The 144179-nt window shown below is 42.5% G+C and overlaps 4 protein-coding genes, 1 long non-coding RNA gene and 1 pseudogene across 8 annotated transcripts; 4 read left to right on the top strand and 2 right to left on the bottom strand.

The window, feature by feature from the left end:
• Positions 1-24736: 24736 nt before the first annotated feature.
• Positions 24737-64430, top strand: LOC102917762 (solute carrier family 22 member 19-like). Of its 2 annotated transcripts, XM_006980758.4 has the most exons (10): positions 24737-25334; positions 32267-32370; positions 32717-32871; positions 32973-33141; positions 33893-34016; positions 37813-37928; positions 38953-39167; positions 46383-46491; positions 62861-63064; positions 64235-64430. In XM_006980758.4, the coding sequence occupies exons 1-10, from the start codon at positions 24933-24935 to the stop codon at positions 64293-64295; spliced, it is 1659 nt and encodes a 552-aa protein (XP_006980820.2). In that variant the 5' UTR covers positions 24737-24932; the 3' UTR covers positions 64296-64430. The 2 variants fall into 2 exon arrangements, with proteins under 2 accessions (XP_006980820.2, XP_076414841.1); XM_076558726.1 differs by lacking the exon at positions 32267-32370 and having other exon boundaries at positions 32717-32831.
• LOC143270070 (uncharacterized) lies at positions 25899-31315 on the top strand. Its single transcript, XR_013046964.1, has 2 exons — positions 25899-28684; positions 30815-31315. It is a non-coding gene; the product is annotated as an uncharacterized LOC143270070 (long non-coding RNA).
• LOC143270069 (chromobox protein homolog 3-like) lies at positions 28719-30778 on the bottom strand. 2 transcript variants are annotated; one of them, XM_076558735.1, is made up of 2 exons: positions 30251-30778; positions 29887-30177 (listed from the first exon to the last, which is right to left on the bottom strand). In XM_076558735.1, exons 1-2 carry the CDS (start codon positions 30414-30416, stop codon positions 30038-30040), a joined length of 306 nt encoding a protein of 101 aa, XP_076414850.1. In that variant the 5' UTR covers positions 30417-30778; the 3' UTR covers positions 29887-30037. The 2 variants fall into 2 exon arrangements, with proteins under 2 accessions (XP_076414845.1, XP_076414850.1); XM_076558730.1 differs by having other exon boundaries at positions 28719-30540.
• A 9993-nt stretch (positions 64431-74423) lies between the features above and the next one.
• On the top strand, positions 74424-81620 carry LOC143271166 (selenoprotein K pseudogene; annotated as a pseudogene).
• A 19203-nt stretch (positions 81621-100823) lies between these two features.
• On the bottom strand, positions 100824-127781 carry Plaat5 (phospholipase A and acyltransferase 5). 2 transcript variants are annotated; one of them, XM_006980757.4, is made up of 7 exons: positions 127053-127781; positions 126498-126591; positions 124955-125063; positions 107754-107862; positions 104701-104963; positions 103458-103658; positions 100824-101921 (listed from the first exon to the last, which is right to left on the bottom strand). In XM_006980757.4, exons 1-6 carry the CDS (start codon positions 127213-127215, stop codon positions 103566-103568), a joined length of 831 nt encoding a protein of 276 aa, XP_006980819.2. In that variant the 5' UTR covers positions 127216-127781; the 3' UTR covers positions 100824-101921; positions 103458-103565. The 2 variants fall into 2 exon arrangements, with proteins under 2 accessions (XP_006980819.2, XP_076414802.1); XM_076558687.1 differs by lacking the exons at positions 100824-101921; positions 104701-104963 and having other exon boundaries at positions 103460-103658; positions 127053-127358.
• Positions 127782-134240: 6459 nt separating this feature from the next.
• Positions 134241-143889, top strand: Lgals12 (galectin 12). The gene is made up of 7 exons (XM_076558692.1): positions 134241-134811; positions 137564-137683; positions 138234-138272; positions 139046-139072; positions 139580-139668; positions 141211-141361; positions 141956-143889. The coding sequence occupies exons 1-7, from the start codon at positions 134743-134745 to the stop codon at positions 142100-142102; spliced, it is 642 nt and encodes a 213-aa protein (XP_076414807.1). The 5' UTR covers positions 134241-134742; the 3' UTR covers positions 142103-143889.
• Positions 143890-144179: the final 290 nt, after the last annotated feature.

The following is a 144179-nucleotide window of genomic DNA, read 5'->3' as shown; positions in this document are numbered from 1 at the left end:
CGCTTCTATCACTTATAAACTGTATGGCTGTGGCAGGCTTCTTGTTAACTGTTCTTTTATCTTAAATTAACCCATTTTTATAAATCTATACCTTGCCACGTGGCTGGTGGCTTACCAGTGTCTTCACATGCTGCTTGTCCTGGCGGTGGCTGCAGTGTCTCTCCCTCCTTCTTCCTGTTTCCCCAATTCTCCTCTCTCTTTGTCCCGCCTATACTTCCTGCCTGGTCACTGGCCATTAGTGTTTTATTTATATAGAGTGATATCCACAGCACTTCCCCTTTTCTTCTTTTTTTAAAAAGGAAGGTTTTAACTTTAACATGGTAAAATTACGTATAACAAAACAATTATCGAGCAAGAATTGCAGTTACAATATTAAAGATGTCCTAATATTTGTGAATTTAAGGTTTTATATCTAACTTATCTTTTATCATAACTGAGGAAATTACAACTATCTAGTTTTCAACCACATCAAAGACCTGAGAAGGAACATAATGGTAGCTGAGAAATGGTAGATGGATGCAAGAAATTTTTGGGAATCTTGCAAAAGTAGACCAAGACAGCTGGCAGCCTGGACAGTCACCTAATATTTCTCAGCATTGTTGGTGCATTCAAATTGGCTACAGGCCTAGAGTATGTGACAGACCATTTTCAGAAGCAGGAATTCTGAGAGACCATCTTACCCTGTCTTGGCAGAGTACAGTGGTCGCTTTCCTTGTGTCCCGCTTGTCCACAAAGGACAGCATTGCATTTGTACTGTCAGCCGTCAAGGCAAGGGCAGTTCTTTGCCCAGTAGGCCATTTTGTGCCAAAAAGACAAACTTCCAAATGGAAATGTCTTAGAAGCCCAACATTCTCTCGGGATCAATTGGTGCAGCCAGGAGCAATTGTGTCTCACGTCAACAGAATTTTAAGTTATTTAAATGCCATATTCTCTAGGTCTATGAAGTGTTTGAAGATTACCTATCTATCTGAAATATATCTATGTATACCTAGAAGACTTAACTAACATGGCTACAAATATGATTATCATAGATGACTAATTATTAATCTATTTTAATTATCCATTACAATTTTAAATGAGTTACATAAACAATACCTCAAACAAGAATATAAATATATATATATACAGTATAACAAAATTAGCTTCAAGTTTGTATCAATAAACTAAAATTTATACCAATGTAAAACATTTTAAACATAAACTAAAATCTATACCAATGTAAAACATTTTAAACAAGTTGTTCTTTAAAAGTAGGTTCATTAATCTACCCTTTTATCTTATCATCTCTATATCCTCCTATATATCTATATCATATGCCCTTTTCTTTTTTAGAAAGAGATCACATTTATAATCAACCTGTTTTAAATAAAAATATTGGTTTTTTTTCTGTCCCACACCAGAGGGCTCTTCTGATTTGGGACACAAGAATCTCTTAAACATTTTTTTTTTAAGCAATATGTCTGGGTTTAGAGGGGGAATGAGCCAATTCCACCTCTAAAGCCAGCTTGGTATACTTGGGAATTTGGGCGTAGCATCTCTTACTACTTCCTGCTGGAGGGGAGCGCTGTATCTTATGGGGATGCAAAGAAAATTTTAGGCCTATGGGGTAGTCCTTGAGGCTGTATTGTGGGAGCCAGTTGCCTTGAAACGTTCTGGATGTTGGATCATCTGGGCCATGGTGTCATCGGAGACCTTTCAGGGGCTCTTGGCTGGTGAAACCTGATGTATCTTAATCTGGAACAAATCCACAGCTTCTGGCTTTCTGTGGAAACAAAAGCAGAATCTCTTTTCCAAAGCAACATATCCTTAAATCCAAATTTTGAAGTGAAGGTACCTTTAAAATATACATTTTGGCATAACTCAACAGCTTTTGTAATCAAATGTTTTTCTTCAGTTACGAATATCAAAGAGAACATAATCCAGATTCTCTGTGTGGTAGCCATCTTTACGTGGCTTATGTTTTATATTACCTCGAGCCTATTGCTTTAAGCTGCACCATTCAAAGACTGAAACAGCGCTGTGGCTGCTGGCTCTGCCCACTTCAGCTTCCCAACATGGCAGTGGTACATTTTCCGCCAGCTTGAGGAGCCATCAATTCTCAGAAATAGTAGGTCTAAGCTTTTATCAAAGCAGCATGTAGTCCAGAAACCTCTTTTTTTTTAAATGCTAGTAAAGACTAAATCTACCACACAGCATAATGTGTCCCTGGCAGACGCCTCATTCCCGACATACTGCCGGTCAAACGCACACGCCAGGAACCCGCCAGTGTTCAAACCTGAGTTTTGCGCTGTCTAGCTGCCCGTGTGAGACAAAAAGCAGGAACCTTGTTTTGGCTCTGTTTAGAATTGGTTATTAAATATTCCCAGGTTTAACGTGGAAACTCAAGCCGTTGGGCGCCATTTGTTGCTGGAGAGCTTCTCTCCAGGTTCCCCAAGCCCTGCAGTCCCACAATCCACTTATAAAATAATCACTCAGATGCTTCTATCACTTATAAACTGTATGGCCGTGGCAGGCTTCTTGTTAACTGTTCTTTTATCTTAAATTAACCCATTTTTATAAATCTATACCTTGCCACGTGGCTGGTGGCTTACCAGTGTCTTCACATGCTGCTTGTCCTGGCGGTGGCTGCAGTGTCTCTCCCTCCTTCTTCCTGTTTCCCCAATTCTCCTCTCTCTTTGTCCCGCCTATACTTCCTGCCTGGTCACTGGCCATTAGTGTTTTATTTATATAGAGTGATATCCACAGCAACCAAATTCCCTTCCCCTCCTTCAAAATATTGGCACCAGCCCCAGGACAAAAGCAGAAGATTCTTGCAGGAAATTAAAGGTGTCTTTCTTGGGTGGGGAGGGGTCCAGACATTACTGTCAGTACAGAGTGACCCAATAGCAAAGTGGGGGAAAAACTGTCTGGATTGGGAAAAAAAAAACCACTAAGAATCTCTGATCTTAACAGAGATGGACATGGATTAAGAAGTGTATCATTCACCTGTACCTGGACTTCTGCCTTAGCCCATATGAGAACACTGAGAATGCTAGAATGGGCATAAAATTGGAGAGTTGATTCAGACCTAAATCTTATCCACTTCTTCACTGCTGAAAACACTATGGAGCAGGAGTGAAAGATATTTGAAATTAAACTGCACAATAATAAAAATAAAATAAGAACCCCCGCCCAGCTTTGTCCCAGTTGCCTGCCAGCTGGCAGGGCTCCTGCAGAAGGCCCCTGTCTCACCAAGACACCCCACTGGACCCTGCAATCTACATGCCCTGTCCCCGTATCCATCCTCCTGAGAGTCCAGCCATTTCCTGAGGCATGGAAACCAAACCACCTGCTCTCATTGGACCAAGAAGTGAGTGACTCTGCTCATACCCAGAGTCCTGCCCCTAGGACCCATCCCTGGGACACAGCTGGTCCCCAGGAACTCCAACCCAACTCTGTCCCCGTTTCCACCCAGCAGGCAGGGCTCCTGGGGGAAGGCCCCCCCTCACCAAGACCCCCTACCAGGCCCTGCAATCTGCACACCCTGTCCCTATACCTATCTGCCTGAGACACTAGCCACTTCCTGAGGCACAGAAACCAAACTGCCAGCTCTCACTGGACAAAGAGCTCTCATTGCACCAAGAGTAACCTCCTGAGACAGGGAATCTGCCAGCCCTCATTAGACCAAGAGTGGCTTTCTGAGACAGAATCTGCCACCTCTCATTGGACCAAGAGAGGCTTCCTGAAACACAGAATCTGTCAGCTCTGACTGGACCAAGAGCCCTGATGACACCAAAAGTGGCTCTGTGAGTCACAGAATCAACTAGCTTGGGTTGACCAAGGGCAGCTCCCTGAAACACAGAATCTTCCTGTTCCAATTAGACCAAGAACTAAGAATGGAACCAGAAGGGCCCCCTGAGACACAGACACAACAAGCTCAGAGTGGACCAATAGCAACTCTCTCATACACAGGCACCTTTTATACCTATTAGAGGAGGAGTGGGTAGACATCAAGGCAAAAATACATACAACATAAAGAGCAATATGGCATCATCAGAACCTAGCCTTCCTCCAACAGCAAGACCTGAACATCACAATGTAGACGAAGCAGAAGAAAGCGACCTTAAGAATAACATTATGAAGATGCTAAAGGCCTTTCAAGAAAAAATGAAATTGAGGAAAGACAAACAAAAAATTGGAAGAAATCAATAAAGAAATTGAGAAAATGACAAACAAAAATTAGAAGAAATCAATAAAGAAATAGAGGGAAAGACAAATAAAAAATTGGAAAAAAATCAATAAATCCCTTCAAGAAAACCATGAAAAAGCAATTAAACGTGTGAAGGAAACAGTTCAAGACCTGAAAATGGAAGTAGAAACAATGAAGAAAACATAAACAGAGGGAATGCTGGAAATAGAAAATCTGAGTAAACAAACAGGAAACACACATGCAAGCATAACCAACAGAATACAAGAGATAGAAGAGAGAATCTCTGGTGTAGAGGATACAATAGGGGAATTAGATTCATCAGTCAAAGAAAATACCAAAGCCAAAAAAGTCATAACACAAAACATCCAGGAAATCAGGGACACCATGAAAAGACCAATCATAAGAATAATAGGGATAGAAGAAGAAGAATACCAACTCAAAGGCACAGAAAATATATTCAACAAAATCATGGAAGAAAACTTCCCCAACTTAAAGAAGGAAATACCTATGAAGATACAAGAAGCCTATAGAACACCAAACAATCTAGACCCCCCCAAAAAAAGTCCCCTCAAAGTAGCTAGAGTTTTCCTGCCTTGCCCACAGTCAGGACAAATCTTTGTCACCTGCCAGTCCCACAGCCACTCAGACCCAACCAAGTAAACACAGAGACTTATATTGGTTACAAACTGTATGGCCGTGTCAGGCTTCTTGCTAACTGTTCTTATAGCTTAAATTAATCCATTTCCATAAATCTATACCTTGCCACTATTTATTTATTTATTTATTGACCAATCAGAGCAACACATTTGCCATACAGAACATCCCACAGAACCTCACCACATAATAATTAAACAACTAAACATACAGAATAAAGAAAGAATATTAAGAGCAGCAAAGGAAAAAGGCCAGGTGACTTATAAAGGCAAACCCATTAGAATAATCTCCGAATTCTCAAAGGAGACTTTGAAAGCCAGAAGAACCTGGACAGATGTAATACAGACACTAAGAGACCATGGATGCCAGCCTAGACTAATATACCTAGCAAAACTTTCAGTCACCATAGATGGAGTGAACAATACATTCCAAGACAAAACCAGATTTAAATAATACCTATCCACAAATCCAGCCCTACAGAAAGCACTTTAAGGAAACTTCCAACCTAAGGAAGTCAGATGCACCCATGAAAACACAGGCAATAGATAACGCCACAGCATATAATCCCAAAAATGAGAAGTACACACACACTACCACAAAAAATAACAGGAACTGACAATCACTGGTCATTAATATCCCTTAATATCAATGGACTTAATTCACCTATAAAAAAAACACAGGCTAACAGAATGGATATGAAAGCAGGACCCATTTTTTCTGTTGCAAACAAGAAACACACCTCAGTTTTAAAGATAGACACTACCTCAGAATTAAAGACTGGGAAAAGACTTTCCAATCAAATGGTCTTAAGAAGCAAGCTGGAGTAGCTATCTTAATATCCAACAAAATGGACTTCAAACTAAAATCAATCAAAAGAGATCAAGAAGGACATTACATAATCATAACAGGAATGATCCACCAAGATGAAGTTTCAATTCTGAACATTTATGCCCCAAACACAAGTGCACCCATATATGTAGAAGAAACATTACTAAAGCTTAAATCATACATAAAACCCCACACATTAATAGTGGGAGACTTCAACACCCCACTCTCACCACTGGACAGATCGGCCAAATCGAAACTTAACAGAGAAATAAGGGGCTTCACTGAAGTTATGTGTCAAATGGACTTAATAGATATCTACAGAACATTCTACCCTATCAAAAGAATATACCTTCTTCTCAGCACCCCATGGAACGTTCTCTAAAATTGATGTGCTCAGTCACAAAGCAAATCTCAACAGATACAAAAGAATTGGAATAACCTCCTGTATTCTATCAGACCACCATGACTTAAAGTGAAATTTCAACAACAAAAATTGCAGAAAGCCTACAATCTCATGGAAACTGAATAATGCTCAACTGAATCACCAATGGGTCAAGGAAGAAATAAAGAAAGAAATTAAAGACTTCCTTGAGATCAATGAAAATGAATATACTACATACCCAAACTTATGGGACACTATGAAAATAGTGCTAAGAGGGAAATTCATAGCACAAAATGCCCACATGAAGAAGATGGAGAAATCTCACACTAGCAACTTAAGAGCACACCTGAAAGCTCTAGAACAAAAAGAAGCAAACTCACCTAGGGGGAATAGATACTAGGAAATAATCAAATTGAGAGCTGAAATCAATAAAATAGAAACAAAGAGAACAATACAAAGAATCAATGAAACAAAGAGTTGGTTCTTTGAGAAAATCAACAATATAGACAAGTCCTTATCCAGACTAACCAAAAGGCAGAAAGAGAATCCAAATTAGCAAAATCAGAAATGAAAAGAGAGACATAACAACAGACAATGAGGAAATCCAGAGAATCATCAGGTCATACTTCAAAAACCTGTACCCCACAAATTTGGAAAATCTAAAAGAAATAGACGGAGGCAATGGCACACACCTTTAATCCCAGCACTCTGGGAGGCAAAGCCAGGTGGATTTCTGTGAGATCGAGGCCAGCATGGTCTACAGAGCAAGATCCAGGACAGGAAACAAAACTACACAGAGAAACCCTGTCTCAAAAAACAAAACGAACAAACAAACAAAAAGAGCTAAAAGAAATGGCCAATTTTCTGGATTGGTACCACATATCTAACTTAAATCAAGACCAGATAAACTATTTAAATAGAGCAATAAAACCTAAGGAAATAGAAACAGTCATTAAAAGTCTCCCAACCAAAAAAAGCCCAGGACCAGATGATTTCAACGCAGAATTCTACCAGATCTTCAAAGAATAGTTAATACCAATACTTTTTAAACTGTTCCACAAAATAGAAACAGAAGGAATATTACCAAACTCCTTTATGAGGCTACAGTTACTCTGATTCCCAAGCCAAACAAAGATACAACAAAGAAAGAGAACTACAGACCAATCTCCCTCATGAATATTGATGAAAAAATACTAAATAAAATATTGGCAAACAGACTCCAAGAATACATCAAAACAATTATCCACCATGATCAAGTAGGCTTCATTCCAGGGATGCAAGGGTGGTTCAACACATGAAAGTCTGTCAATTTAATACATCACATACACAAACTGAAAGAAAAAAAAACACGTGATCATCTCATTAGATGCTGAAAAGGCCTTTGACAAAATCCCTTCATGAGAAAGGTCTTGGAGACATCAGGAATACAGGGAACATACCTAAGCATAATAAAGGCAATTTACAGCAAGCCAACAGCCAACATCAAAATAAATGGAGAGAAACTCAAAGTGATTCCACTAAAATCAGGAACAAGACAAGACTGTCCACTCTCCCCATACTTATTCAACATAGTACTTGAAGTTCTAGCTAGAGCAATGAGACAATAAAAGGAGATCAAAGGGATACAAATTGGAAAGGAAGAAGTCAAGCTTTCACTATTTGCAGATGACATGATAGTACACATAAGTGACCACAGCAATTTGACCAAGGGACTTGTACAGCTGAAAAACACCTTCAGTAATGTGGCAGGATACAAGATTAACTCAAAGAAATCTGAAGCCCTCCTATATACAAATGACAAATGGGCTGAGAAAGAAATCAGAGAAACATCACCCTTTACAATAGCCACAAATAACATAAAGTAACTTGGGGTAAATTTAACTAAGCAAGCGAAGGACCTGTATGACAAGAACTTTAAGTCTCTGAAGAAAGAAATCGAAAAAGATATTAGAAAGTGGAAAGATCTCCCATACTCATGAATAGGTAGGATTAACATTAAAAATGGCAATCTTACCAAAAGCAATCTGCAGATTCAATGAAATTCCCATCCCTTCTAGGGGACAGGGGTTGTTAGTTAAAGTGTGCCTATGTGAATGGCACATAGAAAAGATAGGAAAATCATTCTCTAATTCTTAAAGATGTGATTATCAGAGAACTTAGGGGAACTTTTTCACTGAATAAAAATTACACCACAATTTAACTTTCTTCTCTTAATGGTACTGAGACACATTTGTGTTTCTAAATATTGGTTCTATATACACCTCCTGTCAAATCTCTGCACACAAGATCCACCTTAAACCTTCTTTACCATGTTGTGGGAGCACAGTCCAAGAATGGATTCATGTGAGATTCTAAGTGCTTATGAGAAAATTCCAAGAAACCAAGACAAGATTCTTATGATCTCATTTTCTTCCAATATACAGAATTGTCCTTGGAATGTGTTGTTGTGTCCTTCCTAGGAGTAGTGAATAGGAGCTAGTTATCTCAGATTATTCAATGCAACTGGCTATTGTCACTTGCTTCTGTGCCTCTAAGAAAAAAAATGTGGTGTTGCCCAGTGCAGCTTGTCTGCCATGTGTGGCTCAATGATGCCTGTGGCTTGCCCTTGTGACCAGACTCTTTACTCATTTGAACGGTCTAACCCTCAGAGTATAAATTGGTACTCTGAATAAAGTTGGCTATTGCATGAGATTTTAGTCTGCCTCATTTATCAACTCCATTCCCCCAGGTCTCATCACCTCCAGAGTGGTAAACATCTGGAATCACAAATCAGGGATCTGGAGTGGACTAGGAGATAAGAGTGGAGACCCTCACAGAAGGAGGTGAGTGAGAATAGTGGGGAAGAAACCAGGGAAGCTTTGCCTTGTGTCGACCTTGTGTACAATTTCTTAAAGTAAGGAGGAACACATGGATTAAAATCACAACTATCAGATTGCTTGCAAGTTGTTTATGATTATAACCCCTGGTTTCCAGATAAAGAAACTATGGAACTTATAATGAAAAGTATTGGAGAGAGTCTGAACAAGTGTTGGAAAGGTATATAAACAAGAGGAAATGACCCTGTGTCATTTTAGGTCACCTTGGCATTGATTCAGACTGTTACTAAAATGCTTAAAGAAGACAAGGAGATTATTAATAATGAGAACGAGATGGTTAATTTCTTGACTGAATATAAACTTCATGATCAAACCTTAAAACTGGTAAAGGAGGCAAAAAGGTGATTTTTCCCAGTTAGGCAAAATCAAAAGTATAAATAGTACATTACTGATAATTATGCTGGTGACAACTCCCTCAATTCCTTTATTAGAGCCTCCTTCATATAAGTAACCTCCAATGCCTGAAAATGACCCTGAAGTATGGGCTGAGGAATATGATAATCAGTCTAATCTCAAATTCTGAACATTTTGATGAGTACTTAGGAGAGCCTATGAAAACCCTAGCTTTTCAACCTAGGCAAGCTAGATTAGGGTAGGTAAAAGAAATTCATTTCCCAGTTCCTCTCAAGCTTCATGAGACATACTTGGTTTTCCAATATAATTTCAGAAGAATCCAAATGCTTAATACCCAATTATGCACTTACCAGAACAGTTATGATAGCACTCAGCAATATGGAAGTAATGTTGCGAATATGCACAATGGCATGAACCAACAGGCATATGCATATCCTGCTCCCGCAGCTGCTGTGCCAATGATTGGCTATCCAATGCCAACAGGGTATTCTCAGTAAGACTTTAGAAGTATATGTAAATGGCTGTTTTTCATAATTGCTCTTTATATTGTGTGTTATCAGACAAGATAGTTATTTAAGAAACATGGGAAATTAGACTCCCAGCACTCCACCCGGGGCCTAGCCGTGGATGTCTGCATCCAGATTCCTCAGTACTTGGATGGGGTTTCTGGCACAACTATTAGGGGTGTTTGGCCATCCCATCACCAGAGTAGGTCAGTCCCGGCTGTCTCTCGGCCATTGCCAGCAGTCTTTTGTGGGGGTATCTTTGTGGATTTCTGTGGGCCTCTTTAGCACTTTGTTTCTTCCTTTTCTCATGTGGTCTTCATTTACCATGGTCTCCTATTCCTTGTTCTCCCTCTCTGTTCTTGATCCAGCTGGGATCTCCTGCTCTCTTTCCCTCGACCCTCGCCGTTCATTGCTCCCACTCATGTCCAGGCTGTTCATGTAGATCTCATCCATTTCTCCGTCACTGGGTGATCCCCGTGTCTTTCTTGGGGTCCTGTTTTCCAGGTAGCCTCACTGGTGATGTGAGTAGCAGTCCAGTCATCCTTGTTCCACATCTAGTATCCTCCTATGAGTGAGTACATACCATATTTGTCTTTCTGAGTCTGGGTTAGGTCACTCAGGATGATTTTTTCTAGATCCATCCATTTGCCTGCAAACCTCATGATGTCATTGTTTTTCTCTGCTGAGTAGTATTCCATTGTGTATATGTGCCACAATTTATTTATCCATTCTTCAGTTGAAGGGCATCTAGGTTGTTTCCAGGTTTTGGCTATTACAAACAATGCTGATATAAACATAGCTGAGCAAGTGCTCTTGTGGTATGATTGAGCATTTCTTGGGTATATGCCCAATAGTGGTATAGCTGGATCTTGGGGGAGATTGATTCCCAATTTTCTAAGAAAGCGCCATATTGATTTCCAAAGTGGTTGTACAAGCTTGCATTCCCACCAGCAGTGGAGGAGAGTTCCCCGAGTTCCACATCCTCTCCAGCATAAAGTGTCCTCAGTGTTTTTGATCTTAGCCATTCTGACAGGCATAAGGTAGTATCTCAGAGGTGTTTTGATTTGCATTTCCCTGATGATTAGGGATGTTGAGCAATTCCTTAAATGTCTTTCAGCCATTTGAGTTTCCTCTGTTGAGAATTCTCTGTTTAGTTCTATAGCCCATTTCTTAATTGGACTGTTGGTCGTTTTGATGTCTAATTTCTTGAGTTCCTTATAAATTCTGGATGTCAGTCCTCTGTCAGATGTGGGGTTGGTGAAGATCTTTTCCCATTCTGTAGGCTGTCGATTTGCCTTGTTGACCGTATCCTTTGCTCTACAAAAGCTTCTCAGTTTCAAGAGGTCCCATTGATTGATCGTTTCTCTCAGTGCCTGTGCTACTGGTGTTATATTTAGGGAGTGATCTCCTATGCCAATGTGTTCAAGACTACTTCCTACTTTCTCTTCTAGCAGGTTCAGAGTAGCTGGATTTATGTTGAGGTCCTTGATCCACTTGGACTTAAGTTTTGTGCACGGTGACAGATATGGATCTATTTGCCTTCTACACGTTGATATCCAGTTATGCCAGCACCATTTGTTGAAGATGCTTTCTTTTTTTCATTGTACACTTTTGGCTTCTTTGTTAAAAATTATATGTTCATAGGTGTGTGGGTTAATGTCAGGGTCTTCAATTGGATTCCATTGGTCCACATGTCGGTTTTTATGCCAATACCAAGCTGTTTTTATTACTGTAGCTCTATAGTAGAGCTTGAGGAGCGCTGGAAGTCTAATTAGTGAGAAAGAGGAGGGTTTATATGAGTGAGAATTGTTGAAACCAAGGTTGTATAAAGCACAGGGACAAATAGCCAAACGAATGGAAACACATGAACTATGAACCAAAGGCTGAGGGGCCCCCAACTGGATCAGGCCCTCTGAATAGGTGAGACAGTTGATTGGCTTGATTTGTTTGGGAGGCATCTAGGCAGTGGTACCAGGTCCTGGGCTCGCTGCATGAGATAGCTGTTTGAAACCTGGGACTTACACAGGGATGCTTGGCTCAATCTGGGAGGAGGGGACTGGACCTGCCTGGACTGAGTCTATCAGGTCGATCTCAGTCCTCAGGGGTGGCCTTGATCTGGAGGTGGTGTGAATGGGGGGTGGGCTTGGGGGAAGGAGAGGGGGGCAGGAAGGGGAAGAACAAGGGAATCAGTGGCTGTTATGTAGAACTGAATAGTATTGTAAAATAAAATAAATTTTAAAAAAAAGAAAAGAAACATGGGAAATGCAGAAATGACTGCAGTGCAGCAGTGATTATGGTGCACTTTTTTTGCTATTTAAATTGGATATTTCTCTACATTCTTGAAACCATTTTTAGGTTTTTTTATACTAGAAAATGTTGGCAGTGTTTTCACAAAAGTAACTGTACAGTGATTTCAAATACAATAAATGAAGGCAATGCATGGCCTTCCAAAAAAAGATATTTGAAGACTGAAAAAAAAAAGATGTAAGATCTAGCTAGCAAGAAGCCTGAGCAATTAGGCTATACAGTTTTAATTAAAATAAGCTTCTGTGTGTTTATTTGGGTCTGAGTGGCTGCAGGCCCAGGCAGGACTGTAGAAAACTGCAGCTACGTAACACCAGTAGCACAGACACTGAGAGCAACAATTAATAAATGGGACCTCTTGAAACTGAGAAGCTTTTGTAGGGCAAAGGACACAGTCAATAAGACAAAACGACAGCCTACAGAATGGGAAAAGATCTTCACCAACCCCACATCTGACAAAGGGCTGATCTCCAAAATATATACAGAACTCAAAAAGCTAGACATCAAAATACTGGACAATTCAATTAAAAAATGGACTACAGAGCTTAACAGAATTCTCAACAGAAGAATCTCAAATGGCTGAAAGACATATAAGGAATTGCTCAACAGCCTTAGTCATCATAGAAATGCAAATAAAAATGATTATGAGATACCATCTTCGACCTGTCAGAATGGCTATGATCAAAAACACTGAAGACAGCTTATGTTGGAGCGGATGTGGAGCAAGGGGAACACTCCTCCACTGTTGGTGGGAATGCAAACTTCTACAGCCACTTTGGAAATCAGCATGGCGGTTTCTCAGAAAATTGGGAATCAATCTTCCTCAAGTCCCAGCTATACCACTCTTGGGCATACACCCAAGGAATGCTCAATCATACCAAAAGGACACATTCTCAACTATGTTTATAGCAGCATTATTTGTAATAGCCAGAACCTGGAAACAACCTAGATGTCCCTCAATTGAAGAATGGATAAAGAAAATGTGGCACATATACACAGTGGAGTACTACTCAACAGTAAAAAACAATGACAGCATGAAATTTGCAGACAAATGAGTGGAACTAGAAAATGTCATCCTGTGTAAGGTAAGCTAGACTCAGAAGGACAAACATGGTATGTACTCAATCATAAGTTGATACTAGATGTAAGGCAAAGGATAATCAGACTACAACCCATAGCTCCAAAGAAGCTAGCTAACAAGGAGGACCCTAAGAGGGACATATAGATAGCCCAGCAAAGGAGAAATAGATGAGATCTATATGAGCAAACTGTGAGTGGGGCTGGGTAATGGATGGCAAAGAATGGAGGATGAGAACTTATTGAAATGGAAGGGTCAAGCTGGAACAGGGACAGCGTGGGGGAGCAAGGAAAGAAATGTCATGATAAATGAAGACATCATGGGAATAGGAAGAGGCAGGGTACTGGGGAGGCTCTCAGGAATCCACAAGGATGACCCCACCTTGGACTACTGGCAGTGGTCAAGAGGGTGTCTGGGCTGGTCTACTCTGGTGCCAGGACTAGTGAATACCCTAACTCATAGAGCCTTCATCCAGTGACTGATGGAAGCAGATGCAAAAAACCATGGCCAGGAGCCAGGTTGAGCTCCAGGAATCCAATCAATGAGACAGAGGAGGGATTCTACAGGCACAGGACATTGAGATCATGATGGGTAAACATGCAGAGATGATCAGCCACACTAATGGAAATCCATGAACCATGGACTAATAGCTGTTGAGCCCCATAGGACTAGACTAGGCACTCTGGATACAGGAGACAGTTGTTTAGCTTGAACTGTTTGGGGGGCCACCAGGCAAGAGGATCGGGATCTGTCCCTGGTTCATGAATGGGCTTTTTGGAGCCTAGTGCCTAGGATGTAACACCTTGCACAGCCTTGGTGCATGAGGGAGGGCCTTGGACCTATTTCAGCTGAGTATGCCAGGCTCTGCTGACTCCCCATGGGAGAGCTTGACTTGGAAAATGTGGGGATGGCAGGTGGGTTGGGGGGCAAGGTTTGGGAAGAGGGAAGAGGGGGGGATCTGTGGTTGGTATGTAAAGTGAATAGAAAATGTCTTAATAATAATATAAGAAGAAGCATTTGTGTATCCTATGGATCCTTCACAGCCTTTAAACTTACTTATTGTCCCCACTAAATTGTCACCCACAGGAATTGTATATAGCACAAGAGGATAAATCTCAGGAATGGTTTTATTTACACCATAAGGGCCATGAAATACTGTTTTACCTATTCCTCTTGCTCTATTAGTATATCAGGGGAGGACTCAATGTCAACAATTACATGGAATTGATCCTTGCTGCATTATATTACCCTTAAGAAACAATCAGTTTTTAACAGTGATGCAAAGCTCAGTGGATTTTCAAATTCCATTTGAAGATTTCTTTTTTTTTTTATTTTTTTTTTTAACTTGTGGTTGTGAAGTAATCTTTTCTTTTTTTGTGTGTGTAATATATATTTTTTATTTTACAATACCATTCAGTTCTACATATCAGCCATGGGTTCCCCTATTCTCCCCCCTCCCACGCCCTCCCCTTACCCCCAGCCCACCCTCCATTCCCACCTCCTCCAGGACAAGTCCTCCCCCGAGGACTGTGATCAACTTGGTAGACTCAGTCCAGCGAGGTCCAGTCCCTTCCTCCCAGACTAAGCCAAGTGTCCCTGCATAAGTTCCTGGTTTCAAACAGCCAACTCATGGAATGAGCACAGGACTTGGTCCCACTGCCTAGATGCCTCCCAAACTGATCAAGCCAATCAACTGTCTCACCTATTCAGAGGGCCTGATCCAGCTGGGAGCCCCTCAGTCTTTGGTTCATAGTTCATGTGTTTCCATTCATTTGGCTATTTTTTTTCAATAATTGAGTAAAACTGAAATTTATTATATGCCACAGTCGTCCTAGGGACCTCCATGCTATATATATAGCCTCTATGGTTCTATGGGTTGTGGTCTGATTGTTCATTTTATATCTAGAATCCACCAATGAGTGAGTACATACCATAACTGTCTTTCTGGGTTTGGGTTACCTCACTCAGGATGATTTTTTCTAGTTCCATCCATTTGCCTGCAAATTTCATGCTTTCATTGTTTTTCTCTGCTGAGTAGTACTCCATTGTGTATATGTACCACATTTTTTTCATCCATTCTTCCGTTGATGGGCATCTAGGTTGTTTCCAGGTTCTGGCTATTACAAATAGTGCTGCTATGAACATAGCTGAGCATGTATCTTTATGGTATGTATCAGCATTCTTTGGGTATATGCCCAAGAGTGGGATGGCTGGGTCTTGAGGTAGTTCGATTCTTGGCTCCCTCTGGGTCACAGCTTCTGTGTGCTGACCCTGAGCAATACTTAGCAGTGTCTACACTATTATTACTAATTTTTATATAAACTTAAAATGTATTTTAAGTAATTCCCAAGTCTGGTGTTATCAATTATTCTTTTCTACCCCACCCCTATCAATTATGCTTATTTTACCAATTATTTCCCCATGAATTCTGAAAGAAGCCATACTTGTAAGCTAGTCCACCTTCCTGGTACTGCTTAGTTCTAGAGTGTCCACCAAAGCCTCATCAGTTGAAAATGTTAGTATTATTTCAAAAGAACTAATAGTGTGCAGGAGGCTCCTTCATGGAGGGAGTGGATTAATAGGGCATGATTTGAAGGGTGTTTTGTTTGTGGAAATACCTCACTTCTTTTCTCCTTTCCACTTCTCCTCTTCTCTCTCCCCATCTCTGCCTTTCTGTCTCTCTCTGTATTCTCAGTCTCCCTGTTTCTGTCTGTCTGTCTCTCTCCCCATCCCTGTCTTCTCAGCTGCCATGAAATGGGCAGCTTCCCTTCAGCACATCCTTCTCCCATCATGTGCTGCCTCACAAGGCACTGAAGCAGTGGACTAAAGTGGCCATGGGAATGAAGCCTGTGATACAGGAACCACCATAAATCTTCCTTCCTTATGTTAATTTCCCTCAGATATCTCACTACAGCAATGGGAAGATGGCTGACCATTGTATGACGGACTTTTCTTAGGGAAACAAAACATACACAGTGTACTCTCCTCAGAAAGGGAACCCATGACAGAACAAAGTAGTTGCATCAAAGCCCAACTTGGTGAACCAGTAAATTTTCTTGAGGTTACTAAGAGGAATTTGGATGAGGGGTTAGTTATAGGGGCAGTGATGACTCAAAAGAGCAGCTACATCACTGAAAAGCCCCCCCAACACCTTATGAAAATTATTACCTGGGGCTCTCTGCACAGCTTCTGGGTCCTTCCTGTGGTCCTACAGTAGCCAGGAGCCATGTTGATGACCCAGGCCTGAACTACTATCGAGGTTCATACAGATGTCCTCTGCTTGTCTGCTGCCCGAGGCTATGATGATGTTGGCTGTGCTTCCACTAGGGGACATGTTGATGTGAGTTGCCTGTGCAGTACCCTGAGATCACCTTGACATCTGTGGTCATGCTGCCATGAGGGCCATGTCCTGGTCATGATCCTGCTGTAGCCAGGGGCTACCCTGAGCCCTGTGGATGTCTGTGGTATGTGCTGCCACCTAAACCTATGTTGATATCCATGTCCTGTGTTACCACTGTGGGTCATACATATGTCTGTGCAATTCCTTCCACCTGAAGCCATGTTGATGCCCTAGGCTGTACTGCTGCTGGGGCTATTTTGATCTGACTGACCTGACCTGCCACCTGAGGCCATGTTGATGACCTTGTATCTGCTAACAGAGATAATGATGGTGTCCATGGCATGTGTAGCAGCATATGGCCATGTTGATGTCTGTGGTCTGTACTTCCAGACCAGAGAACATGTTGAGGTCCATTGCACCTACTGATGCTGGAGACCATGTGAACGTCCATGTTCTGCCCTATCTCCAGAAACTATGTGTAAGTCCATGATCTATCTCCTGCTGACTTTAAAAGGCAAGAAAGCTACTTTTGCCAGGATGTTGATGACTACAAACTCACAGTGAGAAAGAGGGACATATTAGGCTTCTGTGACAACTCCTATACCCATACCACCCCACCATCTAAAAAGAGGAAATAGCCTAGACAGGAAGTCACCAAATAGAACTCTTAAAATTGTGATAAGGATGCTAAAGTGCAGCTTTCCACAATTGATGGCTTCTGGTGGGGGTACAGGTGGGAAAGGACTCATTTTCTTTAAGGGCTGACAATCAGGAGTTTGAACATGCTGCAGTGAGTATATGGGTAATGCAAATGGGTCTTGTTTTTTGTTTGTTTGTTTGTTTGCTTGCTTGCTTTTTTCTTTTTACTCTTTTTTTTGGTGGGGGGTGGCTATCACAAGGGTGATGGGGTGGACCTGGGAGGACTGGGAAGTGTGTGTACTCAGGGGATTCATGGTGTGAAATTCCCAAATAATCATTGCAGAATATTTGTTTACACTGTGTGAAGATGTGTCACTGTGATTGGATTAATAAGGAGCTGAATTTCCAATAGCTAGGCAGAGGAGAATAGGTGGGACTTCCAGGCAGACAGAGGATCTCAGGATGAATCTAGCTGCACAAGAGATTTCAGTAAGACACTGAAGAACTCAGACATATGGTACAGAGGAGAAGTAATTGAGTCATGTGGCAACAGAGATTAATAGGAACAGCTTAATTTGAGTTATAAGAGATAGTTGGGTATGAACCTAAGCTAAGGCCAACCTTTCATAATTAATAATAAGTCTCTGTGTTATTGTTTGTGAGCTGGCAACCCAAAGAAAAGTCTGAGTATAATCAATAAAAATATTAGAAAAAAAGATAGCAAACCTCCAGCTAAATGACAAAAGGAGATACTGAACATGTGTTCAGAAGTCAATTTGCCTACCTGTGGCCAGTCAAGGCCCTAGGCACCAAGGGAGAAGCTATTCTCTTTAACACAGAGAGTCCTTTCTTGTAATGCTAGCTGCTTTGACCTGTGTCTACAGGGAGTGCCCCTGAGCACAGATACTGGTCTTATGCTCTTCATCCCCCCTTGCTTCAACTTGTACGTTGGATAGATCCAGCTCATGTTACCTTTATTAATGACTCTGTGCTTATGAGTAGACCTTAGGACATCTGAAGAAAGGATTGTATTTAATTTTCACTTGGGATTTGAATCACTTCCTCTTTGCATAGGACATCATAATAATTGTGTTCCTATTAAAGGACAAATAGGGCTTATGCCCTATAAGATGTCAGAACTACTAATCATATGGGTCTCATTTCAAGCTATTCTCTAGATTTTTCTGATCAATATGATAATGTAACCAATAGTACTGAACATAGTTTATATCCTTGTTCCTGATGACAGAGTATTATGCACAATGCTTTCATTGTTCTAATATTATTCACTATGCTTATAATTTGTTTTCTTTTTTTTTTCCAGACAGGGTTTCTCTGTGTAGCTTTGCGCCTTTCCTGGAACTCGCTTTGAAGACCAGGCTGGCCTCAAACTCACAGAGATCTGCCTGCCTCTGTAATTTGTTTTCTTATATAATACTCATACATCAAATGATAACTAATTAATCTGCAAAATCTCAAATCATAATCATTCTTGATATCCTGCATTTAAAAAATTAATAAGAGGGAGATTTCAGAACACAGTCCAAGAATGGATTTATGTGAGGAGATTTCTGAGTGCTTGCAAGACAACTCCAAGAAACTAAGACAAGAATCTTATGACCTAAGTTTCTTCAAAAACACAGAATTGTTATTGGATTATGCTTTCATATTCCTCCCAGGAGTAGTGGATAAAAGTGAGTTTACTTTGGATTGTTCATTACAACTGGCTATTGCTATTTGTTTATATGCCTCGGTGGAAAAACATGTTTCTTCCACGTGCAGCTTGTCTACCATGTATGGCTTCTCTGTCACATGCAGCTTGCCCAAATTGATTGTACATTTTGCTCATTTGACCTCTCTTGACCCTCAGAATGTAAGATGTCTAATGCTCTGAATAAAGTTGGCTATTGCATAAGACTTCATTCCACCTCATTTCAGCTCCATTCTCCCAGGTCCTACCACCTCTACAGTGGTAAAGAAGAGGTAACTGAACCAAAGAACCTGTGGTGTGGATACATAAAACACATTAGTCCTATGAGCTAAATGTATGGAATACTACAAAATGCAACAGTGCAGGCACACAAACAATATAAAGAAAGGATAATGAAGAGTCTGAAATCTGTCACCCCAATATGATGAAGTAGGTCAACTCTAGAACCTCCAGACAGGGCCACTCTCCAAACACGAAAAAAACTAACCCCATAAAATATGATATACTCAGAAATAGATAGCCAGGAATCAGAAGTTGGAGGGCTCAGAGACCTAGGATAGAACCAAATATGACTGACAAAAAGTAAGGCACAAAATGATTCCTAGTAACATTCTGTTGTACTCATAGATCAATGCCCTAGCCCAATTGTCATCAGAGAGGCTTCCTATAGCAACTGATGGAAGATGAAGAGACTCACAGACAAACATTAGGCAGAGCTTGTAGAACCTGCAGAAGAGGTGAAAGAAAGATTTTTAGAGTCAGATGGGTCAAGGACACAAGGAGAACACAGCCCACAAAGTCAACTAAGCAGGGCTCATAGGGGCTCATAGCAACTGGAATGGCAACCACAGAGCCTGCATGGGTCTGCACCAGGCATTTATGCTGTGACTGTTTAGCTTGGGGTTTTTGTTGGACTCCTAACAAAGAGAGTCAGGGGGTTTCTACTCTTTTGCCTTTTCATCAGACCTTTTCCCTCCTACTGGGTTACCTCATCAAACCTTGATATGAGGGTTAATGCCTAGTCCTATTGCATCTTTTTATACTGTGTTTCATTGATATCAATATTTCATTGATATCACTGGGAGGTCTACTCTTTTCTGAAGGGAAACAAAGGAACTGTGCATCTAGGGAAAAGGGGAGGTGGGAGTGAATTGGGAGAAGGGGAGAGAGGGGAGGCTGTAGTCAGGATGTATTATATGTGAGAAGAATAAATTTTAAACCATAAGTTCCTTTTAAAGAAAGCAGAATTCCCATGTAATTATTACAGAAAGGAGACAATAACAAATAACGCAGTGACTAGCCACAAGACAAAATACTAGCCTCAACCCTTTAACAATGTTGGACACTGAGCTATACTAAAATACAGTAACACAACACTCAAGGGAAAAATTTGATGTAAATATATTGTGAGAATAAAGAATGCAGAATCATAGTACAAAGCTTAACTCACATTAGATCATAAGTTCCACAGACTTTAAAAGCACTATTCGGCCAGTTCCTGTGTTTATAACAGGATTCAACATTAATCTACATTTAAAGTCTGGGCCAATAAAGTCAGAACTCTTAAACTAATGGGGGAAAGCCAAAGAAATAATGATGGACTAATGACCACATCTGGTCAAGATAGCATAGCAAAGCTAAGACTACATTTCTGATCAATATGACAGGATGTCCCACACTTAACTGGCCTACAATACACCAAGACAGGAGTTTATATTATGTCTTTATTCAGTTCATTAAAATCTTTCATGAAAAAAGGAAGGAATGGACTATTAAGTACACAGTGAACTCGGGTTTACGAACTCTCCCAATAGTTTTTTGTTTTTGTTTCTGTTTTTATGGTTTTTTATTTTATTTTATAGTTTTTTATTTAAAAATTTTTCTTTCCTTTCACATACTAACCCCTGTTCCCCCTCCTTCCTCTTCACCTGCTCCCCCCCACCAACCCCCATCCCCTCCTCATAGAGGATGAGGCCTCTGTAACTAGAGTTTTCCTGGTCCTGCCTGGCCCACGATCAGGACAAATCTCTCTCACCTGCCAGTCCCGAAGATGCTCAGACCCAACCAAGTAAACACACAGAGACTTACATTGCTTAAAAACTGTATGGCCATGGCAGGCTTCTTGCTGGCTGTTCTCATATCTTAAATTAACCCATTTCTATTACTCTATACCTTGCCATGTGGCTCGTGGCTTACCAGAATCTTACATCATGCTTCTCCTCCTGGTGGCTGGCAGCGTCTCTCTGCCTCAGCCTTCCTGTTCCCAGAATTTTCTTCTCTACTTGTCCCGCCTATACTTCCTGCCTGACTACTGGCCAATCAGTATTTTATTTATACAGAGTGATATCCAGAGCAGGCCTCCCTTGGGTAGTCAACACAGGTGGCATACCAAATTGGAGCCAGATGAAGACTCTCCCCCACCCCCACTCCCATCCCACATTAAGGCTGAGTAAGGCATTGCACCATAGAGAATGGGCCCTAAAAAGCCAGCTCGTGTACCCAGGATAAGTCCTGGTCCCATTGTCAGGGGACCCACAAACACATCAAGCCAAGCAACTTTCAACCACATTCAGAGGGCCTAGTTCAATCCCAAGCAGGCTCCCCAGCACTCAGTCCAGAGTACATGAGCTCCCATTAGCTTGGGTCAGCTATTTCTGTGGGTTTTCCCATTAGTAGCATTATTTGTAATAGCCAGAAACAGGAAACAACATGGATGTCCTGCAACCAAAGAATGGATAAAGATAATGTGGTACATTTACACAATGGAGTATTACACAGCAGTGAAAAACAATGTCATCATGAAATCTGTAGGCAAATGAATGTAACTAGAAAAAACCATCCTGAGTGAGGTAACCCAGACCCAGAAAGAGAAACACGGTATGTATTCATTCATAAGTGAATACTAGATGCAAAGAAAAGGATAATCAGACTACAATCTACAACCCCAGAGCAGCTAGGTAAAGAAGAGGACACTAAGAGGGACACACATGGATCGCTACAGGAAGGGGAAAGAGTTAAGATCTCCTGAGTAAACTGGGAGCGGGGAAGAGAGGAAAAGAGATAGGAGGAAATGGGAGGTGGGAAAATGGAGGATAGTCAAGGGGAGAGCAATGAAAGAGATATCTTCAGAGAGTGTTTCTTTTAGGGGATGGAGAGAAATCTGCAGCTAGGGAAAAACCCAGGAATTCACAAGATTATCCCCAACCAAGACTCATAGCAATGGTGGAGAGGGTGTTTGAACAAGCCTTCCCCTGCACTCAGACTAGTGTCTACCCTAATTATCATCATAGAACCTACATCCAGTGACTGATGAATGCAGATGCAGAGACCCACAGCCAAGTATTTGGCCAAAATCCTGGAGTTCAATTGAAGAGAAGGAGGAAGGGTTATAAGAGCAAGGGGGGTCAGGACTATGGTGAGAAAAAACCACAGAAATAGCTGTTTATGTGTTTTTAGACAGGTCACCAGTGTGTAGCCCTGGCTAACCCTGAACTTGTTATGTAAACCAGGCTGTCCTTGAACTCATAGAGATGTACCTGCCTCTACCTGCCAAGTACTGGGATTGAAGGACACCACTGTGACCAGAATCTCCCAGGGATTATTTTTAATTTAAATAAACTGTTTAGAATTGATACAGGAGTATTGTATGTACAAAATTTCTAACCCCCCTTCTCACAAACAATTCCTCCCATGGCCCCAACTTCCTCTCAAATGCATGATCTCTCCTTTATTTATTGTTGTTGCATACACACACATGTGTATATATGTGAAACCTATTGAGTCGATTAAGTGTTACGCATCGTCCATTCATTTAGGGCTGAACACTTGGGATTACAGAACCTACTGGGGCTCATAAACCTGAGCACTACTAACTGATTGAGCAGCAAAGAAAGGAAATAAGTCACGTGCTCCTGATACTAAATATTTATTTTCAATAAGTGGAACCAACACAAGACAAACTGGATGGGTGTGTGGTGGGGGCAGGGTTTGCTTTCTATAATGTGTTTATTTATTTTACATCCCGACTGCAGCCTCCCCTCCCTCCTCTCCTCCCACTCCCTCCCCCTCTGCTCAATCCATCTCTCTTCCATGTTCACTCAGAAAGGGGCAGGTCTCCCATGGGCATTAGCAAAGCAAGGCATATCAAGCTGAGGAACAGGGTTTGTCTCATTTTCTTTTGTTTTGCTTTGTGTTTTGTTAATGTTCTTCTTGTTGTTTTGGTTCTATTGCATTTTTTTGTTTTGATTTTCAAATGGTTTTTTAAAGATTTTTATTTTATGTGTACAGTTTGTCTGAATTATGACTGTGTACTACTTGTACATCTGGTTCCCATGAAGGAAATAAAACAGCATCAGGCTCCCCTGGAACAGCATTAGACAGATATAAGCCACCATGTAGGTGCAGGGAATCAAATCAGGGCATTGGAAGAACAGCCAGTGATCTTAACAACTTTAGCATCTCTCCAGTCCCCATTCAGGAATTTTTTCACTTTTGATTTTTGTATGGTTGATTTGTTTTGTTTATGAGAAAGAAAAATCATAAAGTTGGGTGGGTTGGGAAGTGAGCGAGATCTTGGAGGTTTTAAGCAGATGAAGAAATAGAATAATCAAAATATATTATATGAAAAAATTAAAAAGAAAACAGGCTCATAGAAGATATCAGAATGAAAAATGGATAAAGAATGCCAAAGAAGTAACATCAAGAGAAAAGAATGTTAGGTCAATGTATATAGTATGTGTTAAAGCTCATGTATATTTCAATGTGAAAACACAACACTCTTCTGAAAGCAGACAAAGAAACACACTGGACCCAAATACGAATGACGAGAGTTCAGGACTATAGAGTTTGCTTATGCCAAATCCCATGTTCCTATCTGGTAACAGTTTCCTGCAGTTTATACTCACAGAAAGAAGAAAATCATGAATCAGGACATTTTACATCAGATAAGCTGGTCAGAGAAATGTGGGAAAATCTCAACTATGGGCCTCGGGTGCTATCAGATGGCAGTATCTGCCTTTTGGTTGTTAGAAAATGAGGGTCAGTTTGTAGATTCCAAACACTTTAAATGGTCACAAAGTAATTTGCTCACAAATAGTGAGGGCAGTCAATGGTTATCAGGAGGGTGAGAGACGGCCCAGAGTGATTCAGCTCTGCACCTGTAACAGTCCCTCCTCTCCACATCATTAAAGTTCAGATCAGCTGAACAGCCATTGCAGTAACAGCTTCTTTCCAGGAAATTTCATTCACATGTGTATGTATGTATGCCTGTAGGTAGGTAAGTGTGTACATTATACACATAGAGATTAATTTATAATAGCAGAATATACCTCCTTGTGTGCCTCTCTATTACTCACTGAACTGTAAGATCACCAACACTTATCTTTCACTTGCTGCATTTCTGGTATTAGAACACAAGTGATCCTCACATTTACTATCTGAATCATCAAACTTCTATGTGAACTTTGTACTGGAGCACTTTAAGGCCCTGTCTTTGTCCAGCCTCTCACAACTATGGATATGTAAACATGGGAATGAATTGTTCTAAATCATGTCAGATAGCAAAGGTGGAGAATTGCACCATAATTCTTTTGCATTTACTTCCAGATTCTATTCATTAACTCTGTTAAACAGATTCAAGATGAAGCAAATTACTCCCAAGGAACAGAAAATGAAAAATGCTCCACTGTAGTTCCTGGAAATTTGTATAATCCACCAATGGCTGGATGCCATGGAACAGATTAACTCTGGTTTACCTTCAAGGAGTTACAGGTCATTTTCCAGAGTTGACCATGGGGGGGGTGGTCAAGGTTTCTAATAAAGTAAATGTTTAACAGACTAGATTGCAGAAAAAATATTAGCAGGATTTTTCGGTTACTTGGTAGAAAACAGGTCCCTCCCAACACAACAAATCACAGTTCTGTGACTGGTGTGACGTGAAGATGGGCATATTAAGAAGAGCTCAAGAACAACCCTATTTAGTGTGTTTCTGTGAAACAGAACTTTATTTCAATTTTATACTCCCCTGGGTGTAAGCATTTCTGCTTCCCATTGGAGACAGTCATTCAGCGTCAATGGCCTTTCAAGATCTCTTGAATCAAGCTGGAGGTATGGGGAGATACCAGATCCTTCAGATGGCTTTCCTTCTGATTTGCAATGTCATGGTGACTCCTCATGCTATTTTGGAGAACTTTACTGCAGCCATCCCCGGTCATCGCTGCTGGGTCCACATCATTGACAATGACACTGTCTCTGACAGTGACAGTGGAACCCTGAGCCAAGATGACCTCCTGAGGATCTCCATCCCACTGGACTCCAACCTGAGGCCAGACAAGTGCCATCGCTTTGTCCAACCACAGTGGCATCTGCTTCATCTGAATGGAACCTTCTCCAATGTGACAGAGCCAGACACAGAGCCCTGTGTGGATGGCTGGGTATACGACCAAAGCACCTTCCTCTCCACCACTGTGACTGAGGTAAGTGCCTTCTATAATATCAACCTCTGCAATTCGGCAATATCACAAATAGTGTGTGTTATTGGAACTTACTTACTGCCTGGTTAAATGCAAGAGTCTTATTCAATAATTTTAATGACTCAAACATAAATAAAGATGTATGTTTCTGATCCTTTTGTTCTAGTAATGGGCTCATATCAAGAAGTAATACTTAGAAGGAATTTTGACAACAGAACCATTTAGTAAAATAACAACAGTAGCTTCTTCCTCAGCACCAATCTCCTTCTAAGTCATGGGATTCTAAGCAACTTTACATTTTCAGGCATGACTTTCTTCCTCTGTAGAAGGTCAAATCCAATCAGAAATGGTTGTTTTCATATAAGTTATGTCACTTTTGTACCAGTGACCACACTGCCTTGTAGGGTGGTATTACAGTGTGTAGGGTAAAGTGCTAGGTAAGGCTGTTGATATCCTTTTTCTACCTACAGTCTGCATAGCAACATCTGCAACTATTAAAGGTAGCCAACAGGGAGAAAGTGTCCAGTTTGGTTTGACAGTGTTCTCTATGTTATGCAAAAAAAAAAAAAAAAAAATGTGTGTGATGTCTTCAGGAATAGGGTCTTAACATTTAGTTACTGTATGTAACCATATGTAATAGTAACAGCCTGTGTAGTTTTGGAGACCTGTGGGACCTCTCTGACCAGTAACTCATATAACATTATTCTGTATGCCTGGCACTGGGATTACTGCTTAACATCGCAGGTCTTTTTGGAGCATCATTGTCCAACCAAATATTGTACTTCCTTTCAAATTCCTTATTTTAAATTTTATTTTGAAATTAGCTTACTCAACAGTGAATTTCCATAATAGACATCCTTCGGAGAGATGCTGGAGAGGGTGTTGGAGGAAAGAATGGGAAGGATGGAACTTATATGATTATATTTTAGTTTAAAATTTTTACAAGCAGTTAAAAAGAATTGGAAAGAATAGAAAACATCCTTAGACATGATTCACAGAAACATTGAATAATTGCACAAGAACAGCACAAGATCATACCAATCAAAATTCCAGCATAGATTAGAGTAGAACTCAGAAGACCCCACTCCTAGCTGAAGATCTATTAGGAGTTGATGGTTGCTAGGAGAGGGACTATTACTCTACTTTAGGGGCATGGCCAGTACTAGGTTACCTATGTGCCAGTGTACATATGGGTAACATTAAGCAAATAGTAGACTATAGAAAAAAGAAAAAGGACATGAGGTTTGGAAAAGGATATATTCAGATATCTTGGAGGTAGTTGTAGGGGATATAAAGGTTGGATATTATCATAGTGTTTTGTATACATGCATGAAATTTCAAAGAATAAAATAAATAATAATCACAAAATATATGTAAAAAACATAATTCTTGTGTGTCTAATTAGTTTAAGTGCCCAAGTGTTGTGACAAGCAAGCACTATTCAGATTTGATTTTAAATGTAAAACATCTAGAAAGTTATACAAAGCCACAGTGATGGCTAAATATGTAGGTCCATGACAGAATGCATCTGCAGCACTTGTGAGGACCAAGATTCAGTACTGAACACTGCAAAAAAAAAATCCCAGTAGTTCACATTTCCTTATAGACCAGAATGTGGGTGATTGCCAGTACACTGCACCCATGCAGTTGCCCTGAGCTCCATCCTCTGTATTGACAAAAGTTTACAAGTAAGTAAGTAAAACAAAATGCAGCTGGAGAGTTTATCTCCAGCTCCCACCAAACCAGGCAGTCCTGCAACCCACTTATAAAATCAACACACAGACTCTTATATTATTTAAACTGTTTGGCCTAATGGCTCAGGCTTCTAGCTAGCTGTTCTTATATCTTAAATTAACCCATTTCTATTAATCTATAAGTTGCCATGTGGCTCGTGGCTTACCGGTATCTTAACATCTTCTCATGGAGGCGGCTGGCAGCGTCTCTCTGACTCAGTCTTCCACTTCCCAGAATTCTCCTCTCTCCTTGTCCCGCCTATACTTCCTGCCTGGCTACTGGCCAATCAGTGTTTTATTTATACAGAGCAATATCCGCAGCACTTCCCCTTTTCTTTTTTTTTCAAAAAGGAAGGTTTTAACTTTCACATAGTAAAATTACATATAACAAAACAATTTTCAAGCAAGAATTACAGTTATAATATCTAGTCTATTTATAATAACTAGTCTATTGGCAAAATTAAAGAAGATATCCTATCTATCTTATATTTGTGAGTCTAATGTTTCATATCTAACTTATCTTTTATCATAACTAAGGAAAAATTATAACTATCTCTAGTCTTCAACTACATCAAAGACCTCAGGATATAATACTACCTGAGAAATGGGAGAAGAATGCAAGCAACTTTCGGGAGTCTTGTAGGGTAGACAGTGACAGCTGACAGCCTGGATAGTCATCCAAAGTTCTCTTGTAAAATTGGGGCATCTGTCTTCAGCCTACAGGGCTAGAGTCTCTCAATCATTTTTCTCAGTGTCCTGTAGAATGTCTGGCAGTTTCCTCTCTGAAGCAGGAACCTGAAGGAACATTTTGGCAAGCAAAGTTCAGTGGTTACCTTCTTATGGGTCCTGCATGTCCAGTTGACCAAGCAGTTCAGGAAAGAACATTTTCTTACCCAAATGGCTATTTTTGCCAAGAAGAAGATAAACTCCATATAGAGTGTCTTCAATACCCATCCTCCTCTCTGAAGTAAATCGGTGCTGCCAGGAGCAGACATGTCTCACTGTCCAAAAAGTCTAAATATTTAAAATATTTTAAATGCCATATTCTGTAGGTCTTTGAAGTATTTGAAGATTACCTATCTATCTGAAATATATCTATGTATACCTAGAAGACTTAACTAACATGGTTACAAGTATGATTATCATAGATGACTAATCATTAATCTATTTCTTAATTATCTATTATAATTTTAAATGAGATGTATGAACATAATACCTTAAACAAAAGTAGAAATATGCACACAGTATAACAAAATTAACTTTAAATTTGTATCAAGAAACTAAAAGTCACAGCTTGGTACATTTGGGAATTTGAGCATAGCTTCTCTTACTACTTCCTGCTGGAGGGGGGCACTATATCTTATGGGAACACAAAGAAAATTTTAGGATTATGGAGCAGTCAGTGAGGGTGTATTGTCTGAGCCAGTTGCCTTGAAACAATTCTGGATGTTGGATCATCTGGGACATGGTGTCATCGGAGACCTTTCAGGGGGTCTTGGCTGGTCAAACCTGATATATCTTAATCTGGAACAAATACATAGCCTCTGGCTTTCTGTGGAAATAAAAGCAGAGCCTTCTTTCCAAAGCAACATATCCTTAGATCCAAATTTTGAAGTCAAGGTATCTTTATTTTTTTTTTTTATTTTTTTTAAAGGAATATAAAACTATTTATTGACCACTGTTCACCATTATTTACAATAAAGTAAATATACAGTTGGATGACATTCTGATACTACAAAGTTACTTTTCTGGCTCATTGAACCAGAACCCAAATACTGAAAAGATTGATCCTACCAGTAAGGAATGAGTCAGGGTACAGAAAAAGCATGCAAGTCATTAACTTATATTACCAAATTTTGTTCATTTATGTCAGCGGGTCTGAAATTGCCAACATCATCTCTAACCATGACCCCATTTCCACAGCAAACAGATATTCCACAAATCATAACCTTTTAGTAGATTTCAACTTTCTATAAAGGTATGGTTCACTAGAGGAACCTTTACACGCCCATTTAAGTCTTTGTTTGGTTTTTAGAAACAGGGATTCTCTGTGTAGCCCTGGCTGATCTAGTCTAAATCAGAGGTCCATCTGCCTTCATGCTGGGATTAAAGGCATGCACCACCACACCCAGCTTAAGTCTTGTTATTAAATCATACTACTACTTGTCTAATTCCATTTTCTGAAGGGGAAGTGTGTAAGGACAAACTTTTGTAAATAAACTACTGTATTTATGTGGTAATACATAAATTCTGATGTGGTTGCTTTAAAACTATCCAATAAATTACAGAATCATCTACTTAATCTGAAAGGTTATGGTTTTAGGAAAATGTTCACAATGATGGAATCTTATCAACACGTTTTCATCTACAGTTTTTGAGCATTAAAAAACAAGACAAAATGAAGAACAGTTACGCAAGTGTTTTATGCATATACACGCATACAAACAAAAAACCCAGAATGGTCCTTCTGTGTCCCAGTTAAAAATAAGTTCTGATTGAGTAATGACTGTAAAATCTCCTCAGCATTTAAGAAAAGCTGTTCTTCAAAGCCGAGGAAATACAACGTGGTATCAAATATTCTACTGTTAAAGAAGCAACTACAGAAAGCTTTCATTTGCTCAAAGGAATCAGTGCCTTTTGATGCAGAACAAAAACCGAAAATATCCCAACTACTGTCAATACTTCAAAACCAGCATATCAAACTCGATTTTCATTAGAACGCTATTTTTTCCACACTAGTAATTCAAAACCAAAGATCCAGATTTTATATATATATAAATATATATAAAAATGCAAACAATTATTGCGCCTCATCTTCTGGACAAGAATGCCAAGTCAGCCTCTCCTCATAAAAGGCGATGACAATCTGAGGACACTTCATATTTGCCTCCTTTGCCAGCACCAAGTCTGCCTCATCTGAGGCCTTCCATTTCATGAGAAACATTAACTCGCCACTGCTGTCTGTGGCACCGATTATTCGTTCAGGATCCAGACCTCTGGCAAAACCCCTTGGTTTGTCAGCAGCATCTCTTTTCTTCTTCGATTTGCTATCATCAGATTCACTGTCAGATAAAGATTTCCTTTTTGTACCATCTTTTTCTTTACCAGCTTTTTGAGAATTAAGAAATGCTTCAATTAATTCTGGACAATCTAAATTTTCTTCTGGTTCCCAAGTATTATCAGCATCTGTGAACCCTTTCCACTTGAGGAAATACTCCACCTTCCCATTCACTACACGCCGGTCCAGTACTTTTTCTACCACAAATTCTTCAGGCTCTGCCTCTTCAACTTTTTTACTCTTTCCATTCTGTTTCTTTCCCATTTTTTGCAATGTAGTTTTATTGGAGGCCATTTTTTTTTTAAAATCGAAGACTTGAAGAACGTCCGCGGCGTGGCGCCTCGGGGGTCTCCTGGGGGGTAGGGGAGGCAGGCCGCACCGCCGGGGCCTCTCCGCGTCGGGCGCGCCGCGCGCCAAAGCCGGGCTCCGCCCACCTCCTCGCCCTGGGCCCGCGGGCTGGGGGGTGGGGGGAGCTAAGCAGCGGGGGTTCCGCAAGCACCACCTCTCCCGGGGCGCGGGCTGCCCAGGGCCTCGGGCGGTGGAGCGCACGGGTCCTCCTGGGAGGGACCCTTAGCGGCGGCAGGTACAAAGATTAGCGTGGCCCGGGAGAACCCGGATGAGGATTGGCGGAGGGGGGGGGGGGAGCCGCAGGGTGGAGAAGGCCGCACGCCCGACCCGCGCCTGAAGTCAAGGTATCTTTAAAGTAAACACATTGGTTTAACTCCACTGCCTTTACAATCAAATATCTCTCTTTAGTTAAAAAAAATCCCAAAGACAACACAATCCAGAGTCTCTGTGTAATATTCATCTTTACATGGATTATTTTTTATACTACCTTTATTGTCTTTTTAAAAGCTTTATTTTTAAAAACTATTTCTTTATTTAACTGAATATATCACTTTTTCTTGTCTCTTTTAAGCTTATGTACATTTTTACACACATTGTAAAGCATTTAAAGTCTTGTTTCATCTGAATCTGCCTTATTGTGTAACTATTGCTTTAAACTGCAGCCTTTGTAAGACCAAAACAACCACTATGGCTGGTAGCTCCACCCACCTCAGCTTCCCAACATGGCGGTGGTACAGTTTACCAACAGCTCTGGGTCTGGAACCTTGTGTACCATCAACTATTAGAAGCAGTTCTATCAAAGCAGCACATAGCCCAGAAACCTTTTTTTTTTTTTTTTTTTTTTTTTTTTAACTAGCAAAGACTAAATCCACCATGCAGCAATGTAATGTGCTGCTTGGGGATGCCTCATTCCCGACATACTGCCGATCAAACACACACACCAGGAACCCGCCATAATAACTCAAACCCGCATGTTGCGGTTAGCTGCCCATATGAGACATGAAGCAGGAACCTGGTTTTGGCTCCATTTAGGATTGCTTATTAAATATTCTCAGGTTTAAGGTAGAAACTCAAGCTGTTGAGTGCCATTTGGAGCTGGAGAGTTTCTCTCCAGCTCCCACCAAGCCCAGGCAGTCCTGCAACCCACTTATAAAATCAACACACAGACTCTTATATTATTTAAATTGTTTGGCCTAATGGCTCAGGCTTCTAGCTAGCTGTTCTTATATCTTAAATTAACCCATTTCTATTAATCTATAGGTTGCCACATGTCTCCTGGCTTACCGGTATCTTAACATCTTCTCATGGAGGCGGCTGGCAGCGTCTCTCTGACTCAGCCTTCCACTTCCCAAAATTCTCCTCTCTTCTTGTCCCACCTATACTTCCTGCCTGGCTACTGGCCAATCAGTGTTTTATTTATACACAGCGATATCCACAGCAACAAAAACAATGATCAGACTCTAACTGTGTGGTACTCTGAGAGAAGTCATAGAAGAGGCTGTGCACTGATGAATAGGACCTGGATTGAAAAAATATAGGCTCATGAATCATTGCATTCTAGGGCCACATTTGAGAACTTCTTAGCATAGGTTACAAGTTACTACTATAACCTATATAATTACAGAAAACCTACTGGGGACAGATTTATTAAAGCTATAACTGGATGGTAGAAATCAGGTAATAATGAAAAGGGAAGCTGGAGAGGAAGATGGATTCAGTGGAATTGGAAGCTCATGTTGAATAATTTTGAGCAAATTACACTGAGAGGTTGTCATGCTGATTTCCTTCTCTTTTAGTGGGACCTGGTGTGTGGATCTCAGGTACTGGGTTCAGTGGCTAAATTCATACTCATGATTGGAATTTTGGTAGGAGGTTTCCTAGGTGGCCACTTATCAGACAGGTGAGTGTCTGTGCTTTTCAGTTCTCTCTACATGTGAGTATTTTCATCATCTACAACTCATTCATTCTAGAAAACAGTCATTGCAGATTATGTTCCTCTGGGTGTACCTTTGACACTAGAGATCACGAAACACAAACAGACATTTCAGTTGGTGTTTAAAAGTCTATGTATTGTGTTGACACAGAGCTAACAGTCTATTAAACATAGAAGAGGTCATAACAGATTAAGAGACAAAGAAAAACATGGCTTAGGAAAAATTAACCACAAGGATTACATAAAGTGCTTCCTGTCTCTTCTTTTTAACAGCTACATTAGTCCGCTGAAGGAGTCTTTGTCTTTTCCTCAGGTTTGGGAGGAAGTTAATCCTCACATGTGCTTTACTTCCAATGGCCATCACTGGGACCTGTGCAGCTTTGGCTCCCACCTTCTTCATCTACTGCTTACTTCACTTCCTGAAAGGGGTTTGTGTCTCACTCATATACATGAATTGTGTTTTACTCAGTAAGTCAGAGCTTTTGATGGGCATTGTTCAAGCTTTTGTTTGATGTTGATGTCCTTCCCACCTTTAACAGAAATCAAGATTCATTTTTCTTTCCTTTCAGTGATAGAATGGACAAGCCCTAAATTCAAAGCCTTGGTGACAATCTTGATGTCATGTGCTACCAGTTTTGGAAGCATAGTAATGGCAGGCCTGGCATTTGCATTTCGAAACTGGCACCACCTCCAGCTGGTAATGTCTGTGCCAATATTTTTCTTCCTTATACCCACAAGGTATGAGCTTTCTTTCCTCCTCTATGCTTTGCACTCCTGAGATGACCATGTCCATTAAATCTGGACATAAGAAATGCACTGGTCATTGTCTCTTTGAGCTCATATATGTGTCAGTCCTGTTGTGTCTGGAAGACAATGTTTCATTGTATCATTGCTCCTCTGGATGATATAATTAGGGGAAAAATTATTCTTGGGTTCTTAATTTAGGGAACAGACATATATGGTGAATAAATATTCCCTATAGTCTAACAAGAAATTTGGAAATTATCTGGAGAAACATCCTTCACATTCTAGTTCTATGATCTCCATTAAAACCTGTGTCCAAGTAACAGGGACAGAACAATGTGACTGCAAGTCTTCATTCTAGGAGTTTAGATGCACTGCATGGCTGAATCATTTCCTGTTTTCCTAGGCAATGTACCTCATGATATAAGATTATACATTTTGTTATAACTGAATGACTGATAGTTATTAAATTTTTTGTTTTGTTTTTTGTTTTTCGAGACAAGGTTTCTCTGTGTAGCTTGAGCCTTTCATTGGAACTCACTTGGTAGCTCAGGCTGGCCTCAAACTCACAGAGTACCACCTGCCTCTGTCTCCCGAGTGCTGGGATTAAAGGTGTGTGCCACTGCTGCTGCTGCCACCACCACCACCCAGCAGTAGGTATTCAATTTTAACACAACTATTCAAGGATAAATTTAATATGGAAATTGACTTCCTGAGAATTTATGAACAATATCTTCTTGAGTAGGTGGATGTCAGAGTCAGCTAGGTGGCTGATTGTGAACAACAAACCCCAGAAGGGCTTACAAGAACTTAGAAGAGTTGCATGCAAGAATGGAGTGAAGAATTCTGGAGATGCCCTAACCATGGAGGTGAGCATAATGCAAGTTTGTTATGACAGAAAGGAAACACAAGCTTGATGTGTATGAGTTAGTGCCCAGGAAACAATGTGCCATCATTAAATCATTGAATATAGTTCTTTCATTCATAGAGGACTTTGTAAAACAAAATCCTTCATTGATGATTTCTTTCATTTAAACTTTTTATTAGAATATATGTTATACATAGTGCATTAAGTCTGAAATTTTATACATGCATATAATGTATTGATTTATTTATACCCCCTCATTATTACCAAACCTCATGATTCTCATAAACTTCTTAACTAGTCCTATTTCTACCTTATAGTATCCTAGTCTCTCTTTTTGTGTCTTCTTTTTTGTGATCTATTTTGTTTAATTTAGGTCACTTACAGAAACATGTTGAGGATTTACCTACAAGAACATGGGCAACTTAAATGTGGGTACACAATGGAGACATGTCTATCTATCCCTCAGCAAACATTAGCTGCCAATATATCCTCAGGAGGGAGTATGGCTTAATGAGCCCCTGTGCACTAACAATGACTAACTACATACAGGTTGTGAAACTGAGATGGGGCTCATGAGCTCTTCTCTCAATAATGTTAGCATTCAGACATGCCTATTGGAGACCTGGCCAGCATCCTGACAACATCATCTTATGTAAAGTCCTCTTTAAGAGAAAACCTCTCCCGCTTTATATATATATATATATATATATATATATATATATATATATATATATATATATATATATATATCCCTTGCTCAAAAAGGCACACACACCTCTCTATTGCTGTCTCTGTCTCTGTCTCTCTCCTCTCTCTCTTCCTCCCTCCCTCTCACTCCCTTTCTTTTTCTCTCTTTCAATATCTCTCTTTTCCTCTCTTTCCATCTCTTCCCTTTTCCCTTTCCCCCTGTAAAACATTCCATGTGGGCACTATGTCTGCATGGTGCAAATGACTTTCCACCATGCCCCTTTGGCCACTGCTGGCCATGTCTGCATGGTATGTCTCCCTCACCTGCCATGGGGCACCTTGGCTCAAAACCACCAAGGCCTCTCTTCTGCCATTTTAACAAAAATATACCATCTACCCCCACAGATTGTATATTGACTGGCATAACTTTAACAAGTCTTATGCAGGTAACCACAGTTGATGAAAGTTCATAGTCCAATGCATGTCTGTAAGATAGAACCACACATTTTCAACCACTTCTTCTAGACCTTTCCTCCCCCTTTTCCATGATGTTTCTGTAACCTGGAAAAGAGAGATGGAGACATTTCCTTTGGAGATAAATACTGAATAGTCACCTACTTTGACAATTGTGAGTCTTCAATGACTGCTACACACTAAATGCAAAATCTTTATTAAGGCTGACAGGAGCACTAACCTATGGACATAAACAAATATATTTAAAGACTACTTAATTTTTTTAGTGCTTAGAAGATTCCATTATGAGCCCCAAATGCCAGACATGGACCTTCAATATTAAATGTTTTCATTTCTGAGGTTCAGTCCTGCACAGGTACAGTCATTTGTTCTTATATCCCCACACTTCTCTTTTGAAATAGGAACATTTATTCTGTTCCCATGAATACTAGAAGTAAATCAACTAGTTTATTATATAAAAGTTTGGATTATGAAGGGAAAAGCATTGTTGACATATTTTATTGATTTTCAAAATAAAGAAGTATTTCACAGGGCACTGAGAAAAAAAGAAACTCCCTTGAGTCTCAGATAAACCTTGGACTTTGGACTTTTAAATGATTTGTATTTCTCCATAGATTAATTCCTATCAGAACATGGAGATAAGAGTTGGAAAGTTATGGGTCAAAGGTAATGTGTTCTGATGTGAAGTTGACAAAAAGTAGAGCTGTGATGGTGAATTGTGATTGTCAGCTCAACAAGATATAGGAGAAAACCTCCAGGCACATCTGTGAGGGATGACTTAGTTTAGTTCACCTCTAGCCATGCCTGTGTGGGATTATCCTGATCATGTTAACTGAGGAGAGAACATCCACCCTAAAGGACAGAAGACCAGCCCTGAACTTGTGTCTCAGAGTATATAAACAGAAACCTAGCTCAGCATAGGCATTCATGACCCCCTCTTCTTCACCATGTCATGTCCAAATGCTGTGCAGTCTTAAATTTCCTCTGTAAATAAATTAGTGCACTGCTTTGACTTCAGCCTCACTCACATTTTCAGAATACAGTCAGAAATCTGCTAGAATTTGTTGTTTTTGTTGTTCTTCAAAGGGGATAGTTGAATGTTCTCCTCCCAAATTCTCAATGATGTGCCCTTTCCCATTTGAAACCTCATGGAGAAGGGCTTCACTGTTAAGATTTGTATCAGCATTTCAGTATAGTGAACTTCCAAAGAAACATTCTCTCTACCCTGCCTCTGAAAACTCTCCCAAATCCACCACCAAACCACAACACATGGTCTACACCATGGTCAGATTTTTAAGAATAACAACTGCACATATGGCACCATATTATTTTGTTGGCTACATTTGCTTTGCTGTGACCAAGATCGATGTGACCATGACTCATGACAGAAACAAAAAAATGGAATAAAAAGAATTTGGGTTCATGGATTCACAACATTCAGTTAATCATAGTGAACAGGCATGACAATACTGAGACAGAACTTTGTGGCAAACGCTCATCACATCAAAGCCCCCCCATGAGGTAAGCTTTAACTCCTAAGAGCTCCTCAGCCTCTGAACATACAACCAGACAGAGACCCAGCATCTCAATATTCGTTCAATGTATTCTTTCAAATATCAGGATTCCAAAATGGCCATAAAGACCTTGAGAGGAATTCATTTTTCTGAGTCTATTTTTCCATCAATGGGAGAATGACTAAACATGGGGTGCTCATTAAAGAAGAATGAGACAAAAAGAAATAAATCAAAGAAAACAGGCAGACATGCACGCATGCATGCACACACACACACACACACACACACAGGAACACACACACACACACACACACACAAATGCACAAATCAGAGAACCATGCTAAGTTGCTATATCATTCAAATTCATTATGATGTGACTGAAGATTTGGACCAGAATATAAATAACTCTTCACTTGTTGTCAACATTCTGTAGCCACCTACTGTTTCAACAGTCCTCTCTAGAAATAACAAACATTTCCTTTAACTCCTTGGCTCTCACTTCTTAACATTTTATTATGCTTGCCATAAGTCTCTTGATGTCTGTGTTTTCACTAGACAGCAGTAGTTGCAGTAGAATATTTTAAAGTGTGTTACTTCTGTTTATATTGCATTTGTTTCACTCTGTGAAGCTGTGTAACCATGCCTGTGTAAAACACCTGGTGGTTTAATAAAAAAAAAATGGCCAATAGCAAGGCAGGAGAAAGGCTAGGCAGGGCTGGCAAGCAGCGAGTATACATAGAAGAAGAAAACTGGGAGGACAGATGGAAGATCGAGCAGCCAGAGGAGGACTCCAGGGGCCAGACACCCAACTACAGAGCAAGCAACAGAGTAACATTTATGGAATTTAGAGAAAAAGAAAAGCCCAGAGGTAAAATGTACTCAGGTTATTTTAAGTTAAAGAAAGCTGGCTAGAAACTAAGCCAAGCTAAGGCCAGGCATTGATAATTAAGAATAAGCCTCCGTGTGGAATTTATTTGGGAGCTGGGTGGCAGGCCTCCCAAGGAAAGAGTAAAAACAACAATACATAGTAGATTCTGACCTGGTATTCTGTGAGTGCCCAGTATGCTCCAAAATGCTCATCATTTTGTGAAAACTAAACAGTTCTTGATGTTCTTGCTGAAGGTTGTGAGAACCACCATGAGGGAAGAGCTGGAGGCAACACAAACAAAAACTTCTCTGAGTGACTTATTCCACACCCCCAACTTGCGAAAGCGTGTGTTTCTCCTGTGCCTTTTGAGGTAGGCTTCATACAGTGACTCTTAAAACAACAGAGAGATGAATTTTCCCAACTCAGAGTTGAAGAAAAAATGAGGGATTTCTGTATCTGGTGGTATTCTAGAAGTTTAGCATATAGAAACACAGAACTAATTATAGAGTGAGGGGTATGTTTTTACAGCACCCTGGTAGGGTTGTCAATGCAGACTCATGATGAATCTCCAATCATGTTCCAGACTTCTCTGCATTTGCCATTTGTCAATCTCCATTTCAATGGAAATAAATTTTCTAATTTGTAAATTACACAAGTATATACTTTTCAATAATATATACAAATGTACAGTGATAATATCCTCACTTGGGAAAAGCCCATTGAAGGACCAAGTCCACTTGCAAATGAAAAATTAGTTTTCTCCAATGGAGTCTCACTAGGGAAAGAAACCACTCACCTTAGTTTATTATGATTCCTTAGATGCCTGTGTGCTTTATAAAAAGAGACAGAAATGGTGTGGACCTTCATGGAAGGGAAAGTGAGGAAGAACTGGGAGGAGTTTGGGGGGGAATTTAATCATAATATGTTATATTAAAATATATCTGTTTTTAATGAAAAGAAGGCATGAAGCTGGGAGTGGTCAGGATGTAAAAGTGGACTAGGAAGAAATTGTGAGGAAGAATTAGGGAAGAATATCATCAACATACATTGTATGTATTTGTCAAAAAATTAAGAAAATATTATTTAAATTTAAAAAATGTTATAACCTTCACTAAGATCAAGTTAAAGAAAAAACTCTAAAAAGCTGATTGGCTCTATCATGCATTCCACAAATACTCTGCCTCTCCTTAAAATTCCAACAGTAATAACATGTCAGGAAAGAATGATTTTATGATGATTATTACATTTTCACTCAAGCAAATACAAATAGGTCAAAATACAGATAGGCCATCATACTTTAACAGCTAAAACCATCTTCTTGGGATAATCATATTCTTGGCTTTGGACGTCAACTCAAAGTAGTATGATGGGACTCTCCTCTTTGTTTCTTACAGATTTTCAGCAGCAATATCTATACTTGGCTTCAGCATCCATCTCCAACACCTGAAAAGTAATGTCTTCCTAATGCAATGTCTCTATAGTTCAGTATCCATCCCAGCCTGTATTGTTGCAGTGTTTTTACTGAACCACACTGGCCGTAGAATAAGTCAACTATTCTTCTGTTTCCTGTTTGGAATCACCATCCTGGCTACAGTGTTTGTTCCTGAAGGTGAATAACGCCTTGATGGTGAGAGGGGGGAAAAATATCCAGTACTTTTCATCAGTGTTTTTCAGGTCCTACTTATCAGAAAAAAAAATACATCCAGAGATTTTTCTGTAAGCAGACATTTAGGAAACTTTCGGCCATTCAGACACTGGGAGAAAAGCCAAAATCAGTAAGTTTGGTTTAAATATGTGAAAGTCTAGTACATTCAAGAAGTATCTGGAACATTGGAGCCATTTATTCCCAAGTTTCTACAGGCCAGTAATAGATCATTTACTCATTGTTCAATTACATTTTTAGTTAAAATGTAATTACATCATTTTCTGTTTCATTGTCCTCTCTCCAATCCCTCTGAAGTATCTACCCTTCCCTCATTTGTTCTCAATGACATTTTCATAGCAGTCATGTATGTAGGTGGGGTTATCTCTTGGTCCTGCCTGGCCCACAGTCAGGACAAATCTCTCTAACCTGCCGGGCAGTGGTGGCACACTCCTTTAATCCCAGCACTCGGGAGGCAGAGCCAGGCGGATCTCTGTGAGTTCGAGGCCAGCCTGGTCTACAGAGTGAGTTCCAGGAAAGGCGCAAAGCTACACAGAGAAACCCTGTCTCAAAAAACAAAACAAAAAAATCTCTCTAACCTACCAATCCCACAGCTGCTCAGACCCAAATAAACACACATATTCTTATATTATTTATAAATTACATGGCTGTGTGGCTCAGGCTTCTTGTTTTCTAGTTCTTATATCTTAAATTAACCCATTTCTATACATCTATACCTTGCCACGTGGCTCATGGCTTACTGGTACTTTACATTCTGCTCCTCATGGCAGCAGCTGGCAGCATCTCCTGACTCAGCCTTCTACCTCCCAGAATTCTCCTCTCTGCTTGTCCCACCTACACTATACTTCCTGCCTAGCTACTGGCCAATCAGCATTTTATTTATCAATCAATAAGAGTAACACATTCACAGCAACCCCAGCACTTCCCCTTTTCTTTTTTTCAAAAGGGAATGTTTTAACTTTAACATAGTAAAATTACATATAACAAAACAATTAACAAGCAAGAATTACAGTTACAATATCTAGTCTATTTATAATATCTAGTCTATTTGTATCCTATCTATCCTATATTTGTGAGTCTAAGGTTTTATATCTAACTTATCTTTTATCATAACTAAGGAAATTATAACTATCTAGTCTTCAACTACATCAAAGACCTCAGAAGGATATATTACCTGAGAAATGGGAGAAGGATGTAAGCAACTTTTGGGAGTCTTGCAGGGTAGACAGAGACAGCTGACAGCCTGGATAGTCACCTAATGTTCCTTTGTAAAGTTGGGGCATCTGTCTTCAGCCTACAGGGATAGAGTCTCTCAGTCACTTCTCTCTGTGTCCTGTAGAATGCCTGGCAGTTTCCTCTGCAAGGCAGGAACCTGAAGGACCATTTTGCCAAGCAAAGTTCAGTGGTCACCTTCCTATGGATCCTGCGTGTCCAATAAATGTAACGTTTTTTGAAGCAGTCCAGGCAAGAACAGTTTCTTACCCAAATGGCTATTTTTGCCAAGAAGAAGATAAACTCCATATAGAGTGTCTTCAATGCCCATCCTTATAGATATTATAAATAGACTAGATATTGTAACTGTAATTCTTGCTTGATAATTGTTTTGTTATATGTAATTTTACTATGTTAAAGTTAAAACCTTCCCTTTGAAAAAAGTAAAGGGGAAGTGCTAGGGATGCTGTGAATGTGTTGCTCTGATTGGTTAATAAATAAAATGCTGATTGGCCGGTAGCCAGGCAGGAAGTATAGGCAAGACAAAGAGAGAGGAGAATTCTGGGAGGTAGAAGGCTGAAGAGGGAGACACTGCCAGCCACCACCATATAGTAGCTCAAGCATGCAGGCTGTGGCTAACTTGAAAGAGACAACTAGGAAGCTATTTCATCTCTGTTTTTTGTTTGTTTGGTTAGTTGGTTTTGGTTTTTTGAGACAGGGTTTCTCTGTGTAGCTTTGTGCCTTTCCTGGGACTCACTTGGTAGCCCAGGCTGGCCTCGAACTCACAGAGATCCGCCTGGCTCTGCCTCCCAAGTGCTGGGATTAAAGGCATGCGCCACCACCGCCCTGCTCAGCTCTGTTTTAGAATCTTTTTTTTTTTTAAGCTTTCTCAGGTTTTAGGTGGAAAGTCTTGCCCCACATTGGGCACCATTTGTACCTGAAGTTTTCCTGGTCCTGCCTGGCCCACAGTCAGGACAAATCTCTCTCACCTGCCAGTCCCATAGCCAAGTAAACACACAGAGACTTATATTACTTATAAACTGTATGGCTATGGCAGGCTTCTTGCTATCTAGGTCTTACATCTTAAATTAACCCATTTCTATTCATCTATAAGTTGTCACATGGCTTGTGGCTTACTGGTACTTTACATCTTGCTTCTCATGGCAGCAGCTAGCAACGTCTCCTCTTGCTCTCCTCTTCTAAATGAGCCTGAGCTAATGGCTCGCCAATTCACCCCCCATTCCCACCTCTTCCAAGGCAAGGTCTCCCCTGGGGAGTCAGCCCAGCCTTGTAGATTCTTGAGGCAGGTCTAGTCCCCTCCTCCCTACACCAAGGCTGAGCAAAGTGTCTCAGCATAGGCACTAGGTTCCAAAAAGCCCACTCATGCACCAAGGACAGGTCCCGGTCCCACTGCCTGGGGACCTCCCAAACAGTTCAAGCTAATCTACTGTCTCACTTATCCAGAAGGCCTGGTCCAGTTCCATGGGAGCTCCTCAACTATTGGTTCACAGTTCATGTGTTTCTACTAGCTTGGCTATTTGTCCCTGTGCTTTTTCCCATCATGGTCTCAATATCTCTTGTTCATATAATCCCTCCTCTCTCTCACTGATTGGACTCCTGGAGCTCCACCTGGGGCTTGCCCATGGATCTCTGCATCTGCTTCCATCAGTCATTGAATGAGAGTTCTATCATGACAGAGTGTTCAGCCATCTGATCACCAGAGTAGGTCAGCTCAGGCACTCTCTCGACCATTGCCAGTAGTCTACAGTGGAGGTATCTTTGTGGATTTCTGGGGATCTCTCTTGAATGTCAACAGCAACTCCCATTTTCTGCCTTTTCTCAAAGCACCTTCCAATGTTTGAAGTGTTCATGAAACTTCTCTTACTTAGTAGAAAATGGCTCTATGAAAGGGCTGATGAGTGTCATATAGAAGCCCTTATTCTTGAATATTGAAATACCATTTCAAATCAAGCTTGATGCCCAGCTTGCCCATGTCTGTCCTTCCATGACACCCTTCTATCATATTGACATAGAAAATGAATAAACATCTCATGTGAATATTTGGAGCCACTCAAAATGCAAATGTCATGAGATATACAACTTCTTCTAATTTTTATTATGTTTTTATAACATTTCCGTTGGTTTCTGACATTCATGCAGGTGTAGATAGAATTACTATGGTCGGGTTCATCCTCCATTATTCTTATCCATGGCACATTCCTGCTGAATATTCAAATGAGTACACAGTCCTCTGTAATTTCCCCCATGATAGCCCTACATTCTGCAGGAAGGACAGTGAGATGCTGGGTAGAAAACAGGGAAGTCGATGAGTATCTCCTTGATTCATCAAGCTCTCTACTTCTGAAATGTGTCAGAGATACCAGGTGTAGGAATACAGTGAACCACAGTGTTGACTCTCCATCAACCAGTACTTGCAGATAGGTCACCTTCCTTAAATTATTAGCCACTGAGTGCAGCCAGAAATTTCTCAGGTCCTGCCTAGAGGGATAAGTCTTTCCCACTTGCATCTCCCAAGCAAACACACAGAGGCTTATATTAACTATAACTGCTCGGCCATTAGCTCAGGCTCATTGCTGACTAGATCTTACACTTAAATTCATTCATAATTCTTATTTATGTTTAGCCAGATGGCTTGGTACCTTTTCTCAGTTCTGCCTTGTCTGCCATCTTGCTTCCTCTGTGTCTAGCTGGCAACTCCTGACTCAACCTTCCTCCTCCCAGAATTCTCCTTGTCTGCTTATCCCACCTATACTTCCTGCCAGGCTACAGGTCAATCAGTATTTTATTTATCAGCCAATCAGAGAAACACACATTCACAGCATACAAAATGACATTCCACAGCACTTCCCCTTTTCTTTCTAATCAAAAAGGAAGGTCTTAACTTTAACATAGTAAAATTACATGTGGCAAAACAGTTATTGAGCAAGAATTACAGTTACAATATCTAGTCTATTTATATTTGGCAAAATTAAATAAAATATTCTATCTATCCTATATTTGTGAGTCTAAGGTTTCATATGCAAGCTTTTAAGTTTTATCATAACCAAGGAAAATTATAACTATCTAGTCTTCAAATACATCAAAGACCTCAGAAGAATATATTACCTAAGTAAACAGGAAATGTATTGTTAGCAACTTCCAAAATTCTGGAAATGACAGAGACAGCTGCCTGCCTGGACAGTCATCCAAATTTCTTCTGTAACATTGGGGCATCCATCTTCAGCCAATAGGCCTAGAGTTTTTTAATCACTTCTCTCTATGTCCTGTAGAATATTTGGCAGTTTCTTCTGTAAAGCAGGAGACTGAAGGACCATCTCGCCTTACAAAGTTCAGTGGACACCTTCCTATGGGTCCTGCATGTCCAATTTATACAACATTTTGTCAAGCAGTCTAGGAAAGAACAGTTTCTTACACAAATGGCTAACTTTGCCATGAATAAGATAAACTCCATATGGAGTGTCTTCGACACCCATTCTCCTCCTTGAAGTAATTAGGAGCAGACATGTCTCATTGTCCAGAAAAGTCTAAGTTCTTACAACATTTTAAATGCTATATTCTGTAGGTCTTTGAAGTGTTTGAAGATTATATACCTGATTGAAATATATCTATGTATATCTAGAAAAATTAACTAACATGACTATAAATTTGATTATCATAGATGACTAATTATTAACCTGTATTTCTTAATTATACATTACAATTTTAAATGAGCTTCACAAACATACCTTAAACTAAAGAGTTGAAATATACACACAATAGAACAAAATTAACTTTAAATTTATAAGAAACTAAAATCTATAGCAATGTAAAATATTTACCCTATATTTCTGTATCATCCCCCTTTCTTCTTTTAGAAAGAGATTGTATTTATAATAACCCCCTTTAAATAAAAATGAATATTTATAAACAGTATTTTGGGAATTTGGGCATAGCTCCTCATACTGTTTGCTGCTGGGTAAAGGCACTGGCAATCTAATGGGGATTCTGAGAAAACTAAGAGTTATGGTAAAGACCTGACTGGAGTAGTAGTGATGCTGTGTTCTCTAAGCCAGTTGCCTTGAAGCTGTTTTCAGATGTTGGATCATCTGGGCCTCTCAGGGGGTCTTCCTTGATCAAACCATATGAGGCTGGAAGTAATCCACAGGTTCTCATCTTCTGTGGAAACAAAAGCAGAACCTCTTTTCTAAAGCAACATATCCTGAAACATAAATTTTGAAATCAAGATACCTTTAAAATATACATATTGATTTAACTCAGCAGTTTTTACAAACAAATGTCTCTCTGCAGTTAAAAATCCCAAAGACAATATAATCCAGACTCTCTATGTGATTTCCCACTTTTACGTGGATTATTTTTTATATTACTTTTACTGTCTCTTTAAAGACTTTATTTTTAAAATAATTTATTTCTTTATATAACTGCCTATCCTCCTTTTTCTTTTTCTTCCAAACCTACATACATTTTTGCATACATTGTAAATAGTTTAGAGTTTTATTTCATCTGCATCTGTCTTATTGTGAATCTATAATCTTTCTCTGACCAGGAGAGACTTTAAATTGTTAAACTGCTTGGCTAGGACCAACACAACAGCCTTGGCTGCCAACTCTGCCTACCTCAGCTTCCCAACATGGCAGAAGTATGCCTACTGCCAAAACCAGGAAACAGTGTGCCTATGCTTCCATCCAACAGCATGTAGCCCAAAAACCTTTTCTTTCTTTCCTTTTTTTTCTGTTTGTACTAGCAAAGGCTAAATCCACCACACACCACACTGTGTGACTTGGAGATGCCTCTATGTACTGCAGCAGGAACCTACAGCTGTGCTGCTTAGCTCACAGAGGCTGGCAGCCAGCTCCTTCTCACAGCAGCTGTCAGGAGGCGAGTTTGTGCTGCTGCTGGCACGGGAGTGTGAGACTAGGAAGCCAGGTGTGTCTCCACTTCTGTGCATTTACAGTTTTTAAACTTTCTTAGGTCTATATGCCTCAATGCCTGATGGTGAGCACCAAATGTAGCCGGGAATTTCTCAGGTCCTGCCTGGCTGGCGGTTGGGACAAGTCTTTCCTGCTCACGTCCCCCCCAAGTAAACACACAGAGGCTTATATTAATTATAACTGCTCAGCCATTAGCTCAGGCTCATTTAGAAGAGGAGAGCAGAGGAGATGCTGCTATCGGCTGCCGGGAGAAGCAAGATGTGAAGATACTGGTAAGCCACAAGCCACATGGCAAAGTATAGATTTATAGAAATGGGTTAATTTGAGATATAAGAGCTAGTTAGCAAGAAATCTGCCATGGCCATAGTTTAAAAATAATATAAGCCTGTGTGTGTTTATTTGGGTCTGAGTGGCTGCAGGACCACAGGGCCACAGGAGCCAGATGGGACCAGAAAAACTTCAGATACAAGTGGTACCCCACATTGGGCTCCATTTGTAGCTGGCAATTTATTGGGTCCCTCCTAGCTAGTGGTCAGGGCAAGTCTTTCCCACTCACATCCCCAAAGTAAACACGTAGAGGCTTATATTAATTACAACTGCTCAGCCATTAGCTTAAGCTCATTGCTGACCAGCTCTTACACTTAAATTCACCCACAATTCTTATTTATATTTAGCCATGAGGCTTGGTACCTTTTCTCAGTTCTGCCTTGTCATCTTGCTTCCTCTGTGTCTGGCTGGCAACTCCTGAATCAGCCTTCCTCTTCCCAGAATTCTCTTTGTCTGCTTATCCTGCCTATATGTCCTGCCTGGCTACTGATCAATCAGGATCTTATTTATCAACCAATCTGAGCAACACACATACAACATACAGAACGACATTTCACAGCAACTGAGGACTTTTACTCTCTGCAGTTTCTCCACTCTGTATTCGCCACTTACAAATGGAAAGTGAATTCCTTCACCTCAGAATGACCATTGTCCCTGATTTTCCTCTCCACAGAAATGCGGACCCTGCGTGTGGTTTTGATAACACTGGCAGGAGCAAACTCTGTTGTGATTTCTAGCAGTAATATCATACACTCAAATGAGCTACTCCCCACCGTGATCAGGTAAATGATTTGGTGTAAACACCTGGGTAGTTATCAACAGCAATCAATAGTAGTGATTACAGGAGTGACCAAAGTTTATCTGAAGTTTTCTTTTTGCAAGATAGATTAAGTCCAGCTGTGAACTGGTTGTATTAACTAATAAAGATCTCATGTAAATATTTGGAGCCACCCAAAACATAAGTGCTGTGAGAAATAAGACTTCTGTATCTTTCACTTACAATTATGTTTTTTCACATTTATTTTGTTTTAGCAGTTTCATGTAGATATTGATTGTGGTTGTGTTCTCTATCACTCTTACCTATGTACCATTCCTGCTGAATTCCTTCTTCTCAGCTGGTACCACATCTACCATTACATCTTTGCATTCATTTGTATGCAGGTGTGTGTGCATGTATGCACACATGCACACATGCACTCAAGCACCCCTGCATACGCTCATGTACATGCCATAAAGTGGGTGTAAGTAATGTGTTTGGTCATCACTTTTTTTTAATTTTTACTATTAAGAAATTTTCTATTTGCCGGGTGGTAGTAACACACACCTTTAATCTCAGCACTTGGGAGGCAGAGGCAGGTGGATCTTTGTGAGTTTGAAGCCAGCCTGGTCTACAGAGCGAGATCCAGGAAAGGCACAAAGCTACACAAAGAAACCCTGTCTTAAAAAACCAAGAGAGAGAGAGAGAGAGAAATTTTCTATTCATTTTACATATCAACCACAGATCCCCCTCTCCTTGCTCCTCCTGCCCCCAACCCACCCCCAATTCCCACATCCTCCAAGGCAAGGCCTCCCATGGGCAGTCAGCATAGCCTGGTACATTCAGTAGAGGCAAATCTAAGCCACTCCCCCCTGTACCAAGGCTGTGCAAGGTGTCCCACCATAGGTACTGGGCTCCAAAAAGCCTGATCATGCACCAGGGATGGATCCCAATACCACTGCCTGGGGGTCCCCTAAACAGTTCAAGCTGAACAACTGATTTGCTGTTTAGTCCAGTCCTTGGGGGCTCCACAGCTATTGGTCCACAGTTCATGGGTTTCCACTAGTTTGGCTGTCTATCTCTACATTTTCCCATCATGATTTCAATGTCACTTGCTCATATGATCCCTCCTCTCTCTTTCATCAATTGGAGTCCTGGAGCTTGGCCTGGGGCCTGGCCATGGATCTCTACATCTGCTTCCATCAGTCACTGGATGAAGTCTCTATGATGACAGTTAGGGTATTCACTAATCTGATTACTAGAGTAGGCGAGTTCAGACACCCTCTTGACTATTGCTAGTAGTCTAAGGTAGGGTCATCCTTTTGGATTCCTGGGAACTTCCCTAGTACTTTGTTTCTCCCTGTTCCTATGATGTTTCCATTTATCATGGTATCTCTTTCATTGCTCTCCCACTTTGTCCATGTTCCAGCTTGAACCTCCCATTCCCTTATGTTCTCATCCCCATTCCTTGCCCTCCATTACCCCCCTCACCCCCAGTTTGCTCATGTAGATCTCATCTATTTCTCCTTCACTGGGCTATTTGTCCCCATTAGGGTCCTCCTTGTTAGCTAGCTTCTCTGGAGCTATGGGTTGTAATCTGGTTATCCTTTGCTTTACAACTGGTAGTCACTTATGAGTGAGTACATACCATGTTTCTCCTACTGAGTCTGGGTTACCTCACTCAGGATGGTATTTTCTAGTTTCATCCATTTGCACGCAAATTTCATGATATCATTTTTTCTTACTGCTGTGTAGTACTCCATTGTGTATATGTGCCACATTTTCTTTATCCACTCTTCAATTGAGGGACATCTAGGTTGTTTCCAGGTTCTGGCTATTACAAATAATGCTGCTGTGAGCATAGTTTAGCATGTGTCTGTGTGGTAAGATTGAGCATTCCTTGGGTATATGCCCAAGAGTGGTATAGCTAGGTCTTGAGGTAGATTGATTCCCAGTTTTCTGAGAAACTGCCATACAGGTTTCCAAAGTGGCTGCACAAGTTTGCACTTCCACCAAACATGGAGGAGTGTTCCCCTTGCTCCACATCCTCTCTGACATAAGCTGTCTTCAGTGATTTTGATCATAGCCATTCTGACAGGTGGAAGATGGTATCTCAGAGTCATTTTGATTTGCATTTCCCTCATGACTAAGGATTTTGAACAATTCCTTAAATGTCTTTGAGCCACTTGAGATTCAGCTCTGTAGCCCATTTTTTAATTGGATTGTTCAGTATTTTGATGTCTAGTTTCTTGAGTTCTTTATCTACTTTGAAGATCAACCCTGTCAGATGTGGGTTTGGTGAAGATCTTTTCCCATTCTGTAGGCTATCATTTTGTCTTATTGACCATGTCCTTTGTACTACAAAAGCTTCTAATTTTCAGGAGGTCCCATTTATTAATTGTTGCTCTCAGTGTCTGTGCTACTGGTGTTATATTTAGGAAGTGGTCTCCTGTGCCAATGCGTTCAAGACTACTTCCTACTTTCTCTTCTATCAAGTTCAGTGTAACTGGATTTATGTTGAGGTCTTTGATCCACTTAGACTTGAGTTTTGTACATGGCAACAGATATAGATCTATTTGCAATCTTCTACATGTTATGCATATACCCAGTTATGACAGAACCATTTGCTAAAGATGCTTTCGTTTTTCCATGGTACAGTTTTGGCTTCTTTGTCAAAAATCAGGTGTTCATAGGTGTACAGACTAATGTCAGGGTCTTCAATTCAATTTCATTGGTCCACAAGTCACTTTTTATGCCAGTACTAAGCTGTTTTTATTACTATGGTTCTATAGTACAGCTTGAGGTCAGGGATCGTGATGCCTCCAGAGCTTAGTCTATTGTACAGGATTCTTTTAGCTATCCTGGGTTTTTTTGTTTTTCCGTACAAAGTTGAGTATTTTTCTTTCTAAGTCTATGAAGAATTGTGTTGAGATTTTAATGGGGATTGCACTGAATCTGTAGATTGCATTTGATAAGATTGCCATTTTTACTATGTTAATCCTACCTATCCATGAGCATGGGAGATCTTTCCATTTCTGATATCTTCTTCAATTTTTTCTTCAGAAACTTAAATTTCTCATCATACTATGGAAGACAGTTGTTTGGCTTGAACTGTTTGGGGAGCACCCAGGCAGAGGGATTGGGACCCATCCCTGGTGCATGGGCAGACTTTTGGGAATCCGGGCCTGTGGTTGGCACCTTGAGCAGCCTTGGTACAATGGGAAGGGTTTTGGACCTGCCTAGGCTCAGTGTGCCGGGCTCTGCTGACTGCCCATGGGAGACTTTGATTTGGGGGATGTGGGGATATTGGGTGGCTCGGGAAAGAGGGCTGGTAGATGGGATGAAGGAGAAGGTGAGATCTGCGGGTGGTATGTAGAGTAAGCAGAAAATTTCTTAATAAAGAAAAATGGAAAAATAATGTCTTATCATACAGGTCTTTGACGTGCTTAGTTAGAGTTACCCCCAAGGTATTTTATATTATTTGTGGCTATTGTAAAGGGTGATGTTTCTCTGATTTCTTTCTCAGCCCCTTTTTCATTTGTATATAGGTGGGCTACTGATTATTTTGAGTTGATCTTGTATCCTGCCACATTACTGAAGGAGTTTATCAGCTATAGAAGTTCCCTGGTAGAATTTTTGGGATCACTTATGTATATTATCATATCGTCTGCAAATAATGAAATTGTGATACTGTGGAATATCTTTCTGTATGCTGTGAATATGTGTTGCTCTGATTGGTTGATAAATAAAATGCTGATTGGCCAGTAGCCAGAGAGGAAGTATAGATGGGGCAAGGAGAATTCTGGGAAGAGGAAGAGCTGAGTCAGGTGTTGCCAGCCAGACACAGAGGAAGCAAGATAAAAAGCTAGAACTGAGAAGAGGTACAAAGCCACATGGCTAAACATAGATAAGAATTACATGTGAATTAAGATCTAGTCAGTAATAAGCCTGAGATAATGGTCGAGCAGTTATAATATATTAGCTTTTGAGTAATTATTTTACAAGCAGGCCACAGGACTGCAGGAGCCTGCTGGGACCAGAGAAACATTCGAACTATAGTTTGAATTCTTTCTTTCCAATTTCTTTCCCCTTGATCTTCTTTTGTTATCTTATTGCTCTAGCTAGAACTTCAAGTACTATATTGAATAAGTATGGGGAGAGTGGACAGCCTTGTCTTATTCCTGATTTTAGTGCAATCACTTTGAGTTTCTCTCCATTTAATTTGATGTTGGCTGTTGGCTTGCTGTAAATTGCCTTTATTATGTTTAGGTATGTTCCTTGTATTCCTGATCTCTCTAGAACCTTTATCATGAAGGGGTGTTGGATTTTCTCACAGGCTTTTCCAAGCATCTAATGAGATTATCATGTGTTTTTTTTTCTTTCAGTTTGTTTATATGGTATATTACATTGACAGATTTTCATGTGTTGAACCATTCTTGCATCTCTGACATGAAGCCTACTTGGTCATGGTGGATAATTTTTTGGATGTTTTCTTGGATTTGGTTAGCCAGTATTTTATTGGGTATTTTTACATCAATGTTTATGCTGGAGATTGGTCTATAATTCTCTTTCTTTGTTGCATCTTTGTGAAATTTGGGTACCAGGGTAACTAGTCTCATAAAAAGAGTTTGGTAATGTTCCTTCTGTTTCTATTGTGTGGAACAATTTGAAGAGTATTGGTATTAGCTCTTCTTTGAAACTCTGGTAGATTTCTGTGTTGAAACCATCTGGTCCTGGCCTTTTTTTGGTTAGGATACTTTTAATAACTGTTTCTATCTCCTTAGGGGTTATTGGTCTATTTAAATAGTTTATCTGGTCTTGACTTAACTTTGGTATATAGTACCAATCCAGAAAATTGTCCATTTCTTTCACATTTTCTACATTTGTGGAGTAGAGGTTTTTGAAGTATGACCTGATGATTCTCTGGATTTCCTCATTGTCTGTTGTTATGTCTCTCTTTTTATTTCTGATTTTGGTAATTTGGATTTCTCTCTCTCTCTCTCTCTCTCTCTCTCTCTCTCTCTCTCTCTCTCTCTCTCTCTCTCTCTCTCTGTGTGTGTGTGTGTCTGTCTGTCTGTCTCTCTCTCTCTGTCTCTCTCTGTCTCTCTCTGTCTCTCTCTCTCTCTCTCTCTCTCTCTCTCTCTCTCTCTCTCTCACTGCCTTTTGGTTAATTTGGATAATGGCTTGTCTATCTTGCTGATTTTCCCAAGGAATCAACTCTTTTTCTCATTGTTTCCTTGTATTGTTCTCTTTGTTTCTATTTTATTGATTTCAGCTCTCAATTTGATTATTTTCTAGTGTCTATTCTCCCTGGGTGAGTTTGCTTATTTTTGTTCTAGAGCTTTCAGGTGTGCTCTTAAGTTGGTAGTGTGAGATTTCTCCATCTTCTTTATGTGCGCATTTTGTACTATGAATTTTCCTCTTAGCACTGCTTTCATAGTGTCCCATAAGTTTGGGTATGTTGTACATTCATTCTCATTGAATTCTAGGAAATCTTTTATTTCTTCCTGGACCCTTTGGTGATTCATTGGACATTATTCAGTTTCCATGAACTTGTAGGCTTTCTGTAATTTTTGTTGTTGTTGAAATCTCACTTTAAGCCATGGTGGTTTGATAGAACACAGGAAGTTATTCCAATTTTTTTGTATCTGTTGAGATTTGCTTTGTGACTGAGCACATCAATTTTAGAGAAGTTTCCATGGAATGCTGAGTAGAAGGTATATTCCTTTGTGTTAGGGTGGAATGTTCTGTAGATATCTATTAAGTCCATTTGGGTCATAATGTCTGTTACTTCCTTTATTTCTCTGTTAAGTTTCTGTCTAGAAGACCTCTCAGTTGGTGATAGTGGGATGTTAAAGTCTCCCAATACTAGTGTATGGGGTTTGATGTGCTATTTGAGCTTTAGTAATCTCTTTTTTACAAATGTGAATGCCCTTGTATTTGGGGCATAAATGTTCAGAATTGAGACTTCATCTTCTTGGATTTTCCCTGTGACAAATATTTAATGTCCTTCCCAGTCTCTTTTGATTGATTTTAGTTTGAAATCTATTTTATTAGATATTAGGGTAGCTACACCAACTTGCTTCTTAAGTCCATTTGATTGGAAAGTCTTTTCCCAGCCCTTTACTCTGAGGTAGTGTCTGTCTTTGAAGTTGATGTGTGTTTCTTATAAGCAGCAGAAGGATGTATCCTGTTTTTGTATCCATTGTGTTAGCCTGTGTCTTTTTATAGTCAAATTGAGACAATGGATATTAATGACCAGTGGTTGTTAATTTCTGTTATTTTTCCGGGGGAGTGTTGTGTGTTTCCCTTCTTTAGTATTTGTTGGTGTGGCATTATCTAATGCCTATTTTTTCATGGGTGTATCTAACTTCCTTAGGTTGGATTTTTTTCCTTCTAGTGCTTTCTGTAGGGCTGGATTTGTGGATAGGTTTTGTTTAAATCTGGTTTTATCATGGAATATTTGGTTTACTCTATCTATTGAAATTGGGAGTTTTGCTGGGTATAATAATCTGGGTTGGCATCTGTAGTTTCTTAGTGTCTCCATAACATTTGTCCAGGACCTCCTGGCTTTCATAGTCTCCATTGAGAAGTCAGGTGTTATTCTGATTGGTCTGCCTTTATATGTTACTTGGCCTTTTTCCTTTGCAGCTCTTAATATTTTTTCTTTATTCTGTATGTTTAGTGGTTTGATTATTATGTGGCGAGGGAACCTTTTTTTGATCTAGTCTATTTGATGTTCTGTAAGATGCTTGTATCTTTATAGACATTTCCTTCTTTAAGTTGGAAAGTTTTCTTCTCTGATTTTGTTTTATATATTTTCTGGGCCTTTGAGTTGGTATTCTTCTGCTTCTATCCCTATTATTCTTAGGTTTGGTCTTTTCATGATGTCCCAAATATCCTGGACATTTTGTATTATGATTTTGTTGGCTCTAGTGTTTTCTTTAACTGACAAATCTATTTCCTCTATCATAACTTCAATGCCAGAGATTCTCTCTTCTATCTCTTGCATTCTGTTGGATATGCATCTATAGTTCTTGTTTGTTTACTCAGATTTTCCATTTTCAGCATTCCCTCAGTTTATGTCTTCTTTATTATCTCTATTTCAGTTTTTAAAACTTGAACTGTTTCCTTCATCTGTTTACTTGCTTTTTCTTGGCTTTCTTTAAGGGATTTATTGATTTCTTCCATTTTTGTTTGTTTTTTTCCTCTATTTCTTTAAGGGAATTTTTCATTTCCTCTTTAAAGACATCTATCATCTTCTTAAAGTCATTTTTAAGGTCAATTTCTTCTGCTTCTTCTGTGTTGGGATGTTCAGGTCTTGCTGATGTAGAGCCATTAGGTTCTGATGGTGCCATATTGGTCTTTATGTTGTTGACTGTATTTTTGCACTGGCATCTACCCATCTCTTCCTCCACTCAGTGAAAGCAGTGTCTGTGTCTGAGGGAGCCTCTCTTGGTCTGATCGATACTCTTGGTCCAATGGGAGCACTTGGTCTAATTGGAGCACTTTGTCCAATCATTGCTGATGGATTCTGTGTCTCAGGGAGCAGCTCTAAGCCCAATTGGTGCTGACAGGCTCTGTCTCAGTGAGCAGCTGCAGATTCAGTGGGTAGGTAGGTTAGGGAGAGGTGAGCTTGTGGGTTACAGGGTCTGTTGGGTGATGGTGGTAGTCCAACCTGTCTGCAGGAGACCTGTCTGCTGGCCAGAATTTGGAACTGCAATGGGTGGTGGTGTGGGGGTGCAGGGTTGTGCCCCTGGGCCAAAAGCCTCGAGGCTGGAGTATTCAGCTATGAGGACAAAGATTCACCTCTTAGTCCAATTGGCACTGGCAGGCTATCTCAGGGAGCAGTTTCAGTCTCAGAGGGTCTGCTCATCACATTTTCAAAAATATTTTTTCATCCCTTTGTTCCCTGTTTTGCAAGCCCTTCTTCCTGCCAGTGGAACCCCCTTGTCCTCATCATTTCATTTCAATGTGTGCTACCAATCTCCCCCCTCTTTTATCATTTTAACATTATAAATTTTATTACAGAAAATCATTGCAAACAAAATGAACATCACACACAAAAATTAGTCAGATTCAAAATATATGCATTTCAATGAGCTTCTATCCAGTTAGAATAACAATTCTGGAGCTATGGAGCTTCACATTCAATTTTACACTTTCACTATTAAATAAAATTTTCTATACTCATCCACCACCAAAAATGAAAAAACTCTATGACACAGTTGGAACTGACAAAACAGTGTGATACCTTTATATCCTCTTTTATATCTCCTGTCCATTACAAGAATTCCTTCCTTCCTCATTCCCTAATATTACATCTGTCTTATTCTCTTTTCTACTTGTTATACTGTACAACCATATATACTTGTATGTGTGTGTGTGTGTGTGTGTGTGTGTGTGTGTGTGTGATTATTGACAACAATATGCAAATGAGGGATAGCATTTTTCTTTCAGAGCTAGGTGATGTCATACATTCTAAGTCCATCCATTTTCCTACAAATTTTGTAATTTTGTTTTTCTGGAGAGCAGAGTAGTATTCCATTTTTATATGTATTTATACAGTACATTTTCATTACCCATTCAACTGTTCCAGAACAACTACTTTCATTCCAGTTCTTTCCTATCATAAATATGTCAGCAATATACATGAGGGTGCAGATATTTCTGTAACAGAATGTGGAGGTGCAAGGGTTTATGTTCAAAAGTGCAATTGCTAGGTCTTTTGGTAGTTATAGTCTGAACTTTTTGAGAAATCTCCAAACTGATTTTCACAATGGTTGTATTAATTTGCACCATACCGACAGTGAATTTATGATCCTTTCTCAGCACATTTTCTCAGGTATTTGTTGTCAGATGTCTTGGTGATAGTTATTCTGATCAAGGTGAGGTGATATCTCAAAGCAGTTTAAATTTGTCTTTCCTATACTGCTAGGGATAATGAACATCTTTTAAAATACTATTGGCCATTTGTGTTTCTTTCCTTTTAAAAGCTATCTATTCAGTATATTTGCTCATTTGTTAATCAACAGGTTTATTTATTTAGTGTTTAATTTCTGCAATTTGTATTTTCTGGATATTCCATCATTTTCTGAAGTGTAGCTGATAAAGCTTTTCTTCAAAGCTGCAGGCTGTCTCTTTACTCTGCTAATCATTCCTTTTGCTGTGCAGAAATTTTATTTTCACTTAGTCTCATCTGTTGGTAACAGGATTCAATTCTGTTCCATTGGTGTTCTATTGGTGTTTGGAAAGTTGGCTTGCCTAAGTATCTTAAATGTTCTCCCTTATGTTTGTTCTAGACATTTCAAATTTTAGGTTTAAAGTCAGAGGTGTTTATTCAATTTTGAAATGATTTTTGCACAAAGTGAAAGAATCAAGTTTTATTCTTCTGCTGGTAGTTGGCCAGCACCATTGGTTGAATGGGTTATCTTTTTTCCAGTGTTTATTTCTTCCTCCCTTGTAAAAAAATCACTTTGTTTTAGCAAAATTTTGACATTTTATTTCCATGTCCTCTATTCTTTTCCGCTGGTCTTCTGTGCCTGCTTTTATGTGATTCCCAGGCAATATTTTTCACTATAGCTCTATAGTGTAATTTAAGACTGAGTATTAGAATACGCCCAGCATTGTTCTTACTCTTAGGATGCCTTTCACTATTCACAGCCTCTGTGGATCCATATGAATTCGTGTATAGTTTTTTTCTAAACATGTGAAATATAACACAAATTTTGAGAGGTATTATATTTATTCTGTAAATTAATTTTAGTAGTATGGCCATTTCCACAATATCAATTCTGTTAATTCAGTATTGTGGGATGTCTTCCAATCATCTAGCTTCTTCTTTTATTTCCTTCATACATTTAACTTTCATTGTGGAGATCTTTCACCTCTTTGGTTAGATATATTCCTAAATCCTGTTTGGGGGAATTATTTTGAATAGGATATTTTTCCTAGTTTCTTTCACTGAGAGTAGACTGATGGTATAAATGAAGGCTACTGAGTTTTTATAATGATTTCTGTTCTGCAACATACTGTAAGCATTTAGTAGGTTAAAGAGTTTTCTGGTATAGTTAATAAGATCTTTTGTCAGGGTCTGTCAGAGTCCAACTCTGACCTGTCAAAGGGTTCTTGAGGTGAGAAGAGGGGAATGAGGGAGTATTACATAGAAAGACAGAGACACAGGATAGCTTCGGGCCAGCCATCTTGAGATTTATTCCAAAAGGCTTCTTATACAATGTCAAGGAGCAAGGTAAAAGACCTCCCCCTTTCAAGATCAAAGCACAACGTACAGCCAAGTGTAGACCCTTCAGAACACCTGGTAAACCACACCTGTGGCCAAATCATTTCATTATGCATCCCTTCTGGGTAAAGCAAGCTCAGATTCTCTGACACTGAGTAAGGTCTTACCAGGAAGCTTCTGTGGGCCTCGACAATCTTTTAAGTAAAGAATCATGTCATATGCGAATAGGGACAATTTGACTTCCTCCTTTACTGATGTTATCTGTTTTGTGTGTTTCTCGTGTCCTAATTGCTATAGCTAAAATTTCAAGCACTATATAAAATAAGAGAGAACAGTGTGTGCATTCTTGTCTCATTCTTGATTTTAGAAATTATTGCTCTCAGATTTTCTCCATGGAATTATTTAATGTAACCCTTATTATTTTGAGATATATTCCATGTAATCCCAAAGTTTTCAGAACTTTTATGATTTAAGCATAGTGAACTTGTCAAGTGTCTTTCTAGCATCATCCTCATTATACTCTCACCCATTGTCCTCTCCTCTTGACACCTCTCCATCTGGGATCCTTATTCCTTCAGGTTCCAGTCAATCAATAATGCAGAAATCCAGACTATCACCTAACAAATCCACTTGGTCACAATATGCATTCTTCTTCATGTATTCCTGAATTCAGTTTGTAAGTATTTTGTTCATATGTTTGCAAGATTTTTTTCATATGTTAATCAAAGAAATTGGTCTCCGAGAGACAGCTGGGACTGACCTACTCTGGTGATGGGATGGCCAAACACCCTAATAGTTGTGCCAGAAACCTTATCCAAGGACTGAGGGATCTGGATGCAGAGATCCACAGCTAGGCCCCGGGTGGAGCGCCAGAAGTCTAATTAGTGAGAAAGAGGAGGGTTTATATGAGCAAGAATTGTTGAAACCAAGGTTGGATAAAGCACAGGGACAAATAGCCAAACAAATGGAAACACATGAACTATGAACCAAGATCAGGCCCTCTGAATAGGTGAGACAGTTGACTGACTTGATCTGTTTGGGAGGCAACTAGACAGTGGGACCGAGTCCTGTGTTCATTGCATGAGTTAGCTGTTTGAAACCTGGGGCTTGTGGAGGGACGCTCAGTCTGGGAGGAGGGGACTGGACCTGCCTGGACTGAGTCTAACAGGTCGATCTCAGTCCTCAGGGGAGGCCTTGCTCTGGAGGAGGTGGGAATGGGGGGTGGACTGGGGGGAAGGGGAGGGGGCAGGAAGGAGGAGAACAAGGGAATCTGTGGCTGTTATGTAGAACTGAATAGTGTTGTAAAATAAAATAAAAAGAAAGAAATTGGTCTCTAGTTTTCTTATCTCTTCTTTCTTTTGTGGTGTTTTTGTGTGATTGTGGTATCATGATATTACTGTATTTATTGAATGGATTTGGTAATATTCCTTTATTTTCCATTTTATGGAACAAATTAAGAATGATGGGTCTAGTGTCTTCCTTGAAAGTTTAATGGAATTCAGCAGTGAATCCATCTGGTCCTAGGCTTTTCTTAGAGGAAAGACTTTTTTTTTTTTTTCTTTCTTTTTTTTTTTTGATTTTTTTTTTATTATTATTATTTTACAACACCATTCAGTTCAACATAATAGCCACAGATTCCCCTGTTCTCCCCCTCTCGCCCACCCCTCCCCCTAGCCCACCCCCCATTCCCACCTCCTCCAGATCAAGGTCTCCCCCGAGGACCGGGGTTGACCTGGTAGACTCAGTCCAGGCAGGTCCATTCCCCCCTCCCAGACCGAGCCAAGTGTCCCTGCATAAGTCCCAGGATTCAAACAGCCAACTCATAGAGGAAAGACTTTTAATAACAGCTCCAATATCATTGCCTGTGATCGATCTGTTTAAGTTTTCATATCTCAGGGGCTTAATTTTGATAGGTGATATTCATTTAGAAGTTCCTTCATCTCTTATGGATTGTCCACTTTTTCATAGTATAAGTTTTTGCAATCAGTTCTAATGATGTTCTGTATTTCACTGGAGTCAGTTGCAATGACACCCTTCTGAGCTCTGATCTTACTAATTTTCATCTTCTCCCTCTTTGTTTTCATCAGATTAGCTAAGTGTTTATCAATATTATTAACTTTTTGAAAGAACAAAGTCTTTGTTTGGCTTGTAAATTGTTCTTTTAATCTCAATTGCATTAATTTATTTCTTACTCTTTATTATGTCTTGCCATCTAGTGTGTTTAGAATTGGCTGCTTGTTGTTTTGAAGAGCCATGAGGTACATCATTGGGTTATTTAATTGATATGTCTAAGATTTTCATATGAAAGTTTGTTGCTATAAACTTTTCTCTTAGGACTTCTTGGCAGCTTCCCAGATGTTCTGATAGGATGTGTTATCATTTTCACTTGTCTCTAGGAAGTTTTTAATTTCATCTCTGATTTCTTGGATAACCAACTGTTCAGTCAAAAACATGTTGTTTAGTGTCCAAGTTTTTTTGTGGTTTCTGTAGTTTTTCTTATAGTTGATTTCTGATTTTTTTGAATTATTGTCTGATAGAAGACAAGGAATTGACTCAGTTTTTTACTTCTTAGATTTGACTTGTGTCCTATGATGTGACCAGTTTTGGAGAAGGTTCCATTTACTGCCGAAAAAAGGCATATTTCCTACATGTTGGATGGAATATTCTGTGTATATATATGTGTGTGTGTTAAGTTCATAGTATACATTAGCTCTAAAGTCTATATTTACACTTTGGAAGACCAAACTAAATTTGAGAATAGAGTATTAAAATCACTCACTATTATTGCATTGCATCAGAACCACTATGATATTTTACGTCTTTTTAATGTTCATTTTACGAAATTAGAAGCCCCAATATTTGATGCATAAAAGTTTACAATTATATATTATTTTGATTAATTGTTCCTCTTATCAATACATAGTGTCCATTTTTATCTCCTCTACGTAGCTTTGATTTGAAGTTTGGTTTCCATGATATAGCTACACCTGCTTGTTTACATTTGTTTGGCAGTTTGTTTTCCATCATTTGACAGTGAGTTTTTTAGTATTTGCTGGATGAGAGTGTTTCTTGGCCACAACACGTAATTGGTTCTTGTTTTTTTAATTCTCTCAATTAATCTGTGTCATTTTAGTGGTGAGTTCAAGCTAATTACACTTAAGTTTATTATGGAAATGGTTGATATTCCCTAACAATTTGTTAGGTGATAGTCTGGATTTCTGCATTATTGATTGACTGGAACTTGAAGGAATAAGGGTCCCAGATGGAGAGGTGTCAAGAGGAGAGGACAATGGGTGAGAGTATAATGAGGACAGAAAGCTGGAGTCAGGAGGTCTGCATTAGCTGATGACTCATGACAGCAAGTTGAATGAAAAGGTACAGCCTCCAAAATACTGTTTGCAGGGGGAAAAGGGACAGAGTCATCAGAAAGCTGACATATGATGGGATAAAGTGAACAAGAACCTAATCAAGCAATGTTGTGAAAAGAGATCACAAGATATGTCAGAGACCAATGACAAAGAAGCCTTGAGAATAATAAGACCCAGCTCCAGACAGGACCCTGCCAAGTCTGCCCCTAGACAAGGACACAGAATTAGCATTCCCTTTGTTCTTTCATCAAGGCAGTTAAGAAACGCTTGGATAGGCCTGGCTCCCAACAGTGGATATTTGTTTTCTTCCTCCAATATTGATTTTGAGGGTTTGATGAGTTGCTATGTTGGACATGATTGTTTCTTTCCCAAATGTACTTTATTCATCTGTGCTTTTTATTAAGTGTATGCATGCATGCATTCATTTGAAGAAAGCTGCCTCTCATCTTCCTCCCTGCAAATCATTAACTAAGAACTTTCTGCATTGCTCACTTGGTTGTCAGGAATCACTTTAATTTGTATTTGTCTTGAAATGTCCTCATTTCTCCATTGGCTTTGAAAGATAAATTTACTAGCTATGGTATTTTGTGCTCACATTTGTATATATTCAAAGCCTGGAATATTTCATCTGATGACTTGTATGGTTGCTGGCTAAAGTCTGGGATAATTCTGCACTGGGGCCTTTGTGTGTGAGTGGAGACCTTTCTCTTGCTGCTTTCTGGATTCCTTTGTTACATGTATTTCGACGTCCTGACTGTAATATATCATGGAGCATTTCTTCTCTTAGTTTGTCTGTTCGGAGTTCTATACACATCTTGAATTTGGATGTCTGCCTTCTGTGATATAGATGTGACCATCTTGTTAAATAAGAAACACAGCCAATGCAGAGATGAAAGTCCAAGAGGTCAGAGTAATAGCTAAGCACTAAAAACTTTACCTTCACTGACACTCCTGTCCTTCCCTCTGCCAAGAGACCTCCTTCCTGTGTCTCTGTCTTCTTATAGACTTTCTGTTTTGCTTTCTCATTGGTTGTAAACACAACCACATGACCTCCTCATCACTGCCCATCTATACAGACCTCCAGATCTTCTATGGTTGGTATTGAGATTAAAGGAGTGTGTCTTTATGCTGGTGGTATCCTTGAACACACAGAGATCTGCCTGTCATGCGATCAGGATTAAGGGCATGTGCTACCACCGTCAGACTTCTGCTATGTCTTGCTATTAGCTCTGATCCCCAGGCAACTTTATTTATTAATATACAAATAAAATCACATTTCAGTACAAATAAAATATCACCATATTTCCCCTTTTCTATTTTAATAAAAAAAGGAAAGTTGTAACTAATATAAGAAAAACTATATACAAAAGTACAATAACTATAAGCAATAAATACCTAAGGGGTTGGGGATTTAGCTCAGTGGTAGAGCGCTTGCCTAGCAAGCACAAGGCCCTGGTTTTGGTCCTCAGCTCTAGAAAAAAAAAAAAAGAGCAGCCCATGCAAAATCAGTTGATTAATTGGTGAGGTGAGATAGCTGTGGCTTGTTCTGCTTCTCTGATCTTCCAGCATTCACCCCAATAACTGACCTCAGGTTTGTTTTTATTAATAAGACCCTCTAAGATTCATGCTACACTATACATTGGGGAGTTTTCTGCTATAATTTACATAATGGACTGTCTATTCCATTACATTTTTCTTTTTCTTCTTCTATACCAGAAATTCTTGGGTTTGGGCCTCTTGGACATGTCTCAGAGCCTATTGGGATATGCTGTCTTTTGTGTCTCTTAAAGGAATGTCTACATGGCATTCAACTATGAGGACTGATGAATCATGATGATATTGAAGTTGTCATGGTTGTGTGCCTGAGGACCAAGGGTGGGCTGGATACTAAGCACCAAAGTGACCAGCTGGAATCAAATCTTGGCCTTTTAGATTCTATGAACCTGCTCGAGGCAAGATACCAAACTTAAGAAATGAAATCTGTCTACTATCAGAGGGATGTGGTTGGCACCACAGGCCAAAGTAAAATATAGGACTACAGAAATATAGACTCTTGGTCCTGGAGTGACCTTTAACACTGGAAACTTCAGAACTCTGCACCAATAATGACCTCAGAGATGACTAAAACCAAAGCTCCAGTTTCACAAGGGATGCTGGGAACACTGGAGACAACTCTACACTGAACTCTGAGAGCACTGGGCTGGAGATCAGGTTGCAGATTCCTCTGTGACCCTGCAAAAATGGGAAGCCTGAGTGCCCTGTGCTCTCTGGTCCTGTTGTAGCTGGAGGCCTGATCACCTGGTGATCTATTATCTCTCAGAAACTTAAGGTTGTTTACCCAGAGTTCAGTCTTCCTGAGAAACTGGAAACCTGGACACCTGCTCCTCTCTGGTCCTACAGAAACACCTAATCTCTTCTCCTTTAGTGATTTTTTTCTATCCCCTTCCTGTTGACATTCCTAGTTTCACACCCTATACCCATAACACACACACACACACACACACACACACACACACACACACACAATCACACAAAGTTCCATAAAAGCTAAAATGTAAGACCTGCATGTAAGAGAACACATATGGTATTTATCTTTCTGAGCACTTTATAAATGACTTTATTCTTTGACCTTGACAAAATTACTATCAAATAAAACAAATTTCCAAAGCAAGTAACAAAAATCTTAAGTAAAATTATTCTGCACATTGAATCATGGTTAATGTAATCACAAGTACATTGAGTTCCAGTTTGCTAGATTTTTTCTGAATTATGTTTTATTGTCCAAGGGCAAGAGCATTAGGAGTCACTGGTACTGCTGGTAGTATGGGGGCAGCCGTGGCTCCTGTTTTAATGACCCTCACGATGTACTCTGCCTCTTTACCCTGGATCATCTATGGAGTCATCTCCATCCTTGCTGGCTTTGTTCCTCTTCTCCTTCCTGAGACCAAGAATAAGCCTCTGCCTGACTCCATCCAAGATGTGGAAAATGAGTGAGTAACACCTCTACCTCCCACTTGAGGGGACTTGTATGTCAATGGTCTATGATGTGGAAAGCAAAATAGCATTCAGACCATCTCTCTTCCAAGGAATCAGACATTGAGACTTTTTCCCATGTGGTCATTGAGTTTGGCATAGGAGTCTATCCTGTATTGCTTCATAAGGTAGTTGCAAATGGGGTTGGATTTCTCTAGACACAAAGACCAGCTCTACTAGGGTGTACTAGGAGATTTATTAATAAATAGGCAAATTGATATCTCCTGCCCACTATGCCTTTATGTAAAACACGTAAAGCATATGTGTTAATGTGTTGAATGTGTAATGTGTGTGTGTGTGTGTATATATACACAGGGGACAGAGAAGGGCATTAGATGCTCAACTCCTACTTTTCCCATTCTGAGGATTCCATCAATGAACCAGGAGCTGGGATGGAGACCAAAGAGTACCACAATACTGCAATTAGAAGCATTTGTGTCCTTGCCCAGCTTTTTACATAAGTTCCTAGAATTTGAACTCAGGACCTGCTTCTTTTGAAGAAAATACTCAATGCACTGAGCTTACCCATTAAACCATGAAACAGATGTTCTTGCCTAAATTTCACAAGTATGCACAAATACAAATGGCATTTCATCCTTAAGAATCAGAATCATCTGTCAGCCCAGTGAGTGCTGGCAAGCTGTTTGAAACTGACAGTTTTTGGAGGCTTAGGGGTCTGCCATGATCACTCAGTAACTTAGAGGAAATAGAACCCGACAGAGGTGACAGTGAATTTTTGCTGTGAGATTCAGATCATCTTGGTTTCATTAAGTATGAAAAGTTCACAACAGAAAGAATGACAAGGTCAATAATGAGATTAAACAAAAAGAATGAGCAGGGTTTTTAAATGATGGTGTATTTCCTGTGCGATTTTTCCTTCAAACCTCCTTGGAGAATGCTATGACCACCAAGGTAGTAAGTAACAAACCTGACTCTTAGAGGTTACTAGGGAGGAGTTGGTTTTTATTTCCCCAGATACTTAAATCCTTTGGTAGAAATCTTAGACTTTACAAAAGATGATGGGTGAAGGATGAGATTGTTCTTATGAATTTGGGATATAACTTTATTCTGTGTGTCCTTTCAGGTTTGTTTACACATTGATGGTATTTGTTGTGTGTGTGTTCTAGGTGGAAAGGTTCAAGGCATACAAATGAGGAAGGTGCCATCATCAAAGTGACACCGTTTTAAGGAACTCTGAGAACTGGCCTCTGGTCAAATAGCAGGATAATGAAAAAAGTCACTCAGAATGTGCTGTCCCAGGAGCATTCCTAGCTATTAGCAATTTTTTTAATAAACACTGATGCAAATATGGATTGTATTTTATACCATTTTACTAAATTATTATACACGAAACACCTATAATTATTCACAATAAGAAATGTGGAGATGACACACAAGTGCCTGCCCTCGTCCCACAGATTGGGGCAGCAGATGCCACTACAATGAACAAATGTGTGATGGAGACGTGGGAAAGACAGAGTATGTGGTAGAGATGGGAGAGAAAGAGAAGTACAGCAGTTCATGTGCTGTGGATAGAGGTGGAGGTTCAAAGACTGTGAGGAACAGACAGATATGAGGAGCCTTTGCTGCCTTTTAAAGCCATGTTGATGTGCTGGGGCCCTGCTGTTACTGGTACCACACTGATTGAGTGGCCTGTGCTGCCACCTGTGGTCATGGTGATGTCCTGGTCCAGGCTGCTGCTGAGGGCCACATCTGGGTCCAAGGACTTACTGTAGCCTGAATCTGTGTTGATGTCCATGGCCTGAGTTACCACCAAAGGACATACATGGTCTGTCCTGCCACCTGAAGCCATAGTTACATCCAGAACCAGCAGCTACCGAGGGCCATGTTTGGGTCTGCAGCCCTACAGTTGCTGGGGTCTATGTTGAAAACTGAGGCCTGGGTTGCAACCAAGGGTCATTTGGATGACTGTGGTCTGTGCTGCCATGAGGATATCTGGGCCTGGGGTGCAAATGAGGGCCATGGGTCCATGGTCTCACTTTAGCCAGAGTCCGAGTTGATGTCCATAGCATGTATTACCACCGAAGGCTGAGTGGATATGCAGGAGTCCATGGTCTCTGCTGCCACCTGAAGCCATGCTTATCTGACGCCACCCTTCACTGGATACAAGACCCCTCACCAGCTGCAGTACTCAGGAGAGCTGGCCTCACCCCTTGCCTGGGCCATGTGGGATAGCTGGCCCTAATGGCATGAGCTTGGGAGAGCTATCCCCAACCCCTGTAGGCCCTGTTGTGACTTAGACTTGGAAGAGATGCCACCGATGGCTGGTGGGAGAACAGTCTTTAGAGTGGGAAAACTGCCCCACCCCTTCCCAGATGCAGCACTCAGGAGATCAGGCCCCACTCCTCACTGGGCAGCACTGTAGAACTGGACTTGGTGGTATAGGTACCAGTGAGCCAGCTCTGAGTGTGTGAACTCCAGAGAGCTGGTCTCATCCCTCACCTGGGCAGTGTGGAAAAGCTGACCTGGAAGGCATGAGGGCCAGTGAGCTGGCCACTTCATTTGCTAGCTGTAGCATGCTATAGAGCAAGCCCCTGAAGCATGAATATATTTTGTCTTATCAATAAAAACCAGGAGTCAAGTATCAGGGTAATAACCTGAAAGATCAGAGAAACAAAGGAGCAGCCACCAGAGACTTCTTACCTCCTCAGATCCTTTGACCAAATGGGGCCAAGATCCTGTCTTCACCCACCTTATATTCCTGTCTCGACCTCCCAATGTGCTGGGATTAAAGGACTGAACCTCCCATGTGCTGGGATTAAAGGCATATATGACCACCACCCGGCTCTATGGTTAACTAGTGGCTAGCTCAAGCCTCTGATCTCCAGGCAAGCTTTATTTGTCATAACACAAACAAAATACCATACAACAAGCCCCACACCTTACCTGGGCAGCACAGTACAGCTGGCCATGGTGGCATGGGCACGGGAGAGCCAGCCTGATGGTGTGAGAGTGGGAGATGTTGCCCTTCCTCTTGCTGGCTGTGGCACTCAGGTGAGCTGGTCCTGCCCCTCACTGGGCAATGCTGGAGAGGTGGCTCTCATTATGTAGGTGAGAGAAAGATAGCCCTGATAGCATGGGAGAGCTGGTCCCACCACATTATAGCTACCACAGGCAGGAGAGCTGGCCAGACTCCTCACCTGGGCAAAGTAGGAGAACTGGCCCTGGTGCTTGTGTGCAGGAGTGCAGATGGACTGACCAACTCAGCTACCATGCAGGTCCTGATCCAGGACATTAAGCTGGCACACTCTAACATTTCCCCCATCTAAGAACTGCTGGAGCATGTGAAGGAACCATCCCAGGATCTCCATGACACAGGGCAACAACAGGATATCTGAGAGGAATCCTCATAAGAATACAATATTGATAGTGTAGTAGAAGCCAGAGGCCTCAAACCAGTCCAATGAGTCATTGCAATGACCATTTGCAAGTAAAACAACTTGGGCAACAGGGTATATTATGTGACACACTGAGACACACGGCAGCTTCCAGAGTGTTTTTTATTTGTCTGTCTGTCTGTCTGTCTGTTTTTTGGGAGATGCAAGAGTGGAAGGCAGATACGGAGGGATGGGGAGTTGAGTGAAATTGGGGTGCATGATGTGAAATTCACAAAGAATCAATAAAAAATTGAAAAGAAAGAATTGTGAAGAAAGTAACAATATATAAACAAAATTCTGACATTTTTATAGTCAGAGACAATGGCCAAGTTTCTGGATAGTATAGGGTGGCCATCTTCCCTTAGCTCTGATTCAGTACCTCAGACAGATCGTCATGGCCGGCCATTCACTGGTGTCTAGTCCAGGCCATTATCTGCAGTACCTAAGGCCTGTGTGAAGTGGTGCACAACAGCAGAAGGACTTCTGGAGGAAGCTACTTATTTCCAGTGGGCAGTAAGGTGTGTGGGGAAGGAGCATGAGGAGGGACAGGGAGTAATGAAGAAGAAGAGAAGAGGAAGAGGAAAATGACAAGAATATAAAAGTGGAATGAAGCCAAGAACCGAACACTCCTTTCAAAGGTGAGCCCCAGTAAGCTTCTGTCTCCAAATACACCTCTGTGGTGGTTTGAAAGAAAATGGCCCCAAAAGGAGTGGCACTGTTAGGAGGTGTGGCTTTGTTGGAGAGAGGAAATATTGTTGGAAGAAGTGTGTCACTGTGGAGGCACACTTTGAGGTCTCCAATATGCTGTAGCTACTCCCAATGTCACAGACCACTTCCTGATGCCTGAAACATGTAGGGCTCTCAGCTCCTTCTCCAGCACCAAGTCCCACCATGACGATAATGTACTAAAGCTCTGAATTGTAAGTGAGCCACCCAGTTAAATGTTTTCCTTTGTAAGAATTGTCATGGTCATGGTGTCTATTCATAGCAATAGAAACCCTAAGACAGAGTTTGATATGAGGGACTGGGGTATTGCTCTGATAGGCCTGACCATTCTTTGGTTTGGAGGAATTTGGACTTTGGTACTTTGGGTTAGGAAAGCAGTGAAATGCTTTAAGCACTGCTCAATGGCCCACACTACTAGGAGTATGGAAGACAGTAGTACTGAGAATGATTTAAACTGTCAGGGGTCTGGCTCAAGATGTTTCAGAGGAGAGGAATTTTAGTATTTTCCCTAGAAATCATTCTTGTGATAGTTTGATGAAGAATGTGGCTGCTTTTTGCCTTTAGTCTGAAGAATCTGCCTGAGGCTAAAGTGAAGATTTTTTTTTTATTAATTCTGTTGGCAGAAGAAATCTCAAAACAGTCTAGCCTAGACTTTGTTGTGGGATTATTAGTGGTAACTCTAACAAAGATATATAATGAAAAGTAGCAAACTGAGCAAATAAAATATAAAATTTATATGTTAAGAAAAGAGGCTCCGGGACTGGAATAGAGATAATCCTGTGCTCAAGGAGATAAATGGATTAAGAGGTAAAATAAAGGAAGTGGTAACCTCAGGGCTAGATCTCACCCAGCAGATTTCCAACTTGTGAAAAGGAATTAAAGAAAAGCTTAGAGCCAGGTAAGGTAGTGCATGTCTTTAATGCCAGCACAGGGAAGGGGGAGGCCAGTAGTCTCTCCCTTCCCTGTTGAGTTAGAGGCCAGCCTGGTCTAGAGATCCAGTTTCAGGACTGCCACCCTTAGGCAGTGAAGGACAGAAAGCTACTAAAGATGTAATTGAACAAGAGGGGCATGTTCCAGCCATAGTAAGAAGCAGAACTTGGCAGCTTTCACCACATGGTTTAGGCTTTAGAGTTAAGGATAAAAGAAACAGGTTATAGAATTTGCCCCTCAGATTAAGGAAAACTGGTGAGGCCAGGCATGTGTCAAGGGTGACTCTGAATGGAGGACTAGAGAGGCCATTGCATGAAGCTGTGGAGTTGAAGCCTGGCTTGCCTTGGAGAACTCAGGATGGTAGAGATGCAGAGTTGTAGGATACTTGCTAAGGAGAGCTGCTAATGGGAAGTGGGGCCAGCCCAAGAGAAAGAAGTATGTTGCAGTCCACAAAGATGGAAGGAGTTGGAGAACTGAAGAACATTTTGAAATCAGACATGGAGATACAGAACATAGAGGTTGCCCAACTGGTTTTCTGTCTTGCTTTGTTCCAGTATTTTTTTCACTATACTGTCTTCCTTCCATTTTGGAATGGTAATGTATATCCTTTTTCCATTTTAAGTTAAAAGTATGTGAACATTTTTCTATTTTGATTTTACATGGGATTACAGTTAAGAAATTATAGCAATCTCAGAAGAGATTTTGAACTTTATACTTCTGAATAAGTTTGAGACTGTTATAGACTATGGGAACTGTGGTAGTTTAAATGGAGTTGGCCACCATAATCTTGTAGGCTGTGGCACTATTAGGAGATATGACTTTGTTGGAGTGGGAATGGCCCTAGGGAGGAAGTGTGCCACTGTGGGGTGGGATTTGAGGTTTCCTATGTTCAAGATGCTGCCAGTGTCTTAGTCAACTTCCAGTTGCCTGCAAGATGTAGGACTCTCAGCTACTCCTCCAAGACCACAACTGCCTACTTGCCGCCATGCTCTGCCATGATGCTAATGGACTGATCCTCTGAAACTGAAATTGAGACACCACAATTAAATGTTTTCTTTGTAAGAGTTGCCATGGTTATGGTGTCTCTTCATAGCAATAGAAACTATAACTAAAACAAACCTCAACTTACAAAGTTATCAGTACCTTTACAAAAGTACTAACACCAAGGACCAATTCTTCTACAGAAGAAATTATGAGATCCTTATCTAAACTGTAACAAACCAATAGATTAGGTTTAAAAACATGGATCTTCCACAGTTTACAGAAGGACAAATTGGTGTATTAAGAATAATGAACAACATTTTTTAAACACCTTGAAGAAAATTCAAATTTACCTAAAATTGATAATGCTGTTAGTCTGTTTTATTTTGTATTGAAAAATAATGTAAAAGAGTTATGCTGTGAAAGGACAACAATTCTCCCACTAGACACCAGAAACTAACAAATAAAAAGCCCAGAGCCAGAAATGGGTTCTTTTGGAATTTTGAGACAGTGAGGTTCCATAGACCCCCAAACATTACAGGCTGATGCCATGCTCTTGCCAGTAAGATCCTATTTCTGAAGAGACCACATGCTTGAGTCATAGAACATGTCAAAGTGAAGCAAATTGATTGGCCTGGAAGTTTCATCCCTACTGGCTAGCATTCAAAGGACTGGAATGTGCCTTGCAAGCTATCAGAAGAGAAAGGTAATCATCAATTTTACCCAGTTGTAAACCCTGCAAGCTAAAAGAATGGCTGGCCTAGACATGCTAACTGGTGCGATCATGGCAGAAACATCGGAGGAGTAACTACGTACTTTGTGATTTGATTGAAGGTCACAGAGATGCAGAATCTGGTACCTGGAAGACAACAACTCAGTCAGTCAGTGGCACCCAGATGTGTGATCTGGTGTAGTTGATGCACAAAAGTTGCCCAAGGGCCACAAGGAGAATAATTCTTGAGTCTGGCAAGATCCACCACCCACTCAGATCCTGTGTTCCAACTTGGGAATGGGCCTGGTCCTCTGCCTCCTGGGGGTAGATGGGTTGGGGATCTAGCTGTGGAAAAGCAAGGATCAAGACAGAAATGGGATCCACAGGCATCTTTGCTGCTTGTTGGACATCCTGATCTGCCCTCCGATTTCTTTGCCTTTGTGTTGGCTGTTTAATGTCTGGTCCAATAGATGACTGCTGCCTCCTTGGGAAGCCAGGCCACTTCAAGGAGAGATAGAACCTCCTCTGTTTTTAACACTTTTTCCTTCAACAATTAATGAGCTCTCTCCTTATAAATCATGGCATGGACATGAAGGGTAGCAAAGACATAGATGCTGTCTGTGTGTTTACTCACTTGTCCTTTCCCCAGTGTAGAGCTTGAGTGAGAACAATCAGTGCAGCCTTTTGGGCTGAGTGCCCTGTGGCAAGGCTGGTGCCCATTTGGTGATCCATTGGTAGTTACTGCTGCCCCTGCTCTCCTGAATCTATTGATGACCAGACTGATTCCATGGGTAAAATGATCAGCCTCTCCCTCACACAAGGAAGTTCCCCAGAGATCTAGGCAAATGGCCTGAGAAATTTCCAGCAAGTCCTTACAGTCATGGAAAGGAACATCAGAGTTGTCAACAGGCATCAATGTCATAGGGTTGAGATTCTCTACAGCAGTAAAATTTGGATCAGGCTGCTCAAATAAAAGACTCTTATACTGAGTGATGTGTACACTCCAGTCATTGTCCCCTCATAAGAGAGTTTCCACAGTATGGGGCCCCATTAGAGTGAGATTCTAGTCTAAGGTGAACATTTCTGCTTCCCTTACTAGTACAGTGGTTGAAGCTATGACATGCAAACAGGATGATCAACTGGAGGCCACTGGATCCAGACACTTAGACAGATATGTTATGGGCCTCTGTCAAGTCCCAGGGTCTGAGTTAAAACACCCTTTGCAGTCACCGAGTTCTGTGAACAAAAATGTAGAATGATTTAATGACATCTGGTGGGGCCAACGTTGGGGCCGAGGATAGAGACTACTTTAGCTCTTGAAAAGCTTGTTCCTCGGTTTCAATCCATTTCAAAGGCAGGTCTCATGTAGAGGCAGAAAAAGTAGCTATTTCAACAAACCCATGAATACAAAGTCTGTAATATCCTGAAGCCTCACTGATCCAGAAATTCACATACCTGCTTCTTGTATTGAAGAGTGGGGATCCAAAAAATGGTTTCCTTCTGAGCAGCACTGAGAGTTCTCCTGCCAGTTCTCCCACCTTGAGCAAGCTTGTATCCCAGATAGGAGACTCTGTCTAACAGAAATGAGCCTTTCCATGGAGACACCATATCCCAATATCTGCAGCAACTGGAGTAAGTCCTTAGTATCTTTCGAGCAGGTGGCTGTGTCGATTGCTGCCAGTAAAAGTTCATACTTTTACCGGGGCAGAGTTGAGTCAGGATGGGACACTCTGAATCCTCTTAAATCTTTTTGTGGTGCTTCCCCAAAGAGCATGGGGAAATTTAGGAACCCTTGGGGTAGTGTGTCCAAGGTAGATGATTAGCATCATTGGACATTGGATCAGTCCATTCAATGACAAATATAGGCTGGCTTACTGGAAGCAAGGGAGTAAGAAAGAAAGGGTACTTAAAGTCTAGGACCATACAGATCTGGTGGGAGGAGACTGAGAAAAGTGTACAGGTTTGGAATAGTTGGGCAAATTATATCACCCCACTTATTTATCTCCCAGTGATCTGGGACTAGAAGGTAATCTGAGGTCTCTAGTTTACGGACAGGCAAAAAAAGATGTATTCCAAGCCAACTGGCTTGGGGTAAAGATGTTAGCTTCCAAGCAGACTCTCAATATGGGAAGCAATTCCAAGTCTAGCCTTTTGGTTCATGGGATATTGTTAGACCCTTACCTGTTTAGCTGTAGCCAAGAGACTTACCTCAGCTACGGGGTAGTGTGTTGCCAAGCCCAGAGGATTTTCCTTAGCCAATACACTAAGAAATTGTTGCAAGTCCTGAATCAGGGCCCCTGGGTCTGAATTTGTTTCTGCTATGGAATCTGGAAGAACTAAGACATATTGTACAGACCTCCAGAGAGGCAGTTAACCTAAGCTGGTAAGCAAATGCAAAGAAAATTTAGCTTTCTGAGGAGTAAAGATGATGGTGGTGCCTAATTTTTGTAGAAGACCTCTGCCCAGAAGGGGGAAAGGCAATTTGAGACCTCCACAAAGGAGTAAGTCTCCTATTTCTGTTCCAGGTATGTTTAATGGTACTCATGACTCCCTCTACTGGCTACTTTTTATTTGTAACTAGCCCCATTAGAGACTTGTGTGAATGTCCAAGGGTAATTGAGTGATAAAAATCAAATTTAATACCTTAGCTTTTTCTGGAGCCAGTGGGTTGAAAGAGCTATACATTCAGGAAGCTTCTTGGAATGGCTTAAGAGATTGCCCAGGAGAGTCCTCTGGACCCTAGAGATTCTCTGTGGTCTTAAATTAGTGGGTTTTGAGCTGCACCCTGATTTCCAGTCCTGTGGTACTAGTGAAAAGTATCCAGGGCCTGAAAACAAGCATATGTACTAGGGTCCCGATAAGGATACTTGGTTAGCAAAACTGTCTCAAAGTTGAGTGGCTTTTCAGCCTCTGTCTTAGTTCAGGTTTTTATTGCTATGAAGAGATGCCATGACCATGGCAAATGTATAAAGAAAACATTTATTCAGGATACTTGCTTAGGGTTTCAGAGGTTCAGTTCATTATCATCGTGATGCGGAGCATAGTCATGTACAGGCAGACAGTGCTGGAGCTGAGAGTGTTACAGCCTGCAGGCAACAGGAGGTCAACTGACTGTCACACTGAGGGAAGCTTGAGAAAAAGACCTCAAAGCCCACCCCCACAGTGACACACTTCCTCCAACAAGGCCACACTTCCTAATAGTGCCAATCCCTTTGGGGGCCATTTTCTTTCAAACCATACATTCCACTCCCTGGACCCCAAAGGCTTATAGCATTTATATCATAATGCAAAAATGCATTCAGTCCAACTTCAAAAGTCCCCATAGTCTATAACAGTCTCAAACTCATTTCAAAGTCCAAATGAGACTCGTGGCAATCTCTTAACTGTAATCACCTGTAAAAATCAAAATCAAAAAGCAGATTACATGCTTCCAACATATAATGGCACAGGATATACATTACTGTTCAAAAACACAGGGAAGGGAGCACAATGGAAATGCTAGACCAAAGCAAGACCGAAAATCAGCTAGGCAAACACCAAACTCTACATCTCTATGTCTGATGTCAAAATACTCTCCACATCTCCAATTCCATTCAGCTTTGTTGACTGCAACACACTTCTTTCTCTTGGGCTGCTTTCACTTCCTGTTGGCAGTTCTGCTGGGAAGGCATCCCAGGACTCTGGCAGCTCTAACTTCTTGGGTTCTCCAAGGTAATCCAGGCTTCAACTTCACAGCTTCACACAATGGCCTCTCTACTAGGCCTCCATTCAGGGACACACTTGACACAGGCCTGGACTTAATGGCTTTATTCCATAACTCTTTTCTTTTTATCCTTAACTCTAAAGCCAGAACCATGTAGTTGAAGCTGCCAAGTTCTGCTGCTTACTGGGGCTGGACCATGGCCCCTGCATTCAATTACATCTTCACCAGCTTCCTTTCTTTCACTGTTGAAGCTTGGTTGTCCTGAAACTTGTTTTGTACACCAGGCTGGCCTCAAACTCAGAGATCTGCCAGCCTCTGCCTTTCGCAAATCTGGTATTAAAGATGTGCCCCACCACACACAGCTCTAAGTTTTTCTTCAGTTCCTTTTCACCAGTTGGAAATTTAGCTGGGTGGGATCATGCCCTGAGGTCACCACTCCCTTTATCCCGTGTCTTAATCAATTTACCTTCTTGAACACAGGATTTAGCTGCATTCCACTTTCTGGTGCCCTTTTTCTCAAGTATTTTTTCTTGCTCCTTTTCGTTATCTATCTTCATTAGAGTCACCACTAATATCCACAAGACAGAGTCTATACTAGGCTGTTTTGAGATTTCTTCTGCCAATGGAATTCATCAAAAACTCACTTTAGCTTCAGGCAGACTCTTCAGACAAGGGCAAAATGCAGCCACATTCTTCACCAAACTGTTACAAGAATGAACTCTAGGCAACATACTAAAATCCTTCTATGAAACCTCTTGAGTCAGCTCCTGACATTTCAAATCATTATCAGCACCATCCTCTTCCATGCTCCTACTAGTATGGCCCATTAAGCAGTGCTTAAAGCATTCCACTGCTTTCCTAACCCAATGTACCGAAGTCCATATTACTCCAAACAAAAGAATGGCCAGGCCTATTACAGCAGTACCCCAGTTCCTGGTACCAACCTCTGTCTTGGTTAGGGTTTTTACTGCTGTAAAGAGACACCACGACCACAGCAACTCTTATAAAGAAAATATTTAATTGGGATGGCTTGCTTACAGTTTCAGGGGTTCAAACCATTATCATCATGATGGGAAGCATGACAGTATGCAGGAAGACGTGGTGCTAGAGCTGAGAGTGCTACATCTTACAGGCAACAGGAGGTCGACTGACTGTCACACTGAGTAAAGCTTGAGAAAGAGACCTCTAAGCCCACCTCCACAGTGACACACTTCCTCCAACAAAGGCCACACCTTCTAAGAGTGCCACTCCCTTTTGGGACCATTTTCTTTCAAACAACAACAGCATCTGTATCAGTGGCTAGAGAAATAAAGGCCTTCATTGCCTCTGCCCTGTAGCTAGAGTTTTCCTGCCTGGCCCACAGTCAGGACAAATCTTTGTCACCCGCCAGTCCCACAGCCACTCAGACCCAACCAAGTAAACACAGAGACTTATATTGCTTACAAATTGTATGGCCATGGCAGGCTTCTTGCTAGCTGTTCTTATAGCTTAAATTAATCCATTTCCATAAATCTATACCTTGCCATGTGGCTCGTGGCTTACCGGTATCTTTTCATGCTGCTTGTCATGGTGGCAGCTGGCAGTGACTCCTTCTGCCTTCCTGTTCTTTTATTTCTCCTCTCTGTTAGTCCCACCTATACTTCCTGCCTAGCCACTGGCCAATCAGTATTTTATTTATTGACCAATCAGAGCAACACATTTGCCATATAGAACATCCCACAGCACTGCCCCAATATGTTTCTTTTCTCTTTAAGTAAACAGAGGCAGAAGGAGTTACTGGCAGTCATCCCAGGTCAGGCCATGGATGCAGAGGACAGATGCCAGGAGGACAGTTATGGCTTTGAATTTGTCAGAAAATAGGGGGAATGATTTTCAGTCATATAGCTCTGAAGTAGAAAATGTGATACAGACTTGAAAATGGTAGAATCCTTCCCCTAAGTCTATGCCTGCCCCTCTTCCAGGAGACAGCAGAAAGACAGGGTCCAGGTCTGACTGAGTCCAGAACATTGTAGGCATTCAAACAAGACCAAAAGCAGCCAAGGAAGTGTGGATGGGGTAAGGAAATGAGATGTCTCCAACAGATGGGATTGTCATGGTTACGTAGGAGAGGGGGAGGAAATAAGTGGTATAGATCCAGGACAGGAAGTGGGGGAGTAGGGATAGAGGTAAAGGACAGAAGTAGATAGAGTAGGGTGGGAAAGGATGGAGGAGTCTGGGGTTGGAGAGAGAGGAGGAAAAGGAGGTTGGCATGAGATTGAGAGATGTGAATGTGGTTTTAGGGAAGGGTAAGAGAACTTGTCAGATGGTCCTAGGCATCTGAAGGTGGCAGAAAAGGTGGCAAGAGATGAGTGACAGGGAGTTCTTTAGAAACCCAAACAGTAGAATAATCCCTAATAGTACAAATCTTAAGCCTAGGTGATAAGATTTGAACAAGTTTCAACAATTGATCAATATAAAGGAACTGATCAGAGTGCACTGGGTTCCCTGAGACCTTTACCCAGACTGACTTTGAAATAGCTGGGTCTAAAGATCTGGTAAATGGCCATCATGTTTAAGGAGAGCCAGTCAATCTCACAAAAAGTGTACAGTTTTTCCTTTGAGAGCAAACCCCCATAGTCTTGTCTAAACCCTTGGGAGAAAAAATTTAATAACATAATTCTTTATTGATTCTTTGGGAATTTCACATCATGCACCCCAATCCTGCTCACCTCACAGTCCCTCCATATCTGCCATTCACCTTGCAGCATCCCCGCATAAAGGAAACCCCAAAAAAGTTAATTAAAAATAAACAAAAAACACCTCACTCCTCCATCTTCCCACCTCTCCAACACCTCTTCATTCATCCTGGTGGCATTGGGAGCTAGGGTGTGTCACACAGTGTGGTGGTTTGAAAGAAAAATGGCCCCCAAAGGGAGTGGCACTATTAGGAGTGTGGTCTTGTTGGGAGGAACTGTGTCACTGTGGAGGCAGGCTTTGAAGTCTCATATATGCTCAAGATACCTCCCAGTGTCTCAGTCCACTTCCTGTTGCCTACATATCAGGATGGAGCAGCTACTCCAGCATCATGCCTGCCTGCATGCCACCATGTCACACCATGATGATAATGGACGAAACCTCTGAAAATGTAAACTCTCCCCAAATTAAATGTATTCCTTTATAAGAATTGCTTTGGTCGTGGTGTCTCACAGCAATAGAAACCCTAACTGAGACACACAGTACACCCTTTTGTCCAATCAGCCCTATCCACAAATGTTCATTGCAATGAGTCATTGGTCTAGTTCAAGGCCTCTGGCCTCTGGCACACCATCATCACTGGACCCTCACCGAAACTCATCTTGGATATCCTTCTGTTGCCCCAAGTCATGGAAATCCTGTGACTATGGTTCTGCAGGACCAGTCCCTTCACATGCTCCAGCAGATCATAGATGGGGTAGATGCTAGGGTGCCCCAATCCAAGGCCCAGGAGTGGGCCTGGGTGGTAGCTGAGCTTTTCAGTCTGGGATGCTAGGACCACCCCTCAGGTAAGGAGCAGTGTAGTGGTATTTGCTCTGCCCATGACCTTGGGCTATACGGCCCAAAGAGGCAGTGCTTCCTGCCTTTGTATGTGACCTCTTATAAGGAGTTGGAGAAGGGTCACGTGCTCTTCTCCCTGCTCCTGCCTGCAAGGTAGATTCACCCCCCTCCCCCTTCAGATCAGAGGACAACTTCATCTGTCTACTCCATTCTTTAATCATGAGTGTATTCCCTCAATTTATATCTTAATATATTCTATTACCTGTTTAATAGACTCACATGGATTGGTCATAGTAAGTGGCACCCACATGACAAAAAGACCCCACACTCTCTGCAGCTCCTGCCCCAAGCCTCTGCAGCAGCAGTGACAGGTTGGCTCAGAGGCTTGTGTGCTTGCTGCAGGTCAGCCTCACTAGCACCCCTGAGCCACTCAGTCTCAAACATGTGGATCTGAGCCCCACCCAATCTACTGGGGCTACCTGTGTGACCAAACACTAACAAACACGGGTAGCCACTGGTGTTTCTCTGCCCTGCAGAGCGTGTACAGCCAAAACTCCCCAGGAATGACCTGGCTCCTGCTCAGGTGACCAGCTGCATATAGCAGCCCTGCAGGGAGCCTGTAGACCAGGCAGCTCAAGTGGCGTGTGAGTCAGTCACTTTCTGGCCAGGCAATTCACAAGGCAGTGGTTCTTGTAACCACTACCAGAAGCACGTGCATTCTTGGGCAGATAGAGCACCAGAGAAAGGTGCCCGCACTAGGGACCTTTCTAGTTCCATGCTTGTAGTGGCCAGATCAGGTCAGACCCCCCCAAACACACCTGGTTAGAGACTACCAGCAGTCTATTCCTTTACTTTTAAAACTGCTCTGTGTAACTGCTGCCAACTCCATCTTTTGAAACTCCCGCTGCCACCACCAATTTGTGTGCCACCGCTGCCGTTTTGTGCACAGCCGCAGCGGAGCACATGCACACAGCCGGTCCCCCAGAGTGTCTACAGGTGTCCCAGGCAGCGCTTCTAATTGTTCAGTGTATTGCCTCATCTGTTGTGATCCTGGTAGCTCTGCCCAGTACTCACGGGTAGGGGTTACCTGGGTTAGTGTTTCATTCACAGTGCACATTCAGAGAGCTGCGTCAGCTCACACTAGACCTGTTTTGGTGCTACACTTGGGACATCCACTGGCCAAGCAACAATACTGCATCCAAAAATCATTGAACAAACCAGCCATTCACTCAACCTGGTCAATGACATCTGGACACAAAAGATTAAAAGGATAATCTTCTGAGGATTTATCTGAGGTAAATTATCTGATAATTTTACACTTTAAACTGATTAATAAAATAGAAAAGTAATAACATTTTCTTTACAAATTTTGAATACTTCTCAAAAAATGGCAAAAATATTACATCCAGGAATTTAAATTTTTTTTGCTTGTATGATTAATGAATTTCTACAGGACATATACGACCTTACTGGAATGTATATAATATTCACTGTTATCAGACTGTGATTGCTCCAAACCACACAGGAGGCACAAAAAAAGTCTTCAGGGAACCATGCCCACAACTAACAGCAACTTTGAAATCTTCAAAAGGTGACGGGATCCCACAATGATGATTCCACGTGGACTATGGTAAAGCCATTAACACCACGGAAAGATTGACTTTGGACTACAAACTGCTCAGGACAGTTGAGATGGCTAGCTGAGATGATCCAGATTCACAGATAACTCAAGCAAGGACTTGAGACAAGCCCTACATTTTCCCATTATGCAGAGACTAGACAACAAATGATACAGCTACCTCTCCCAGAACTTGACCATTATCCCAAAAATTTTCTTTTCAGGATTCCCTAAAGATGTCTTTGCCCCCAGAAAGCAGGAAGTAATTTTAAGAAAACAATGCCTACATTCCCAAGAGGTGGGGTGATGGTTTGTGGTTGTTTAATGAGTTATGGATATTGTCATTGTTTATGCTAGTTGGTTACAAGTTGTTAATTGTTGGTGGCCAGGAAAAAAGCTGAACAAGGAGATTAGATTCAGAGTTTTTGTTTGAAAAAAAAGAAAAAAGAGAATATAGATATGAGGTAGATCATTAAATCTACTAGAAAAAAAAGATGAAGAAATAATAGAATAAATGGGTAGATCATTGAGTCTACTCTAAAAAGAAAAGGGGGAGATATAAAAATGACAAATGGTAGATTATTGTATGATAAGATTAAAAAGGTCAATTATTGAATCTACTTTTAAAAAGGAACTACTTGCTTTAAATAGGATAAGTAATGAAAATTTTTTTGTCTGAGATTATCAAATGTTACTGGACTTGACATTGTTAATATATATAATGGAGTTTTTTGTCTGAATCTGCCAAATGTTAATGGACTAGACATTGTTAATGTAATTCTTGACTGTATATCTTGTATATACTTATTGGATATAGTTTTTCTTGCATTAATTATAAGCTTTTTAATTTTAGACAAAAAGGGGGAATGTGGTGATATTATGCTCCCCAATATATCATGTACCCTAATAAATTTATCTGGGGTCATAGAACAGAACAGCCACTAGACAGACATAGAGGCCAGAAAATGGTGGCACTCACATCTTTAATCCTAGACTTCTGGAGGCAGAGATCCATCTGGATCTCTGTGAGTTCAAAGCCACACTGGAAATAGCCAGGCATGGTGACTCACACCTTTAATCCCAGGAAGTAGTGGCAGAAAGCAAAAATGTATATAAGGCATGAAAACCAGGAACTAGGTTGGTTAAGCTTTTAGGCTTTTGAGCAGCAGTTCAGCTGAGATTCATTCTGGATGAGGACTCAGAGGCTTCCAGTCTGAGGAAACAGGATCAGCTGAGGAATTGGCAAGGTGAGGTAGCTGTGGCTTGTTCTGCTTCTCTGATCTTTCAGCATTCACCCCAATACCTGGCTCCAGGTTTGTTTCTATTAATAAGACCTTTTAAGATTCATGCTACATATTGATAATAAATATGAATACGTAATGGATAAAACAATAACTTTCCAAGGAACTGTTAACACTATTGAGATAATTTATAAGGAGGAAAGATTATTAATAATTGATAAAATAAAGTCTATGGATCATATGTTTCAGAAGAATATAAAAAGTTGTGTGAGTCCATGAAATCTCTAGACCTTTACAACAGAGGAGGTTCAAATGCTGCAACAGACTGTAGTTGATCAATTGCAAGCTCTGGAAGAATCAGTAAGTAAGTATGACAAAGAAACTAATAACCAGAAGGGCAAGACTATACAAATCATAACTTCACCAGATGGTTATACAATGTCTTATCCTGACACCATCCATGAGAAGCCAGCAGATGATACACATCCTGAGCCAATGTAGAATATATTTTACAACCTATTCATATGAGAGAGTTAAAAACCATTAAGGAAGCAGTGGTCACTCAACATATGTAAAACAGATGTTAAATATGTGGTCTTCCACAAATAAAATTATATCAGATGACCAAAATCAGTTAATCTCAGCTGTTCTAGAATATAGCCAGCAGTTACAATGGAAAAGCTGGTTGAGAGAGAAAGCTAGAAGCCTGGAACAGCAGGGTAAGGTCAGAGGTTTTGAGATCTCCCAAGATCAAATTATAGGTATGGATGTTTTGCTGATAGAAATGTACAAACTACTTTTGATGAGCATATAATATCCCTATGTCATACAGCAGCTTTAAATGCTTGGGGGGAAATTCTAGAACCAGGGAAAGCAACTGAGCTATATACAAAAATTTTTAAAGGACCACAAGAGCCTTTTACTGATTTTATACAGAGGCTAACCACAGCTGTAAACAAAGCAGTGTCAGACCCACAATTAAGACAAGTATTAACTCGCCAGTCGTCTGGAAGCGGGCGGCCAGAGGGAAGATAGTTTACATCTCAAATGGACAAGTATTGGACAGCCAGAATCAGTCCCCATGGAGATTGTCTTTTATAACAGATTTCTTCTGGGGAATAGCAGAATTTGTGGGTTTTTTTTTTTCAAAACTCTGCTTCAGCAAGATGTGAAAAAAAGAAGAGGCTATGGGAGCTCATCTGATTCCAGATATGATGATGGAAGAGGGCCACCAGGAAACAGGAAACCCTCCACGAAGAAGAATGGGTCGAATCAGTCATCTTCAAGGCCCCAGCCCTCCTCCAATGGCTGGCGGATGAGGAAGGTAAACATCTGCTCTGCGGAGCAGACAACTAGACATGCACATGTGTAGAAGGAAACCATCAAGAAGAGGTGAAGAGCAGCTTACACAGGACAAGATGGTGTATGTCTAAACAAGGACTGCTCTGTGTCCTCACAGATAAATGAGGTCATGCTGGGAATTCCCTCTGTAGGATCTGGCCTGACTGACATGCAGTTAGATAAATGGACATGTTTGTCCCCTTATCTTTTTTTGTATAGTTTACCAAAGTATTAATATAGTTTTAATAAGTGAATATTTCTAGGTTGTAAAACTTGATTCTTCATCTTTATATGATTAAACCCCAAGTCTCTGATCTGGAAGAAATAAAGGATATGTATTTAGTTCTGGTTTTTTGTTTGTTTGGTTTTGGATTTTGGATTTTCAGAACAGTGTTTCTTTGTGTGTTGCTGGTCATCCTGGAACTTGCTCTATAGACCAGGCTGGCCTTGAACTCAGAGATCTGCCTGCCTCTGCCTACCAAGTGTTGGGATTAAAGGTGTGTGCCACCACCACCTGGCTCCAATGTATTTATCCCTGTTAATGTTGCCTTTTTTTCAACTTCTGAAATACTGCTCATTGTTATCTTGCTCTCATTTATAAATAAACCACAATATAATTTTTTAAAAAAAGACAAGTATTAACTCAATCTTTGGCTTTTGATAATGCTGATACAGAATGGAAAAGAATACTTATACCTTTAAAGGTCAAGTCAGCACCTTTGGAGGAATGGATTTAATATACAAATGGTGTTAAGTCTCTTAACTATGGTAATAAGGCTTGGATAGGAGAGGCAATTTCCAGAGGAGGAAGGAGGCCTCACGCTATCAAATGTTTTAACTATGGTACACCATGTCATATGAGAAGAAACTGTACACAGGGTGTTCCTAGAAGTAATACTCCTTCTAGAAATAACCCAAATGGGAGACCCTGACCTTCTGGATTATGCAGAAGATGTGGCAAAGGCTGATATTGGACCAATGAATTTATATCAACAATAGATATACAAGGCAACCCTTTACCAGTGAGAAACACCTTGGGGGGCCTCTCACAGGCCCCCAAATTGAACATGGTCCAAACATCTCCAGCCATTGTGGAGGAAATTCCTCCAGGACAATTAAATAACCCAATATCTCATGTAAAAAATTATACTGCAGTGGATGATAGAACAGCTCTGATAGATGGATCAAAATGCCAAAAAACACCATAAAATGAATATGTTGGCAGACTTCCATAAATGAACAAAGACTAAAGCTTAGAGTACAAATTAATGGTGTTGTTCTGGAGGGCCTGGTATACACAGGTGCAGACATGACTATAATTACATCAAAATCATGGCATCTGAATTGGACTCTTCAAAGGGTAAATATCCAATTTCTAGGGATTGGAACCCTATCTCAGGTGAAAACAAAGTTAGAGATGGGTTGAATGCATAGGGCCAGAAGGACAGAGAGGAAGGCTGAAGCCATATGTGGCAAATGTAGCAGTGACTCTTTGGGGCCAAGATCTGTTAAAGCAGTGGAATACCCAGATTAAATTTTCTACAGTCTCAGAAACAGAATACAGACCAATTCATGTTTCTAGAAATAAAATTATAAGTTACTATAAAAAGCAGCCACCAACCATTCAGGCTGTACATAAACAGAACACAACTGTGGTCAAACTCTCAGAAATGCCAACAGCCCTACCTTTAAAATGGCTAACTGATACACCTGTCTGGGTTGGCCTTTGACAAAAGAAAAACTACAAGTGTTAGAACAGCTGGTTCAAGAGCAGTTAAATGTTCAACACATTGAAGAGTCTACTAGCCCTTGGAATTCCCCTGTACTTATTATTAGAAAGAAGTCTGGTAGAGAATGCTTACTGATCTGAGAGCCACAAATAAGTAATTCAGCCTATGGGCTCCCTACAGAATGGGATGCTCTTGCCCTCTCTGTTACCCAAATAATGGCCTATTATAGTTATTGACTTAAGATTGTTTCTTTACCATACCTCTACAAGAAAAGGATAGAGAAAAATTTGACTTCACAGTACCTATTTATAACATTTCCCAGCCAGTCAAGAGATATCAATGGAAGGTACTCCCACAAGGAATGTTAAATAGCCCTACCCTGTGCCAATATTTTGTGTAAAAACCATTGGAGATAATTTGTGCAAAATTTCCACAATCTATAATCTACCGTTATATGGTTGATATCTTATTAGCTGATCCAAAGTTAGATACCTTAGAAAACATGTTTGAAGAAGTAAAGAAAGTTTTGCCTTGCTGGAGATTACAAATTGCTTCTGAAAAAATACAAAGAGGAAATTCTATTAATTATTTAGGATATAAAATAGGTCTTCAAAAAAATTAGAAACCAAAGGTACAAAATTAGGAGAGATTGTTTGCAGACTCTTACTGACTTTCAAAGATTGCTAGGAGACATTTCCAATCTACAGCCCACTATTGGAGTAAAAAAAAATGATGAACTGAGTAATTTGTTCAAAACCTTAAATGGTGACAAGGACATAAGCAGTCCAAGAGAATTATCAGCTGAAGCTGAGAAATAATTGACTTTGGTGGAAAAAAAAATTACAGGATGCACATGTGGATCATTTGGATCCAGAGCCTGATTGCATTCTGGTTATTTTACCCTCTATGCATTCTCCTACAGGAATTTTAGTGCAGAGGGAAGATATTATCTTAGAATGTGTCTTTTCATGACATAAACAAAGTGAAAAATTAAAACTTATGTGGAAAAGGTCTCTGAGTTGATTCTAAAAGGAAAATTGAGACTTTGTCAATTAGCAGAAATAGACCCAGCAGAAATTATAGTACCTTTTACTAATGATGAAATTGACAAATTATGGGCAGGAAGTAACCCTTGGCAAAGAGCTTGCAGTAATTTTTTAGGAGAGATTAATAACAAATATCCCAAAAGCAAGAGAATTAAATTTATAGAGAACAAACTGGATTCTTCCTCATATTGTACAGGGAACACCAATTTCTGGAGCCCCTACTTCTATACTGATGCAAACAAATCAGGAAAGGTAGATTATACATCAGGAAATTTAAGTAAAGTGACTCAAAGTCCTTATTATTCTGTTCAAAAGTCAAAATTATATGCTATTCTGATGGTATTAATGGATTTTAAAGAACCTCTTAACATAATTACTGACTCTCAGTATGCAGAAAGAGTTGTTTTATACATTGAAACTGCTTAATTTATTCCTGATGAGTCAAAATTAACTTTGTTATTTATTCAGTTACAAGAAATAATCAGGAATAGGAATCATCCCTTATATATAACACACACCAATCCCATACAGGTCTGACAGGCCCTCTAGCACAAGATAATGAAGAAATTGATCAACTGTTGGTAGAAAATGTGCTAGAAGCCTCAGAGTTTCATTTAAAAAAAAAATCATGTCAGTAGCAAGGGTTTGAAAGGGATTTATCCATCACAAGCCATGGAAATTATAAGGGAATGTCCTACTTGTTCTTTATAAAAACCAAACTCCACTACCTGCAGGAAGTAACACAAAGGGTGCTCAAAGGAATGAAATCTGGCAAATGGATGTGTTTCATTTTGTAGAATTTGAAAAATTAAAATATGTACACCACACCATTGATACCTATTTAGGATTTCAATTGGGAACTGCTTTGAGTTCTGAAAAGGCTGATTCTATAATCACACATTTGCTAGAAGTTATGGCCATCATGGGAATACCTGTACAAATTAAGACTGACAATGCTCCAGAATATGTCTCTAAGCCGGGTGGTGGTGGCGCACACCTTTAATCCCAGCACTTGGGAGGCAGAGCCAGGCGGATCTCTGTGAGTTCGAGGCCAGCCTGGTCTCCAAAGCGAGTTCCAGGAAAGGCGCAAAGCTATGCAGAGAAACCCTGTCTCGAAAAACAAAAAAACAAAAAACAAAAAACAGAATATGTCTCTAGTAAAATGAAAGTTTTTTGCTTATTACATTATAAAGCATATTACAGGTATATCACATAATCCTGTAGGACAAGCAGTTATAGAAAGATCAAATTGAACTCTAAAAGATATGCTAAATAAAAAGAAAGGGATAATAAAGACCCCCAGAAATAGATCGCATAATGCTTTATTAACTTTGAATTTTCTAAATGCTAATGAGAAAGCAACAACAGCTGTGGAGAGACATTGGATAATAGAAAAAATTATGGAATTAAATCAGCCTATATACTTTAAAGATGTGTTGACCTCAGAACAGAAACTAGAATATGTGTTACATTGGGGGAAAGGTTTTGGTTTTGTTTCCACAGGAGAAGAAAAGCTATGGATACCAACAAAATTGATAAACGTTCAATTTAAACAAGAGAGACCTCTTAGAAGAGATGATAGTTCATCAAACACCATGGCCATTCAATTTAAACTAACTTATACCACTAATAAATGCTTTTCATTTGATCAGTTATAACTTGCTAAAAGGGAACCTCCCCAAAGTTAGGGTTGGGCAGGGTTTTGCTTTTGTCTTTTCGGGAGAATGAAGGCAACCATCTAAGGAATCTGAAGACCACTGGACAAATGAGATGTGAAGAAAAACAACAATTCATCCAGAATTTTTTTAAAGTCCCAAGAAAAAGAGTGAATTAGCCTATTGATATATCACATCTCCAACAGAATAAATTTCATAACTCTTCCTAAATGTTTGTTTCTGCTGTTTTCTACAGATGCATAAAGCAAATAATCTTTTTGTAGTCCCAGTTCAATTGAAAATTAAAGCTGGCCTTGGAGTTGGAGTGTGGCTCTCTCCTTCTCTAAACCCAAACATCCTTGTTAAAGTAAAATCTAAAATCTCTGTCTCATGTCAGAACAGCCACCTGATATGGGACAGAAAAATCAAAATTAAGGGACTATTCTATTGCTACACATCTCATAATCCTTTGATTTTACTTTGACTCTTTAAACCTTTTCTTAAGGTATTAATATTATCTCAAAATTTATAAGATCAATATATGTATATATAAACTTTTTGTCATGATATTAATGATCATATAGAGCACTAACTTATTCTATTAAAAAAAATAAAAGCTTCATCTAGCTTCCTGGACATGATTTGGGGTTTGAGTCTCTACCCATTTTCTGCAGTGAGTCATGACTATGCCTAACAGCAACCTTTGAAGTCTCCAAAAGGATGATTGGGTCCCACAATGACGATTCCACATGGACTATGATAACACCACTAAGCTGACAAACAACACTTAAAGATTGGCTTCAGACTACAAACTGCTCAGAGGACAATTTTGAGGTGGCTAGCTGAAACGATACAGCCTCATAGATTACTCTTGCCAGGACTTGAGACAAGCCCTGCACTTTCCCATTATGAAGAGACTGGACAACAAATGATACCGCTGTCTCTCCCAGGACATGACATTAACCCAAATTTTTCTTTTCAGGATCCCCTAAAGATACTGTTGCCTCCAGACAGCAACAAGTAATTTTTAAGAACACAATGCCCACATTCCCAAGAGGTGGAGTAGGTAGTTTTTGGTCATTCAATGGGTTATGGATATTTGTCATTGTTTAGAATAGTTGGTTACAGGTTGTTATTGGTAATGGTTAAAATAAAAAAGCTGAGTAAATGAGATTAGATTCAGGGTTCTTGCTTTGAAAAAAAAAGAAAAAAAAGGTGATATAGAAATGATAGGATAAAGGGTAGATTATTAAATCTACTCTGAAAAGGAAAAAGGAGGATATAGATATGATAGGATAAAAGGGTAGATTGTTGAATCTATTTTTAAAAGGCAACTATTTGTTTTAAATCTTTTACATTGATATGGATCTTTGTATAATGATACAAATTTGAGATTATTTTTGTTAGAACATATTGTACACACACTTCTAATCTTGTTCAAGGTATTGTACCTATACATTTCATTTATCAATGTAATGCAAACTGCTAGTCCTTGAAAGTTATTATTACAAACTATTTAGGATAATAAAGAAATGCAGGTTAGTAGTTAGTCACCTATTACAATTAAACTTGTAGTCCTGTTAGGTATGTTTTCAAGGTCAAACATATATTTTAAGTAGACAGATGGTCTTCAAACAGTTCAGAGATCCACAGAATATGGCATTTAAGATGTTTTAATAACAGGTTCTTTTTGCCTTTAAAACTTCTTTTTTATTTTTTCATTATTTTACATACCAACCACAGTTTACCCTCCCTCTTCTCCTCCAGCTTTCTACACCCACCTCTCTTCTACCCACCCCCATCCACTCCTCCTCCTTCTCCATTCAGATGGGATAAGGTCTCCCTTGGGAATCCACAAAGCATGGCATATAAAGTTGCAGTAGGACCAAGCTTCTCCCCACTGTATCAAGACTGAACAAGGCATCCCACCACAAGGAATGGGTTCCAGAGAGCCAGCTCATGCATCAGGGACAGGTCCTAGTCCCACTGCTAGGGGTCCCACAAAAGACCAAGCTACACAACTGTCACCCAGATGCAGAGGGCCTAGGTTGGTCCCATGTAGACTCCCTAGCTGTCTGGCCAGAGTCACTGAGCTTCCACAAGCACGGGTCAGCTGTCTCTGTGTGTTTTCCCATCATGATCTTGATGCCCCCTTGCTCATACATTCTCTCCACCCTCTCTTCAACTGTACTCCCAGAGCTTGTCCCAGTACTTAGCTGTGAATCTTTGCATCTGCTTCCATCAATTACTAGATGAACGTTTTATGATGACAATTAGGGTAGTCACCCATCTAATTACAGGGGAAAGCCAATTCAGGCAACCACTCCACTATTGCTAGGAGTCTTAGCTGGGGTCATCCTTGTAATTTCCTGGGAGTTTCACTGGCACCGGGTGTAGCTTGAGTTTTCCTGCCTTGCCAACAGTCAGGACAAATCTTTGTCACCCACCAGTCCCACAGCCTCCCAGGCCCAACCAAGTAAACACAGAGACTTATATTGCTTCAAACTGTATGGCCGTGGCAGGCTTCTTACTAACTGTTCTTATATCTTAAATTAGTCCATTTCTACAAATCTATACCTTGCCACGTGGCTCGTGACTTACCGGTACTTTACATCTTCCTTGTCCTGGCGGCTGCTACAGGCAGTGACTCCTGCCTTCCTGTTCTTTTATTTCTCCTCTCTGTTAGTCCTGCCTATACTTCCTGCCTAGCCACGGCCAATCAGTGTTTTATTTATTGACCAATCAGAGCAAATTGACATACAGACCATCCCCCAGCACAGCCAAGTGCAGATCATCTCAGACACCTGCACTCAGGCCCGTGGTCCTAATCATCCTCTATGCGGACCTGTTGGGTAAAGCCACAAGGAACCCGAGAACAGGCTCCCACAGGACATACAGAACATCCCACAGCAACCGGGTTGCTCCCTAACCCCTTAATGGCCCCCTCTATCAAGGTATTTCTTTTATTACTCTCTGCCTCTGTCTCACCCCCAACTCGACCATCCTGATCACTCATATTCCCATCCCCCATCCCCTCCCCTCTACTTCCCCCACCCCCAGTTTACCCAGGACATCTCATCTATTTCCTCTTCCCAGGGAGATCCATGCATCACTCTTAGGATCCTCTTTGTTACCTAGCTTCTCTGGGGCTGAGGATTGTAGTCCAGTTATCCTTTGCTTTACATCTAGTGTTCACTTATGAATTAGTACATACCATGTTTGTCTTTCTGGGTCTCAGTCAGAAAGACATATAATTTTTTTTCTAGTTCCATCCATTTGCCTGCAAATTTGATGATGTCATTTTTTTCCACTGAGTAATAATCCATTGTGTAAATGTACCACATTTTCTTTATCCATTCTTCCATTAAGGAGCATTCTAGCTCTAGCTAGAACCTCAAGTACTGTTTTGAAGAGACATGGAGAGAGTGGACAGCCTTGTCTTGTTTCTGACTTTAGTAGAATCACTTTGAGTTTCTCTCCATTTAATTTGATGTTAACTGTTGGCTTGCTGTATATTGCCTTTATTGTGTTTCAGTATGTTCCTTGTATCCCTGATCTCTACAGAACATTTATTATGAAAGGGTGTTAGATTTGCCTAAAGGCTTTTTCAGTATCTAACGAGATGATCATGTGGTTTTTTTTTTCCTTTCAGTTTTTTTATAAGGTGTATTACATTGACAGATTTTCATATATTGAACCATCCCTGCATCACTAGGATGAAGCCTACAAGATCATGGTGGATGATTTTTTTATGTGTTCTTTAATTAAGTTTGCCAATATTTTATTGAGTATTTTTGAATCAATGTTCATGAGGGAGATTGGTTTGTAACTCTTTCTTTGTTGCATCTTTGTGTGGTTTGGGTATCAGGGTAACTGTAGCTTCATAAAAAGAATTTGGCAATATTCCTTGTTTCTAATGTGCAGAACAATTTCAGGAGTATTGGTATTAGCTCTTCTTTGAAATTCTGGTAGAATTCTGCAATGAAACCATCTGGCCCTGAGTTTTGGGGGTTGGGGGGGGGGAGTCTTTTAATGACTGTTTCTATTTCCTTAGGGTTTATAGGTCTGTTTAAATTGTTTATCTGGTCTTGATTTAATTTTGGTATGTAGTACCTATCAAGAAAGTTGTCTATTTCTTTTAGATTTTCCAATTTTGTGGAGTACAGGTTTTTGAAATATGACCTAATGATTCTCTGTATTTCCTCAGTGTCTGTTGTTATGTCCCCATTTCTGATTTTGTTAATTTGGATATTCTCTCTCTGCCTTTTAGTTAGTTTGGATAAAGGTTTGTCTATCTTGTTGATTTTCTCAAAGAAACAACTCTTTATTTTATTGATTCTTTGTATTGTTCTCTTTGTTTCTATTTTATTGATTTCAGCCCTCTGTTTGATTATTTCCTGCCATCTACTCCTCCTGGATGGGTTTGCTTCTTTTTATTTAGAGCTTTCAGGTGTGCTGTTAAGTCTTTCTCGAAATTCTTTATATAGGCACTTAGTGCTGTGAACTTTCCTCTTAGTACTACTTTCATAGTATCCCATAAGTTTGGGTATGTTGTGAATTCATTTTCATTGAATTCCAGGAAATCTTTAATTTCTTTATTTCTTCCTTGACCCAGAGGTGATTCATTTGTTTTTCAGTTTCCATGAGTTTGTAGGCTTTCTGTAGTTTGTGTTATTGTTGAACTCTAACTTTAGCTCATGGTGGTCTGATGAGATATAAGGGGTTATCCCAATTTTCTTGTATCTATTGATATTTGCTTTATGACTGAGTATGTGGTACAATTTTAGAGAAGGTTCTATATAAGTAGGTATATTCTTTTGTGTTTGGGTGAAATGTTCTGTAGATGTCTATTAAGTCCATTTGTGTCATAACATGTTGGTTCCCTTGTGTCTCTGTTAAGTTTCTGTCTACCAGACCTGTCCATTAGTGAGAGTGGTGTGTTGAAGTCTCCCACTTTTAATGTTTAGGGTTTAATGTGTGATTTAAGCTTTAGTAATGTTTCTTTTACAAATGTGGGTACCTTTGTATTTGGGACATAGATGTTCAGAACTGAGACTTCATCTTGATGGATTTTTCCTTTGATGAATATGAAATGTCCTTCTCTATCTCTTTTGAATCAATTATTATCTGTCTAGCTTCTGAATTTGATATCATTCTATTTACTGCTGAAGTCACTCTTTGTAAGAAACCAGTGAAGGTTTCTTTTGGGACTTGTATAACTTTTGTAAATGACTCAATTTTCTTTCCTACTTCTTCAATTCTGTCCCAAGTGATCAAGGCTGCCATGCACATAAAGCCAGGGTGTGGTCATCATATAAAGACTGTCTTCGTATATCAGCATAATCACCTTCTCCAAGAAGTTAATCTCCATCTCTTTTGATTAATTTTAGTTTGAAGTCTATTTTGTTAGATATAAGGATAGTTACACTGGCTAGTTTCTTAGGTCCATTTGATTAAAAAATCTTTTCCAAACCCTTTACTCTGAGGTAATGTCCTTCTTTAGGTTGGGAAAGTTTTCTTCTATGATTTTGTTGAATATATTTTCTGTGCCTTTGAGCTGGAATTCTTCTATTCCTATTATTCTTAGGTTTGGTCTCTTCATGGTGTTGCAAATTTCCTGGATGTTTTGTGTTAAGAATTTGTTTTGGGGGGGTTGTTGTTGTTGTTGTCATCATTGTTGTCATCGTTGGATTTAATATTTTCTTTGACTGATGAATCTACTTCCTCTATTGTATCTTCAATACCTGAGGTTCTCTCTTCCATTCTGTTGGTTATGCTTGCATCTGTAAGTCCTGTTTGTTTACCCAGATTTTCCATTTCCAGAATTCCCTTGGTTTGTATTTTCTTTATTGCCTCTATTTCAATTTTCAAGTCTTGCTGTGGGATGTTCTGTATGTCCTGTGGGAGCCCATTCTTGGGTTCCTCATGGCTTTACCCAGCAGGTTTCCCATAGAAGATGATTAGGACCATGGGCCTGAGTGCAGGTGTCTGAGATGATCTGCACTTGGCTGTGCTGGGGGATGGTCTGTATGGCAAATGTGTTGCTCTAATTGGTCAATAAATAAAACCTGATTGGCCGTGGCTAGGCAGGAAGTATAGGTGGGACTAACAGAGAGGAGAAATAAAAGAACAGGAAGGCAGAAGGAGTCACTGCCAGCCACCACCCTGACAAGTAGCATGTGAAGATGCCGGTAAGCCACAAGCCGTGTGACAAGGTATAGATTTGTGGAAATGGATTAATTTAAGCGATAAGAACAGTTAGCAAGAAGCCTGCCATGGCCATACAGTTTGTAAGAAAAATAAGTCTCTGTGTTTACTTGGTTGGGTCTGAGCGTCTGTGGGACTGGTGGGTGACAAAGATTTGTCCTGACTGTGGGCAAGGCAGGAAAACTCTAGCTACAAAGTCTTGAACCATTTCTTTCACCTGTTTGATTGTTTTCTCTTGGCTTTCTTGGCTTTCTTTAAGGGAATTTACTGATTTCTTCTAATTTTTTATCTTTTCATTTCCTCTTTAAGGGCCTCTATCATCTTCATAAAATTATTCTTAAGGTTTTTTTCTTCTGCTTCATCTGCATTGGGATGTTCAGGTCTTGCTGTTGTGGAATCACTAGCTTCTTTTGGTGCCATATTGCTTTTTATGTTGTTGAATATATTCTTACACTGCCATTTGCTCATCTGGGTTTGGGATCATTATAGGAACAGGTGTTGATTCTTGTGATGTCTCTGTTGGATGGGTCTTTTGTTCCTTTATTGTCTGTTTCCTTTATTGTCTTTTGGCCTCAGTGGACAAGGGTTCTGGTGATTGGCTTCTTGTCGAGTTGAGTAGGGTTGTCTCAGTTGAGGTTTGTGGGATTTTGGGTGATTTATCCAGCATATCATCCAATTCTCCTGGCTGGTGTGGACTTCACTTGTACCTATGAGGTCTGTTCTTCCAACTAGTGTGGGTTGTGCCTGTGCCTATGGAGTCTGTTCTTCCAGCTGGTGTAGGTTTTGCCTGTGCCTGTTCTTCCAACTGGTGTGGGTGGTGCTTATGCCTATATGGTCTGCTGATGTTGCTGTAAAGGGCTGTTCACAGGGAGGCTGCTCAGGGGCTGCTGACTTTGTGATGGATGGTTAGCCAGGGGAGGAAGATGGGTTGTGGGTTTGGGTGGTAGAGTGGGTCTTGTAGGTTATAGGGTACAATGGGTTGTGGTGGTGATGGAGCAGCCTGCCTGCAGGACTCTTACCTGCTGGCCTGCTGCTGGGGCTGAGATGATGATTTTTCAATACTAACTGACACATGTCTTTGCCATCCCCAAATTCATTCTCTCTCTCTCTCTCTCTCTCTCTCTCTCTCTCTCTCTCTCTCTCTCTCTCTCTCCTTAATTTCTTTACATCTGCACTGCTGTCATTCATTCTGCTTTGCCCCAAATGGACCTGATTTGTGCCTGTGACGTGGGCTTAATTATGCCAATTTCCTCTCTCACTTCTGAAAGTGCTCCCCTTTAGATTGTAATGATGATCCTGCCAAAGTCTTTCTTTTCAGACAAGGCACCTAGAAGTGAATGGTTACACCTCCTCACCAGGAGTCAACAGGCCATGAGAAGGAAGTTATCCAAGTAAAACAAGGCAATGTTTGACTCTGGATTCAAAAAAAGTTCAGGTATTAATTTACTAAAATATCTCTTTTATCTAGTCATCCATGCTAAGGAAGAAAGGTTAGGGTAATAAAGAACTTCAATCGTTGAAGTACCTGGTCATCCAGAACAGACCCACTCATCCCACTAAAGACATGGAGATGTGCATTAAACAGTGAACTTTAAACTCTGTGTGTGTGTGTGTGTGTGTGTGTGTGAGAGAGAGAGAGAGAGAGAGAGAGAGAGAGAGAGAGAGAGAGAGAGAGAGAATTGCATGCACTTACTTGTACAAGCAGACAAGAAGAGAGCACTGAGTCCCCTTGGAGTTACAGGCATTGTTAGTGAGCCACTCAACAGAGTTGCAGGAACCATATTGAAAAAAGCAGCAAGCACTCTGAACCACTAAGCTATCTCTAGGCCTTTGAAGCCACGTTTTAAAACTCACTAGGACTCAGGCTTCATTTTATCATCACATCCATTTGCAGTCTTATTCAAGGGATAAACCAAAACCTAAGTAGAATTAAATCATTGTGCTTTGTAAAATACTTTATATTATTGCTTTGCTGCCATCATGTCTGAGATTCAATAAAAGAAATTATCCACTGTCTGCTGATTTGAGTTTGTTTCATCTCATGGTTATTACTGAAAATAATGGTGTCACGTACAGAATTAAAATGACCGATACACTTAGTTTTTACTTCTGCAAACTGATTAACTAGGGAACTAGACACTATTCCCAACAGAAATTCTGCCAGTTTGAAGCAACTTGGATTAAATAGTCTCTGCGCGTGGTCAGAAGCCTGAACAACCTTCTACAGCCAGGAGAACCACTAAATGTGACAACTGATGACACAGGACTTTCAAAGTCTCAAGAAGGATATCCTAGTAGGACATTGTAACAAATGCATCTTTGGACACCAGTTCGGGGTGGCAGACCAGTCACAGACATGAGAAGATAAGCTAGCCATTCTGTGGTAGACATGGACATGGATGAAGAGAAGTGGCAGGTCAAACTTGGCTTTCCTCCACATCACTGAGACACCAACATTGGGGAGAAGAAAATACTCTGAAATAGGTACATTTGCTTTAAATCTGAAATGACGGGATTTGCCTGTCTTACATCAGGCACAACTGGGACTCTGAATAAAAGTGAAATTCTGGTTTTTTTCTAAGTTATCTTTTCTACATCTTAGTTACTTGCTTTTAAAGACAATTCTATCCATTATATCTACAAATAACATTTAAAAAGTGAAATTTTATCCTTCCTAAGTCTTTTTAATAAATGAATTCCCCAAAACTAACAGTGTTTAGAGAATGGTAGACCTAGTGGACAGTGTTGTGTGTTGCCTACCCTTAATCCTCTTACCTACAGTACTGAAAGGTTAATTCTTCCAATTGCTAAGGTCAGATGATTAATAGTTCTCAAGTGAATCTTCTCTGGGAGAGTGACCTTATCTTCCTTGGCATTCTACATCAACAAACCAAGCATAGAAGATATGAGAGACTGGTCCCCTTACTGCTTCATGGCAACACCCAGCTCCAGAGCTCCCAACAGGATGTCTCGGGTCTTTCCTATGACTGTCTCACCATTCAGTTTCTCCTTCTGCCAATCCTGCTTCCTCCCTCAACCACTAGTAAACTTCCTGCCCACAAACATTAGTTTTAATGTCCGTTTCCCAAGGAGCCTGGCCTGCAATGGTAGGTACTCCATAATGCTAAAATGGAACAGGACTATAGAACCCATAAACCCCAGAACACATATTTCTTATGGAATAACCAGAGAGGGGACATCTGTTTATGAGAACTGCCCAATGTATCTCATTAACTGTGAAGCTTCCCAAGTGAAGAGTCTGGATAGCATAACAGCTTGGTTCATCACAGCCTATTCTTACCCTGGCAGAAGAGAAGGCAGAGGTCTCAGACAGAGATGCTATGGCCATGCTCTCTCCACACACCTGGATTTCCCCCTTCTCCAAAATAACCACTGACATGGCATTTTATTTTAAAGCTGACGCCATGATGCCCTAGTCTCAGACATACTGTCTCCCAGGATTTGACAGTCACTTAAGCCAGTAAATTCCTCATATTGATTAAGCTATTTTGTTGAGTTTTCTGAGCAACTCAGAGAGTCCTAACACAAGTCCACTTCTGACTTCTTCCCATATTTAAAGACTGACAGGTCAACAATGTCATGTATTATTTTAACCACACATTTCTCATTTTTAATACATGAGTATACACATGTGTGTGTGTTCCATGTGTGAAAGAGCTGTGCACACACGTGTGCATGTGTGTATGAGGGCCAGAGACAACCTCAGGTGTTATCCTCAGGGGCCACCCACTTCCCTTGAAGCAAGGTCTGTCATTGACTGGGAACTTACTAGCTAGTCTAGACTAGCTGGCAAGTGAGCTTCTGGGATCCCCCTATTTCCACTGCCTTGGCACTGGGATTACAAGCACAGACCACCACACATAATTTTTTCTACTTAGGTTCCTGGGGTTAAACTCAGGTCCTCAGGCTTACAAGGCAAGTACTTTGCTGATTGAGCAACCCAACCCCACCCCATCTTTCAATATACTTCTTAATAGCATGCATTTGCTGGGCTCCCCCTATGTGGAATCTGGATATACAGCCTTCGTATGCAAGCCTTGATGAGCCTTCCCACTCCACACTTCCTAAACCCAGCCCTGAAAATACTAGTCCTGATTATGTGCCTCAGATGACTGTTCCATCAATTACCGATAAGCAGTTGCTGACTTATTCTTTTCTTATTCCTGTGAAGTGCCAGGACTCTGGGTGAGAGGGAATGTTTCTCAGCTGCCTTGGACACTCACTCATAGATAAAAATACAAAGTAGAACCTGAGTGTTGATAGTTGAGAGAGGCATAGAGACACTTCTTGTGTTCTCCTGAACTGAAATTATACCAAATCTTGCTTGTGCTACAATAAGACCAAACTGGGTTCCCTGAAATACCAAAGCTGTCCTCCTGGTATGCTGGCTCTGCCATAGTTGAGAGGTTGGTGTTCTTTCTGCTGCATCATTCCTGGAAGGCTGACCATCCCTCTCACGGCTCCCTGGCTCCTCCCTGCACCAAGATCTCATTTCCACAAAAATGATGTACCTTGTTGCTTTGGCTCATGAGATGTTATGGAATGTGGATCATTACAACTCAGTGTCTGTGTTAATCAACTGTGATGAAATACCTCATAGAATCAACTTACAAGAAGGAAATTTGTGGATCCATGATTTCAGAGGATTCAGCTCTTTGTTGCCTAACTCCCTTGTTTTAGGGACTATGTTGAGGCAGATCATCATAATGGGGACACCTAGCAGGGCACCTGTTCACCTCATGGTAGCCAAAAGCAATGGGACCAAAAGGGATCTGGTCCTAACCTCCCCTTTATGTCTTGACTTCTTTAATGAGGTACCATCACCTCCAGCCAGAGGCTGGCAACTGAGTCTTTAACACATGGACCTTTAGAGGGGGCACTTCCCCAAACCACAGCAGCATCTACACTGTACAGAGATCATGGAGACTATCCCAAATGGGCCATAAACTGGTTTTGAAAGTGTATCTGACTCATTAATATTTCCTACTACTCACCTAATAGCCAATCTCTGGTCTTATGATCATGTGAAGTTGAGTCTGCCCCTGCAAGTGAGTGCCACAGCCATTTGCTGGTCCCCAAACTGCCCCCCCTACTGATGTATCTTTGATCTTTATTTTGCCTACTTATCTCTTGGTTCATTATAAATCAGATCTTTGCTTTAATTCCCTTATTTCATCAAGTGAAGACATAAACAAAGTCAGTATTTACCCAGAGAAAGCGCTGGACAAAGCTGGCAAAGTAAGCCTATGTGTCTAAGGAGGCCACTGTGTCTATGGTTGAAAGAGTAGACATTAACACATAACCATGGGGTGAGGGGAGCTCCTCATAGAGAAGTTTCCAGAGCACATGCTACAGTGTCTAGAACAGCAGGAATACTTGGCTGATGTTACTGTTATTGTTTTATTCCCATCAACTGTTGGAAGACACTGTCATTGAGGGCTTCCGGTCTAGCAGATACCTCTAGCTATCTTCATGAACCAGTGATTAGTTCCTCTTCTACACTGAGCAGCTCAATGACACTAAATGTGCCTGCCACTAAAGAAAAGCATAGAAGCTACTGCTCTGTACATCAGTCAAAGCCAAGGTCTCTCATCTTTGTGACAGAGTTTCTCTGTCCTTTTGCTGATGGGTTTAGGAAAACACAGAGTAGCCAGTGTTCATCAGGGCAAAAAGACAAGAAAGTTTTGACCACGGGTGACTTTGTTTCAAAGGCTCCTCTTATGAAACAGAACTGAAAATACCAAAACTTAATCATCTGTAATGCACCTCCCACATCACTATAAATTCAGAGATGCTTTAACTGTGAAGTTGGACTTTAAGCAATCATTCCAAAAGTAAATGTAAAAATTAATCTTTTGCCAGGCATGGGAACACACATCTGTAACCCCAGCACTCTAAGGGTTGAGAGAGGAATGTCACATGTTGGAGGCCAGCCTGGCTAAGGAGCAAGATCCTGTTTCAAAAACATGAATTGGGGGCTGGAGAGTTGACTTGATTGGTAAAGTGCCTGCTGGATAGGATGAGGCCCTGGGGTTGAATCTCCCAGCACTCATGTAAAAAAAGCCAGATAGGGTCACACATGGCTGTAACTTTGGCATATGGGGACAGAGACAGGCAGACCCCAGGAGCTTGTTGACCAGCAAGTCCAGCCAATCAGTCAAGCACCGGGTTCAGTTGATGACATTGTCTTAAAGACAATATAGTAGTATGACGGAGGAAGATACTCTATGTTGACTTCTGGCCTTCACATATGTGTGCATATATATGGGGGTGTGTCCACACTCTCCCTCTCTCTCTTCCTTTCTCTCTCTCTCTCTCTCTCTCTCTCTCTCACACACACACACACACACACACACACACACACACACACACACGCACACCACATGCACATATACAAAAAAGTTAAAATAAATTCATCTTTTCATTTCTCCTAGAAAACTGAGTAATTTGAGAAAGTAAAATATTTTTGAAACACAATACAAAAACCTACCATAAAAACAAACAAAAACATCTAAGCAGTGTGGTGGTATTGTGTTCCCCAAAATATTGTGCACCCTAATAAACTTATCTGGGGTCAGAGACAGAATAGCCACTAGATACAAAGGCTAGAAAATGGTGGCACTCACACCTTTAATCCTAGCATTCCAGAAGTAGAAATCCCTCTGGATCTCTGTGAGTTCAAGGCCACATTGGAAACAGACAGGCATGGTGACTCATCACACCTTTAATCCCAGAAAGCGAGCCTTTAATCCCAGGGAGTGGTGGTAGAAAGCAGAAAGGTATATAAGGCGTGAGGACCAGAAACTAGAAGCATTTGGCTGGTTAAGCTTCAGGCTTTGGAGGAGCACAATTCAGCTGAGACCCATTCTGGATGAGGACTCATAGGCCTCCAGTCTGAGGAAACAAGACCAGCTGAGGATCCGGCAAGGTGAGGTAGCTGTGGCTTGTTCTGGTTCTCTGATCTTCCAGTTCACCCCCAACACCTGGCTCAGGTTTGTTTTATTAATAAGACTCTCTAAGATTCCTGCTACAAAGCAGTTTATTTACATTAAAAATCCTGCCCAGCTGGAAGCCTTGAATGAGACACTCAGAACAGAACTTTCAGTGGCTCCAGCTCCCCTAGAGTCCAAATGACTGCAGCTTGTTCTGCTAACATAATAAAGTGTTTTCATGAGAACAGTATGAGGGCTGAGATGGTCTCTGACCACTAATATGTCATGAGTTCAGTCTCTACTCTCCTAACTCTTGTCCATGCGTGACAAAGCATCCCGGGACATCCTACAGGTTCCAGAATCACCCTTGCCTTCACACACACACACACACACACACACACACACACACACACACACACACAGACTGCCAGCTATGTGTAATTTGGCCTCAGCTGTGTGTGGTCTGGGAGTCTCAGGAGGCACTAGAAAACAGAATGTAGAAGGTGAACTAAAGGAAAGACTCAATCCACACAGCTGTGGGGACGTAGTCATCCATGCTGGGGTGAGACTCTGGTGGTACAGCTGCTCTGTGATGACCCATGGTCCTGTAAGTGGCCCCTCACCCATGGTCCTGTAAGTGGCCCCTCACCCATGCTGGGTAAGCGAGCCCTATAAGGAAGTCCCAGTTGGACTGTGGGGGAACTGTTACCCTGCTCTGTCACTGTAGCCCTCTCTGGATACTTGTACATCTCCCCAGGAACAGTTTACTTAACAGCGTTGCTGGTGACTCTTGAGTCTTATTTCCATGGCTACAACGTTCTTTGTGTCTACCAACTATGGATCTTGACTCCTCCCTTTATTCCCCAAGCATAGCTGATTAAAAAAAAAAAAAAAAAAAAAAAAAAAAAAAAAAAGCTTTAAGATAGCAAAGAGTGGCCGGGCGGTGGTGGCACACGCCTTTAATCCCAGCACTCAGGAGGCAGAGCCAGGCGGATCTCTGTGAGTTCGAGGCCAGCCTGGTCTACAGAGCGAGTTCTAGGAAAGGCGCAAAGCTACGCAGAGAAACCCTGTCTCAAAAAAAAAAAAAACAAAAAACAAAAAAAAAAAAGATAGCAAAGAGTGATTATGAGAGAAATAAACTCTGAGCTGAAAACAGGAGACAGCTTGTCTCTCTTCCTAGTCCACAAAAGGGTCCTCTCTGGCCCCTTCTTCTGCAGTCTCTGACATGTACCCCTAGCTAGACCCATGGTGATAGGGTCTGAGACTAAGGAGAGGGCTCAGTAGGTAAGAGTGCTTGCCATGCCAGCATGAGAACCTGAGTTCAAATCCCCAGCATCCATGTAAAAAGTTGGCCGTGGCCTCGTGCACCTGTAATCCCATCACTGGATGTCAGGAGTGGAGACAGGAGACTTGCTGAGGCTAGCTGGCTGCCAACCTAGCTCCAGCTTCAGCCAAAAAACTCTCAAGACAAAGTGATAAAGTAGGACACTCAAAGTCCTCCTCTAGCCTCAGTATACACAGGCATGCATGGCATACCTGACTGACACGTTCTCTACTTCTATTCTCCCACTTCAACTAGCAAAACCACATCTCCCCATGGCTGTGACACCTCAGCAACATCGCTCCCTGAAGTCAGCCTGTCATAGGGTAAAACATCCAGATAGCAGCATTTGCTGACTCACGTGTCACTGATCCTGCGCCTCCCTAACCACGAGTGCACATCCCATGTCTGTGACTTGTCATCGAATGCCAAGGGACCAGCCCCACCACTGACCCACCTCACCCTCCAATGTTGAATCTCAGAAACATTCGCATCCAGGTCACTTTCCCTTGGGCTCTCCCCCTGCCCTTGCCCTCCTACCATCAACAGGGGACACATGCCCACTCAGAGTGGTGACATGACAGGTCTCCTCAAAGAAGAGATTTCAATTCCTAGTCTACAATGCAGAAACTGCAACAACATTTGTTTCTTTAAAAAAAAGCTTTAATAAAGTCTCACCTCCTCATCTTGAATGTGTGAGATGTGAATTCCAGAGCTCATGGCCTTACAGACAGCTTGAAAACAGAAAGGACCGCGGTCCAGAAAGTGGTCTATGGCCCCATGTGTCTTCATCTCCCTAACTGACGCAGAATGTCAATGGTCTGGCATCTGGGTACCCTGAACCACTGCTTATAGGTTTTTTTAATGGATGAGGGAACATAATTGATAATATACTTTGCCTATGGGGTTCACACCAGAGAGCCAGAGCAGTGAGCAAGAGGTGGAGGAGTTCACTATCAGAGTCGCTAAACACTTTATGGTGGGGGAGCTGTTTGTTAATCAAATCCCTGTTTGCTTCTTAGACATCAACGCAGTCCAAGCGTTCTGAATCATTAAGGAGTCCACTAAAACATAACAGTGTTAGTTTAAGGCTAGAGGCTGTACTTGTAGAGGCCTGGGGCTTAGGTTCTGCCTCGAAGGAAGTCTCAACACAGACAATGCCACGAGTTAAAAGACTGAAAGAAGACATGTTGGGGCCCAGATGATCTTCCAGGTGTCAGGGAGGCAAAGAAAGGGAATCATGGGTACTGGCTTCTTGCTAGTCACGATGCGCAGAAACCAGGGCTTGCCAGACCGCAAGCGTCCAGGACGGCCGTGCACAGTGCACAGGCTGATGGGAAAGGGCAGAGGAAACTCCAACCAAGAAGTGTGCCCAGGCTCCTGTATCCAAAAAGCTGAATGAGGGACCAAGTTTTGGATGCTGAAAAAGGGATGGTGGACAAACACTGAAGTTCTTCATTGTGTCTGTTTCCCTCCAACAGGAGAAAGGCCCCTGAGCAAGCAGCCTAAAAGATCTCAGAAACATTTTGAGAGTTCCATCTTGCTAATGCATGCTGTCCATGTCCTCCATATTTTCCAGGCATTTCCAGAGCCATGGGGAAAACCATCTCTAGCTTTTTTGGGTGACTTTGGCTCTCCACAGAGTAAAATCCACAGGAACAATTTCAGATCTTCCAATCAAAATCACTCCTTCATTCACACAGTGGAGATCAGTGGACTTAGATGTTTCCAAAATTCATCTGAAATCAGTCAGAATGAAAATGTCAATTTTTCTAGCAATTATACGTTTTTTAATAGTTCATTGGTTGTGCTATAAATCCAAGATTTTTAAACAAAGTTGACACATGATGGTCAGGGTCGATTGTCAACCTGACAAAATCTAGAATTACCTAGGAGATGGATCTCAGAGCCATGGCTGGAAGGGATGCTCTTAATTGAGTTCACTGAGGTGGGAAGACCCACCCTGAATGAGGACAGCACCATTTTAACGGGCTAGCCCTGGACTGGAAAAAGGGAAGGGAACTGCGCAGTAGCCATGCACCCATTCACCGCTCTTCTATTCTGACCGCAGACACAACGTGCCCAGCTCCCTCAAGTGCCTTCCACGTGGCTTCCTCACCCTGGTGGACCATGACCTGGAACTGTGAACTAAGTAAGTTCACAGTTGCTTTCATTGAGTTGCTTTTATCTGAGTAGTTTATCAAAGCAACAAGAGCAGACTAGACTCTAAGACAGAAATCAGTACCAAGACGTGGGTCACTGCTATAAGAATCTTCACCATGTGGTCCTTCCATGTGGAAGTGGTTTGGAGCTAGAACGTGGGAGTTTGGAATCTGGGGTTAGAAAAGCCCTCGGAAGCTGGAAGCAGAGCTTAATGAGCAATTCTGGTGGGATCATAGAAGAGGAGAATGCTAAAAAAAAAAAAAAAAAAATGCCCGGCTCCTGGGGTTTCAGAGGGAAACAAGGACTTTATCAGGTACTGAGCTGGGGACCATTTGTGTGATATTTGGGGCAAGAATCTGGCTTCATTCTGCCCATGTCCTGAGAACCAAAGTGAAGCTGAATTGAAAGATTATATACTGGCTTGTTTGACAGAGGGCATGTTAGGACAGGGGAGTGTCCGGGATGGTGCTGAGAAGGCAGCTGAGGTTGTTAAAGAGATAATGTATAATAAAAAAATTAATTTTTTTTAATTTTTAAGCATGTGAATGTATGTGTGTCTGTGTGTGGGTGTGTGCTGGTACCTAGAGAGGCCAGAGGACAACGATGGAGTTAAAAGTTGTTGTGAGCCAACACCACGGGTGCTGGGAAGCACACTGAGGTCCTCCACAAGAGCAGCAAGTGCGCTTAACCACTGAGCCACCCCTCCAGTCAGATGAAGGTACTGTTGGCCCTAAATAGTGAGCAACAGCTTTCCTTGGTGTCCTTTCCACCCTCCCTCCCCCAAACGACACACCGGGCCTGAAAGGGCAGGACAGAGATAAACAGAAGAAGAGACATCTGAGAACCCTACAAAGAGCCCCTGAGGATGTTCTAAATGAGTTTCCAGAATGTTTCTGATGATTTCCCAGGGCCACAAGATAAATTTGTCCATAAGAAACAAAGGAATAAGTTTAAACAAACACATGAAACAGCCCCAACAGTGCCTGGCACATAGAAGAGTCACAGCAGGTTATCACTTCCTCCCATGCTGAAGGTGTGAGGGTCTACATCAGCTACAGTGGACAGATGTCAGAGGAGGTAACTAGACACATGCCAATCTTCCAGAAACTCACAGTCTTCTTAAACAGGGCCACTGAGTGAGGAAGGCAAAGGGGAAGGAAGGTGCATCTTTGCCCTGCAGCTGTTGGTGGCTCTTCCTGCACTCAGAATCCGCAGCATCTTCAAGCAGTTATAGATTTGGGTCTTATGCTGTCCACTACTGCTGAGATGACGGCGCCTGCAGCCTTTGCTCCCTCTACCAGGGCATGCTCCACCTGCAAAGCACAGTGGTTCATGGGACAGTGTGTACCAATCTCAGGCTGGCACCCTCCCCTGCTCCTACCCCTGTCATCCCCTTCAGGACCCAGCCATCCTGCAGTCTCTTCCTACAGGAGGGGACCACTTGTACTATCCTACATCTCCAAAAGTTCCCAGAGACCCAGCCAAGGGGGCATCTGCAGATAGGTACCCAAGGCAGGGCAGGCTCCCTTTCCCCCAGGCCATGGAACCTCTGGCCTTTTTCTTTCCCAGGAGCCATTCAGCATAGGCTCTGCCTCCAGAGTAGTGCATGATGCAAAGGATCTCTACACAGGAGAGGCTGAAGCCACTGAGGCCCTCATTCAACAAAAAGGGACTCTGGAAGACAGGAAGGGAAACTCACCTGGGCACAACTGCACATGAATCAGTATGCACAGTTAGCTCAATCTCATGACTCCTGGGCCCACACATCTTCAGAGGACCTCCTATCGTGCCCTCCATTTGGGGGTCTTTACTGACATGCAAATGCTCACAGGATGGGAGATCCTTCATAGTGGAGCCCACCACGCTCCTAGCACAAAGCCTCACAAGAACAGAGCACAGGCAAACAGAGGATACAGAGTAGAGAGAAGGATGCCGGAAAACCAAATGGACAGAGGGATGGGGGCATGCTCTGAGAGGTAAATAACAAGAGGGAGATTTCACGCCACTCTGTGCAGAGAAGATAAAAATCACAGGAGAGGCAGAAACAGAAAATGGTGTCCCACCTTTAATCCTTCAGGGAGTTTCATTTTATCTCACATTATCTACAAGGAGTTGCACGTTCCCTCTACCCATCAAGTCTTTTTAATAAGGGTCAACTATTAAACTGTTGCAAATATTTAGGCTTCAGGGCTCTTTCACACGTGTCCTGTGTTGTATGTTAGCACTGGCCTGTCTGAGCGGGGCAGGTGATATGACAAGAGCTGGAAGATGACATATCCATGCCCAGCATCAAAGATGACCCGACAAAGCGCAGCAAAGCACAGTGAGGAGCCACCGAGGGCGCTCAGAACACACCTGCTGGCTCCTGGGCACACCGTATCTGAGGTCGTTGACAAAGTGCTCACAGTTCCCCTCAATCAGGCTATACTGCACTATCTTGTTGATCATGTTCTTCGTGCGCTGGATGATCTTGTCCACGGGGAGGGGCAGGTATGTCCCGTCCAGCTTGTTGTTGATCTTCCAGGAGCAGCCATGCAGCACGTCCTCCAGCCGGCTGTACTTCACCACGGCGCGGTTGCTGAAGATAGAAGTGATGCTGCCCACCTCAAACTCCTCACCTGGGGAGCAAGGGCAAAAGTTGAAGACCCCCGGGAGCGAGGGGGCAGGATTCGCTGGATCTAAGACCTTTCATAAGCCACTTCCCGTGAAGTTCTCAATCAAACCATCAATTCAGAGCATATCGGAGAAGGAATTGGATTAAATATACCATAGAGGACCAACTTTCCTGAGAGATGCTTTTCTTGAAGATGAAGGGGGGGATGCACACGTGGGTAGGAGGGTGAGCACAGGTATGTTGGTGTGCATGCATGTGTGGAGGCCAGAAGCGAGGCAAATTATCTTCCTTAATCACTCTCCATCTTATTTTTTGAGACCAGATCTCTCTCGGTGAATCAAGAGCTCACCTGGTAGCTAGACAGGCTGGCCAGTGGGCTCTGGGACTCACTTGTCTCTGCCATACACAGATTTCTACATGAGTGCTGGGGATCTGAACTCAGAATCGCATGCTTGTGCAGGAAGCACGTTACCAACTGAGGCAGCTCCCACCCAAGAAATCTTTTGTCCTGAGTTACATGGTCTGTTCACCTCTAGAAGAATCTCTTGTTAGCAACTCTGGAAATACCCGATCATACGGCCCTGGACTAGACTGCATTGGCCTGACCCTGTCTTGGAAGCTGAGCCTTGTTTCCTAAGCAGATGCCAGTAATCTCCATCCACTGTGTGTCACCCCCGGGTAAGGCTCTGTCATGTGCATGACAACAGTGGTTCCAAAACATGCTTCCTTCTGCAAGGGAATAGTGAAGTCACATATTTGGATCTCTGGTGTCTGCTCTACCACCATACCATGCCTCCCTCGGCAAGGGAACAGTGAAATCATCTATTTGGACCTCTGGTGCCTACTCTACTCAGAGCTGGTATTCATTACCACCAAGGTGGGGCTCTGCAGCTTCAGGAAAAAAGAAACATTTGAAAGCTGCTACATTCTCTCACACTCAGTGTTTAGAAGACATGGAAACTCTAAGAGGGTCAGGAACCTGTCTGAGACCACATGAGTAGACGTTAAATATCATGTACAAGAGATGATTTTCAATATTCTCATCAAAAAGAAATGTAGGGCGTGGAGGGAGGATGGCTCAATGGATAGAGCATTTGCCCCACAAGCATAAAGATAAAAGTTCATATCCTCAGAACTCATGGAAAAGCCAGGCAAGAATGGAAGCCATCTGCAACCCTAATCCTTGGGAGGGAGAAATAGAGAGAGATCCCCAGGGCCAGCCATAATTGGTAAGCCATAAGGTTCAGAGAGAGAGTGATCAAGAAAGACACCCGATATCAAGGTGTCTTTTGACATGATGACATTTCAGGCCTCCACATGTGAATGCAAGAAAACATGCATGTACACAGAGAGCATTATATGCACTTACACATGCAAAGAAAAAGAAACAGTATTAGAGGAGGTGGCTATGCTAACCACCTGTGTGTGAGCACTGCAAAGCAGTTCTAATCACACTGTATCTCACAAGCATCTACTATTATTGTATCAATTAAGGACAGGACATTTTAAAAGATTGTTTCTCCACAGGAGCTGTCTGGATGGTTGTACACAGTACATATGTCTCTTTCTAATTTGTCCAAGAGAAAAAAAAAGTCTCTTATTCTAACTTATTCTATTCCTATGTGTTCCAAGAAAATCTACTGATTTCACAAAAGTTAATTTAACCCCACTAACAGCCCTACTCTGCCCCTGCAGTGGCCACAGAGGGAGGTGCATTATGGAACCACTGTCATCATGAACAGGCACAGAGATGACAGAATTCACTCTTAGAGAAGGCAGGGAGGGGATCACTGATAACCATCTCTTTAGCTACACACATAGGGTGTTTCTGGACACAGGCTTTTTTATATCACGTTTTGGTGTTTTTACTTATCCTTTGAAGATTTCATACAATGTATTTTGATCATATTCTTTCTCCTCCCTCAGCTCCTCCCAGATCCTCCCCTCATCTCTTTGATTGGGCTCCTAGAAAGAAAATGGAGACAGGAAGCGGACGGGGCTGAGAAGAGAAGAAAGAGGGAAGGGACTCTGCTCTGTAGGAAGGTCCTGCCGAGGTGGGAGATGGAGCCCAAGGAAAAGCCTGCAGGAATCAAAGCTGTGAATCAAAGATATTGGCAGTGCCTTTTTGTGACTTCATTCTGAGCCAGCAAGAGCTACACAGAACACAAAACTTTGAAAAACATCAAATTGCCCCTCTCCCATTCCCTCACCACGCCCCCAGGACCAGACTCCTGAGATGGCCACTATGAGCAAAGGTTCTAGACCACATTCAATTTTAAGTTGTGTTCACATTCCTCTGTAATCTCCCTCTACTTTCACTATCTGGTCTCTCATCAAATCTCCACTTCACTTTAACAAGCCCCAAGTTCAGTCAAAACCATGAACTGAGGACCAGGTGAATATTTAGGGTAAGGCAGCCTAGAGGACACTGGATATCAGGAAGACAAAGCCTTGGGCAGGAAGGCGACAAAAGATGATATGGACGTGGGAAACAGCAGTTAGGGGCAATAGGAAACAAGTGACGTGTGAGCATCTACCCTCCAAGGTGTCTTTAGAAACATGACAAAGGATACTAAATGATTGACATTAGAATCATAGGTTGGAGGGGATTTTAGGGACACTCTACACTCCTGTCATTCTTAATGCTGGACACTTGGTACTTACTAATAAACAAATAAATGCTCAGGAATGTTTGGTGCTAAAGGGCAGTGGCTGAGGACCACAGTGATTGACTATCCTTCTATTTACTCTGCTAACTTCCATAGCAGTATCTCAATAGTGTATCCATTCTTACTCGGGGGAGCCAGATGGACCACACAATCATCTTCCACATAGATGGCCCAGTGCTCATAGCCAATTCGAAAAATCTCAATCAGGTCTCCAGGTCTGGGTCTTGGTTTGTCCTATGATGGGAAGAGAGAGAGAGAGAAAGAGACAGATAAACTGAACATGTCCAAGGAACTCCGGAGCCACAGCTCAGCCTGTATGTAGGTCACCTCACTGTGGCCCATCACTTGACAGAAATCCAACCTGAACCCTCTTCATCAGAAGACCACAAGATGTCCCCTTCCCTGACACAATATCGGGGTTGTTTGTGTTGGTGATCAGTGACTCTCAGCTCTGAATGCACCAACACATTTCCTGTGGCACGTGCCTTAACTCCTGGTAGCTCTGAATGCACCAACACATTCCCTGTGGCATGTGCCTTAACTCCTGGTAGCTCTTCTCCTTGGGAGTGAGCATATTAAGCTTTTAAATTAGTGGGTGCTATAGGAGCACTGTATGAGGAAGGAGCCTGGTGCAGTTTCAAGCATAGACAAGCAGGATGTGAAAGGACCAAGCAGACACCATAACAGGCTGTCAGTCTTCTCTCGGAGATCAGGCCTCAATTTCAGTTTCCTGAGACTTGAGCAAGCAGTTTCAGGGAGGGCCATGAACAAAAGACATAGTCCTTGTAGTAGCTCCCTTTCTGCACATACTCTGACTGCTCAAGGTTCAGTCAGTTGTTTACTGTCTGGGACCCCTTACCAACTTAGAGCTATGTGCATGGGTCAATGTGAATGTGCGAGGCCAGCCAGCCTCCATGGCAGCTCAAGGTCAAAGCCTTGGGACTTTCTATGCCTGCCCAAAAATGATAACTCTAACCCCCAACCAGTAAATTCAAAGGTTACACACCCTCACCCAACCATATGACACAAAGGCTTGTACCACCCTGCTTGCAGTTTTTCCCTTTAAAAACCCCTCATTCTGGGAGCTAAGGGCTGTCCTCCTCCACCTGCTGTGTTGGAGTGTTGGACAGGGACCAAGCCCGGGCTTGCTTGTTATCAATAAACCCATGTGTTTTGCCTTGGATATGGGCTCTTTGGTGGTCTTGCTCGGGGGTCTTGTGACGCAGGCACAACAGATGCTGGTCACTACTGAGGTAAAGCTCTGCCTTGGCCCAGAATCCTCAGCACTATCCACTTTGCAGTCCTGGCCTGGGGAAGACCTCTCTGGGGCATGCCTGACATCATGACCAGCGTCTAAAGGTTTGCCACCTTTCCTGACAGCCTGACTCCCTTTGCAAGTCCCCTGGGTGGTTCACCTGCAGCCACACCAGTGGCACACCAGCTGAAACACCAGGGAACCTGTTATCAGATAACTTCAACCACATCTGTCCAACAAAGTCTGAACCTCTTCCAAGTGTGTCCTTCCCTGAGTACTTCCCTCAACCCTGGGAGGCCCCACATCCCTCACACTTTGCAGACAAGACTTTTATCACAGTTTTATAATACTAAAAACTCCTCCAGTTCAACCTACTGTATGGTTCCTGCCTCCTGACTGGACCCAGAATGTTGATTCACTGTCTCTCAAAGAGGCCAAAGAGGAGAAAGAATGTTCACCCGACAAGATCTGTGTGTGTGTGTGACTGTGTGTATTTGTGTGTGAGTGTGTATATGTGTGACTGTGTCTAGATGTCTGTCTGTCTGTGTGTGAGTAGGTGTGAGGGTGAATATGTGTGAGCTGTGAGTGTGTAAGTATAGGGGGTGAGGTGGTATATGAGAGAGAGTGTGTGTGTATGTATGTGTGTGTGTGTGTGTGTGTGTGTGTGTGTGTGTGTGTGAATTGTGAGTGTATGTAGGAGCATGTGAAAGCATAGGCATGGGGGCCTGATTCACGAATTCTAATTAGTCTTATTAGTAAAAGCCTGGAGTCAGAGATAGAGGTAAATGACAAAAGATCAGAGAAGCAGAGCAGCCAGCCACTAGTTCTTACCTCTACGAAGTCCTCAACCTGAAAGGCGGCTGAGCTCCTGTCTCCTCACGCCTCATATGCCTTTCTCTGCCCAGCCAAATCACTTCCTGCCTCGGCCTTCCCAGTGCTGGGATTAAAGGTGTGTGTGCTTCCCAAATACTGGAAGCAAAGGCATGAGATCCCAAGTGCTGGGATTAGAGGTGTGTGCCACCACTGCCTGGCCTCTGTGTTTAATCTAGTGGCTGCCTTTGCCCTCTGATCTTCAGGCAAATTTTACTTGTTAAGAGTACACACAAAATACCACCACAGGGGCCAAGTGGAGTTGTGAATGTATGAGTGTGCATAAATGTATTTGTGTGAGTTTGTGTGTAAGAGAGTGTACGTAAATGTGTATGAGAAAGGAAGTATGTGTGTATAAGAGAGAGAAATATGTGTGATATTTTATTTGTGCTGACATGTGGTAATATTTTATTTGTGCTTTAATAATTACAGTTTGCCTGGAGATCAGAGGAAATAGGAAGTTTTAAGTAAATAAAGCCATTTTAAGCAAATAAAGAAGTCATGCAGTGGTAGCACACACCCTTAATTCTATCACTTAGCAGGCAGGATCTCTGTGTGTTCAAGGCCACACTAGGGAACAGAGCCAACCTAGAGCCAAGCATGGTGACACACACCTTTAATTCCAGTACCAGCCATAGAGTTCTGGAGGCCTGTACAGACAGGAAGTAACAGAGCTGGCCAGGAAGAGGAAGTGATGTAGCTAGACAGAGAGCAAATCAGATGGCAGAACAGCAAGGCATATAAGCCTGGGTAGACAGGAAGTCGCTCTCTTTTTGGAAGCTGCAGAGTTGGTAAGGTGAGGTTAGCTCATGGTTTGTCCTTTTCTTCTGATCTTTCCCTCAGGCTTTAACCCAAATTTCTGGCTTCATGTATTTTATTTATTAAGACCGTTTAAAAATTCGTCTACATGTATGTGTTTCAGGAAGAGAATGAAAAGATCCATGAAGAGTAAGAACAACATTACAAATATGAGGAGCAGGCAGGAGGCGGTGGCTCATGCCTTTAATCCTAGCATTCAGAAGGCAGAAACAGGCAAGTCTCTGAGTTTGGGGCCAGCCTGGTCTACAGAGCTAGTTCCAGGACAGCCAAGGCTACACAGAGAAACCCTATCTGAGTAAGTGGCTCCGGTGTCCAGGATTAAAATATGAGGAGCATCCAGGTGATTAAAAATTATTTATTGGTAGTCGGTGAGGTGGCTCATCAGGTAAAGGTATTTAACTCATCCCCAAGCCATATGACCTGAGCTCGAGCTCCAGGACCCAGATGGTGAAGGAAAGAACAAACTCCCCACAAGTTTGTCCTCTGATCTTCACATATGCACTGCAGCATACAGACACACATGCATGCACATGCACACATACACACACATATACGCATGGACATACACTAAATAAACTTAATTTAAAAATAATACAAGCTGGGTGTGGTGATACACGTCTTGAATCCCAGCATTCAGGAAGCAAAGGCAAGTGGATCCCTATGAGTTCAGGGCCATCCTGGTCTATATAGTGCAGTGGTTCTCAACCTGTGGGTGGTGACCCATTGGGGATTGAATGACCCTTTCACAGGGGTTGCCTAAGACCATCTGCATATCGGATATTTACATTTTAATTCATAACCATGTCAAAATTAAAGTTATGAAATAACAAAAATAATTTCATGGTTGGGGTCACCACAACATGAGGAACTGTATTAATGGGTTGAAGCACTAGGAAACTTAAAAACTACTGACAGAGTGAGTTCCAGAATAGCCAGGGCTACATAGAGAGACTCTGTCTCAAAATGCCAGAAAATAATTAATAATAGAAATAATAAAAATATGTAATGGTCACTTGACTCAATCTACTTAAGATTTCGTCTCCCCAACCTGTGTTTCTATTAAGCCTGGCTTCTGGGATCAGCATCATCCAATGGCCCCACCCATGACTGAGGATCAGCCACACCTTAAGTTGGTAAAGCTTTGTCTTTTATGGATGGGTTTCTGCGTGACTTGGAGAATTCACTCAAAGTTCCAGAAGTGCTTAAGTCTGTATCAACTTCTGCTCTCTGTACTCACAAGCCCTAGTGCTCACTCAGTAGTAACAGACTCACCAGGGTCCCTGGGTCCCTCCCAAATGTATGTGCCAGCCTTACACACACCTTCCAGTGAAGCTGAGGTGTGTGCCCTTCTCAAGGTCCTCTTCAGCTACCTCTCACAGTACATTTCTGGCTGGCCAGTTGGGCTACTGCTTATCCCAGTCAGTATTGTAACCTTGGGCCATGCTTCCCTGCCACTGAAATAGCAATTGCCTTCAGCAACATCACTGGGGATGGAATCATCCACATTGTGCTCCAAATAAATTCACTCCCTCTGCCATGGTCAACAGGCCCTCTAGTGAGCCCCAGCCAGCCAGGGCACTCTGAAACACAACAGACTTCTACCGTCCTTTCAGAGGGTCTGAGATCCAGAATCCATCTTGAATTTCAGTATTTCTCAATGTGAGAGGTGGAGAGATGGCTTAGCAGATAAGAGCACTTACTGCTCTTTCAAAGGTCCCAGGTTCAGTTCCTAGCATCTACATGGTGGCCCACAACTGTCTATAACTCCAGTACCCTCTTCTGGCATCCCTGGGCATTAGGCACTTTTCGAGGGCACCAGGCACACACATGATGCATAGACATACATGTAGACAAGCAAGCATATACATTAAAAATAAATCTTTAAAAAAAATACTTCCTTCACAGGGCTAGAGAGATGGCTCAGTGGTTAAGAACATTTGTTCTTACAGAGGACCCAAGTTCAATTCCCAGCACCCACACAGATACTCACAACCATCCATAACTCTAGTTTCAGGGGATCCGGTGCCCTCTCCTGACCTCCTCGAGTAGCAGGTAGACAAGCAGGCAAAACAACCATACACTAAAATAAAATCAATGAAATGTTTTTAAAATTAAAAAGAAATACCCCGCAGTGTGTTGCACGCTTTCGGTCAGATTTTCAGACCCCATGCTCTCTGGGCAGTTCCTCCCAGTTTTATGTTGGCTTTTCGGGAAGAGGATGTGCTCAGGCCTGCGCATCTGTCCCACAAACCTTGCTCACTGGAGGAATTTTTTTTTTTTTTTTGCTAGACACAAGGCACACAGTCTACATACACCACAACCCTTCACTGAAGAACCTGGAGCTGAGGGATACAAAGAGTTTCCAAGGTACCTAACAAGTCCCAGACAGAGCTAGTCAGTTCCTAACAGGGCCTGAAGGGGAAATGCCATGACAAGTGACTGGCCACTAGAGGGCGGCCCAAACCAGGCTTCATATCCAGAAAGTAGACTCCTATTGTAAAATTAAAATGGATTTCAATGTCTCCCTCAAATCCCTCCCCTCTGAGCTCAGGGACCCTCGTGAAAGAGGAGGAGGGAAGCATGTAAGAGCCAGAGGGTATGGAGGACACCAGAAAAACAAGATTCTCTAAATCAACTGAGTGAAGATCCTATGAACTCACAGAGACTGAAGCAGCATGCACAGGGCGGACACAGGCCTGCACTTGGTCTTCTGGGCGTGTGTGTTTGTGTGTATTTTGATTAATTAAATTTGTTTTCATCTATTTTACATACTGACCATAGTTTCTCCTCCCTCCTCTCCTGTTTTTCCACCCCCACCCTGTTACCCCGCCCATCCACTTCTCCCTTTCCACTGAGAAAGGGGCAGGCCTCCCATGGGTGTCAACGAAGCATGCCACATCAAGTTGAGGCAGGACCAAGCTCTTCCCCTGCATCAAGGCTGGGCAAGGCAACCCAGCATGGGGAACAGGTTCTTCCTCTATGTAAATATTATAGCTTTCAGTTTAGTATTTTCATGGGACTCCTGGGTGTGTGAAAGAGTGGATCTCTGCTTCATTGCCTTCTCTAGATTTTTTTTTCCTTCTGTTGGTCTGCCTTGTCCAACTTTTGATGTGATGGGTTGGGGGGGGGGGTGTTTTATCTTACTATATTTTATTTTGTTAGGTTTTGATATTATCTCTTAGAAGCCTGTTCTTTTCTAATGAGAAACCAAAAGGGAGTTGATCCAGATGGGAGGGAAGGTGGGAAGGACTGGGAGGAGTAGAGGGAGGGGAAACTGTAATCAGGATAAAGTATATGAGAAAAGAATCTATTTTGGATAAAAGGGGGAAATTTTTAAAAGAAAAGATCCCATAAAAAATGAATTTCAAGATCCATGACCTCTCCTTAAGTCCAATTACAGAGTTGTTGGTGACCTCCAAAGTACGCATGTCACCATTACACCCTTAGGATTATCATGCCATGCACATTACTGTGGCTCCTGGGCACAATAGCTGGGCAGGACTGTTGGTTGCTTCCCTCATTCAAAAGCTTATATGGTGCCTTCTGGTACCATGAAAGGCAATCCTTTTCAGGGAGGAGGCTTTCGAGTCAGATCTTGAATGCAAACCTACAACTGCCACTTTGCTAAACCAGTATAATCACTAACCACATCCTAAGTACAATTATACCCACAGATAAGCGTTCTCATCCCTCATCGAGGAAATTTATCTTCCAACAGAAGGAGACCACAATAGAAAACCACAACTGATCACAATGTAGAGTTGTAGAGCCTAGTCCCAAAAGACACAACTACAACACAGAACCGAATGCTCATAATCATCAAGACTCACCAACATGGCTGCTTAAACATGACCTGAACAAGGAGGGCACCAATAGACAAACTAATGTGGAAGGGAAAAAAGCCTGGAGACCTCAACCCAAGGAACTACAGGCAACTAAGGAATGCTGAGATAGGGAGAAATCATCTCCCCAGGGGAGAGCAGCTGGAGAATTCGTTATCCAATCCCCAATGGTTGGCCCTGAAAACATATACATACAAGTAACATTATACAGACTGAGCCGGTTGTATTTATATATTTATGAATGAATATATACACATCTATATAACAACAATTAAAGAAAAAGAGCTATGAGTTTGAAAGAGAGCAGGAGGGGGTACATGGTAGGGCTTAAGGGAGGGAACAGAAGAAGGAAATGATGTAATTATAATCTCAAAAATAAAAAATATAATAAACACAAAAAATATATATAATAAACACACACACACAAGTGGATTTCATTTTCCTTGGCTCTAGGACCAGAAGGAGAGACGTATGGATATAGCCCCTTCCTAAAGCCCTGGAGGGAGTAGTGTGTGAAGAGAATGAGAGCTAAGGGCTGTGAGAATAGCACATAAGAGATGGTCCAGAAGAAGATGGGGAGGCCCAGAAAGCTGCAAAGAGCAAGTGAGAAGGCAAGAACAGAGAGAGCTCCCTCACTTTTAAAGACTAGTGAAAAGGGACAAGTGACAAATTAGCAGACTCTCTTTGTGACTCAGTATTAACAAGACCATTTTCACACAAATGCCTTTGTCTTAATAAATGACAAAAGGATTAGACAGCAGTATTTCTTTTAATTTATGTGTATGTGTGTGTACCTACTTAACTGTATGTACACCATGTGTGTGCAGTGCCTGCAGAGGCCAGAAGAGGGATTTGGGTCTCCTGGAACCAGAATGTTACAGGCAGTTGTGAGCCACCTAATATGAGTTCTGGAAAATGAACCTTGGTCCTCTACAAGAGCAAGTGCTCTTAACCACTGAGCCATCTTTCCAGCCCAGACAATAGTACTTTTAAATGTCAGTAAGGAAGTCTAGATTTCTGATATTTTTATATTCATCTTTAAAAAAATCAACACAAGTTCAAAACTTTCATATACTGATGTAGGTAAAAAGTTGAATTGCTTTTAATCCTATACAGGTTATTAATTCATTTTTTCCCTTTGCACATAAATAAGAGGAGAATATTGGTGAAATTATTAAGGCCACTTCCACATAGTTAAAAGGGAGGTTTATTTTGTGGGGTAACTTACAAGTGAAGAGATAGGTAACAGGCTCTGGGAAAGGTGTAGCACAGTCTGGTGGTGTTCTCTGGAGAACTCTGCTCGGTCTACCTCCAGCATCCAGGGTCCAGGAACCAAGAGAGCCAGCACATCTGGATCTTGGGTCTTCAGGGTCCTCTCTCAGCCCCGCCTTGTAGGCGTGACAGTTACCAAAGCCTCAATGGGGGTTGGAACTTCCAGATCAAAGCTGGAATGGCTACCCACTACAGAACTTATTGGATGTAATGTACTTGAGTGGACATATATACATTAAGCTATATACATATATATGTGTGTATAAACACACAGAAGACTTTGGGCCTATTTTCATTGATAATGCAACCTAAAGGCCATTAATAATCTAAGTCTTGACACTAGACAGGAGAGGAGGAAAAAAAGGGAAGGAAGAGGTGGGAGACTGGGGGGATGAGGGGGAGAGAAGATAGTGGCAGAGGGAGAGGGGAAGAGGGAACAATAAAAGGAAGGAGAAAGGAGGGAAGAGGCCACCATGTCACCCGTGGATGAAGAATGAGCGCATATATAAAGATGGGAGGTCAACGTAATCAACCTCTGCTGTCTCTGGCACCGATCAGGGTGGGAAGGCTGACGACAGTGGTATGGGGCAGGTTTTTCTGAGTCTGTCCACAGCACTGCCCCAGAGAAGCTGCTGTGTCATCTCTGAACCACCCACTGACTCTGTCACTGTACCCAAGCACAGACATGAGGACCTGAGAGTCCTGCTCCATGACACTCCCCTGTGTCTAGACTATTGAGCCAGTGGATGCCATAGATGCTCTCTCTAGGAACCCACTTCCCTACCCACAAAAACACCACGACTTCCCAGGCAACCTGGCTGTTTCCTTCCCACTGGGGACACACCACCACTGCAGCAAGCAGTAAGATCCTGGTTGACCTAGAACAGATGCCCAGATGACAGCAGCACAGTGCACATCAGCCAAGTCTACACCAGAAAACAAGCTAATGAACTCCCACTTCAAGCACCAAGGACGTTGAATGAGCCTTGTGGTCCAGGAAACAGGGAGTCAGGAAGGAGAAGAGAAAACCTGAAAACGTTAAGGTACTGACTTAAAGAGCTGGAGAGATGGATTAGTGGTTCAGCGTACTCCCTGTCCTTCCAGAGGACCCAGGTTCGGCTCCTAGCATTTCATGGCAGCCTACAACTACCTGCAGCTCTTCTGGCCTCCACAGGCACTGCATTGCGTGGTGCACATATACGCTTGCAGATAAAACCCTCGTGCTCATTAAACAAATAAGTTTTCTTGAGTTTGGGGGGGATGTTTCCATTTGTAACTTTGTCACTGGGCAGCCCTAGTACAGTAGAAAACTAAATGGCATTCACACAGACTTGAGAGTCATCTGGAGTTATTCACGCTAAATGTACGGTCCCACCATTCCCTCTCCTTAACTCTCTCATTCCCCGGCTTTCTGTGAACAGCAGGAACCTATATGTCCCCTCCCAGCGGGCTCCAACCCCAGCCAACACTCCAGTGTTCAGTTTCTTGGTACCCTTTCACTGACTTTCCCTGACTCCACCCCACTCAGGAATACATTGTGAGTCAACCCCCTTCAGCCATCTGCTGTCTATTTCCTTTGCATAGGATGCCACCCAGATCTGGTCCTTCTCCCAGGCACCCAGAGAGAAAAACCAGTCTTTTGTAAGGTGGCCAGATTCTAAAAGCGTCACAAATCAAGTAGACATAGAGCACGGAAGTGGGTGGAAAGTTTGTTCCTGCCTGGGGCAGGCGCCAGGCGGCAAGAACAAGGCCACAAAGCAGGAGTGTCGCTTCCAACTTTAGAACCAAATGCCAGGCCCCGGTCAGTTTTTAAAGCTACTGACTCTTTAGTGGTATGTGACCAGACACCAGAGCAGTCGCGGGGGCTGAGAGAAGAAAATGTGGACTGTGAGAGGAAGCTTACAAAAGAGAGGGGCAGAGAGATGGGGGAGGGAGAGAGAGAGACAGAGACAGAGAGAGAAGCAGAGACAGAGAGACAGAGACAGAGAAAGAGGGGAGCTGCACCTGTGTTTTAGATTCTACAAGGCCAAGTGAGGAAACTTCATGGAGTGCTGAGATGTTGTAAACCAGAGCCAACTTATCTTGGGATATTTCCAGTCCCTTTGAAAGCTATCCACTGCCCACCCCAGTGTCTGACCTAACATCCTTTCCTCAAATCCTCACAATGGACTCTTACCAGAACTGGCTTTCCCCGGTCCCATCGCTGCGACTGTCACCTAAAGCCTGCGGCAGAGAGCTCCCAGCATTGTTCTAGCTGCTTGCCCGTGGGCGCTGCCGCCAGCTGGTGAGTTTATTCTTTTCTTCGTTTGGCAACTAATAAAATCTCATGTAAGCACTTGCACAGTAGAACACAGTACTTGGAGAACCTGACTCTGTGTTTCCATACCAGGATCTCACATACTTGACTCCAGAAAGGAACTCTTACTCCCTCTGGGACAAAACCTTTGCCCGTGTATTGATGGGAATGACGGGAACATACTCCACACTCTACCCCGTACCAAGGTGACATCTCAGTAATTAAACCTGGAGCCTGAAGTATTGACAGGACACAAAAGAATTTGCATATGAAAAGTTCCCTGTTGTCTTCACTTTACCTTCTATAATTTCAATTACCTATAGTCATCCACTGTGCTCCAAAAATATTAACTGGGGAAAAAAATGCCAGAAATGAACAATTCCTAAATCTTGTATTTCTTGCCATTCTGAGGAGTATGATTAAATCTTGTACCTTCTTGTTCTACCCCACCTGGGACACAAGTCATCCTTGCTCACATATCCAAGGTGTATATGCTGCCCTCCTGTTAGTAACATAAAAAAAAAAAAATAACCAAAAAAAAAAAATCAACAGGAACTTCTGTATAGTGGCTGGCAGTGACAGAGTCCCTGAAATAAGACAGTGCACCTGTGTATACATGCAAACATGTATGCTACACACATATACACAAAAAGAGCCCAGAGCTGCCCAGCTCCTGTGATGAGTCCTCCATGGCTCTTATCTAATAGCAGTCATGAAAAACTTTTGCAATCCCACTGACAGATCGATACAGCACACAGTAACCATCCAGCTATTCTGGGTCACTGAGCTATTCATGGTCAGTCAAGAGAGATCTCTCACAAGATGCAGATTGAGATCTCAAAGGCAAGAAGAAGAAAGTTATGGGACAATCTGGAAGATCACTTCAGCGGGCGAGTGAAGGTGAAGGCCTTTCTCGTACAGGAGATGGAAGGTAAGAAACTAAAGACAGGGTGGTGGGAGGACAAGGCCCACAGGTTATTAAAGGCCGGGGGCTCAAGAGGGCCTTTCCCAGAGGAAAGACAACAGCACTCGTGGAAGTGCTGGTCATGAGGCTCTGGCAGAGTGATTAAGACAACAGAGCAAATTAGTTCATCACCAGGACAGGGGTCCTGGAAATGATCGCAGGAGGGTTTGCGATCACAAGCGCAGTAAGGAGGGGTGGGGCCTTCGGCTTTTCAATCAAATCTTCATTTCAGCTTGAGTTTTCTTCGGTATGTTTCTCTCTCTACTGAATTCAGTTTTTAGGTCCTGAGTTGTCTCTGTTTCATTCAGCAATATGTTTGTGTTTTCCTGGGCATCACTCGGAAGTTTATTCCTCTGTTCCTCAAGCTCACTGAGGCATTAGTGTCTTCTTTAAACTCCTTGAATTCTTTGATCGTGCTCATGATTGTTCTTTTAAACTCTGGGCCCTGGGGTTCATCTTGGTAATTCTCATGGGAGAACATTTCTACAAGACTAGAGGATTTGGGCAGGAGAGGGCACATATTGTCTTGGCATTTCATACTGTTTGTTATGTGACCTGGGCATGCGGGCTTCTTCTGTTGGTTGTGTGTCTGATGTCAGATTCTAGCCTGCCTCTGGTGGGTGGAAGTTTCGTTGATTTCAGATCGGGTATGAGATATTGAGAAGTCAGTCCTTCAGACACTCAGTGCTAAGTTTTGGTTGAAGGGACAGGAATGATTCCAATTCAGTAGTAACCAAGAAAGCTTTCAGCTAGGGCAGCCTAGACTGGTGTACAAGGTACATTAATCAAGTTAGGCCTGGGAGTGTGGGGGCAGTGTGGAAGGGTGATGTTCTGGAGAGCTCACTAGGCTGGGCCAAAGCCTAGACTGCACCTAGGAGTAAGACTTCAGACAGACAGATGAGGGTCTATCTCAAGGGAAGAGCTGTGTATTTGTCTGCTCAAGCTGACATGACCAAACGCCACTGACTGGATGCTTACACAGCACATGTTAACTTCCTCAGAGTTCTCCAGACTGTGGAGTCCAAAAGCAAGGTGCAACAAGGCAGTGTAAGACGAATTGCTAAACAGCCTTATTAATATAAAAAAAAAAACAGAGCCAGATATTGGGATAAAAATTGAGAGATCAGAAAAGCAGAAAGAAGTCAGCCACGTTCTTACCACTAGAAATCCTCAGCCAAAAAGAGAGACCTACTTCCTGTATACCCATGCCTACATGCCTTTCTGTCCCTGCCCTCTTACTTCCTCTCTCCACCCAGCTACATCATTTCCTGTCTGTCTGTACAGACCTCCAGACCTCCATGGTTAGTGCTGGGATTAAAGGTGTGTACCACCATGCCTGACTCTGTTCCCAGTGTGGTCTTGAACTCATAAAGATCTGGATGGATCTCTGCCTCCTGAATGGTAGGATTAAAGGTGTGTGCTACCATTGCATGACTTCTATGTTTAATATAGTGGCTGGCTTTGTCCTCTCAGCTTATCTGCTTTATTGGGTTGCACAAATAAAATATCACAAGGCAAGGGTCATTCTGAGGGCCCTTCTTTCAACTGATGGTATCCACCACCTCACCTGTGCCTACATGACTTTCCCTTTGTGCGCTCTCACAGAAAACAGGGGGTGAGAGTAAAGAAAAAGCGGGCTCCCTGGGGTTTCTCCTCACAAAAACACCCACCATGGCAGCTCAGGGCCTCACGTCATGACCTCATTTAACTTTAACTATTTCCTTACTCCAGAGACAAACACCCTGAGGGTTAGGACTTTAACGTGTGAATTTTGGAGGGGATACATACATCTAGACTGTAAAAGCAGAGATATGCTATGTTTACAAGAGCAGAGAGAGGCAGTCCTGGCAATCCATGGCAAAGGCCTAAGGAAGCAAAGAACTTAGGTTCGCTGAACGTAAACCTGTACAGAGTGAGCAGGGGATGAACATGGAACAGACAAAGGGGAATAGGAAAAGAGAGAGAATGGGATCAGGGGTAGAGGCAGAATTACACCCGTGCCCAGCAAATCTCAAGACCTCATTTCAGGAAAAGAGCTGGTTCTCCCTCCCCCCAGCAAGCATCAGTGGGGGACATGGCCCCTAGCAGCCTGCCCATGCTACAGTGGATGGATCTACACATATGCACATACCAGCAATAATAACTGGATTCGGTGCTTTTAAAAAATGTGGATCTTGCCAAAAGACATTGTATACAAGTATTCAATTCTCAAAGATCAGAGATATATTTTTAAAAAGAAAAAGAAGCTGGTGTACCTCCCCATGCTAGGACACCAAGATGCATTTATTTCATCTTCTCTCTTGGCATTAATTCACCTCTGCTGTGTAAGTAAAGCAATAGGTTAGTCATCTTGGTCAAAGCAGCAAAACTCAGATTTAATTGATGGAGACTCTGGGAACAGAGCTTCACAATGGCCTGGCAGAGTTGAAGGACACTGGGGACAGATGCATAAGCGTTCTGTCAAAGACACCTGTGGAGACACAGACTTGTGTTTAGATGAAGACAGGGCTTGAAGTGACAGGTCACAGCAAATCTTTGTCACAACTCTCTAAACACAGGAACCTGAGTGGAACTATGTATGAACATCATACCAGGCCTGCGTGGGGAGCTGATGGCCATGCAGCTCATCCAACAGTTACATACATCTGTATTTCCTTCCTGTTCTGCTAAGTGGCATGGAAGACACCCTTCTGGGCAAAGCACCACAGAGAAGCAAGGCTTGGACCCCTTGCCATGCTGCTCAGTGCCACCTGGCCTTCCTCTGCTCTGACCCCAGTTTGCTGGTCATAGGGAATTACAAGGTCCTGACATTTGCTCATGTCACCACCTGAAATTCTGGAACTCGTCTTTCAAAGCACAAATCTTGCTAATTTTTTTTTCAGGGGAATCTTAAGTGTTAAAAACAATAACCACCCTGCAGCTACAGAGGCAGCAGGAACTTTCTGCCCCATAAAACTTACTGAAAAACAAACCTGCCTTGTTAAGCACTCAACTGAGAATGTTTGCATTGTGCAATGTGAAGGCATTATGATATTCATAACTAATACCAACTCATTCTGTTCTCTCTTAATACAAATCAGTCCCTGGAAGCATCATTTAACAGATCTCTGACACTGACAGAAATGTTTGCAGTGCCCTATGAAAAGAACCTTTAAGGAGAGCCTGGAATTCTCTTTGGTTGTAACACTAGAGACACGTGCATTGGTTCTGTGAAAACGTTAGAATGGCTGACATCTCTATAACCCTAAATAACTGATCTACAGACTCAACTGACACTTTTCCGCTATGTAATGAGAAAGTAAAACTTGTGGTTGCTAGGATTATTCTCCTGCTAAAGAGATCATTTAAATGAACAGGATCACAAGGTCCTAGTGAAAGCCAGTAGCAGCTGTCACAGCTGTGGTCGCCAGCAGACCCTGAGCACCTCACTAAAACCACTGCTAGAGAACCAGAAAGATCACTCAGTCAGGGGGTAAAGGACATTGCCACCTAGCCTGACAACCTGAGTTTGATCCTGGAATCCACGTGGTAGAAGGAGAGAACCAACTTCAAGTTGTCCTCTGGCCCCCACACAAGCCCACATCCCTATACACAATCAATCAATGGATGAATGAATGAAATAAAATGTTTAAAATGAAGTACATGCACTATGACCATACTTGCTTAAGTCTCTAGAAAATGCAAACTAATCTACAGCTGGCAGAAAGCAGACTGGTTGCTGCCTGGCGAGGGAGGCATGGTGGTAACAGGGAAGGGGTTACAAACAGGCATTTTTAAAAAACATGTTTGATGGACATGCTGTCTCAATTGTGGCAGGGCTTCACAATGGTATACATGTATCTGTGAGGTCACAGACCCCCCTGCTGGCTCATGGGTGTTTTTCCCCACCCCCTTGCTGTGGGATGGTTTGTTCTGACTGTGGGCAAGGCAGGAAAACTCTAGCTACAAATGGTGCCCAATGTGTTGGCAAGAGTTTATACCTAAAACCTGAGTAAAAAGATTCTAAAACGGAGCTAAAAACAGTTCCTAGTTGTCTCTCTCAAGTTATCGGCAGCCTGCGTGTTTGAGCTACTATGGCAGGTTCCTGGCATGTGTGCTCAACCTACAGTATGGCAGGCTTGAGGCCTCTGCAAGTGACACATTAAGCTGTGTGGTGGATTTAGCCTTTGCTAGTACAAAACAAAAAGAGGTTTCTGAGCTACACGCTGCTTGGATAAAAGTATAGACCCAAGATGGCTCCCAGAGCTGGTGGTAAACGTACCACCGCCATGTTGGGAAGCTGAAGTGGGCAAAGCCAGCAGCCACAGCACCAGCACTGTTTCAGTCTTAGAATGCTGCAGTTTAAAGCAATAGGCTCAAGGTAATATAAAAAATAAGCCACGTAAAGATGGCTACCACAAAGAGAATCTGGATTATGTTCTCTTTGATATTTGTAACTGAAGAAAATTATTTGATTGCAAAAGCTGTTGAGTTATGCCAAAATGTATATTTTAAAGGTACCTTGACTTCAAAATTTGGATGTAAGGATATGCTGCTTTGGAAAGGAGGCTCTGCTTTTGTTTCCACAGAAAGCCAGAGGCTATGAATTTGTTCCAGATTAAGATACATCAGGTTTGACCAGCCAAGACTCCCTGAAAGGTCTCCGATGACACCATGGCCCAGATGATCCAACATCCAGGATGATTTGAAGGCAACTGGCTCAAACAATACAACCTCATGGACTACTCCATAACCCTAAAATTTTCTTTGTGTCCCCATGAGATACAGCGCCCCCCTCCAGCAGGAAGTAGTAAGAGAAGCTATGCCCAAATTTCCAAATTATATGTAATTTTGCTATGTTAAGGTTAAAACCTTCCTTTAAAAAAAAAAGAAAGAAAGAAAGAAAGAAAGAAAGAAAGAAAGAAAGAAAGAAAGAAAGAAAGAAAGAAAGAAAGAAAGAAAGAAAGAAAGAAAAGGGGAAGTGCTGTGGGATGGTCTGTTTGTCAAATTACTCTGATTGGTCAATAAATAAAACACTGATTGGCCAGTGGTTAGGCAGGAAGTATAGGTGGGACTAACAGAGGAGAAAAGAAAGAACAGGAAGGCGGAAGGAGTCACTGCCAGCCACTACCATGACAAGCAGCATGTGAAGATGCCGGTAAGCCACGAGCCCCGTGGCAAGGTATAGATTTATGGAAATGGATTAATTTAAGCTATAAGAACAGTTAGCAAGAAGCCTGCCATGGCCATACAGTTTGTAAGCAATATAAGTCTCTGTGTTTACTTGGTTGGGTCTGAGCGGCTGTGGGACTGGAGGGTGACAAAGATTTGTCCTGACTGTGGGCAAGGCAGGAAAACTCTCTGTCAGACCATGCTCCCCTGCAACTCTCTGTTTATGAGACAGATAAGAAAGCATGTTGCTCTGTGGCCTTGAAGTCCTCCACCAACCCCATCCCCTGAGCTGCAGAATAAAGTCATGGTCCTACCTGATGCCTGCCACCATATCCTTTGGTACAGTGACAGGGCCAAGATAGATCACGTGATATGAAGCTTCACACACACACACACACACACACACACACACACACACATACCTCCAAAACCTATCAGAGTCAGAAAACCCCTTTGTTCTCGGGATTTGAAGGGCTAGCTCACTCGCTCGCTCTCTGTCCCTCCAAGGCCCCACCAAGCTGCTAAGACACTCTGTCTCATCTCAGGCTCTCCCACTCCATGTTGTGAAGCTCTCTCTCCTGTACAGGTCTTCTAAGGGGTTCTCATGTCAGCTCCTTCCCCGGGACTGCCATTTTTCTCTTTTCTTTTCAGCTCTAACAATATCAAAAAGTGTCTAATTGTATATCTTGAACATCTAGAGTTTAAATGTGTTCTAAATATACCTCAGGAAAGCTACTTGAAAATACATAACAATATCTCAAGTCAGTGTAGATATTTATTAGACACAGTAAAACACAATACAGTGTCAGTCACCAAGAGACTAAAACACTTATTCTATCAATTCTTGGGATACGTACCACGACTACTTGATTTTTTAGTTTGACTTCGATCTCCGACTTAGTTGTTGGAATCAGCTCTGTTCTCTTCTTGCTGGATGTGATCTCCAAGTTAATTACCGCCTTCTCTCTAAAAAAAAATTTGCAATCACATTGCAAACAACATTATTCCACAGCTATTGGAAAGTCTCTGTGACCAATCACTTCAGATCTGTGCTTTTAAGACACCTTCAAGTTTTTGTCATTGAGACATCCCTCACACACCTGCAAACTTGATACCATGCAGTACAACCACTGCTTCCTGGTTTTCTGACAATTGTTTAAAACTGAATATATAGGTAAGTGAGGGGTCCTACTCCCACCTTTCCCAACAGTTCTAGGCTGTTGGGTATTGACCCAGGTCTCATTCTTGAGGAGAGAGGGATGAGAAACCGTCAGATAGAATGATAGGCCTAGCCAACAAGAGGAAAGACAGAAACACAGGATAGCTTCAGGAGGACCTGGGTCAATACCCAACGGCCTAGAACTTTATTCAAAAGGCTTTTTATAGTAATGCCAACGGGAGGAGCAAAAGCCAAGTGTAAACCCTTCCAAACACCTGGTACCCAGGCCGGTGGGCCAATCATCCTTTTATACAGCCCTGCTGGGTAAAGCAAGCTCAGATCTCACTAGGAAACCTCTGTGGGCTCCCACATAGGTGAGCGGTGTCACACTCAAAATAGAGTCCCTGGTCTCAAATTCAGACAAAATGTAGGCAGAGGGAGTGCTGTCCTGCACTGCTAACATGAACAACTCCACAAAGCCATGACTCACCACAAGTAGTAGTTCTCAGGGACACCTACCCAGCAACAGGTCACCTTGGATTGGCTCCACCCCCCTCCCTGCTGGTCCCTAAACGCTGCCGTTGTTTATTAAATCGGAGGCCAAAGATCATCAATTCACAGCAATTTCCATTCTCCTCTCCTCAACTCTTAATGTTTCTCTCTATCCCACGTCCTTGGAACATGGTTTACACTCTTGGTTTCCACAAGGTGTGTACACTTTGCACAGCACTTTGCACTTACTCCCAAGTAAATTCTATTATTTATTCTCCCCTCCACCTCTGATCAGAGCTTTCTGTTTATTTTTAACTTGCTCATTATTCTTTTCCGATGTTTATCAGCAAGTGATGCTTGCACACTGATTCTAATAGGAGAGAAGACAGTAAGAGATTATGATAACATGCAAAAGGTCGCATACCTCCTCTTCTCACCCCAACCTAATGCCCAGGCACAAGCCTCTTGAATTTTTCATTGGTTTGTGCTCCTACAAATGCACTCAACTTTCAAGAGTCTGCAGATCCGCCTTGTGGGTAAAAACTTCAACAAGGTACAGCAGTGATCAGGTCTGCAGCTTAGCACAATCTCACCTTGCAAGCCCTACTGACTGATTTGCTCTTGCCTGATCGAGCAGAAATCACCTGGTATGGGAGAGGGGGAGTTGTCCTGCAGAACTAGCATCTAAGACAGATCTCCAAAAAAGCTTCTGGTACCCAAAGCCCCAGTCCTCGTGGAATGACTCTTACCCATGCTGGAAGCTTCCGGCCTGTTCTAACTCACGGCCTTGCTTGAACTGCTTTGGCAGGAACTGGACCAACAGCCCTTGAGAGCTCGCTGACTCTAATTCAGGAGGGAAGGGGTATGATTTAATACACAACTGCCTTCTATCAGGGAAGAAATGGACCCCGTAAAAGACCAACTCAAGCCAAAAGTGGGCTGGGTGTTCTGGTTTAGAATGGTTTCTGAAGCCAGGTGTGGTGGTGAACGCCTCTAATCCCAACACTCTGCAGACAGAGGTAAGCGCATCTCTGTGAGTTCCAGACCAGCCTGATCTACATATAGAGTGCCAGGCCAACCAGGGCTGCATAGCAAGAAAGGCCCTGTCTCCAAAAAATATAATAAATAAATAAAGATTAAAACTGTGCCCAGCTCCTACTTTGCCCTCTATAAAATTAGGGGGGGGGGTAGGGGGCTGTCTAGATGCAAGCAACTGCCAAGCCATTTCTGACTGGAGGCGACTCGCTGGGACAAGAGCCACCCAGAAAGACTTCAAAGGAAGAGGTCCCATTACTGGGGCAGACCTGAGTGGGGCACGATTGACTGTCCAGTTCCAATTGCAGGTTGGGTGTCACTTGACCCGGTGGTACTGGTGGTACTGGTCGTCGAGGTGAGCTTGAAGCGTGGCCATGGGACCCTGGAGAGGCGGATGCTGTGCTCCCCGCTGGCGGCCGGACTCAGGCCCATCCCGCTGTGGTCAGCGGGGATGACGTTCCCGGAGAGCTGGCAGATGACTCGGCCCAGGGTCGGAGGAGCTCCGGGATCATGGGCCCCGGGTCCGGCTGGGGCTGGAACTGGAGGTGAGCGAGGTGGGGCGGTGCCGCCAGGGGGCGCGCGGCAAACGGCGGTAAGAGCGCCCGCAGCTGAACGCGGAACGGGGGCGCGCAGGGAGTGGGGGCGGGGAGGGAGTGCAGACCCTGCGCCTGTGCGGTAAGCTCCTCCGTGGGCACCGGCCGGAAGGGAGGCGCCACAGCCCCCAGAGGAAAGGCGGGCGCTCCACGCTGGAGGTGGCTCGTTCGTGAGTCGTCACGCAAAGCGGCGGTCGCTAAGTGTCAGAGGTAGCACCTGAGGCCGCTGGAGAAGTCCACAGTTACTGACTAACCGGCCACACGGAGGCCTGGGAAGCCCGCCTGAGTTTCGCTGCACGGTGAGATCCAGGCAAACCTGCGCCGCAGTGAGACACAAAGCTAAATATGGGAGCTGGGGTGATGGCTAGGGTTAAGAACACCTATCGTTCCTACAGAGTTCAGTTCAGTTCCCAGCATTCACGAGGTGGCTCCCAACAGTCTATAACTCCAGCTGCAAGATGTTCTGACGCCTTCTTCTGGCCTCAGCCAGCACCAGGCATGCACATACTACACAGACGTGCAGGCACCAACACGTATACACATCAAATAAACCTTTTGAAATTTAAAGCCAAATTGTGTCCTGTGGTCATGGTGCACTCCTTTTAATCTCAGGAGTGTTGCCAATTTTTACTCTTTTGGGGACCGCCATCCTGCTCCCAAATAAATCACAGAGGCTTATTCTTTTTTTTTTTTTTTTACGATTTATTTTTTTTTAAAGATTTATTTATTATGTATACAGCATGTATGACTGCAGGCCAGAAGAGGGCACCAGATCTGATTACGGATGGCTGTGAGCCACCAAGTGGTTGCTGGGAATTGAACTCAGGACCTCTGGAAGAGCAGTCAGTGCTCTTAACCTCTGAGCCATCTCTCCAGCCCCGGCTTATTCTTAATTATAAATGCACGGCCTTAGTTGGCTTGTTGCTAGCCAGCTTTCCTTGTCCTAAATTATTCCATCTATCTTTGGGCTCGGGGCTTTTATCTTTCTCTATTCCTGTATACCCTTTTTTTTGTTTCTTACTCATGTTTGGCTTGGGGGGGGGGGGGCTGGACCCTGGTGTCCTTTTTTCTCTCCGAGATTTCTTCTATTTATCCTCCCTGCCTGGCAACCCCACCTATCCTTTCTCCTGCCTCACTATTGGCTGTTCGGCTCTTCATTAGACCATCAGGTGTTCTAGACAGACACAGTAACACAGCTTCACAGAGTTAAACAAATGCAACATAAACAAAAGTAACACACCTTAAAATAATATTCTACAACACAAGAGGCAGAGGCAGACAGATCTCTGTGAGTTGGAGGCCAGCCTGTTCTACAGAATGAGTTCCAGGATAGCCAGAGTTACACACAGAGAAACCCTGTCTTAAAAAAAAAAAAAAAAAAAAAAAAAGCTAAATAAGTATATATTGTAATAAACAAAGGTGGAACCTCAGAACTATGACAACCCAATACACAAGCTCTACCTATACCCCCTGCTTTCCACTTCTCATCACCTCCATCCTGAGTTTTGTGTGTAAGGTGTCCTTGCTTTTTGTTTTTTGCTTAGTTTTTTACCATGAGACCTTGCTCTGTTGAGCAGGCAAGTCTTGAACTCCTGGGCTCAAAGGATCCTTTTTTTCAGCCTCAGCTAAGACTATATACAGTCACTCTCCTCCCTGGGCCTTTCCCTCTAGAAAATCATGTGGTATTTTCACACCTGAGTTTGATGTGCTTTGGTCAAATTCACTATTCAACTATCCTTCCCTCAATCTCACCTCGGCTTCCACATCCTTCATAGCTGCCTTTCTCTTCATGTCCTTATTATTATTATTCCTGAAGTCCACATATAAGCACATGCATGATACTCGCCTTTCCCAGTCTGACTTATTTTGCTTAGCATGATCACCAGATTCTTCCATTTTCCTGCAAACAATGAAAAGTCATTCTTTGTGGTTGAATGAAACCATGTTTTCTTTATCCACTCATCCATTGATTTCTCTTTACCGTTTAACTAGTTTTTTGGTTTTTTTTTTTTTTTTTCTTTTCAAATCCTTTTGCATCCCTAATACCTCATTTTGTTTTCAGGCTTGAAACTTTATTTTCAGAATGATGTTTGGCCTGAATATCTGTGTCCTCTCAAAATTCATATACTGAAATCCTAGCCCTAAGTAAATGGACTAGGTGAAAGACTTTAGGAAGAACTTAGACCCAGGCAGCACACTCCTCATGAATGGGACTTGTGTCTTTATAAAAGAGGCCCCTAAAGAGCTAGGAGAAACCCCAGTGCCATCTTTGATCCTGAAAACGGGTCTCACCAGACACTGAGTCTGCTAGAGCAGGTCCTCAACATCCCACCTGAGAATTCTGAGACATTCCTGATATCTACAAGGGTCTTTATTATAGCATACTGTAAAGTGGCTTGAATGAATGCCCCCAACGGGTCAGCAACTTGAACACTTAATCCCCAGTTCATGGTGTTGCTTGGGGAGTGTGATGGCTAATCTTGATTGTCAATTTGACTACATCCAGAATCAGCTAAAACCCAAGCAGCTGAGCCTGTCTGTGGGGCATTTTTTTTTGGGGGGGGGGGAATATTTGAAGTGGAAGACCTACCCTAACTAACTCTGAGCCAGACATTCTGATAGCAGCTCATATGAAAGAACATAGAAGAAGTGTCTGTTTTTGACTACTTGCCCTCACCTCACTCTCACTAGCAAGTTCATCTAACCTGCTGTCAGGGCATTCCTTCAGTAGTACTGGAGCCTGCTTCTTTGGGATTCCAACATAGACTAACAACCAGCAGCTCTCTGGGACCCCTCCCAGACTCCAGCACCAGATCAGGACTGCAGAGACATCTAGTCTGGAGGAGGACTGACTGACTACTGGATTCCTGGCCTTTCCCTCCTGAGACAGCCATTGTTGGACTACGCAAGATATATATCCATTCATTCTATCAGTTCTGTTCCCTCAGAGAACCCTGACTACTATAGGGAGGCTTAGGGGGTGTGGCCTTGCTGGAGGTTTTAGACTTTGGGAGGAAAAAGCCTCGTGGCCACTTCCACTCTGCTCTCTGCTTTGTGCTCATGGTTGAGGTGTGAGCTCTCAGCTTCCAGGTCCTGCCACCATGCCTGCAGCAGCTGCCATGCCTCCTGTGGTAGTTTAAATGGAATTGGCCCCCATAAGCTCATAGGGAGTGGCACTGTTAGGAGGTGTGGCTTTGTTGGAATAGGTGTGGCCTTGTTGGAGGAAGTGTGTCACTATGAAGTCAGACTTGGAGGTCTCCTCTGCTCAAGCTTCGCTCAGTGTGACACTCAGTCTACTCCCTGTTGCCTTCTGATCAAGGTGTAACCAGCACCATGTCTGCCTGCATGCTGCCATGCTCCCCGACATGATGATAATGGACTGAACCTCTAAAGTGGTAAGCAAACCACCACAGTTAAATGTTTTCCTCATAAGAGTTGCTGTGATTGTGTGTCTCTTCACAGCAATAGAAACCCTAAGACATTTTCTCAACCTCGTGAGCTTTTATACCTCTGGAACATTAGCTCGAATAAACCCTTCCTTCTATAAGTTGCCCTGGTCATGCTTTTTAATCACAGCAACAGAAAAAAAAAACAACTGGTCCTCTTAGCAAATGCACTGAGACAGACGCTCTTGTCACACTGTGTGTTCTCTTTGTCGACTTCCTTCCCCCAAACTTGTTTCTATGACTTACTCATGTGTAGGAGGCAAGAGGTCCTTGTGCTCACAGGTAAGTACTAGGGAACTACTGATGTTAAACACACAGGGTTATTCCTTCAAAGGAAGAGATTTATAACCTGTTATCCACCGTGGTTAATAGCCTGGTGAATTTTGCACTATCTGTGTGGCTGAGACCACGCCAGATCCTCTCCCAGACTTTTATTATGAGTTTGTTTTTCTCAATCTATAGAACCAAGGTGTCACATGAACATGACTACATTGAAACTTTGTAAAATACAACCTTTATTTAGCTTACTTTGGGCTTTATTGTGCACACAAGATTGAGTTAATTATCACTGGGAAAGTTTTACCAAATTGTGCTGTGTTTAAATATGCCTAAACTACTTGGAATCAGACTTACAAAGTTTGGACTAAGCTACTTAGTCAATGTGTTGAACCGAACTGCCTTCTTGCCTCCCAAGGATTGTTACTCTGCTGTTCTGGTGGTCACAGAGAACCATACACATACTCATTACTGTAGAGACTGTAAACTAGTCAGTCTACTGTGTACTCATACCATGATTTATTGATCCAATTATAAAGCTACTGGGTGGATAGGTTTGATTGTTTGCCTTTTTCCTTAATTGAACCAATTGGAAAGGAACCTGAATTGTGTCTTGGAATATTCATGCAAGAGAGTTCATAAGACTTGATACCCAAGGGTACATACAAAATTTCAGTTTTAAGATTAAAAAAAAAAAAAACTATCTCTTTCTGACAATACCAAATTCACTTCTACCAGGAATATGTTAGAGGTCATATTGGTTTACATTTTCATCAGTGGTTAATACTTTCACAGTTAATCTTTCCAGATAAAAGGTTTGTTTTGTTTTTTTTGTTTTGTTTTTTTGGTTTGTTTTTGTTTTTGTTTTTTTGTTTGTTTGGTTTTTTTTTTTTTTTTTAATTTTCCAGAGCTGAGGACTGAACCCAGGGCCTTGTGCTTGCTAGGCAAGCACTCTACCACTGAGCTAAATCCCCAACCCCAGATAAAAGGTTATAAAATATTTTATTGAGGTATTTTACTCTGTGGTTGGAGATATGGCTCAGCTATTAAGAGCAGTTTCTACTCTTATAGAGGACCCAGACTTGATTCCTAGTATCCACATCGGGCAGCTCACAATTGCCAATACACCAGCTCCAGGGGATCTGATGCCCTCCTCTGGCCTTTGTGGGCATCTGTACTCAAAAGGCATACACTAAACATAAATAAAAATAACAAATAAATGAATACCACAAGAACAGTGGGATGAAATGTAGTTGGCAGTATTCCTGTTTATTAGTGAGAACCCAATGCAAAACATAGGTGACCTTATTCATCACTGAAAAAGGAAAGAATGCCCATATGTGAGAATGAGAAAAGTTATTATCCATGTTGAGAAAGATGAACCCAGTTCCCACAGACACAGAAATAATTCCAGCTAGGTTAAATGGGAGTGGGGCTAGATGCCAAGTTCCGTCCCTTCTTCCTGACTAGTTTTTCTCCTAATGTTCACACCCTCTAATTATCTCATCCAGTTCCCAGGTGGTGTGAAGAAGCACCCCTTTCTTGTTCTGGAGAATGGATTCTTGGGGTGTTTTGAGTTCACCCAGGGCCCTCCTGGATGTTCAAAACCGAGGTAACCGGGAGAGAGAGACATTATGCCTCCCTTCTTCATTGTGCCCTTCCCCAGAAGGCCCTCATTGGCCACACCCCTCACCACTGGGCCTTGGAGTTCCAGGAGGAGAGCACAGCCCACTGCTCTGTGTCAGGCCCAGTTGTGACCCTCTAAAAACTGCATGCTGAATCCTGACCCCTAGAAGCCTCAGAAACACGACCGTGTTTACAGACACAGCCTTTACAGAAATAATTAAGATAAAAATGAGGTCTTGTTGGTGTGCCCTGGTCCAGTAAGGTTGCATCCTCACATAAAAGGGAGATGAGAACCCAGCTACAGATAGCAGCGGCAACCAACTAACTGTATGAGGCCAGGAAGAAGCCATCTGCCGACCCAGGATAGAGGCCCCAGGAGAAACCAAACCTGTCAACACCTGATCTTCAACGTCCAGCCTCCGGAACAAAGACAAAACAGATTTCTGTCGTTTACAACCCCACCCCAGCCTGTTGGATTTTGTTGTGGCAACCCAAATTAATGAATACACCCTCCTTCCTTCCATCCCAGCAGGACTGAGTGGGGAGTGGGGGAAGGGCACTTGGCCTTGGGGACCCAGATCTGACTACAGTGCAGGGCCTGGAATCCTGGCCCAACTGGTCTCTCCACCTGCAGCTTCTCCTCCCCGCTGTGGATAGCATTTATTTATCCTGAGCACGGGGGTATTGATTTCCCACAGAAACACCTGTGGCTCCCCTGATCCACCTACCTAGCAGGAGCTGAACAAACATCTTGGCTGGGCACCCAGCGAGCTTTCAGTTATGGCCTAAGTCAGGGTTTCTCAGACATTCGCGCCCAGAAGAATTGCCTGAAGGGCCAATTCTTGAACTTCACCCCCAAAAGCCCTCTTCAGCAGGTCCGGGGTGGAGGCCCCACAATTCACCTTCCCGGCAGACTTCTAGGTGAGGAGATCTGGTGAAGCAGCCCCGCCAGATCCCTCAGCCCAGGCCCCCGACTTGCTCTCCCCCGTACCAGGAACTACTTACTCTTCTGCACCCCGTGCACTTGACGTTCTGTCTACCCTGGTCCTACCAGGAACTCCCTGCTGCCAAGTCTGACCCCATGGTTAGATCAGGAAACCTCCCAAGTTAGGCTAAAGTTGAGAAGTTATGCTATTTTTAAAGGGGAAGCTTTACTGGAATCTGTACCAGGCCTGGAGGCCTCTCCTAAAACACAGCTATCTAAGCCCAGGCTCAAACACAAGGAAGGCCCTGCCACGGTCACCCTCTTGACCCACGGGTGAACGAAGTGGGGGAGGGGTTCTGGGAGAAGAAATGACTTGTGGATGGACACAGAGCAGAGGCTGTGTTCCCACTAGCCCAGGCTCGCTCTGAGCCCAAGAGAACCCTCCTCTCCCTGCCCTTTACTCACTCCACTTTCTTGTGACCCCTGCTGGTCCCTGGCATTTGCAGCTAATGATGAAATGGTCTCAAGGGACCGTACAGCTTGAAAGAAAAGGAGTCGGGAAGGAGAAAGGAATGAGAGCAGGCGGAGCCAGGAAGCTGGGGACGGGGCCTCTCAAGGAACCTGCACACGTGTACCACCTCCGTTCCTTCCTCTGAGGTGCTGTAGACCCTGGTGAGCCCTCGCTGAAATGAGCCAGCCCCAGGCTTCCCTTTGAAATGGCCAAGTGCTTCCGACACAGATGGCTTAGTTAGCTGGTCCGTGAGTCAGTGCTCGCTACCCGCCCCTGGACACAGAGTTTGGGCTAGCAGACCGGGTCCAGCCAAAGCTGCTGCTGTGTGCCACCAGGGCAGGGGACGGAGTGGGGGGCGGGGGGGGGGTGCGCTGATGTGAGCCCTAGAGGTGGGCCACTGCCCTTTCCAGGTCTGTTCCAGGAAGCATTAGGATTCCACAGGGAACAGGTGAGACTAAGAGCTTGCGCAGCTGTTGCAGAGGCTGAAGACCCTGCCCGGGGAAAGGTGCGTTAATTCAGTGGGGGGACGCAGCTTCTGGAATCAAGATCGGCAGCTGGGGTGGAGTTGCCCTGCCTGCTCCCATGTCAGCTGATGAACACCTGGACCCGATTCCTGACAGCTTCATCCTGCAACCGCCGGTCTTCCACCCGGTAAGCTTAACACAGTAACTAATCGGCTAAATTCCAACTTGCGTGTGAGTGATTGGGCTCCCGGGGTCTTTGCCCTTTCAGTTTGCCTTCTCTGGGCTGGGTGGATAGAAAAATGGAGGTGGGGTTGTCGAGAGGGACACTAAGGACTAAGGGCAGCCGCTTCTCCAAGCTGGAAGGAAGGGCCTGGGAACCCTCGCAATCATCGATAGTGGGAATTCCTCTCTCTCGCCTCCTGTTCGGTGCCCAGGAGACTCTGAAGGCCAGCAATGCTCTCCAGGAGGCCAGACTCCCAGCAGACACTGCCACTAATGAGCACTGATTATTACTTTCCCCTGCTTGGTCTTCTCCTCCCGAGAGGCCTCCGACACTCAGTTAATTAACACATTCTGCCAAGAGCCTGGGAACTGGAAGCCACTGTGCTGCTGGACCCTGCAAAGCTGTGGGCACCGTACCATGTGGAGAGCCTGGCCTCTGGCATCTCCCCAGGGGCCTGAGTAATGGGCTGAAACACCTGAAACCCCCTAGGTTCCCATCACCTCCTGCTTCAGTCATCTGGAGGGCTCCTTGGGGTGGTCTGGGCTCTCTGGTTTCCACTGGGTGTTGACAAGTCATACACAGAGGCTGACCCTGTGACGCTGCCCCAGGTTCACCTGTTGGCATGCCTTCTGCAGGGCTCCCACTGTGCTCAGGTGGGTGCGGAGCTTGTTGAAGGGAAAGACAAGGAGGCTCCAGGTATATGGGGCTGTGATCTTAATGGGAAACCAGCCAGCCAGCTCCTCTCGACTAGGGGCCAAGGGCCAAGCTAGCATTGTGCGCTAAGTGCTCTGAGAACTCAGGAGAGGGGAGGCCAAAAGGTGTCAGGATGGAGAACGAGGAAAGGGTGAGAGGGAGCAGACCCAGAAAAAGAGTTGAAAAGTGTGTGCATACTTCAGGAAGGCCAGGCAACTGCTCTGTGAGGAAAGATGGGCCCCAGAGGGGGACGGGGGCTGGTCACTCTTGGGGATCTCTGAAGAGAGTCCACATCAGGGTCAGCTGGCTCCCAACTTCTCCATTCTTTTCTCCTCTCAGCTCCTAGACTCTGACCATTCACTAGTCCTCAGACGTTGTCACCTCAGATGGGTGACAAGCCTCAGAGGGGACACAGCGGCCTGTCAGTGTTCTGACAGGATAGTGAAGCGAGGTTAGACTTCCCCCAGGCATTGTGGTTTTGACATCTCTGCCCAAGAAAGGAGAGCTTTGAAAAGAACTGTGATGGTTCCTTGGACTAGCCACTTGATGGGATGTAGAATTGCCATGGGAACAGATCTCTGGACAAGCCTGTGAGGTGTTATCTAGACCCCCTTAAGATAATGAGCGTAGCCGGGCGGTGGTGGCGCACACCTTTAATCCCAGCACTTGGGAGGCAGAGGCAGGCGGGTCTCTGTGAGTTCGAGGCCAGCCTGGTCTACAAAGTGAGTTCCAGGAAAGGTGCAAAGCTACACAGAGAAACCCTGTCTCAAAAAAAACCAAAAAAAAAAAAAAGATAATGAGCGTCACCCTCAGTGTGGGGTGAATCCTGGTCCACATAAAAAGCATGCGTTGAAGAATGAAAAATGTATAAAATGACAGCCTCTTTAAGCAAAATAATTCCTAGAAAAAAAAATCCCCCCTACCGTGGGACCATGTAGCCTGATGATTCTGCACACAGGAATCCCATTGTGCCCTCCTGATTACACCAAGAACAGGGAAGTTAGAGATTTGCTAAGGACACACTGGACCCCAAGGATGAAATGCCTACAATCAGATCCAGAGCCTGAGGCCATTAAGGACCAGAGTTTAGTTAATAAGTACAGAGAAACTAGAGTGGTACAGTGTAATGGGAAAAGAGTGAGACATGGGGATCTTCCCTCCTAGGAGCGTGTGAGGGGAACAGGCCCGTATAGTAAGACTAAGACACAGCAGGGCACAGTTAGGGGACAGCTCTGGGCAAACGCTGCACCATGCCCCTCAGGGAATGAAAATCGCTCTTAAAATGTAGTGAGTGTCTGGTCCCCAGAAGAAGTCCTTTTCCCAAGGTCAGGCATTTAGTTCAGGACCTCCATTCCTTCAGGGGCTTGAGGAAAGTTCCTACTTGCTAAAAGCGCCATTCTTCTTATCCCTGGCAAGAGGAACTTGTGGCCCTTCCTTGGTATAAGAGGGCTACTGGTGGAGTTACTGAACCTTTGAGAACAATAGGCATTTAGACCACTTTTGTCTCAGGGAAAATGCTGTAATGAAGTTAATGGCCACTTTTACCCCTGAATCATTGAGTCTGCTTTCAATCTCACCTGTGACTAAACTATTGCCTTTTTTCAATAAACTGGATGACAGCCAACCTGATTCACCCTCAGATCTTGTCTGTCTACCCATCCCCAACCCCCACCCCACCCCCAGAACTCCACATATCCTCTTTGGGACATGAATTCTGCCAAAGCAGGTCTCCAGCAGTTAGTGGCAATGACGATGATGATGACTTACATTGACTAAGAGCTCTGTCATCAATCAAGAGGGCCTGGACAGTGCTCTGGTCCCAGTATCAGGTCTGCCACCTACCAGCTCCAACCTTGAGTAGATTACATAAGTTTATCTGTACAATGCACCTGCCTTGCAGAGTTCGGGGGGGGGGGGGGGACAAATAATAAAACTAGGGAGGCATGCTTGCTGTTGCCTGGGATGGATTATGCACACGGTGACAGTAGGCTGCTCTTCATCTGGGCTCTGTCTGCTTCTCCAGGTGAGTGTAAATGGACAACATTTTCTTCACTACCGCTACTGGCTCCCACTGTCACGTGTGGACACCCTGGGCATATTTGGTGACATTTTTGTGAAGGCTGTTGGATTCCTGAATACCAATGTAAGTTCTCTTGGAGCCAAGATGGCCTCTGACTTTTGATCTAGACAGGTCTGGGGCTTGCTCACTCACCCCAGACTAAGAGAGAGACAGAGGAAGATCTTCTATGCCTCAGATAACCGAGACAGGGGAAGTGCACAAAGGTGTCAGAAATGAATAGGGTGCAGACGAAGAAAAGGTGGCCACAGTGAGGAAGCCCAGGAGCCATAGATAAGACTCTTTCCTGTTGGTGGAGTCTGCTTGGCACTGAGGGGGCAAAGGATTTGGTACATCAGGGTCCATGCAAGCTGCAGTTTGATAATGGATCCTATCTACCTGATTAACTTATTCAAAATACAGCCAAATACGTGGTCCAGTGGTAGCGCTGCCCTGGCAAACACAAGGCCCTAGCTTCAATCCCAATACTGCCAAAAAACAGCCCTGGATTGATGAAGTAAGTCTGAGGTGGGGCCAGGAACAGGAACGTTCAACACACAGCTTTTAAAGGTGTGAGAAGCAGTCAGGGGCATACAGTGGTCCCAACGGCTCGCAGTTCTTTTTTCTTCCCTTACAGCCATTTGTGGAGGGTAGCAGAGAGTATCCAGTTGGCTATGTGAGTTTCTTCCTTCTATTTTTTATTACATTTATTTTGTGTGTGTGTGTGTGTGTGTATGTGTGTGTGTGTGTGTGTGTGTGTGTGTGAATACATGATATGTCCATATGTGTATGATGAGGGAAGCATGCATGTGTGGAGGTCAGAGAACAATTTGTAGAAGTTCCGTCCCCATGTGAGTCCAGGGATGGATATCTGAGTCTTTAGGGAGCATGGCTGGACAGCCATGCTTAGACGCCAGCTGGCCTCTCTCCTGCCTGCACATGGTTGCACAAGGCCCAGCTGACCCCTTCCCTCACTGATGTGGATACCAAAAATGTGCCTGGCTCCCTTAAGTCCCAGGAGAGCCTAGATTTGTCTCTCCCCTCCTGTCTCCAAGGCAAGCTTGGGAAAATGGGTTGGAGGTATTTGGCTACCTGCAGGGGCCCATGACCCCCATCAGAAGATAACTTTCTACAGAGCTTTAGATCCTCAGATCAACCCTGCAAGATGGCTGTGGTTGGCTTCACAGGACAAAGACGGGAGATGAGACCCATGAGCTTGCCGGACATGTGGGATGGCAGCTCCACTGTCCTTCTAACTCTTCCCATTACTCAAAGATGGGGTGGGGGGTAATCTCAAGAGTCAAAGGATCCTCCACCGGGAGCCCAATCACTCACCTGCTGCTAGGAAAGGCACAATCTCTTTGTGTCCCCCAATACAAGCAAAGTAGGAAGACCTCCTTGCCCAGGCAGATGCTAACAACACCCTCCCCCCCCCCTTCTCTCCTTCAGCCCTTCCTGCTGTCTAGCCCCAGGCTGGTAAGTGAGCCTTGCTCTAGGTCTCTCCTGGAGGTAGAGTCCCATTTCAGCTCCCCGACTTCCTGCTTTCCCTTTCTTTGTGGAGAACTTCAGCAGTGGGAGGGTGAGGCAGCTCCGGGCTGAACTCCAGTTTCATCGGCCCTCCTCACTTACTCTGCACATGGGTATTTAATACTCCCCTGTGACTGGCCCAGTGCCAAGGCTAGGAGGTCCCTCCGGGCCCAGACCTCCAGTTGCTCATAGGTGGCAGTGACAAACCACTGCTTGCCTGCTGCATACAGTTCAAAGCACATCTGTGGAAGAAGGCACCAGGACACTGAGCACAGCCTGGAGGGGCCTGAGCCGGCTGGCAGCAGGTCTGCCGCAGGTGTAAGCAGGACTGAGTCTCCTAGCTGCAAGCCTGTAGACTCACCTGCCCTGGCATTCCTGGGTTCCCTGAGGGTAGCCTGCTGGTGAGGGACCCTGACACCGCTCTGATCACCATCTTAGTCATTTTCTGTCTGTCAGGAGGTGCCCTGCTCACGCACTCTTCCTCGGGGTCTCTGGCCCGGGCAAGTCATTGTAGTTCGAGGATTGGTCTTGCAAGAGCCGAAAGAGTAAGTATTTAATTTTAAGAAGAAGAAAGAGACAGGCGGTGGTGGCACACGCCTTTAATCCCAGCACTCAGGAGGCAAAGCCAGGTGGATCTCTGTGAGTTCGAGGCCAGCCTGGGCTACAAAGTGAGTTCCAGGAAAGGCGCAAAGCTACACAGAGAAACCCTGTCTCCAAAACAAAAACGATAAAGAAAAGGATGGAGGGAGGCAGGGAGGCAGGCTGGCCCCACGGTTAAGTTTCCAGCACCACCATTTTGCCCTGTGTTACAGCACAGCAAAGATGTGAGTTAGCCCAGACTGTGACTAGAGTTGGAGTTGGCCCAGATATGGGTGCTGCTTCCCTGTGGAGTGAACTAGCTTCACATCACAAGTCCCAGAAAAGAGCCTTTGCAGTTGAGACCCGAATAGGAGATAGGGCCTCCGACATTGTCACAATGCTTGGTTTAGGAAACAAGCTACCCTAGAAAGAAAGTGTTCGGTAGTGCTTGGAAGCCAGAACCTAGAGGCAGTTCGAAAATGGATGCTTCCTGGCTTCTTCTCCAGTGGGTGCTCAAACCCTGACCTGTAGCTTAGGTCCATTTAGACTAGAGGTTTCCGTGTCCCCTAATGTCACCCTGACCCCATCCAACAGAGCCCTGGACTTGGTAAGAGATTCCCCTAGATGCCCATCAAAACTCTGGAGCTAGAGAGATGGCACAGCATTTAGAAGCACTCCCAACACAAATGTGAGGGCTGGAGTTCAGATGCCAGCACCCCTGGAACAAGCCAGGGACACGCATAGCCCTCAGCACCTCTGGAGACAGACAGGAGTGCTGTGGCTTCCTGGCCTCTAGCCTCACTGAGAAGCTGGAGCTCCAAGCTCAGGGAGGGAGCCTGTTTCAAAGAAATAGCATAAAGAAATAGAGGAGGACACCTGACACCCTCCTCTAGTGCGTGTGTGCGCACACACGCGCACACATACACACACGCACACACAAAGATGTAGATGCTATGTATGTAATAATACTATCTAAGCAAATAATATCATTTCCATACTTAATTTTTCTACACAAGCAACTTACATGTTCTTTCATTTAATTCTAACAGCCAAGATGGGAACAGCATTCTTATCCTCCCTAATTTACAGATGAAGTGGCTTGTCCAAGGCTGAAGCTCGAAAGTCAGAGCATAAACCCTGCAGCCTGGTCCTTACCACTAAGCTCTTGCAAAAGCATTAAGCCACAACATGACACATAACAATAAATGTTAGCTGATGCTGTGATCACAGCTATCCCCATTTTCGGGGCAATAAACTGAGGCTCCAAAGAAGTAATTATTCCGCCCCCATAGTCTTCCAGTCAGAGATTCAAGTATGATACTCACGTGCTGTCTATGCCTCTGTGCTGTTATGTGTCCAAGTGTTCTGCCCAGAGCCTGACACAGAAACTTAATTCTTGGAAGCTATCTAATCCTCCAGTGGCTCTCCTGCTTCCAGCCTTCTCCTTCAGAGACACGACAGCCTGTAGGCAACAGAGGCTGATCCACTTCTCTGCCTCCTTCCTGTAGTTTCACCCTGAGCCTGAGGGATGGGGCCACCCATGTTCCTGTGACACTCAGAGCTTCCTTCACAGACAGAACACTGGCCTGGGTCTCCTCCTGGGGACGAAAGAAGCTGATCTCAGCCCCCTTCCTCTTTTACCCCCAGCGTTTCTTTGAGGTAGGTCTGAGCCAAGTCATCACATCTCTCCTTGAACCTATTCCCATAGTAATCTGGACTGTGGGCTGGATCTTGGGATAGAGGAGCAAGCCAATACCCTGGGGCTAGGTACCCAGAGCCAGCTCCACAGAGAGAACGTCCAAACATTGGCCTTCGGTCCTCTATGCTGATGCCAGAGATGCTGGGCCCAGAAACATAGGCATGGTGAATGCAGATGGGGCCAAGCATCAGTTGTCTTTCAAAGCTCCCCTAAGATTCTAAAGGCCAGGTGTGGTGGTGCGCACCTGTAATCCCAGCCCTTGGAAAGTGGAGGCAGAAGAATCAGGAGTTCAAGACCAGCCTCAGCTACATAGGAAGCTGGAGGCCAACCTGAGCTACGTGAGACTTGATCTCAAGCTCCCTTTATGGCTCTAGTGTGTAGCCAGGGTTGAGAGCATTTCCCGGGGGAAAGCAGCATCGCAGATGGTGAACTTTAACCCCTGAACCTGACTGTCTCTGATCATTGTGTCCCCTCAGTGGAGGGGGATCTCTATAGTGGTGCACCAGGGAGGGTCTGTCTGGAAGCCCACCACCCACTCAAGCTATTCTTACCAGGTACTGCTCCTGTGCCAGGAGGGAGGGCTGAAGCTGGCACTCAATGGGCAGGGGCTGGGGGCCACCAGCCTGGACCAGAAAGCCCTGGAGCAGCTACGGGAGCTCAGGATCAGTGGAAGTGTCCATCTCTACTGTGTCCACTACTAAGGAGGGCTCCAAGGGCACCCCAATCAGAGAAGAGGAAGGGCAGCTGCAGCCAGGGCTCCACAGTACAGCCTCACCCTGGCATCCTCACTGGACCACTGACCTGTCATCACTGTGCAGGCCTAGTTCACATCACAAGCTCGAGTCTGCAAGAGCATCAGGGCCCCACGGCTAGCGAAGGCTTACAGCTCTGTGCCTCCTCTATCAGGAGCTTGGTGGCTCTATCTTCCTAGACTATACTCAGGGGGGACAAATGTTATAACCTCACAAAGACACACACGCGCACACACACTTATTGCATTTTAATCAATTCTGAAATCAAGGGCCCAGGTCAGTGTGGTGTCTCTGCATTCCTCTTCAGCATTCAAACTCTGTCTTGGCCCTCATTCCACCACTCCATGGGGCCATGTGGCTGAAACCCTATCCAGGCCCAGCCACTGAGAAGGCAAATAGAGTGTGAGAAGATGAGCCCCAAGCCTATGATCAACACATACCGTCTACACTCACATTTCCATCTATACTTGAAGCCTTTGCCCAAAGTGACAAACACCACAGTTGCTTGCATAGTTTTGGCCAAAGCAAAATAGCCACATCCCAGAAAAACACACTGATAATGGGGCCACATTTTAGGCACCCAACCATGTAAACAACAGTAATCTCTCCTAAGATTATAATATAGTCTAGGTGGGTCAGAGACAATGCCATCTATGTTTGTATAATATACTCCGTGATGTTCACACAGTGGCAAGATGGTCGAATGATGAATTTCTCAGAATTTCTCCCTGTCATAAAATGATACAATACTCTATTTAGCAGAGCAAGTAGACCAGGAAAAAAAGGAAGACTGTGGAGGGTTTGATTTGGTCTACTCCTGGAAATAAAATCTGGGTTCACCTCAGAGTGGACTTCAGACTCTATCTCTTGGAAATGTTTCTGTAATCCCATCTGCATGCCCATAGCTGTATCAAGTCACTGGGTGGAGGATGCTGACGAAGGATTCGCCATTTATAACTTTATACTCGAAGCAGAGAGCCATTTTCTTCCCTCATCCATGTACCAAGATTGAGCATACATCTATCATGGAAAAAAAAAACTCAATAAATACCAGGGGGGAGGAGCTTTTACTGCCAATGTGCCTTTATCATAATCCAGGGAAACTAGAAGTCGGAGAAAAATTTGGCTGGAAGATAACCCTTAGACACCAAGGCCCTGGATTCTGGGAAGAATCTGGGTCAAAGAAGAGATGGCAGGTTGGTAGGTTGAGGTAGAGAGTGTACAGCTTTCATGGCAAAAAACAAAGGGAGGGCAACAGGCCACTTAGCCAGGAGTAAAACCTATGGCTGCTTACATACCTTGACGGCTTTCTTACAGCTTTAAAGTAGACCCTAAAACTCTGTAGAGAATTTCTTTATTCTCCATACAACTTTTCCTCAACTTTCCTCATCCCTTTATTATATACCACAGTATTTTTTTAATAAACTTATTAAGGCCTGAAGAGATGGATCAGCAATTAAGAGCACTAGCTGCTCCTCCAGAGGACCCGGGTACAATTCTGAGCATCCACATGGCAACTCACGCCTATCAGTAACTCCAGTTCCAGAAGATCTGATGCCCTCTTCTGGCCTCCACAGACACAGGCAAAACACCCATATAGAAAAGAAAAATTAGCCAGGGAGGCAAAGGCAGGCAGATCTCTGAGTTCAAGGCCAGCCTGGTCTACAGAGCAAGTTCCAGACAGCCAGGGCTATACAGAGAAACCCTGTCTCAACCTACCCCCCAAAAAAATTTTTTTTAAATAAACTTGTTCCCACACATATATAATTCATGATTTGCATTAGCACCTCAGCAGCACTTATTAATATAATCATATTTATTTAATTTACTAATGAAATAAACTATATTGAGAGAATTCTAATATACTGCCTTAAAATTTTTGGAGTGAAATTCATATGGTGTTGATGAATCTTAATAAATACATTGTGTATTTTATTCACTAATATGTATTATTTTGTATTATAATTGGCCTGTCATTTTACTTATTCATGTGTATTAGTGGCTTTTCTATTATTGTAATAAACAC

The sequence above is a fragment of the Peromyscus maniculatus genome, chromosome 1, assembly GCF_049852395.1.
Source record: "Peromyscus maniculatus bairdii isolate BWxNUB_F1_BW_parent chromosome 1, HU_Pman_BW_mat_3.1, whole genome shotgun sequence".
NCBI lineage: Eukaryota > Metazoa > Chordata > Mammalia > Rodentia > Cricetidae > Peromyscus > Peromyscus maniculatus.
Note: the sequence above shows the minus strand (reverse complement) of the source record. Positions and strands in the feature narration are given on the sequence as shown.

Excerpts from the sequence above, each read along its gene's own strand:
- LOC102917762 (XM_006980758.4), top strand. The coding sequence starts at position 24,933 with ATGGCCTTTCAAGATCTCTTGAATCAAGCTGGAGGTATGGGGAGATAC. Across the intron at positions 33,142-33,892 it reads TTCTTCCTTATACCCACAAG|GTGGATGTCAGAGTCAGCTA; the intron begins GTATGAGCTTTC and ends CTTCTTGAGTAG. Across the intron at positions 34,017-37,812 it reads GAGATGCCCTAACCATGGAG|GTTGTGAGAACCACCATGAG; the intron begins GTGAGCATAATG and ends TTCTTGCTGAAG.
- LOC143270069 (XM_076558730.1), bottom strand. The coding sequence starts at position 30,416 with ATGGCCTCCAATAAAACTACATTGCAAAAAATGGGAAAGAAACAGAAT.
- Plaat5 (XM_006980757.4), bottom strand. The coding sequence starts at position 127,215 with ATGGGCCTGAGTCCGGCCGCCAGCGGGGAGCACAGCATCCGCCTCTCC. Across the intron at positions 125,064-126,497 it reads GCCGGAAGCTTCCAGCATGG|AGAGAAGGCGGTAATTAACT; the intron begins GTAAGAGTCATT and ends ATTTTTTTTTAG. Across the intron at positions 104,964-107,753 it reads GGTCCATCTGGCTCCCCCGA|GTGAGGAGTTTGAGGTGGGC; the intron begins GTAAGAATGGAT and ends CTTGCTCCCCAG.
- Lgals12 (XM_076558692.1), top strand. The coding sequence starts at position 134,743 with ATGTCAGCTGATGAACACCTGGACCCGATTCCTGACAGCTTCATCCTG. Across the intron at positions 138,273-139,045 it reads GAGAGTATCCAGTTGGCTAT|CCCTTCCTGCTGTCTAGCCC; the intron begins GTGAGTTTCTTC and ends TCTCTCCTTCAG. Across the intron at positions 141,362-141,955 it reads ACCCCCAGCGTTTCTTTGAG|GTACTGCTCCTGTGCCAGGA; the intron begins GTAGGTCTGAGC and ends TATTCTTACCAG.